This window comes from Musa acuminata, chromosome BXJ1-2, assembly GCF_036884655.1.
Source record: "Musa acuminata AAA Group cultivar baxijiao chromosome BXJ1-2, Cavendish_Baxijiao_AAA, whole genome shotgun sequence".
In the NCBI taxonomy this organism is placed as follows: domain Eukaryota; kingdom Viridiplantae; phylum Streptophyta; class Magnoliopsida; order Zingiberales; family Musaceae; genus Musa; species Musa acuminata.
In genome coordinates this window covers 20,215,020-20,327,229 of record NC_088328.1, presented here as the reverse complement: position 1 = coordinate 20,327,229, position 112,210 = coordinate 20,215,020, and the positions used below count along the sequence as shown (strand labels likewise).

Below are 112,210 nucleotides of genomic sequence, written 5' to 3'. Positions count from 1 at the left end.
CAGTTCTCCAAGAGCTACAGAAAGAAGCAAAGCAATAGAGATCAAAGCACGTAGAAAGAAGGGATCAGGGACTAGATGATGAGGATGATGGGGAGGGCCATGGATCGGAGCTGTAGACGGCGAGGTGGAAGATATTCAAAGAGGAATCGCAGAGAGAGGCAGGAAAGTTCGACATCTTCGAGGGGAAGGGATATGTAGTGGCAGCAGTAGTAGTAATAGGAACATTAAATGGTGTAGCTTGGAAGACGACTGAAGCCAACTGAAGCCCGACAGAGAAAGCTCGCAATAAATGTGCGAGACAAGAAGAGGGCGTCTCTGTATGCACGAGATAAATAGAGAGAGAGAGAGCACAACGGCTAAAGGGGTGAACACACTACAGTGGCGGCCATAATAAATAATAGTACAGAATCTTACACATTAATTAATTCAATATAGTTAGAGTTGGAGGATCCTCTCGTTTTGTACATTCATTCTCGCAAGTTGCAGCTATGTATTTCGTATAATATCCGTGAAATGCAATGCAATGCAATGATTGAAGAGCATCTCATCAAATCAAAAAGAAAGAAAGAAAAAAAATTCCCGTGATCAACTTAGCTTTGGTGGATATTTGTTGAGAGCAGTCTTTGAATAGTCTTCATGTAACACATGTTTAAATTTGGATCATTCCCACTTTGACTCAAAGGTTTTTTTTCCCTTTATTTTCTTTTTCATCTTACACATGTAGGTGACTTTATTCATTTATTTATTTTTTTTAATATTTTATAAAATTATATATCAATATTTTTTATATTTAAAACCTCAATCTAATAGTGATGTATCATATTAATTTATCAAATTTATAGATTTAAAATATATTTTTTAATTAATTTAATTGATAAAAATTTTGGTGATGTCACGGATGACGCGTCCCTCGCTAGCGGCGACGTGTCACTTCTGGACTTGTGCTGACGTTTCCATGTAATCTATGTTGGATTTGCGAAATATTTTTCTACTACTTTTGTTTCGTATCTTTTGTTTCTTTTGACTTGCGACAGACCCCAAATGATAACAATTTTACTATAAATCCTTCGAAATGCCGCAAGGAACATGAAAGAAACATGAAAGAAGACGAGGACTGCAATTACCAAGGGGCTTTAGTAGTGCAAAGATTTGATGTTGACTCGTGAAGAGGGAAGTCCCAAGGATCGAAGGCATAGAAGAAGACCACAAAGCACTCTTTTCATCGAGAGAGAGACAACATATAACGTTACATCCTTTTATGTCGCTGGAAATTTTTAGTGGATTTGGCAAAGAGGTACCATATTGATGGTATATGTCTCACATTGATTAGTTGGGTGTCATATAACATCAACCCTTTTTAGGCTATATATATATATATATATATATATGTGTGTATATATATATATATATGTGTATATGTATATATATGTGTATATATATATATATGTATATATATAATATATGTGTATATATATATGTATATATATATAATATATATACGGATGTAAATAGATATCTCTACAAAACTTACGACGACTTCATAATTAATCTATTTCAGCTTATCATTAGAACAGAGATGTTGTCGTTCGATTGGTATCACTGCCCTTATAGACATTCTAAATTTTTTAACTCAAACTTGCTATTAATAAAAGTGATTAAGTTAGTAGTGATGACTTGAGATTTTGGATGAATATAAAAAATAAAAAATATAAGTGAATTATTTGAAAGCCATATATGCTATTTAGAATTTATCAAAGCATATTACTGTATTTTCAGATTTTAAACGAATAAATGTAAAAAAAATCCCTAAATAGAATATGTGGACTAAAGCAAAGTGAACTAGTAATTGCTGTTAAAAAAATTATAGATTTTTTGGTCACATATTTTATGTACATGATATTGTCATTTTGTGGGCAGTAATGTTGTCTATGCCTAGTTTGAAAAGGAATCTCAACCACCATTCTACCAAATACCTAAAATATTTTATGCATTCAAAACATTTTTTATTTTGGAGTGAAACTATGTGTTAATCTTGAAATTTTATTATGAAGTTTAAATGGTACTGTCATGGTCTAATTACCTGACATTATGTTGTGCCCAATCAGAACCATCAAGAAAAAAACATTATGCAAATGATATATATATATATATATATATATATATATATATATATATATATATATATACTACTAATTAGATTCAAATAAATAGATTTGCATTTTATCTAAATCAGTATGTGCATCTAATTCTCATCTCATAGTTCAATTGACTTATAATTAAATGTAATAACTCAAGCAGTTTATCAAAGAAAAAGAACTCAACTTTTATTCAAGCATTAAGCATGTGCAATAGGTCCTAAAATAAGAAATTGATGTCTTCACCAAAAGCCAATTCGGTAAGCATAACCTATTAGTCTAACCATTTGCCGAAATTTTGTTTGGTGCTAAAGAAGTCAACATCTCTACACTCCTTTTGCTGTAGAGAAATATGAATCACATAACATGCACTCATATTTCAAGAGTGCATGCAGGAACCTATTCTTTTTCAAAAGAAAAAGAAAAGAAAGGCTAAGATCCACAAGTTTTATTTTCTCCCCTCTAAGAGCATGCTTTCAATGGTTGTTGGCCTATCAAACTTGAATGATTGCACAAAGACTCTCTCTCTCTACCTACAGCAATTCTTTTGTTGTCACCATCATCAAACTTGACTTTGTGATTCTTCCTAAATCTCAAATTACTTTAAAGCTGACCAACCAACAAACACAGTGGTGTGGAGTTCTCTATTAAAAGGGTACTACTACTACTACTACTAGTGGATGTGTGCCCTTACAATCATGACATTGACTTGGTTTTCACATGGAAAATTTGAGTCACTGTTTAAATGAATGGTAACCACTTAAGTTTGAGAAATCTTTATCCTCCATGGACATAAAAGCTGCACCGGCTTCACTAGCAACACATGATGTGGTGGGTTTCATGCTCCACTTGCAACAACCCTAGTGTGTGGGATTTCTAAACCCTAGAGGAAAGAGAGGCAAGACTAGTTGGTGGTGTGGATCATGGCCAAGCACATTCAAAGATTTGTACACCATGAAATGAGAGAGAGAGAGAGAGAGAGGAATGGATTCCTAAAGAGACATGAGACTTTATACAGAGAAGCTTTTTAGGATAGGAGGTCCAGCATTAGAGAAGGGGGGAGAGAGAGAGGAAATTCAAAGTCAAGGAGGAATAAGAGGCATGTGTGAAGGGCGAGTGGTAGCTGAGCTTTCACCAAAAGCAAAAGCAATGGCATTGCCTCCGTTGTTGGATGGAGTTGGCCATCATGCCATGCCACAATCTCACAGCGAATAGCAAGTCAAGTCCAAATCCACCGCTCCAAGGAAACTGGCTATTTAGGTGTCTAAGTGCGAGGTTAATTATCCTTCCACATCTCAGTGGATTCTCCGTGCCTTTCAAGAGATCTTATCCTGTGGAAGCTCCTCAGTAGGTTCCCAGTTGTCATGCATGAACATGTGGCTGCAGGTTAAAGAAGATGAAGGTTTTCCTTTTTTCCCTTTTTCCTTTTTCTTTTATGGATTCGATGCTTGAGATGTTATGATCTTGAACATGAAAGCCTTGTAGAGAACTTTGGAGTCCTTATCTGCTTCCACAGGGAACATATAAGATCTCATTTCTTGAGATGTTACACATATCTTAATTATTTCTTGTAATTACATTCTAATATAGTATCAGTGTCAAGCTCCATGTGCTGATGTGGCACTTCATAATTCAGATCTCGCTTTCCCTATACCAATAACAAAATGGAGTATGATACTTGGATTTCCAAATAGATTTCCTGCCTAATTAATGGAGTTCGAATGTGAGTGATAAAAAATCTACAGGCAACAGATTTGCTTTTCTCGGATACTCTCTCTTACAAAATCTAATCAAGTCAAATTAGCTTACCTACTAATTGGATTTGAAAAGACATTGATAGAATATATATTCCAATTAGAGGTTTCAATCCCTTTTTGATATTATTCATTTATCAGATCGGATCTATATTTCGAATCTAAACTTGCTTCATCCCTTCCTCAAGCATTCAATTTGATAGTTCATGCTAATGATTCGATCGAATGCATAGTCTAGTTGACGTATGTTTCGTCTAAGTTCATTTAAATTTCAAATTTGATTTGATTCGATTCAAATTTTGATCGTCCGACATATCAAGGATCAAAACCTATCTCAGGTTTGATATCGAAGATGAAGAAACTAGCAAGAGATCCTATAAAAATTACATCGTACACTCGATTTGGAAATAGAAAAGATATCATTTTCTTAAATAATCTCATATGCATCGAGTAGTCTCGAGCATTATGTTTACAACATGATGGTCTATTCTTGCATGTCAAATGGTTATCCTAACTGGTGTTGATTTCAGTTGTTGGGATGCCCACGTGTCATTTTTATTATCACGTATATTATTATTATTATTATTATTATTATTATTATTATTATTATTATTATATATATATATATATTATTCAAGATTTAAATCATAAATTTTGGGTATCAAAATAAATACCCAATCAGTGGGCCGATGTCAACGGATTAATTCTGGGCCAATTCGAGGCCCACAATTCCATGTGAAATAAGCCTCTTTTGACCCCCAAACCCCTTTATTTATCGGGCTCATGATCATTATTAGTTTTTAATAAATCATGATGTTTTTGCCACGCTTATAATGATGATATCTTATATAAATATTTATATATAATTTTAGCTTGCATTATTGATCAAAATACTATACTTAAATTAATGATATTACTCCGCTAGAATCTTTATACACATCAATCCTACTGTTATACTACCTTCTCCCACGTATCTAAAGACTCGAGAGAGAAAGAGTCCTACCTCATTCGAGACTCTTGGGACTAATGAACACAACACAACATTAAATAGAGAGGCATTGTGTTCATTAAACATAACACCGAGAGCACATGTCGTAGAGAATTAATTCCACAGGCTTCGACAAAAAATCAGCTAACATCCCCTCTCATCTGTTAGCTTCGGCCAGCAAAAGAAAAATATTCGCTTATTTTCTTAATAGCTATATCTCCAAGAAACTAAGCATGGATTTCATTTTGAAGACTGAACTATCAGCAACTAAGGATGCTTCTGCCAGGCAAGACTCATATAGAACAAACTTCGATTTGCATATTTACAGGTCTGTAAGGGGTGTAATACTCGAGCAGATTCAGACAGTCCCATTGACTTTAACCCATCTGACATGTCATCATCTGGCAAGATCTCCGTACACATCAAATCCCAAGATCTTTTGTCTATCAGTACACTCTTTTTGCAGGAAGCACCTTCAATCTCTTGTGCTCTAATTTCAACTCAACCCCACGCTCCTCTCACATCTTTGACGTCTGGTGTTCCCTTCTAGACCCATTGCAATCTCCTAGTGATATCCCTTTCATTGTTGGCACCCACTGGAATCTCCTATTGATATCCCTTTGGCGTTGGATCAGTGATATCCCTTTCATTGTCAACTAATGAAGACCAAAAAAAAAAAAACAAAAACAGTGTTTGAAAATATCTTCATCCTTGTATGATAAAGGATAGTGCATCTAATTTTTTTTTTTTTTATTTTTAATCAAATTTTATTCTGTTAAGTCAGTATTTCAACTTTCAATTTGGATACTAATTTATTTTTATTTATTTGAATATTTGATCTGGATACTAATCTAGAGTCAATCGAGGTCTCTTTTTCAAATATATTAAAGTTTAATCTCAAATGAAACAATACTAGTTTGACTTGAAAATATTGAATCCTATAAAATTATATCGAAGGTATTTTCGATAAATATCTCTCTCTTAGTTTTCGGATTCAAAAGATTCAATCAATATTTTGAATAATATTGGGAAAAATATATTTATAGAGCTCTTTTACAATAAGATCCCTAGATCGTTATTCTCATGATTAATTATAGGAGCCGTTGCTAAAGGATCGATCATATACTCATCATATATCTCGATCATCTAGTATCGAGATGTCGATTATATGATATATAAGTATTGATCATATGATATTGATTTATTGATCTTATAATTATTCCCTTATCATACCTTAAATCTAATTAAAAATATTCATAAATATCAAAAGATTTAATAATAGAATAATATCAAAGAGTAGGTTGTCTACCCATTTATTCCTGTTCCCGTTTTAACCTAGCTAAGTAGCTAGATCGATGAATCTGACTCGATAAATCTTATTAACACTCAACATAATTTAAGTGAGTCATCAAATAGGCTCGAAAAGACTTCATCCGTTATCATTTGTCCTCTGTCCTCTCTCATCTAGATGATAAAATAAATAGATTGTGAAGCTAGAAAGATTTTATATTTGATGTGTTGATAGCATACATCTCAAAAAGAGTTCATGCACACCACAAGATCTTTGAGCTCATAGGAGCACAAGGATCCTGGCACGTAGGTAAATTAAAATAGGAGTTCGGATACACATATCAAGGCCTATCCAATAGCATTTCCACTACGGTCGCTCTCATATGGCCACACCAATATGGCCTGTCCAATAGACAAACGGTCTGATTGGTCGTTTTTGTGTGGGAGAATCCGTGAGATTATAGAAGATATTGGAAGGGAACAAAGCGCTGTTGTTGATGAAAACATTCAGATTTGAAAAGGATTGCAGTCATAAGATCCTAAGATCTTCTTAACAAGACAAGTCTTGTGTTCTCTCCCTCTCTCTCTCTCTCTATCCTTTTCATGAAGATAGAAAACTAAAGAGATCTTGAAGAAAATCTATAGATATGTTGTGTCTTCAGGTGTCCGAATGTTGGCAAATCTCATATTATCTCGGCATCTACTTTTGCGTGAAATAAATAGATTTTAAAGGGAGTAGTTAGATATGTTGTGTCTTTTGGGTGTCCAAATGGGCTCCGTTTTCCACATGATCCAAAAAACTGAAATGAAATGTTTCCTCATATGCACCCTTCTCTTTTGAAATCACATGTAAAGTACCGAAGCCCCCAAATCACAAAATCTTTTACTACCTTGCGATTAGGTACCGAAAGACTGAACTCAAGTATGTATCAATAATCCTGTCTCATCGATGTGGCCATATGTAGAACATAAGAGGTTATCTAACTAAAGCAAATAAATTCTTGGATGACTCCATTATGAGTTCTCCTTCCCACTACCTTATCTTGATCTCTTATGTGTCATATGTCTCCTTGGCTGAAGTCTTCTCAGATATAGTTAGCCTAAGTGGTTAATTCTTGCTGGGATCTATCAAGAACATTATAGAAAACTGAATGACTTCACTCTTGACTTAGGGGAGCAAAATTATTCTCAGGTCCAGTTTGAGAAAGCTCGAGTTCCTACTTGATGATCGAGTCAACCTGTTGTTTTGGTACACAAACTAAGCATAAAATATGATATATTATCTATTGTCAATCTATTTAACCAAGGTTGGATAGAAAATAGCCACAGAATATAACATAACGATGGAGTTCTGTTACTTAAGGTCATTCGCTTCTAATAACACTGGAAATATATGCACTAAAATAGGAGTCTAATTATGAGTGTTCCTTGTGATTTTGAATGTGTGTGTGTGCGTGTGAGTGAGAGAGAGAGAGAGAGAGAGAGAGAGAAGCTGAATGAAATAACTTAGTAGAACTGAGTTTTCCGTCTTTACAACTTAAGATTGCCCATGAGGAGAGTAAGATCAACTTCATTGTACATAATCTATGACATGTAGAGTTTAAAATAGATACAAAAACAAAATATTGTAGTAACATAAATTACATCATGATTCAACAATGAAGTGATGAACATATCTAAGTACCAAAGTTAATTTATAGTAATCATATTTGGATTGACATAAAAAACTAACAAGACCCGACCTGATGGGATAATAAGCATATTAATTTTGTTGAGCTTGAATTATTGATCCAAAATATTTAGGTTGAAGTTGACGGTAGCGTAATCATCAAACCCTTATAAACTAATCTTGATACCTACTCTTTTAATTTAGTGATTCTTGAAAAATATTTCGAGCCTATTTAATTATATTAAAATTTAATCATGGTAATATGAACCTGACAAACATTATTATGATATGTTAACATTATTGGTTCTTAGAAGAATTGATTAAATTATCATTAGATAGAGATTGAATTTATTATTGGTTTAATACCTGGTATTGGATTCACAATGAAGACTCCTAATATAATGACATTAATTGAACTGGAAGAAATAATGAAACAACTATAATAATTGTTTGCTAATTTTTTTTTAGATTCAATTGTTCTTATTTTAATACCTTAAACCTATTTGTGAATAAAAATTGATACAAAATATTTTGTGTAAACATATTTGTGAAAAAAAAATGATACAAAATGTTGTGTGTGCGCGCGCGCATGTGTGTGCATCCGCGTGCATGCGTCCGCACGTGTGCACGCGTATGTGCCTGTACGTGCGTGCGTGTGTTCGTGTATGCGCGCGCATGCATGCGTGCGTATGTGCGTGCATGTGTGTAGACCCCAATGTTGAGATTTCTATTGAAATTTATTTTGATGTCAAATTGTCATATTGTGAGTTATGATTGAATTTCAGATCCTAATATAGCAAGAGGTAGTTTTACTTTGAAAATGTAGATATTAATAGCATGATTATGAATGCAAGATATCTATCTATGTACCTATACTTGCAATGAATTAAGATTTGAGGTGAAGACGATGATTTAAATTATCGAAAGATTATGAACATCATCACTGAAATGTTATTGTTGATACATTTAGTTGAAAGAGTTGAAATGACTTTAACAGTTATGATCATCATTAAATTATGTGTCTTGTAAGAATTGAGGAAGTTAAGCATAAGATCATATTGGTGTGAATTAGAGATTCATGTGGTTAATCTTAACATTTGGATTACTTTGATTGAAAGAAAGAGAAAATTTCAGAATATATTTATTTGTATGTCTTATTTGTCTATCAATTAAATTGGAATATCAAAATCCATTTGAAAAGGAAATATAGTCTTTATGGATTTTTTGACAGGGTTCGAAGAATTTATAAGAATAATGATATTAGACAAAGAAAATCTTTGAGGTTTAACATATAGAAGATTAATTTGATAGATAACACACTCAGCTCAAAGCACACAAAGCATTTACGTTAATATTCGAAGATATGAATTGAAGTATCAGATCATAAATATTTATTTTTAAGATTTTTAAAGCAATATCATGATGACATTTGGAGTAGGTGGCAATTTTAGCTATAGATATATTAAATCGTTTGAGGTAAAAAAAGAAGAAGAAAAGATTATAGTGCTTTTCATTTGTGAATGATGAGGAAATATATTCAAGATTCAAATCATCTAATCGAAATTAGACTAATTCATTTTGAAAAAGATTTGTAACACACATATAAGGCCGAGTTTAAAGGACTAAATTTTTTCTTATGGAAATAATATAATACCAACCAAATTTATTTGAGACTTAGATGTAATTATTACTTTAAAAGAAAGTATATTGAGAAAAAAAAAGTATTATGGTGTTTTGATATGTGTTTTTTCATAACTTCGTCTTCTTTGTTTTTCTCACAGTGGGAAGAAATTCTTCCTGAGGATCTTTAGATTAAAATGAGATTTTTATCTTAGGATAGACAGAAAGGGATCAAAATTATAGGGAGATGTGTTGGAAAAAATCAAAATTATTTACAATTTATCCTATTTTATCTTATCCTATAACCTTTTTTGCTGGGTTATAATGTTCCTTACGTTATTTCTAGGATCTGCTAAAGCTTTATTGCGCATCGCTTTCAAGAGCAATTCCTAGGGGCCACTTTATGGTTTGAGGCTATTAAAGCCTTGTTTTCTATGACAATTGGTGTAGAGATTTTGGAAGAATATTTTGTTATTATTTTCTACTTTTTCTTTTTCTCAATTTTACGTTTCCCTTCTTTGTTTTGTTGGTGTTGGAAGATCTTCCTCCCTTCCCACGTTCATGCACGTAGGTGAATAATTGCGATTATATCTTGGGGTGATATTTCGATCATATTTGCGCAACAAGAGGTTCTTTTAGATCATTTAATTTAATTTTCTTTACATATTTACATATTACATTTGGTTCTTGATCAATTTAAATCTTCTATGTTTTATATTCTTAATTTAAATAAACTCTTTTGATATATTCTTCTTCGATTTCTCCTAACCTCACGTTTCCTTCCTTCCTTTCTCCTTTATCACTTGCCGACAGCAAGCCCCCCTTATTATTATTATTTTGTCTTTTATCTCTCGGTTTTCCTTTAACTCTTCTCAACCTCTTTGCCAAAATACCCACACGCACGCCATTCTCTTCCTCTCTGGCAATGTCCACGTACACACACGTCACCTGTTATCTTCCCCCGTCCCAGAGCACTATCAACCGAGTCGTCCACGTCGGGTCGGAAGTCGTGGGACCCACAGCCAGTCACGAGTGCTCGGCCGACATAAGAGGCGTTGATGCGGAAAATATACCCATATGAATGCAGCGGTTACGATGGACGGGTCGTTTAACACGTCACGGCACGTTACGTCTGGGGTGGGAGGACGTGTGACGAGGGATGGGGAGGGGAACGGCGTGCCGCTGTTGTGGCGTGACGTCGGCATGGCCCGGTCTTTGTCGGGTGGTGTTGGGTTAGTGGCTACCTTAACGGCGGAAAGGAACGATCCGCGTCGCGGTCCCCATTACGAGCATGAAACGATCGACGTGGAGAGGAATAGAGAAAAGTGCAGTTAATGCGGCTGCGCCTCTCCAACGGCAATCCCATCTTTATCCCACGCCGTTAAAGTAGCTGCTTCCGACCCGACGTTTTATGACCACGGCTTGCCGCGGTTCTCAGCAAGCCGTCGTGGTTCGTTCGGTGCGGCAGGGCACCACGGTTCGCTCGGTTGATTGTGCACGGGAAAGAGAAGATAAGAGGTGACGTGTGCCTACGTGGAAGTTGCCAGAGAGAGCAAGAGGAGTGGCGTGCGTGGGAATTTGGGGGAAAAAAAGGCAAAAAAAATAAAAATAAGAAAGAGAAAAGGGAGGGGAAGGGGGATGTGTTTAATCGAAAAGGTCTATTTTTTAATCAAAAAAGTTAATTTAAAATTTAAGAAAATAAAATATAGATTTAAACTGATCAAGAATCAAATATAATATGTAAATAAAATTGAAGTGAATAATATAAAAGAATCTGAAAGCGTGAATCATTATCCTAAGTTTTGGTTTAAATTTATTTGTGATTTTTAGATATGTTTTGATTTGAAACAATAATAACTATATGCTTTAATTTCAGATTAAGATGATTCCAGAGGATTTAGAACTTCAAGAGAATCATAAAAAAAAATTATAGATAAATTCGAAGTCTAGGTTATACAAATTGAAACCCTAGATATAACAATTTATCTAAACACTCATCTTTGATTTGAAATTAGATTTAAAAGCTTAGTTATAGAATTATGATTAGCTAATGGTACTTTTTGCAATTAAAATAATTTCTATCCGTTTATGTTTTGTCATGCAAATGTGTTCGAAGATTATGCTGAAACTTATCTTATGTTTTCTAAAATACATATATAATATGTGTTTTAGGTGCTTACTAAGCTGTGATTGCTCGTATCTCTATCGTTAAAATTTTTCAGATCTCGAGAAAGTAGATTGGTTTTGGTTTCACCTCAAGGAAATAAATTATATTATTATGATTTGAACTCTTGATATTTGTGATGCAATAATACTTTGACGGGATATTTCTGATGAACTTATTTGTATTTGAGGGTTCAACATGTCACTGATGTTATTTGCGATCATTTTGGATATATCTTTTTCGTGTTGTGTAAGTGTATGGATTTGATTTTAAGTTGTAAACAAGTTTAGGCCTTCAAATTCTTATGGTAAACTTACGGAAACTACAGCAAGCGCTATGCATTACGAAAATAATTAGGACTTCGATGATACGAAGCTGGAGGTCGGGATCGAAGAAGCTCCAACTAGGGAGGATGTCGTCTCCCAGGAGGATGTTGGTTTGCAAGCGCCATGCACGTTGCCTGCCAGTGTGCAACTCCAAGGCAGTGGTTGGAGTTGAGATGATGCAGTTCCTTAAACACGTTTCTGGGCTCATGCAAGAAGCAAGAGAAAGAAGGGAAGGATGAACATGCATAAAGTACCAAGTAGGCTTAAGATCAAAGACAAGTGGGGGAAGGGAGCTCAGTTGCAACCATGGTTTTGGAGCTAGAGCTGACTCCAATCTACACCAGAAGTCGAATGTAACCCTACCTCTCAGTAGGCTTCGAAAGTAGCCTTGCATCCTTTTCACAGGTTTATACGTGCCACGTTCTCGTCGCCCTCGCAGATCAATTCCATCGTCAAGCCTGGAGCACCAGCGCTCTTGTGTGTTGGAATTATGTGCCGCTCCTGCTGTTGCTTCGTCATATCCCGATACTGTGCACTAATAGCTGATATTAATTAGACCACGATACGGTACCGATCTCCTGCCAGGTACCGCACGGCGTACGTCGGCCAGGTGGGGGCCACGTCGCGTGGGGGCTCCCGTGCGCGCCGTCTCCGTCCTCGTCGGTCCTCGTCCCGGTCCCCTGTGGCCCCGAGACCGCACCGCCAAGAAATTCCCGCGTGGCTCGCATCTCCACGCGCCCCCGCTGTTGTTGTCCATCTCGTTATCCTTCTTTGTTGTTGCACCCACCGATCTCGTTCTGACCCTTCATGGCGGCGGCGCTTCTGCCACTAACGTAATTACCTCCGGTGAGGAAACCTTTCTTTGGATTTACTCCAGCGATTTGTTTATTATTAGACTTCGGTTTTCTCTGCCTTTACCGGTGCTATATAAGACGCCTGAGACCTTCTCTGATGACACACGGAGCTTCTCTTCTGTAAACGCTGGAGAGTGCTGCTCATATATACATTGCTCATGGGATCCTCCGTAGAAAACGGGTGGCTCGTGTCGCTTTCCCTGGCCGCCAAATGTAGTGAGCTTTCCGCCTACCCCATCCGCCTCCTCTCCCTTGCCATCATTGTTGCAGTTTGCTGGCTTGCGACTACCCTCCTCCACTGGGCCTACCCTGGAGGCCCTGCCTGGGGAAGGTACTGGTGGAGTAGGAGGAAGCCATGGGGCCTCGGCAAAGCCATCCCCGGGCCCCGCGGCCTCCCCCTTGTCGGCAGCATGGGCCTCATGTCCGGGCTCGCCCACCGGAAGCTCGCGGCTGTCGCGGACGCCATCCCCGGAGCCCGACGGCTCATGGCGCTCAGCCTCGGTGACACCCGGGTGGTCGTCACCTGCGATCCGGGCGTGGCCAGGGACATCCTCAACAGCCCCGACTTCGCGGACCGCCCGGTCAAGGAATCGGCCTACGGCCTCATGTTTCACCGTGCCATCGGCTTCGCGCCCTACGGCGCGTACTGGCGAACCCTGCGGAGGATCGCGGCCACCCACCTCTTCTCCCCTAAGCAGGTATCCGCTTTGGGGTGTTACCGTGCTGAGATAGCTGCCCAGATGGTGCGCGCCCTTGACGGCCTCGCAGCCGAGCCCGTCCAGGTCCGAAGGATCCTGAAGCAAGCCTCCCTCAACCACGTCATGCGGTTCGTCTTCGGGAGGAAGTACGAGCTCCAGGGGGGGAGCGAGGAGACGAAGGAGCTAACGAGCATGGTAGAAGAAGGCTACGAGGTCCTAGGGAAGCTCAACTGGTCGGACCATCTGCCAGTGCTCACCGGTATCGACCTGCAACGAGTCCGGTGGTGCTGCTCCGTGCTCGTCCCCCGAGTCAAGCGATTCGTAACCCGCATCATCAAGGAGCACCGGGTCGAGCGCGCGCGCGACTCGGAGGCGGCCCCCCGAGACTTCGTGGACGTTTTGCTGTCCTTGCAGGCCCCAGATAGGCTATCCGATCCCGACATGGTCGCCGTCCTCTGGGTAAAGCTTACCTCATATGATCATTATTACGTATATATATATATATATATATAGTTTAATTAGATGAGTTAACGATGTTGATTACTTTCTTTGGTTTTGTTTAAGATCTGGGAAATAATTACATGCAGGAGATGATATTTCGGGGTACGGACACCGTGGCAGTGCTGATAGAGTGGGTGTTGGCGAGGCTGGTGATGCACAGGGAGGTGCAGGCGAGGTTGCAGGCGGAGCTGGACGCGGCTGTCGGGACGGACCGTTTGGTGACGGGTTCCGAGGCGTTCGCAGCGCCGCCATACGTGCAGGCGGTGATCAAGGAGACGCTGCGGGTGCACCCGCCGGGCCCGCTGCTGTCGTGGGCGCGCATGGCGACGTCGGACGCGCGCGTCGGCGGCGGGGCCCATGTGGTGCCGGCGGGCACCACAGCCATGGTCAACATGTGGGCCATCGCGCGCGACCCTGTCACCTGGCCAGACCCGCTCCGGTTCGAGCCGGCCCGGTTCTTGGGCCCCTCGGCCGAGTTCCCGGTCACGGGTTCGGACCTGCGGCTGGCGCCGTTCGGGGCCGGGCGGCGAAGCTGCCCCGGGAAGGGGCTGGCAATGGCGACGGTCGAGATGTGGGTGGCGGCACTGGCGCACGAGTTCGAGTGGCAGCCGGCATCGGCGGCTGGCGTTGACCTCTCGGAGGTGCTGCGTCTGTCCTGCGAGATGGCGGCGCCACTGACGGTCAGGCTGCGGCGTCGCCGGCTGTCCACCTGATGGAACGTGGTGTTAGCTGTTCAGTTGTAATCTATACGAATAGTTGGATGTGAATAGAGTGGCTTCTAATAGTGGCTTCCTTATAACTTCACGTCGTTTGTAATCTTCTGCCTCTCTTTCTTTTTCTTATAACGAAGGCTTGTGTATGTTTTACTATGACGAGGGTCTTTTCTGGCTGGTGTAAACTTTCCAACCATACTGTGTATGCTTCATGAAAATGAAAAAAAAAAAAAAAAAAAAGCTATTGAAATTTGCAACGAAAGTATCTCATCGCTTGATTGATCAAACTTGTTCTTAAGATAACCTCATCTGAAAACAGTAGTAGTCAAGAAAAAAAGAGATATCAATAATACACCTCATTCTTATCACCCAATGCACAGAACAAAAGGGTTCATGGAACTCAAAGCAGAGAGAGTTCAAGATGAAACAGCCCGGAGGTTGCACACAGCGTTGCCCGGAGGTAAAAGCTTTGCATAGGATGTGACGTGAGACGATATCACATCCCCTTTCCAGAACCTACCACTGACCGTCATGAATAGGATGTTGACGTTGAGCAAATCCACTTGAATCTCATCTGCAGCTTGGAGCCAGTAGCGATGGTCAACCTTACGCCTTCGATACTCGTGCACATCTAAATACATACGGATAATATAGTCATGTTATGGAACCGAGTATGTTGAGAGTGTTGATGTTTCTTTATCTGGGTTTACCATCAAATATCTAATTAGATCTAATCCAATCCAACGGCGTGAGCTGACCAGCTTGTATACCGTCAAGATTCATAATAATCTTTAATATCTCGATAATAATATTTTTAAAAATTATATTAAGATCCCTATACTTATCAAACTGAAACATTTAACTTAATTTTTTCTGATAATCTTTTACTTTTTTTTTCTCTTTTCTTTATAACGAAGGCTTGTGTATTTTTTACTATACTGTATATGTTTCATGAAAATGAAAGAAATAAATGATATAAAAAGCTAGTGAAATTTGCAAGGAAAGTATCTCATCACTTGATATATCAAACTTGTTATTAAGATAACATCATCTGAAAAGAGTAGTAGTAAAGAAAAAAGAGAGATCAATAATACACCTCATTCTTGTCATCCAATGCACAGAATAAAAGGGTTCATGCAAATCAAAGCAGAGAGAGTTCAAGATGAGACAGTGGCTCACAGCAAATTCATTTCAAGTTCGCATAGCTCGGAAGCTATTACTGAACGCAGTAACAAAACAATTTATATCTGCAAATTCCACACGCATATCACACTCCAAACACTGAAAGAAGAACAGAAACATCACAGTGTTTATGGATGGTTTTGTTTTCTTTTCCTATGCTTCGTAGTACTGTGACACGCGAAGAAGTAGGATTTGCTGACCGTACGTCGTCGTTCACCTGAACAGTGAACATCCAATTCTCCTCCTCTAATCACATCTCAGCCATCAATAATCTAATGGCGACAAGATTTAAGGCATGATATAAGTAGATGGAGCCCACAATGACAAGTGCCACCTGTCATTATAAATGTCTGATATTTGAGAATGAAACGATAGATGGTGATGATATATATTGGATGGTCCTAATGGTTCACAGAGAATTGGAAGAACAGAGTGCCACATAAATAGTTTAATTCCTGATCCCACCATATTAAACCTTTCTTTTGAATGCCAACCATATCATGTTTGTGGACTGAGAACTCAGTGACCTTTCTGAAAATTTCCATTCAGCTTATGCATATATTAGCAGGGAAAGCGCTCTTACCATTTACCAATTGGCTCTGTACATAATATAATAATAGATCAGCAAATCTATACACACTGTTCAATTTGTTTGAATTAGATGTTTCACAAGTTAACACAAAAGGACTAAAATCTAATTTTGAGGCACCTTAAACCAATTAAATAATGCTTAATGGTGTTTCTCATCTGATCTAATTTCAAATACTCTGCTACATCTTAGTAAGACAAAGAAATACTTGAAGTATTACTTCTTATGAAGAAACAACAACAGTGATGTTTAACTTCATGCATAGTTTTTATTTCAAAGAAGAAAAAAAATCTAGAAAGTTGGTGTTCTCACTACAATCACAAAAGTTTCGGTCATTTTCAGGAGCCATCAATCTAAGATCAACAAACTCACACCATTCAAGAAAAGCAAAAGAAAATTAAGGCAGTAGCAGCAATTATTGTAAGTAACATCACTAAAGTTTAATGCATTTTGGTACAGTTATCTTTCCTTCCCTTTCATGTGGAGAGCAAGACATTCAAGAACCTAAATTCTTTATCAAGCCAAGACTTAATCTTGACTAACTATTGTAAGTAACATCGTTGCAGTTAAACAAAACTCGCTTTCATGTGGATCGAAAGAAAAATAAATTAATAATCTTCTCAGAAAGAAGTCAAATATCTGTCTGCTTTGTAGGACCAAACCAGACCAAGAACTGCTTTGCGGGACTGCTGTGTGATTTGTAAGGTACCATTTGAGCCTTGCATATAAAAGTCCTCACAGTGTTTTCTAATGGCAGAGAATATTGATCGAAAATAATTGCACTGAGTACATTAAAAAGGTATTACTTCTGAAGCATGGGCAAGGTATGCATACCACAGCTTTTAGCTCTCGGTGCGCGAGACATCACACCATGGCAAGCATTTCAACAGAGAGTCATTGTCCAAAAGCTACCGATGATAGTACTGGCACTTTGGATCTTGGGAGCTGTAGCCTTGTTCTGATTTCTTCTGGAGATATCCCCATATCCAACACCGATGGAAGCATATCATCATTACATCAAATTATAGTCATGGTTTCTTCCTCAACACATGATTTCCTTGAATAAATAGAGTAGATGATGGTGCAACTTGGAGCATCAAAGTATAAAACTACTGAATAAAGCAAGAAAACTTAGTACTCAAGACATCTAATATCCCTCGGGTGTACTCCAGAAGTAGATGCTTGTATACTTCCAACTTATATACACAAAGAAAGATTATACAATATAATAATTAAATAATTTTTATTTAATAATAAATATAAAATATTTATTTAAAATTATTTTATAATATAGGATATCTGAGGCCATGATCCTTATTATTGATAGAATAATGATAATATATTATCATAATTTTTATGATTTAAAATCATAATAACATATTATCAAAATATTCATAGGATCATGATAATGTTATTATGATTTTTTAATAATATTCTTTCTAATATCCCCTCACAAGATGATTTTCTCATTAGAGACATCGATCTTGAATTAAAATAGAATGAATTACTTCGATTTTGAATTAAAGTAGAATGAATTACCGACGAGATAAAGACTTAGTAATAGCATCGGTAAGTTGATTAGAAGATGATACATGAAAGATAGTAGCTCATCATTTTGAACTTTATCATGAACAAAATAAAAATTAATAGCTATATGTTTCATTCAAGAGTGAGATATACTGGATTAGCATATAAATATGTGACATCGATATTATCATAATATATAGATGAAGGATTAGAGAACGTGATAAATAATTCATATAGCAATGATTGAATCTAAAAAAAATTCAATAGTCATAAAAGCAATTGCTCGATATTCAACCTCCGTAGAAGATCTTGTAATATATCGTTATTTCTCAAAACTCCAAAAGATTAGATTATGAACAAGAAATATGACATAAGCACTAGTAAATGTGTTGTCATCCTTATTACTTGCTCAATCAGTATAAAAAAAATATATGAAGCAACAGAGAAAAATCTTTTTGGAGAAATAAATAATGATCAATAGTATTTTAAGTACCAAAGAAGGTATTTAAAGGTTGTCCAATAGTTGAAAGTGATAATTTATTCATTGTATATACAATGTCCGGACGAGTGAACGCCAAATATTACTATCAACAACTTCGATACTCTATGACATCACTAAGACTACCACTGTCAAGTAAGAGGACCATTTATAGAGATTGACATGATAATATTATTGGCTTCAAGCATTTTTGTACTATTAAGAATGTCTTGAATATACTTTTATTGAGAAAAAAATTAAATCATTTGCCATGTCTTGAATATACTTCTATTGAGAAAAAAACTAAATCATTTGCCATGTGGATGACTTGAACACGAAAAATAATTGAAGGACTTAAGATTGTTGATTGAAAACTTATTTTTCAGCTATTAAATAAATAAATAAATTATTATTGATTTATTATCAGTAATAATTAAGTCATCCACATAAACTAGTAAAAACATTATTATGATCTCATGAGAATAAATAAATAATAAATTATCAAATTAAGGATTATACAAATCTAACTTAGACTAATTGTGTTTAAAGTTCATGATACCAATCACGAGGAGCAGCTTAAAATCATAAAATGTCCTATGTAACTTATAGACATGTTGAAAAAGATTGTCAATAAAACCCGAATGTTGCCTCATAAATACATCTTCAAAAAATATCCATAAATAAATATATTATTCACATCCAACTATTAAAGTCCCAAATTATTAAATAAGATAAGACATAAAATAATATGAATTATTTTTGACTTCTTAGCTAGGCTAAAGGTGTCATGGTATAAGCTCAGGATGTTGATGAAGTCTCTTTATAATAAGACTTGTTTTATACTTATTAATGGATCTATAAAGATTTCGTTTGATATAAAAAAATTATTTATTATTTCATAATAAAACATTATATTCTTCGGATATTACTACTCATCATTTAGGATTTTTTAAGGCTTAGTTGATGGTTAAAGGCTATAATATGAGGTGACTCATGAATTTAAGAGGTCCAATTAATAAAGTTATTAAAAATTAGGCTAGATAAAAGAGAGTTAAGTGATTTATAAAAAAAAAAAGATTCCACAAAACCAATATATGAATAAAAATTCTTTTGGTTGATGTATTAAAATATCTAAAGGCACTTTAATTATTAGAATATCCAATAAATGTTGAAAAATCTGGATAAAGCATCACATGCGCAATGAAAGAATAGAAAAACAAAATCTCAGGTTTCCGAGATTGGTGTGTAAAACAAAATGCAAAGCCGAGAACCATGCATATCAAGCAGATTTGTTACATAGGGAGATCGTATATCCTTGTAAAATCTCATATCTACAGGAGTGGATGAAGGAGGTCAACTCTCCTCATTTATAGTGGTGATCCATATGGTAGATGCAACGAAGACGCTCCTTAAATTGCTGTAGATCTTCCTTTCCACGCGCACCATGTGATCAAAAAGGGGTCGGCCCTTTTTGTTGTCCACACGCCCCAAATTAGGGTTGTCAAGTGAGGAGGAAAGGGAGAGAGGAGAATAAGAGGTGGCAGCCAAAAAGGGTCTATCCTATGCCCCTTTGGTTCCCTCCTATTTATAGAGGTCTCTATCAACTTAACCATAATGAGTCCTGTCATTTTAGGTATTGGATCTTCATCCAACTACCCAAGTCCTCTTAGATTAGTGTATCTTTACCCAATAATCTCTCATTGGCTCTTATTGGATTTTACCCATAAGATCCAATAATTCATGGACTTACTAAATATCCAATACGATAGGGGCTTTAGTGGATATCTCATATATGAACCTCTACTTGTCGCAACATCTACCAAATGTGTGCGACCCTCTAGGCCCAATATCGAGCTAGCCATGAGTCATACCTATCAGAACTCCTTCTGACTTAATGATAATTCACTCGACTCATCGACTGCGGACGTACTAGACTACTACACCGTAGTCCCAAAACGATACAGGGGAATCCAATCCATTTGACTTGTCTGTCTTCAAATATCCCTCATCTATATAATATCTCAAAGACCATATACCGGGCATGATGCTATTAGGCCCATATAGAATCTACTCGAGTCTCTCTCTAATCGGATTCTCCTAGAGAACTCTTTATCTCTTAATTTGCATGAGCAAGAATACATAGGATATTCCTCTCATGACACCAAGTGTGGATGATCCTCTATTGACACTCAATTGACTTTGGAAGGTTGGCTACCACTTCCGATGACCAACTGTGCTAGAACTGAAACCTCCAGACCTATAAGTCTAATATCAAAGAGCGGAGTACTCATGCAGGACATCCTTGGTGTCTCAAGTCTAAGAACCAAATATACAACTGAGACCATAGAACCGTTGTCAAATGATGAGGTATCATTAACTATTCAACATTCCATGAGCGGATCAATCAATAAACTCATTTTCCAATAAGTACCTGCATTGTATCCCTAATGTCCCCACACGAGTAGCTATGAGACCAACTACCTCCATTATATGGACGGGTATACAACATACTAGTTTATCCAGTTATCTCGATGTCCCTCTCGAGTAACCTACGACTTGGATTATTTAGGGTCTGTGTTTAAGATGAATCAATCTCATTATCATGATCTCATCACGATCCGATTCTCATTGTACAGATCAATGAACATCACAATATATGCAACATGTAATATAAAGTGAGAAAATATCAATAATAAGAAAAAGAAAAAAAACTACGTAGTGTGTCATACATGTTATTACTCATGGCTTACAAAGCACCTATGACTAACAATAAAAACATATGATTTTGCTCAAGCTTCGAATTTGTTATGAGTCTAAGGTTTTAATCATGAATAACACAGACACCCAAAAACATAATTTATTATAGTTAAGAATGGATCCAAGTAAATTTTCAAACGATGAAATCATGTTGAGAACTAGAGTGAGTATGTAATTAATAAGATAAGTTAATATTTGAAGAATGAAACTTGAGTAAAGAGTACGATGTGTTGATGATGATGTTTTGCAATCTTATTATATTTAGGAGTATGTGGAGGGGTGAGAAAATGAGAAATTTCATTGGTTTTAAAAAAAATATAAAATTTTTAAAATTCACTACCATTATCAAAATAAAAATAAAATAATAAATCATTAAAAGAACTTTTTTATTTAGAAAATTATGAAATAATTAGCATAAATACAATAGTAGTTAATTCCATCGTGAGATTGTATTGGTGAAGGACTCTAAACATCAAAATATATAAGTTTAAGGGATGAATTACTTGTGAGAGAGGATGTAGAAAACAAAAGCTTGTGCATTTTATTACATTTGCATGAATTACATGAAGAGAAATGATAAGTTAATGACGATAAAAATAAATGGTAAGAATAAATAATATGATTTAAAATCTTAAAAGAATATTGCCCTAAGTGATTATGTCATTCTTGAAATGTAGCTTTGATGGTGGCCAAAGCAAAGATAAATTTAAATAGAGATGGTACAATACTTGACTACTCATAAACTGCATCTATATTTAGCCTCAAATTAGATGTGTCCTCGTATTAAAATCCTTCATAACACAAATGAGGGTAAGAATTTAATAAAAACATTATTAGAAGAATATAATTTAGAAATAGATATGAGTTATTTTTAGAACATTATTAGGTTCTTGTTCGTATTATGAACATACAGAACATCCAAAAGTAAAAAATGATTTTGAGGAAAAGGAAAGGTTTGTAAAACCAATATGAGTTATTTTTAGATATTTACTATCACTTATCATTATATTATTTAAGTCATCATAATATGAATGAAGAGACATATTATTTCAGTTAGACGCAACATGATGAGAATGATAAGACCCTAGCAGGGTTGGGTCCTACTCAACCAAGAAGCAACTATTAAAACCTGTAAGATTGTAATAAACCTCACATAGCCATCTCTATCCTATAAAGAAGAGTGGCTAGGGTTTATATTTGGGCCTTTGGGCTTCCTAGCCACCGCCCTCTTTTATTGGGCGGGTTGGTTAGGTTGAGGGCAAAAGGGATAACTTACTTAGGAAGCAGCCCCTAGGGCTAGGGTTTGGAGCCCTATATAAGCATGTAGCCTCCATCTCTTTGAGAATAAGATCTATTTACAATTACAGTCATTTGACCGACTTCTAGGAGGGTGAAACCCCTATAGCATTCCAAAGAGTGATCTCCCTCAAAGATCAATCTACATAGAATTTCTCTAGGGTTTTATCATCTAGTATCAGAGCAGCGATCTTGCTGCTTTTGCTGCCACCTATGTCGCCCACCATCAGCCAAGCAATTTCCATAATTGCTCTTGACGTCGCCATCTCCACCGTCATCTTCTGTTGTAGATCAAATCAATCTACTGCCGTCACCTCCAATTGCATCAAGAGATATGGTATTCTCCTATCACCAATACCTTTTACTGTAGTAATTTTTCATTCAAAATATCAAAAAGAAGTCTTCTTATCTATCCCATGTTGTGAATTCCTTTCGTCGTAAAAGTTATTATTTTTGCGAATAAAGGATTGCTGCAGAAAATTTCAACCACATATTGTTACATTTAACCGATCTATTTGCTATCTTTTTTGAACAAAATTTCTTATACGGTTCATAGATCATCTTGGCTTCCATCTAAGATTGATCTATTGAGGAATTCATCTCTAAAAACGTGCTTGTGTTGCTGCAAATTTTCGTCGTAAACTATTAAAATTTTTTGATAAGAATTCTGCTATCGCAACTTACACCAATTTTCTTGATTAGATTGGTCATTATTACTGTTATCTAAACTGAGATTTTTCTGTCAAATTTTCTCCTCAAATCTCTTGATTTTTACTAGAAATTTTGTCGAGAAATCGCTGTTTCTTCGACAATAATTCTGCTCTTACAAGACCACATTATGCAGCAACTTCCACTAATTTCTATCAAACCTTTGCTGTCATCTACCACAGATCAAAAACTTTTTTTCCTAAACTTCATCCACTACCATCACAGCCCTAAAACTCCACTAAATCACACCCTCAAACTGCACCCAAAATAGCCACAAAATAAGCTTAAAACTATAGCCTACATCCACCAATCCACCAACCCTTTCGACCACCACTTATCTCAACCAATACATGTTTTTAACTCAACAACAAAAGAGAGATCTTAATATTACAGATTTGGAGGCATATACTATGGCATATGAGGAGGTAATCAATGCTAAATTCAAAGCCTTTGAGATGCGAATTGAGGATAAGATTCAGACTCTTTTTACCGAACTCAGTTTGGGCCGACTACCAAACCCGAAGAAGTTACATCAAGGAGAGAGCTCTAACCAATCACACCAAGCCCGAAGAGATGACTTCCAAGAGAGGGGAGGCTCTATAACCGATCCTTACTATCCATGCATAAGGGTGGACTTCCCTAGATGGGAAGAAGAAGACCCGATCGGTTGGATCTCGCATGCGGAGCGATATTTTCGGTACCACAAAACCATCGACACATCTATGGTGGAAATTACGGCTATACATCTTGAAGGAGATGTCATACAATAGTTTGACTGGTTTGAACACACTCATGGAGTCCTCTCGTGGCGATAATTCAAAGAAGGACTGCTCATTCGTTTCGGACCAACCGATTACGAGAACATTGACGAACAACTAGCAAAGATTTGACAAACCTCTATCATTCAGGAGTACTTGTCACGCCCCCTGAATTTAATACTAATTCAGGAGGTGTGAACCTAACTCAAAATTGATAATATTATAATTCAACAAATAATCCAGGATCCAAACACACATTTGAGGCCATTAAGAAAACACTCAGTCAAAATTCACCTCTATAATCCATAATTTATAAAACCTGTGCAGTTTATAATCATAACATCATATCACGTAATGATTCACAAAATTCAAAGCCAACTCAATTAAACCATAACCATATCATAAATCCATCAGTATGAGAATCTATACGATCACAAACCCAACAAGTACCATATGTTTATATTATTACATAATTTAAACTTAACATTTCTAAAATCCTGATATGAGAGGTACTTTTTAAATATTTACAAGATACATCAATCTAGAGTTGTCGTTGATATTTCATTACACACAAAGGAACTTATACAACATCAACCTATCAAGTGCGAAAGATTTACCTCAAAATCTTCTAGCTTTCCACTGCCTCAGCCCAATTTAAAATTTTAAGCGAGCAACAAGCTATCCTGAAAAAAAATTATATAGCAACGGAGTGAGCATATAAAACTCAGCAAGTGATTAACATATCCGTGGCAAAGATGATAGTTTCGAACAAATAAGGTTTCAAAATACAAGGCAGAGATACAAGAGTTCAAAAATAGCCACTCGACGAATGCAGAGTTACAATATCATTTCATTCGAAGCATGTTTTGTTCATAACAATGGAGTAAGGGCTAATTGGAGCATATCATTAGCATAAGAAGCTTATCCGTGACATATGGAATATTTCAAAGAATATCAAAGACGTAAGGAGCATTTCGGATATCAATGATATATGAAACATTTCGGAGCATATCAATAACAAATGAAACGTTTCAGAACATATCAATGGTGGAAGAAATGCTTCGGAATATATCAATGACATATGGAATGTTTCAGAAGCATTTCAGAACATATCAAAGAACAAATACAAAACAAAAGCTCAAACGTCGCATTTGATGTTGCATACATTTCATTCTTATCCAAAGCACACATAGAAGCATAAAACCAAAGCTTTGGATATCATATCAAACAGATAGAAGGTGAAGTGGGATCTCAAACATAATCTGGTCTATCCATTTCTGAATGACCACCAAACATAATCTAGAGCATCGCGGGCTCTAAGCACATACCCTTAACCATTTTTGGCAAAGGTCCAGATAATCCTTTTACCATTTCTGATAAATGTCCATATAATCCCTTTACTATTTCTAGCAAAAGTCCAAATAATCTCACAACCACCAGAGTACAAAAGGGCAGTATGAACAATAAAGTTGGGACATATCGAAAACACATGCAGAACAACGGAATGTATGTGCCTATACGAAACATTACGATACAAACATGAAGCTTACATAACAGATTCAGGTATGTAAATATTTATAGGACTAGAATATACAAGAATTCAAAGTAATAATATAAAGCTCAACCAAAGTAAAGATCTTAGCTGAAATCAATTTTCAAATATACGAAACAAGAATAGGCAAAATCGATCAAATCTCGATTCTAACAGAATTTGAGAGGCATATTGCATGAATTGTTTGGATAATAAATTATACTCTAATTTATACAAAATAGAGTCATTCGAAAGATGTATCAATCTAGTTTTTGATAAATCAAGTTTTGTATTATTCAGAGTTCCCATCAAGGAGTTATAAATAATTTAGTACCCAAAGGTCATAGAATATTATCTCTATTTTGTAAAATTCATAGAGTTGATTTGAATAGATGATTCAATAGGAATTTATGCTCCAAATCATTCAAATCAGACATATATTATGAGTCTAATTTCCAATAAATCATATTTCACATAAATTAGAGTTTTAAACAAAGAGTTATAAGCAAGAAAGTAATGAAAGGTCAAAACCGACAGTCTCTGTTTTACAGATTCTATAGGATAAATTGAAACAAAAGTCTGAGTAGGAAATTAAACTCCAAATCATTCAATCTAGGTATCAAAATAAAGGTCTTTGAGTCTACTTTCAAATAGATTATGCTTTGCCTAAATCAGCATTTAGTACTAAAAGTTAGGTCTGAAATAATGCATAGAGGCCAGATTACCGAATAATTACAGATTCATGGCTTTGTATCAAAGCTGAAATCTTTCGAAATATGTAGAATTAAAATGAAATCAGAGATCAAGAGTTCTATAGGAAGGAGTTAGGATACTTACCATAAACAAATTTGAGTCCCAAATGTGTGGAATTGATGCAAAACCTCAAGCAAGACAAAGCTTCTTCTTCTTCTTCTTCAATTCCTCTTCCCTTCTCAAGTTTATTAAGTTTTCATCTATTTATTTCTCCTTAGATTTAGCTAATATAGGGATTGCAAGGTGGAAAACATGCATGAAAGAGGCCTATGTGTCATCTTTAGAACAAACATAGGTGGCACCAATCTTAGGTTAGCTAGTGAGACATGTCCATCATTTTTTTTTCTTTAACTTAAATCTGAATCTTTCATAAAATATATCAATTTTTTAATATTTACTCTTAGGTCCCCAGCCATAAACTTCTAATATAAAATTATTTAAAACAAAAAAATTATTAGCTAATCCTCATATTTACAAACAAGCATCTATAAAATTTTCAAAAATAAGGGATGTTACAGTACCAAACCAGGTTTGAAAGGTTATTTAATCAAACTTGTGATTAGTATGAAAAACAGTTGTTGGGGACCTTCATTGAGAGCTTGAAGCTGGAGATCTAGGGAGAGGTTAAAGCGCGACAACCGTACACGCTTATGACATCCATCTCTTTCGCACGACTTCAAGAGTGATTGAACCATGAAGCCCAGAGGACTAGGGTTACTCCTCGACCAGTAATATCGAAGCCCTCAACCCCCCTACTATCTACTGAGCCCCTGCACCAAAAAGGTTGACAAGAGAAGAGCTTCAGGAGCGATCTGCGAAGGGGTTATGTTGGCATTGCAACGAGCCGTGGAGCCGCGAGCATCACTGTAAAAAAGGGAGACTTCTTGTGATTGAACCAGTAGAAGAAGAGGTCATTGAACATCCAAAAGAGAGCCTTGAACATAAAAAAGAAGATATGGAAGAAGAGCCACAATCGATTGACTTTATGGTACACGCACTAGCCGGCTACTCAAACCAGTAAACGATGAAAGTTGGAGGTCTTCTCAAACAACAACCGATCACTGTTCTCATCGACACGGGCAGCACTAATAACTTTCTAAATAGTAAGGTTACTGCTCGGATGACACTCCACATCGAAGGTTGCTGTAAGTTCGATGTAAAGGTCGTCGACGGTAAAATCATAAAGTGCGACCAAAGATGCCCACAATTGAAACTATTACTGCAAGACCAAGAAATTAACATCGACTTCTTCCTACTACCAATTGATAATTATGAGGTCGTGCTTAGCATAGAATGACTAACTATGCTATGTGATGTCTCTTGGAACTTTTTCAAATTAATTATGAAATTCTACTGCAAAGGAAAATAGATCATCCTAAACGAGAAGTGTGGAAGCAACGTAACCACCGTTTCGACCCAACAAATGGAGAAAGTTTTACATAAGGTAAATGGTGCCTTTTTGATGCATCTCTAACAGCAACCAAAGGGGAAGAAAATAAAAATTGAAGATCAAAATATCGCCCAATTGTTTGCTGAATTTATCGACATTTTTGCTGAGCCGCACGGTCTTCCTCCTACTCAACAGCATGACCATCGGATTCCAATCCTTCCAGGAAAGCCACTAGTGAACACTTGGCCATACCATTATTCTCACCTCCAGAAGGATGAAATTGAAAAGATTGTAAATGAGATATTTGAAACATGGGTGATTCAGTCAAGTTGTAGCCCTTATTCCTCACCGATGCTACTTGTACGCAAGAAGGACGGGACTTAGCGGATGTGCATCGACTACCGAGCTTTAAATGACATCATCATCAAGGACAAGTACCTAATACCAGTGGTGAATGAACTTCTTGATAAGTTAAAAGGAGCTCGAGTCTTCACGAAGTTGGACCTCCGATCCGGTTACCACCAAATTCGGGTATGTGAAGATGACATTCCAAAAACTGCATTCCGCACATATGGCGGCCATTATGAATTTTTGGTAATGCCTTTTGGACTTACTAATGCTCCTTCAACCTTTCAAAGTCTCGTGAACGATATTTTTCGGAGCTTTCTTCGTAAATTTATGCTGGTATTTTTCGATGATATTCTCATTTATAACCCTTCTCTTGAGACTCACTTTCAGCATTTACGGATTGTTTTGACGATCCTTCGAGAGAATACTCTTTTTGTTAAGCAGCCAAAGTGCAGCTTTCTCAAACAAAGAGTAGAGTACCTTGGGCACATAATATCAGGAGTGGTGGTAGATCCAACAAAAATTGAAGCAATGCAAGGCTGGCCAAAACCTACAAACGTGAAATTACTACACAGGTTCCTTGGACTAACGGGCTACTACCAAAAATTTGTCAAGGACTATGGGAAGATCAATGCACCCCTCACTTCTTTACTGAAAAAAGACGCCTTCCAATGGTCGAATAAAGCGTTGGCTGCCTTCGACAAACTTAAGGCAGTCATGATGACGACGTCGGTACTAGCGCTACCAGATTTCAATCGACCCTTCATCATTGAGGCTGACGTATCTTCTCATGCAAGATGGTCGACCACTCGCATACACCAGCAAGGCATTGTCTCCCTCCAATCAAAACATGTCAATATATGATAAGGAGATGCTCACCATTGTGCACGCAGTAACGAGGTGGAGACCCTACCTGATCGGCAGACGATTTCAAATTAAAACTGACCAAAGCCTCAAGCACTTTTTGGAATATAAGATATCATCTCTTGAGTAGCAAAAATAGGTAACCAAACTTCTAAGATTTTATTATGAAATTATTTACAAAAAAGGGGAAAGAAAATGTTGTTGCAGATGCACTCTCACAACTACCTGAGCAAGCTAAATTTTTAGCTATCTCCCTTCCTACCACCGGCTTCCTCAAGGACATTAGGAAAGAATGGAAGAAGGAGCTAGAGATTAGTAGTATCATAAAAAAATTAGAGGAGGATCCAAGCGCAATAGCCCACTACACTTGGGATTCGGGGGATCTACACTGCAAAGGTCGCATTGTGCTTATACTCGACTCCCCTTGCATCAAAATCATCCTGCATGAAATGCACTCCACACCTTCAGCAGGGCACTTCGAATTTCTAAGAACCTATAAAAGAGTGAAGCAAAATTTTTATTAGAGAGGGATGAAAAAAAATATTTCTGAATATATGGCACAATGTGATGTATGTCAACAGCACAAGGGTAAAACAGTGGCAAGTTTAGGGAAGCTACAACCACTACCGATACCGGACTTAGTGTGGACTTACATCTCCATGGACTTCAACGAATGACTGCCACCTTCCAAAGGTAAAAGCACAATTCTCATGGTGGTTGATCGACTTACGAAATATGCTCATTTTTGTGTTGTACGAAATCCCTACACTGTTGCTAGTATTACCCAGATTTTCATAGAAAATATTGTTAAACTACATAGGATGCCAAGGTCCATTGTAAGTGATCGTGACAAGATCTTCACTAGTAAATTTTGGATCGAGTTATTTCAATTATAGGGCACCAAACTCAAGATGAGCACAGCATATCATCCACAAACTGACAGCTAAACGAAGATGGTAAATAGGTGTTTAGAGACATACCTTCGGTGTTTCGCTAGTAACCAGCCAAAGGAGTGGGCGAAATGGCTTCCCTGGGCCGAATGGTGGTATAATACTACATATCATTCATATACAAAATGTGCCCCTTGTGAAGCACTGTATGGTCGGTTAGCCCTTGTAATTCCAAAATATGTAATTGGCTCGGCCAAATATGTAATTGGCTCGGCCAAGGTAGATCAGGTCGACCAAGAATTGATTGACAGGGACAAACTCTTATAACTGCTAAAGGATAATTTCTCTACCACTCAATGTAGAATGAAGCGGCAAGCCGACACACGACGAAGTAAAAGAGAATTTTCAGTAGGAGATTGGGTTTATCTTCGCCTAGAGTCATACAAGCAACTCTCCATCAACACACGAGCCTCCATGAAGCTACCCCCATGTTTTTATGGGCCCTATCAAATCATAGGGCGTATTGGAGCCATGGCATACATACTTAAATTGTCTGAGGATGCCAAAATTCACCATGTTTTCCACGTGCCATGTTTGAAGCCCAAGTTGGGAGAACACGAGTCACCTCAGATCCAACTATCCAACACCACTGATGATGGAGATATTGAAGCCCAATCACAAGCCATCCTCGACCGCAGAATCGTGATGCGTCGCCGACGTCCCTCTACTGAAGTACTAGTGCATTGAAATAATTTACTGATGGAAATAATAGAAGATAAGAACAATTATTGAAGAAGCTTTATTGAAGATAAGAAGCTTTAGCTTGAATACATTAATATGTCCCTCTCCTATTTATACAGATTAGGAGAGAGGATTTTCCTCAACAGAATAGAGGATTTCTCTCAATAGAGTAGAGAGATTTCCTCATATAGTTGGGGAAATCTTATCTTCTATCATGCCCCCACAAGATGGTGCTCCTGTCAAGGATACCAATCTTTGATCGATGCAAAGAATGGTTTACGAGCCAGAGGTTTCGTGAGTAGGGCAAAAGCATATCGCTGCTGTTGTTGTTGTTGTTGTTGCTGTTGTTGCGACTGCAACGACGACGATTGCAGTAGAGGAGAAAGCTGCAGCAATAGAAAAAGCTATAGCAATGTTATAGCAGAGGAATAAGCTGCAGTAGAGGAAGAAATTGCAGTAGAGGAGGAAGTTGCAGCGATGCTATAGTAGAGGAGGAAGCTACAACAGAGGTACAACAGAGGAGGAAGTTGCAATAGAGAAAGCTGCAACGATGCTACAATAGAGAAGAAGGCTACAGCAAAGGAGGAAAGGTGGGGTAGTGCTGGTGAGCATAGCACTAGAGATGCCATAGCGGAAGGGAACAGACGTTGGTGCAGAGTGGCAATGGAGAAGACAGTTGCCGTTCGCCGAGGAGGAAAGATTTATCGTACTGATGGCCTGACGACGAAAAAGCAGTAGTAGAAAGCTTTTTCTTTTGCCGCCGAAGGTGGAGAAGCAATAGATGAGTCGATAGTGAGAAGAGAGCTTGCTCTAGGCAAGTGACTCTGATACCATGATAGAAATAATAGAAGATAAGAACAATTATTGAAGAAGCTTTATTAAAGAAGCTTTATCGAAGATAAGAAGCTTTAGCTTGAATACATTAACATGTCCCTCTCCTATTTATACAGATTAGGAGAGAGAATTTCCCATATAGTTGGGGAAATCTTATCTTCTATCATTTACCACGCCACATGAGAATCACATGAGGAGCTAAAGACTTGGGCTTAATAGGACCCTAGTAGTGTTGGGTCCTACTCAACCAAGAAGTAGCTAATAAAACCTTGTGAGATTGTAATAAACCTCACCTAGCCGCCTCTATCCTATAAAGAAGAGTGGCTACGGTTTATATTTGGGCCTTTGGGCTTCCTAGCTGTCGCCCCCTTTTATAGGGTTGGTTGGTTAGGGTTAAGGGCAAAAGGGATAACTCACTTAGGAAGCAGCCCCTATGGCTAAGGTTTGGAGTGCTATATAAGCATGTAGCCTCCATCTCTTTGAGAATAAGATCTATCTACAATTGTAGTCATTTGACCGACTTCTAGGAGGGTGGAACTTAGTGTTCCAAGGAGTGATCTTCCTCATAGATCAATCTATATAGAATTCCTCTAGGGTTCTATCAGAGAAGACCTAAAATCACTAATCTAGTTTAATAAAGGTCGAAAGGATTGAGAAGCAAAGTGAGCACACAATGATAATAAGGAAAATAACAAATCAAGATTGATGATTGAAACATCGATAAAATAATAAACTTTTTTAGCAACATGACCTTGCATGTTATATATTTGACATGTGACTTTATTATTGAATTATTACCCAAATTTATTAACACTTTTGTTACTGTTGCATGCCTCTAGAATTATTATTTGAGCGATTACCTTACTAATTGTGGAATTTACCTTTATTACTAGAATTAACTTTGTTAACAAAATTAGTGGTGATAAAAATAATATCAAAATGTGGTGATTTCGTTTTTAAGATAACCCTCATAGTTAGAAAGCTTATCATGAAGTTTTTCTTAAAAAATATAGAAGTATCACAACCATAAATCGTAGTTGAGATCTTTTTATAATATGAACCAAGATTATTTAATATATAAAAAAATAATCTCTTCGTGCATCAGACATAGCCTATATGTAGTTAGAAATAGATTTTATGTCTCTTACAAAACTTGAAAGGAGTTTCTCAAAGTTACATCAGATGATCACGAGATTGGTTTCCAAACATTGTTGTAAACTTGAACCACACTTTATGTAGGGAATGATTTGGGAGAGAGAGACAATGATATCACTTTTAAGAAGATAATCTTGACGGATCCGGAGAATGTATTTAGGATTGATAACTTTAAGATTATTCTCTTTAATTTTTTTACGAAGGATAAGTGATGGTGTCATATACATAACCTATAAGTTTATAATCGATTAAAAGAGAATAAAATTGAGTTTACGTATAGTTTATGAGCGTAAGTTTGAGAGAAACTTGAGCTATAATGTTAGTGGAGACAATAGTATTTTCAATTATCGGTCATGTCAAAAAATGAAAAAGAAAACATATAAAGTAACTTACAATAAATAAAGACTTACTAGAGCATAAAGCTTTGATATTAGGAAAGAAATAACTATCTTAAATTTTTTTTGATAGTGGATATAAATTTATCTACATTAAAGAAATTATAAAATATGATAATTATATGATTTTATTAGTTAATAATAAATATAAATTATTTATTTAAATTATTTCATAACGTAGAATATCATGATTCTCATTATTGATAGAATCATGATAACATATTATCATAATTTTATAATTTAAAATTATATTAATATATATATATATATTAAAATATTAAAAATTTATGATAATTTTATCATAATTTATTATTTATAATAATATTATTTATAATACCAGGAAGCAATAGTAGCCGACGATTGTTCCTAGGCTCACGTGCGCATCTAGCTCTGATCTCCTCGAGCACCTCGATCGACCACCCAATCATGGTATGAGGAGAAAGAAAATGATGTATACAATGACACTATGATTCCCGCATCGGTCGACTTCGAAGCATCAATGGATTGATTACGACCTCCTACCTATTACCCAGAGGCATGAACCTCCAGTCAAGCATGGGAAGACTTCATTCCCCATCCTGTTATTTTCAATGGCACTTGGATCACTTACGCGCATCTTATCATCATCCGCCGTGACCCCGATGCTTCCTCCTACAAAGTAAATACTGTCAAACAAGCCACTAGCACAATAATGGCGGAGCAAGCGACTTGGGTGGATTTCGCTTAAAGCATTCCTGAGTGTGAGCTCGCTATATAGCACTAAGATATCGATGTCCATTTCTATTTCGTCCTTGTCTTCGATGATGACAAGTAAGAAGCTCAGTAATACGTGACATCAGCCGCATTTGCTCTCGAGTATACGGTGGACTAGTTGCAGTGGTTCCGTAACCCTGAACTGTGATTGGTGGACTGTAGGAACTACCATGAACTATCTGCAAGTACCCCTTCTGACTTCGTACCCCTACCAAGAGGCTTCTTCTACTAGAAACCGTGGCAGGAGGAGCTCTGGGTGATTAGTGTCGGGTGTGAACGGACCCTAGGATGATCGATGATGAGCGACCAAAGATATGCGAAGACTTTTTGCCCAGAGGTGCCTGAGACAGTCGGTCAAACACCTTTCAAGCAGCACTATCGGTAGTTGTCAAGGGGTCATCAGGATGTGAAGGGAGAGAGAACAATTCCCTGGTGGAGGCTGTAGAAGATGTGATCGAGTGCATTTTGTGAGGTGGCCCATAGTGTTGCCCGGAGGTAAAAGCTTTGCATAGGATGTGACGTGAGACGATATCACATCCCCCTTCCAGAACCTACCACTGACCGACACGAATAGGATGTTGATGTTGAGCAAATCCACTTAAATCTCATTTACAGCTTGGAGCCAGTAGCGATGGTCAACCCTGCGCCTCCGATACCCGCGCACATCTAAATACATACGGATAATGCAGTCTTGTTATGGAACTGAGTATGTTGAGCGCGTTGATGTTTCTCTATCTGGGCTTACCACCAGATATCCAATTAGATCTAATCCAATCCAACGGCATGAGCCGACCATCCTGTATACCGTCAAGATTCACAACTAAAGAATATATCTAACTAATATCTTTATAATTAATAACCTTTAATATCTCAATCCTAACATTTTTAAAAATTATATTGAGATCTTTATACTTATGAGACTGAAACATTTAATTTAATTTCTTCTCATGTCATCAACTTTGGATACCATACGAGCTTAGTGATAAATTGAAATGAGACAGAGTCAGCACATGCTTAGTGGTAAACCCTATGATATTTTCATCAGCGGAGTCAACAATAGAAGGAGAAATAAGATTAAATATTTCACTTCCATAAGTATAAAGATCTCAATATAACTTTTAAAAATATAGAGATCGAGATACTCAGGAGATAATATATAGTTAACTGTTAACCGTTACATGTCACCGAATATCTATTATTATTTGACTTAGTCAAAAACTAAAACTCTAATGAGTATATTATTATTAATTTAAGATTAAAAATTATAATTAATAATTTAAATTTAACCAAATTAATGAGTCAATTATTATATCAAATTTATAAATTATTTTATTATTTTTTCATTAAATTGAACAAAATTGAGCAATTGTGATTCTGATTGATCATTTGTTATAATTGTTATGCTTAGTGAATGACTAGTTAATTTATAATTTAGAGTTGGGATAGAAAAAAAAAGATTGAATCCTACTTAAACTTAATAATTTTTAAAATAAAATAAAATAAAATAAAAATAAAAATAAAAACTAATAATCAACTTACTGCTTCGACCAGAACTCAAGAAAGAATCACTATATGAGATGAGTGGATCAAAATCAAACAAAAATGAGCAATTCTAAATTTACAAAGTTGGATAAAAATTCAATTGATCATTTGTTATGTTTCACTAATTTTTTTTCACAGTTTAGAGTTGGGATTTAAAAATAAAAAAGATGAAGCCGTACTCAAACTTAATACCTATATAAAAATAAATAACTAATTACTTCTTATCGATGAAATCCCAGATGAATGGATCAATCTTACATTGTTATAGCAACTACAACTAGAATCTTAGTATCAGAGCTCTCTAGATATAATAACATTCTAGTTTAATCTCATCTCTAAGAGCAAAGCAAAGCAAAGCATTTTGTATCAATGATTTAGACCTAATAAAATTAATAGAACATCAATCCCATTGGCCCACATCCCTCTCGTGTTGTCTTCTCCCAAATTGCCCCCATGTCTATGTTCTCTTGTATGTTAGTCCAGACAATTATGGAGTCTGTTCCTTCCTCATATGGCACCGACCTTCGTCTCTATCAAAGAACAAACATACATACAAGTCTCTAAACAATGCAACAACCACTTGCAATATTTATGCTTGTCATAGTTGTAGACCTATTATGACTCGTTGATTTCATCCACCATTGTCCAGCCTGAACATTCCTCAATCAAGCTTACAAAATAGGAATACAACTTGACCTGATCACACCAGACATAGTGACCTTGTCAAATCTTTGTTGCCTCCCATGTTTCTTAAGAGAAAAATCTAGGTTTAGAATCCAAATTCCAATTGAGTTTATGTACACAACTGTTTTCTATCTATCCCCTGCATCTGGCACATCTTTAGCCATCTGTTGAATCATGATAATTGAAGTGACTTCTTTTGTGATTCTGTATGTGTCCTAGTCCATAAATCTTCCTGCTTTTGGTCAATGGCAAATAGTTCTCCCTGGTAGTATGCTTCAGCTCAAAGACCTTCAAAGAATAAGATGTGAGCTTCTACAGTTGCATCAGACATTCACCTACTATAACACCAAGTCGGATATCCCATCAAACTTTAATCTACAACCATGGTTCAATCTGCTCAACTGATATGTCCCAGCACAAGATACAACTTGAACCATAAATAAGTGTAAACTTAGTGAAACTTCATATTTTTGTAGAGGAGGCTTAAAAACTTGAAATACCAGAAAGTGGATAGCAAAATGACAGTGAGTAAACCCAATATAACTTGCCTAGCATATTTGTTTCAATGAAAAGGAACATAGGCATCAAATGCATAAACATAAAAATCACAGTTTAGAATCACTGCCCTGCCGAAACAAAATTCCTCAGCACTCAGTCTTGAAGAAATAACTTTCTGCTCGAAATGAATGAATCGCATCATAAATACATATTCAGCAGAGAGGCCTAATCACTGCTTAGAAAAATTTATACCTTTCAGTTAAAATGCCTAATCCAAATCTACATAGAAGGCTGATAACGGAAATACCTTCACAAGAAAGGATCATAGTGCAACTGTAACTTCCATGCTGTAGCAATAAACATTAACCAACATTGTCATTCTACTTCTTTTTAAAGCTCAAGTCTGGTGCTATGACTAATTTTATCAATGCTTCAAATAATTTGCCTCCACCATGCAGATTTATTGTTTACCCATTTTTACACACATCCCAGATTGTCGTATCATATGCGTATGCCAGCTCTATCAACTGAAATTTATTATTAGGAAATGACATGGGGGAAATAACTAGTGTAATTTACACAAACAGAACTCTTTTTTTTTAAACCATTCCATAATCACAAAACAAAAAGAGCAGCTACTTATTAGATAATTTATCCATATAAGCTTCAAGTGAACATATATACAAGAACTGTTAATACAAGAGCCAAATTCTCTCAAGATGTAGTTTTTGGTAATATTAGTTCTGTCATGCTATATTAATGAAGCAATATCAAGCAACCAACAAGCAGTGGTGCACTCATCATGAAACTAATACATCTAAGCATGAAAAGCTGAACCAAGCTAGAAAGAGAAGACGTTAACTTTATTTTTTCATGTTGTCCTGTGAGTAGAAGTTCCATCTGCTAGTTCCAGAAATAAACATTTTGTAAAATGCTAAATTAGATAAACTACATGTTAGCAGTTTATTGCCTCTAGCTCTATAATATATCTGTATATGTTCAGGTCAGGGGTGCAGGGTGGTGGTTGGCGCTGAACAATTAACCAATCTTAAGAACAGGTAAATAATTCACAATTTTAGAAACAGATTATAATCACATGATCTTGATGAGGATACTCCTAGAGCTTGTCACTCTTAGGTTTCAATCAACCAAGTGAAAAATATGGGTCATGGAGTCGGCTCAAAACCTAATTTCTTTTCTGATTGCCCACTAGCTGCCACAACTAATCTTTGACAAGTGACACTAGGATTTGGATTATAAGATCAGGATGATTACCATTTTGAGTAATGAAATAGGTATAAATAATTTTTTCCTTAACAAATTACAAATAAAATATAGCTGTTATACATGCACAATGAATAATATTAATAATAATATTGTTTAATTCTCTTTGTTATGTGTTTTTTTAACCATGATGGATGGCATTATATTATAATTGTTATAGTTAGTACCTACGATCTTAGTTTTACATGTGTTAGTACCTTAAGAGACATCTTCCAATAAGAAGACATCACAACGAAAATTTGAATATTCTTAGTACTATATTTTTTTCTTAGTACTATAATTGGATTAACCAGTTTGCATGGAAAAAATTATAAGGAGGCAAGGAGAACACTTTTCTGTTTTACAAAATTACAACTCATAAATCAAAACATCAATAATTTCATCTTTTCTTCTCTAGGAAAGATATATTTTTCCTTTTTTTTTTGACAAATAATATTTTCTAAAACATACTGGACTGCTTCAATTCTTTCTTTGATAGTTCTTCAATCATTATAAAAATTTCCATATATCAACGAAATCTTTGATCAACCCTTGGAAACTCCAATCATGCTCAAAACTTTCTTTTCATTTTTTTTTTTGGCATGCCTTCATTTATATTCTTTTTGACAATTTTGATAACTAATGTTACATTATTCAAGATGTTACTATATGGCAGCTTATAACATTTGCAAAAAGAACACCAAACTAGTGAAAATTTATTCAGAAGAGAAATAAAACAAAATGGTCCCATGTTAATATGCCATACTCTTACAATAAGTTACAAGTTACAAATCACCACAATATTTGCACTTATTTTTTATTAAATCTGTATCATATACACCATTTTTGCTAAGAACCCACCAAGTTTATGTATTTCTAAGGTGTTACCCCCTATAATTGTCTAGGAAGTTTGACAATTGTGATATGGACTACCAACCATCATAAATTTCCAGTTGAATGGTTACTCAATATGAATATATTTTGCTTTATGAAATTCTAAAACTGGATAATTTCCTACTCCCTAAATAAAAATATATAAATAAAAATAACCAAATTACTAGACATATTTTTATTTTCTCTATTCTTAAGAGTCTAATTTTAAAAGAATAAATGTCAACATAAAAGATGCCATTATGCTGTTAGTTGTAACTCATGCATCACACAATATTTCACAGGTACAAGGAGGCTAGCAACTATTTACTCAGTGATCGAACAACAACCAATGGTTATTAGATTGACACAGTAGAGAAGTTTTAGAAGACAGATGGAGAAAAGTTTTATAGTCCATTAATGCCTATAGACAAATAGGCCAAACTTGAAGTGTGCAAAGACAACTCAGAACATCTGGACAAATGAACTCTTCCAGACAAGTTATTCAAACAAAGACGACCATGGAATCTATCAGAAACTTACATGACTACACGCTTGCCTTACCTTGAAGCATTGAGACTGCTGCTTTATCAGTAAACCAAGTGAACTCCCCATCTTCAAGGGAAGCCATCTCAACAGGTAGCAAATCAGATGCACTTTTCTCACTTCCAAGAGCCTTACACACAGCACCAGCTTTCCCTGCTCCAGTGACCACCATTGCAATATAAGCGGATGAGTTAATTACAGGCAATGTGAATGTGATTCTCTCCGGTGGTGGCTTGGGGGAGTCCTTTATGAACGTTACCCATTTCTCTGTCACATGAAGGAGAGGGTGGCCAGGAAAAAGAGAAGCAATGTGACCATCTGGTCCCATCCCCAACAGCATAAGATCAAATCTTGGGTATCCTGTCACTGATGACACTGCCACCACACCAACATTGACCAAATGCTTCAAGGCAGTCTCATAATCTTCAGCAGCACCCTCAGCTGATAAGGCATCATTGATGGCATAAACTTGACCTGGTGGAATTGAGACCTGTCATTTGAGGAACGAACAATGAGTAATGATCCCCATGCAATTTTCTAAAATATCAAGAATATAAGAAAAACTGATATGTCACATTGATACTTGCTTATCTTAAGTAACCAAAGCATCAAAATGCATATATTACCCGCAAAAACTTGATCTAATCAACCAGCAATTACTTGTTCTATTCCTAATTCCAGAGTTCTTGTTATCTACTCTCGTATGATTTTGATCTTTCTTGCAAACTAGCCAACAACATAATTCATCAATCAACCTATAAATTTTGCAGAACTTACAAGCAATTCAAGCTAACAGTATAGATTTGTATCCATTTTATCTAATGAGCGAAGAAACTTATCATAAGACATGAGAACCACAGATCAAGGGAGAAGTCACAGCGAGCCCAGCAAGCCACGTCTTCCACGCCAAATATTGCTACCTATCCACTAAAACAATAACAAAAAGGGTTTTTTTTGTTAGGATTTTATTACCTTGGACAGAAATCCATCAAACGCCAACTTATAGTTGCTATCTTCGTGATCCTTCGGCACCACCCTTTCATCCACCCAGAATACATGCCATTTAGCCCAATCCACCGATTCCAAATACGGAGATTCCGTCAATTTCCTACAAAATATTCTTTTTGTGGGTGTTCCTCCATGCAAAAATCCACCAAACCCCCTAAAATAATATCCAAAATCTGCAGAGAATTAAGCTCCAAACCTGAGGGACATAATGAGAGATCCGCCAGAGAGTACCACAGTGAAGGCCCCCCTCTCGCGAACGAACTTCTCCGACAGCTCCGCCGTGTACTTCGCCAGCGAGACGGAGAGCACCTCCTCCCTGTCGAACACTAGCAATCCTTGCTTCCCGCTCGCGGCAGACGCGGCGGAGGTCGCCTTGGAGGCCATGGCGGAAGGCGGGGACGTCGGCCTACGGTGGGATCGGAGGTGAGTTGGGGCGGTTGCGGTGGAGAGGGAGATCCTCGTCGCCGGAGCAAGGGTTTCGCACGGGGAGGCAACTCGGGGGATCGCCGGGAGCCTAGAGACCGGAAGTTGCGTACAGTGGCGGAGACGGTTCGTGGGGCCGGTGGAGAAGAGTGGGACGGCGGAGGCGGCCATGTTATAAAGCGGTGGATCGCGTGAAACAGGTGCCTTTAGGTAAGTGGAGAAAATTGGGTTAGCTTGTATCCGTTGAGAGGATGATGGACGGTGATGGCGTGGCTTTGAAGAAGGAAGTAAAGCGTCTTAGTGCTTCGAGATCACGAGCCCGGAAGCATTCTCGCTCACCGATTCCTTGCGTCCTCCAACACAGGGAACAGGATTCGCAATCCACAACCACGAACATGCATCAATCTCCACATGGTGGAAAGACAATGCTGTTATTATTCCCGTCCCGGGAAAACCAGGGAACAGGACTCTTCAGAGACGATTCCTCCGCGAATGAGTATTATTCTGACGTCATAAAAGGCATTTACGACGTCAATCCTGCGACTAATATATCTTAAACCGCTGTTCCCAGACACGACCAAGACAGATGAGCCACCCAATAAAATCTTGCACGTACAACACACAACCACGAATATGCATCATTTCTCCACGTGGTGGAAGACAACGTTGTCAATTATTCCTGTCCCGACAAAAACAGCGAGCAGGACTCTGCAGAGGCCATTCCTTCACGAAGGTGAATGAACCGAACGTCATAAAAGGCGTAGTCGATGCTCCGGCTGACATATGTCGTGTTCCCAGTCTCGCCAAGACACATAAGCCATCCACGACCACACGCGTATACACGCACACATATACAATAACAATAATAACAAAATCATAAATTCTAATTATCTGAAATAAACTATTTAAATATTTTATCATCATTAATATTTATTAAAAAAAATATTTAATTAAATTTAGAATATTTAAATTTTTATTTATAGTTTCTTCTAAAATCTTTTTAGGTCTTCATCTACCGCTCCTCTCATTAATATTAATTATTTAATTTTTTTTACTATCATATTTGAATATTTTCTAAACACATAATCATGTCATCTTAAACGTTATATTCTTATTTTATCGTTTGTCAAAATAATATCTAATTATTCATAAATAAAAATATTTTTTTATCTTTCATATTAACTCCACACATGTATCTTAATATTCTCATCGTAACATTTATATATTATTTCTTAATTGTCCAACATTTATATAAGTATTGTTGATCTCATATTTTTTAATAATTTTTTTTCTTTTAATTTTAAAGTATGTAATGTTTACATAAGACTCCCTCAATATTTTAACAATTATATTTTTACTCTATGAATAATATATTCATCGATCTTTTTCATCTTATTGAATAATTGATCTAAGATTTCTTAAGTTTTTTACTTTTGTCCATCCAATTTAACTATATTCTTTTATCTAATTCTAAAATCACTAAGATTATATTTTATATATTCAGTCTTAATCATATTTAATATAAGTCTTATCTCCAGAGCTTAAGTTTATAATTAATTTTATTTAATATTTTACAATCAAGATAAATATAATAGGTATATAACATATACTAAGAAGGTTTATGACATCACTAACTAATAAGTTTATATATTGATTAATGTAAAATTGTAAGGACTTTGTGAATAATTAATATAATCCTAAACTAATAAACAAACTCACTAGATATACTCTCTATAATTCTAACACTATATATATATATATATATATATATATATATATATACATATATATATATATATGTATATATATATATATACATATATATATGTATATATATATATGTATATATATATATATGTATATATATATGTATATATATATATGTATATATATATATATGTATATATATATATGTATATATATATATATGTATATATATATATATGTATATATATATATATGTATATATATATATATGTATATATATATATATGTATATATATATATATGTATATATATATGTATATGTATGTATATATATATATATGTATATATAAATATATATGTATATATATATGTATATATATATATATATGTGTGTGTGTATATATATATATGTATACATATATATATTTATATATATATATATACATATATATATATATATGTATATATATATATATATATATACACTAAAAATATTAAATTCTCATTTACATCTATAAAACCTTTGCAAGTTATAATTATTCAACATATCACTCGATAATTTTATAAAATCCTTAGTATAAGAATAAGAATTTACCACAAGAACAAGAATTTACATAATTACCAAACTAATAATTTACTATAAATTCATAATAATAGAAAACTTCAAAACTTAACATTCTAAACTTTCAAATATTAGAGGTCTTTTAACTTTTACAAGAAATATTGATTCGGATTTGTTTAAAAATATATTATAAGCCATTACGTATTTTTACAATTATATCATGTCAAGCCACCAAAAACTTATCAAAATCTTTTAACATTCCACTACCTTAGCCCAACTCTAATATTGTTGAATCTCGTATTTTGATGATGAAAGCAATTGATAATTGTTTATGATTTGATCTGCGTTTTTAGTGACACGGGATGCTTCGATCAAGATGAGACAATTAAAGTAGGAAGAATCATATTGTGCCGGAAGAAAAAAGATTGGATGTCGAGCCGGTGGATTGGTCGACGTATCGACAGAAGGCTTTTGGACCGTGGATTCGGGCATCGAGCCAAGAAGAGCGAATATTGCGCCAAGGATATCGGTGTTACGGAGTCAACTAACCGATTAGGCAATAGGCCGCAAGAGAGAACAATGCGCCGAAGAATCAGACGAAGCGTCGAGAGACCAATGACATGTCGGACAACATGATTAATGCTTAGTATTAATTGTCTAAATCGAAGTGTGTTTTATATATGCAGGATTAACTATGATAGCAAGGCATGAAGCAAAATGAAGTCCCGGAGTCAAGGACGCGATTTCGTTGGGAGTTCGAGAGTTTATCGAAAGTCCGAACGTTCTGTCACGGACAAACTTCGAAACAGGGTGTTTGATGTAATGCTTATGTATGTCCGTGTCTTTTGGCATGTTCATGCCTTGTACAGAATGTAGAGGGGCGGCCGAAGGCTTAATAGTTCCACTTTAGTTGGGTTGGTGGCCTCTTTAGGCTTGTAAATAAAGGTTGTGTCATGTAGACACGTGCGAGAGCTTTTCGGTCTGTAATGGACCATTTTACCATTTGTTGTGCCACTGTTCAGAGCTTGTAAAGTCTGTTTGTAATTTGCATTGTCTATGAAGTGTTTTTCGGACATGTTTGCTTGTGGATCCCGATTGAGGCGTTCTCTTTAACCCGTTCTCTCTTTTGTTGGTCCTAAGGGACAATGGGAGGATTCGGGGAGGCTGACCTTTGCGGACGGACACGCAAGGGTGCCGCACGGCTTAGGCAAAACCAGCTAAGTCCGTGTCATATGGTATCAGAGCGGGACAAGCACTCATAGAAACACTTAGCATGCAAACGTGGGGGACCTAGCGGGGCTGCGTCGAGGGCAGTCAGCACACGCGCGTCCGTTTGAGGGAAAACGGGCATGGAGATGTAGGGAAAAGAGTCGCTCAGAGGAGCGGGCATCTGGCATTGGCATTCAGAGGAATGGCCAACCCTTCGCGCAAGTGGCACCACGAGAACAGGCAAGCTTGGAAGAATGTGGAGCGCACAAAGGTTGGGGTGGCTGAGTTTGAGCTACGGCTCAACGTTGACAACTATACTTGATGGTGCTCTAGGCAAGCGAGGCGCTTGGAAGAATGAGACCATGCAAGGTGGAATGAGTTGTTCAGCGATCGAAAGAGTTATGCAAAGCTCACAGAGGTGAGGGGAATTGCTAACTCAAAGAATTCGGTACTCACGCAAGGGCTTGTGTGCGAACGATGGAGTGTTTGTGGCCATCCCAAGGCGGCCGAGACTCGGCGCCATGGAGCATTGAAACTTTCTCTTCGGCATGTGAAGGATACGTCCGTAGGAGGCTGAAGTGTGCAATGAGTTCAGCATGTTGCTAGACCTTGAGGGGTGCAGTGGGGGCTGTATTGACGGGGAGTCGCAATCTAGCAAGTGCGTTTGCAGGAGGCAGAACAATGCACAGTTTGTTCAGCAGATCGGAGTAGTCCAAGGGGATGGTGGTCTCCGAAACGAAGAGAGATGTTGCTCCAATGGGACAGTTATCCAGGAGGGATAAGTCTCAGCTCTCCAGAGGGAGAATCATGTGAGACGGACTTCACATGTTGAGGACTGAGAAAGCGGCGAGGAGTCGTCGTATGATCTCGCTTGAGAGAATGCATTGGTGGATGCATTGCGAGATCAAGTGGGGGAGCAACACAAATGAAGGCACACTTGGTGGATGCATTGCGAGATCAAGGGAGGGTTGACCCGTGGAATGGTGGGCACGAGGGCCACCATCGACTCAATGCAGAAACGAGGAGCGGAGCAACTTGGGTGTAACTTGGTGAAGTACTCAAGCCGCACGAAGGGAGCCAGCATAGAAGTTGGAACGTGGAGCAGAGGCACAGTGCTTTCCTTAGACAGAGGTCAAGGACATGAACTCTTGCAGAGGCAAGAGTAGGATCATGTTGTTCCATGGGTCCTTCTTTCTGACGGAGCGGACTCATCTTGCATGGTGCCAAAGACGAAGGGAGCTTCGGGGCACATGCACCTTATCTCGGAGAAGCATTTGGGGGAGGAACTAAGGCGACTCAATTTGCGGAGGTGAAGTTGGGTTCAGAAGGCCTTAGCACGGGGCAAGAGGACGCAGAGGCGGGTACTCTTGAAGAATATGCCACAGTGTTGCCATTCAAGTTGCTATGAAGGAAGCAGTGCGCAGCGGAGATTGTGCTGGTAGGGGCAGAGGCCCAGGATCCAGGCAACGGTGCACAAATTACAGCGAAGTCGGTGGACTTCGGGAGCTACTAGGCGACGGATTGTCCTAGAGCGGTGCTTCATCTAGGTGTGACCCAAGAGTGGGGGGATGAAGGTCGATTGCCAAAGGAGCGAACAAAATCGAAGGTGGAAGAGACCCTGCGATGTATTGGCAGAGGCCACACATGGAGGGTTCACAATTCGAGTTTATTCCACAAGGATCAGAATGCAATGGAGATGTCACCAGGAGCCGACATGGTGCAGCGGATCGTGGTGGAACAGTTCGTGGCAATGCGATACACACAACCTGGTCCCGTGAGGGATGAGATCATATGGAGGTATGATCGGGAGCTACTGGGAGCTCCACTTCGGTGAACAACACGACGACAAGAAGGGCTATGGATTCAAGGAGTGAAGGCCATGGTACCACAGAGGCGGGTCTTCCGGGCGTGCATCGAATTTTGCATCGGATGAAAACCTTGGTCATCAGCATATGGGGGCTGGGTTCCACCAAGGGAAAAGTTCGAATGCAAGTACCAGTGAGTCCCATGGGAGGGACTTGATCATGCAGAGGTATGATCAAAGCAGCTGGAGAGTTGGACTGCTCCAGAGCTCATATTCGCTTAAGGGAGCCCGGCAAGTCAGAGGACAAGGCCGAGTAAGCGAACGTTGCTACCAAGGAAGCTAAGGAGAACAGAATCGGTGCAAACCCTACAATGCGATGGCAGAGGCCATGCATGGGAGTGCAGTCTGTCTTTCCATCGACCAGAAGGAGCTGCTTGGAGAACACGGAGGTGTTGAAGCAGGGGGTCGAAAGGGGCGAGGAAGCGACGACGAGTCCAGAGGGACTTAGCTACCCAAAATCAAGCATCAGTTAGAATGGAGGTGGACTCAGAGGAGTGCCACGGAGACATGTCTACTGATCGTGAAGAAAAGGGATGCAGATGCGAGGCGACGGATAGTAGGGCCATGGGCATTACAGCGCCATGGTACCGCAGAGGCGGGACTTCCGTGCAAATCATTGATCCCTTGCTCTCATGGAGGGAGAGCGCTTGGTCGTGAAAGGGGCCGAGGAGGTGGAGCATGCAGAGGCAATCTCCAAATACCGAGACAAGGCTGAAGGGCAGAGGCCAAGAAACTTCATAAGACCGGTGTCAACAAGTTTCTCATCAAGATAGCCGTAAGTGAAGGACTTCGGGTCATGCAAGAGTGCACGACCAAGGAACGAAGCAGGCAGTACGCGATGTTGTACCTTTGCTACTCAGTGGAGTAGGCGGCAGGGTTGATGGAGAAGACGGTACAATCCCAGAGGCGACCTCATCTATCAGAGAATTACTCCAAGTTGGGGTGAAAACTTCCCGCATTCCAGAAGTTCGATGGCATTGAGAAGGTGAATCACAGTAGCTAACTCAACGCAAGGAGTGCAAACACTTCAAGTGCTTCAGAAGTGTGAGCAAAGAGCAGGCGAAGGCTAGTAACCAGCTCGATGCATGAAGTACAACCTCGAGGAGGCGGGCGAAGTCAAGTAACCTTTGCCTTCTCAACTCTTAAGAGAATGGGTGAAACCGAGTACCCCAGTTCTCTTATCTATCCAGCAGAGGAGCTCTGCATCAGTTCAAAGACCCTTCGAAGATAATGGAAGACAATAGTTGTCAAATCCTCACCAATGGTGATTAGTGCTACTGAGAGTAGATTGTCCGCTTCATTTCCCAACGAAATGCCAATCGAAAGCGGAAGTGATGCGAACCTACTTGGATGTGACAATTAATTGAATGAAGAGTCAATGAGCAGATTTTGTAGAGGAAGGACCCAAAAACTTCAGAAGTTTGCGAGGCGATGCTCGTTAAAGCTCCAACAAGCATCCACCCAGTTCAAGCAGCATGTGGAAATTTTGAGAGACTGGCGCGGTAAGGATGGTCTTTTCCTTCATTTGGTGGATCCGCAGGAATCAACGAGGATCAACACAACTCAGCCAACCCCACACCAGAGTCAGAGTCATTGGCGAGTTGAAGCAGCATGGCGGATCAAAGGTTCGACTACTCAAAAATAGCAGCGGAGAGCAGCTGGGAGCCAGGAGGCGCGTTGCAGCTGGAGCAGAAGATTGAAGACTCAGCAAAGGCGAAGAGTTGCAGTGTTCACAAAGGCTTCGACGAGGACGTCGAAGGTATAAGTGGGGGAGAATGTCACGGACAAACTTCGAAACAGGGTGTTTGATGTAATGCTTATGTATGTCCGTGTCTTTTGGCATGTTCATGCCTTGTACAGAATGTAGAGGGGCGGCCGAAGGCTTAATAGTCCCACTTTAGTTGGGTTGGTGGCCTCTTTAGGCTTGTAAATAAAGGTTGTGTCATGTAGACACGTGCGAGAGCTTTTTGGTCTGTAATGACCATTTTACCCTTTGTTGTGCCACTGTTCAGAGCTTGTAAAGTCTGTTTGTAATTTGCATTGTCTATGAAGTGTTTTTCGGACATGTTTGCTTGTGGATCCTGATTGAGGCATTCTCTTTAACCCGTTCTCTCTTTTGTTGGTCCTAAGGGACAATGGGAGGATTCGGGGAGGCTGACCTTTGCGGACGAACACGCAAGGGTGCCGCACGGCTTAGGCAAAACCAGCTAAGTCCGTGTCAGTTCGTCGGAAGTTCTGTCGGAACCAGCCAAGAAGTCTCGAAGCTTGCCAGAGAAGCTCATCGGAACTCGCTAAGAAGATCGTCACGAAGTCCAAGAGCTTACCGGGAGTCCGTCGAAACATTGTCGAGAGTTCGTCGGAAGTTCGCCGGAAGATCCCCAGAAGCTCGCCGGAAGAAACCAAGACATATGGACTTGTTTAGCTTAGTAAATGTCTTAGGAATCGTAATTAGTACGTAATTGGGTTTGGATTTGGGCCAACCCAATTAGGGGTTAGCTAGGCCTATGTAAGGATTGTGTTAGGCCCAATAAGAGGCCCAAACAGTGCCCCAAGAAGTCTCACCGTCGTGGCACATTCTTCGAGACTATGTCAAGCGATGGTACCGCCCAGCACTACCCCCTAGGCTGTGCTACCGCTAAACCTAGGTGGTGGTACCGCCCAAGGCAGTGTCAGTGTCAGACTGACATTGGGCGACGGTACCACCCATGCCCGGGGAACCCGGGATGGGAAATTTTTAGGCTCCAAGTTTGAATCAACTTAAAGCCTATAAATACCTCTCTCATCCCTGGTTAAAGCACACAAGCATAGAGAGTTTAAAAAGAAAGAAACGCTGCTAAAATCTTGTGTGATCTCCTCTCCATCTTCTAAGTGTTAGACTAGTTTGAGAGAGGAGTAAGTGAGTGCTTGTAAGAGTTGTCTCCTAAACTCGATAAAAGGAGAAGAGGGGTGTAAAAGATGATTGTCCTTCGCCAATTGAATGAAGGCCTCAAGTGGACACCAGTGACCTCGTCAGAGGAGGAAGCCAAAAGTGGATGTAGGTCACATTGACCGAACCACTCGAAAATCTGATTTGTATTTTTATTGTTGTCATTTACATATTGCAAACTACTTTATTTAGTCACTACACTTCTATTAAGTTAAGTTTCCGAAATCGTTTTCAACGTAAATAGATTTTATCGTATGAAAGTTTTTGAAGATGTGATTTTTTCGCTGCACTAATTCACCACCCACCGCCCCCCCCCCCCTCTCTTAGTGCCGACCTCGATCCTAATAGTTGGTATCAGAGCTTCGTGATTTCTCAGTTGGTTTAACACCCAAAAGAAATGGCTCTTTTCGGCTTTCAAGAGGGTCACTCTCTCATTCGTCCTCTCTTTTTTAATGGGACAGTCTACACTTATTAGAAAACTCGAATGAGAGTTTTTTTGCTTTCGATTGATTTAAATTTATGGAATATGGTCGAAAATAGATTTCAAAGGTCTTTTCTTCTAATGAACCAATGGAATGATTTGGAGAATAAGACTTTTTCTCTAAATGCAAAGGCTATGAATACCTTATTTTGCACCTTAGATAAAACTGAGTTTAATCGAGTTTCTACTTACGAAATGACTTTCGATATTTGATGCATTCTTGAATTCACACGTGAAGGGACTAGCAAAGTTAAAGATTCAAAAATTAACTTTTTGATGCATGATTTTGAACTTTTCATATGAAACCAAGCAAAACCATTGTTGACATGTACACCCGTTTTACAGATGTTGTCAATGGTTTAAAAGCACTTGGTAGAAGTTTTTCGAATTTTGAACTTGTAAACAAAATTTTATGTTCTCTTAATAAGAGTTGGGATCTGAAAGTAACCGCAATATAAGAGGCAAAAAAACCTAAACAACCTACCACTTAAAGAACTAATTGGGTATTTGATGACATATGAAATGACTAATGTGGTACTTGACGAACATGAGAACTACCTTCCAAAGAACAGGAAGGATTTGGTACTTAGAACAATTGAAGACCACTCGAGCATAAGCTTAAGTGATGATGAACTTGAACTCACTAAGAAATTTAAAAAGTTAATGAAACAAAAATTAAAAAACAAAAAGAACGTAACTACTTACTTTGAACACAAGAAGAAGAACACAAATTAGGATGAATCGATCTCCTCCGAAGATGAGGAGAAAATCAACAAAGGCGAGGTGACAAACTACACCTTAACAACATCGACGATGAGGTAATCAAAATACCCTTAGTTTATTTCAAAATTACATGATGCTTTTCATGATGTATTTTTTTATTAGTTTAGAATTAATTTTCTTGAAAATTACATGTTTAATAATGAAAATACAAAAATTAGGAATTATGCTTATCATTCTAGTAATTTTAAAAATAATCATGAAAATTACATGTTTAATAACAAAATGATTTTGGTTGAAAATGCCTTATGCTTAATGAAACCATGATTAATAAATATGCTTTATGTTTAATGATTTCTTTGGCTTGTATGTCCTATCATGATGAATATTTTGAAAATAAATGAATTCATGTTTGATTTAAAGTAATACATAATGATCATGCTTAATGAGTTTTTCTTTCGAAACGATGCATGATGATTTTTGTGATTTATGGATTATCGATTTTCATGGTAATAAAAGTGATTTTTCTTTCAGTTTTAAAAATGAGACATGTTTTTATTTGTCATAAATGAAATAAAATCATAGGAATTGAGACAACTAAAAAGAGGAAAACTTTTTTTCTTGAAAATTATTTTTCTCTATTTTATTGATTTTGCTGAATCCATTTGTATCATTTTACGAATCTCTTGGACTTTGAAAATGATTTTGATGATTTAAATTTGAATAAATTTTTATCTAAATAATGATCTTGATTCCTTGATATTTACAAATTAAGATTTATTATGAATCAAGATTTTTCATTAATCGTTCTCCTACGATTCTTCTTGGTATTTCATTTAAGAGGAGATTTAATATATGAATCATATCTTTTGGTATTTACATGATCTTATCTCTTATGATTTATTTTTATATAACTCCTTGTATTCATCACCCAATTAATTTTTCTTAATGAGATGAAATGAACATGATGAAATAAAAATATACATGAAATATGGGATACAATGTAATTTGATATTTAGATACCGTCATGATTTAAAATACTATAATTTGTTACTAAAATGATGTATTATAAATGTTAATTTAATGTTTTGTATCATGAATGCTCTAAATGATGAATGTTTGGTATCATGATTAAAATATTGATAAATACTTAAAAATTTTAATGTTTTAGTATCATATATGATATGCTCATAATGATGATTGATTTTTCGGCATCGTGCATGAAAAATGAAATGTAAGGTTTTAAAATTATGCATGTTTTAATTTAAAAATATAATGATGCACAAATAAGATTGATACTTACTTTTGTCATAATTTGAAAATTGATGTAAAAGGTCTTCCCTTCTTTTTGACAATGACGAAGGGGGAGATAAAAGATGCTAGCTTGCACAATTCAAGAAGAAAACAAAAATTGTACTTCTCAAAAGAGAAGAAAGAACCTGCTTTTTGAACATCCCAAATTGTTAGCTTCCATATTGTAAAATAATATAATATTTTGTTAGCTTGTGTTTTTACAAAGGAAGCAAAAATAATCGTACTTTTCAAAAGAGAATAAATTGCTATCTTGAACATCACCAAAAATTGCTAGCTTAAAATCTCAAGATGATGCAAAAATATGCTATCTTGCATATCGCAAAGAAAAGCAAATATGCCAACTTACACATCCTTAAATTTGCTAGCTTGTATGTTGTAAAACTTGTTAGGATCGGAGCGACACTAAATGGGGGGGGGGGGTGAATTAGTTCAGCGGATTAAAACTCATCATTTTGAAAATGATTTCGTAAATGTGTAGAGATTTCGATTCGATAAAGAATGACCTAGTAAAAGTAACTCGAGTAAAGTAAGGAGATAAAAACCAAAAGCTTGCTGCTAAGTAAATAAATGTTTCAGAAAGTTAAACACTCACACATTCAAGGAACATAACAATTTAAAGTGGTTCGGTCAAATGACCTACATCCACTTGCGAAGCCTTCTTCGATGAGGCTCCCAACTTCCACTAGCAAATCACTTTGAAGAGGAAGAACCAAATACCCTTCTTACAACATTTTTATAAGTGGTTCACACTCTTATAGATTTTTCAAAGAGAAAGAGGGAGATGAACACTTAAGCTATTGAAAAAACAAGACTTTGCTAAAGACTTTTTTAAGGCTTTTTCTCAATTTCTAACTTCTCAAAAGGTGTCTTCTCTGCTGAGAATTGAGGAGTATTTATAGACCCCAAGAGGATTTAAATTTGGGCTCCAAATTTTGAATTCCTTTGGGTTCCCGGAGCTGGCGGTGCCACCGCCTATCAATGTCACATTGACAGTTTACTAGCAATGCCACCGCTCAACCTTTTAGGTGTTGGGCGGTGCCATCTCCTAGTCCGACGGTACCACTGCCTGATCCTTCGGGTTTTGGGTCGTGCCACCGCCTAGTCTGGCGATGCCACTGCCCGACCTTACGGGTCACTGGTTGGGCTCCTAATTTGGCCCAAACCAATCTATATTGGGGCCCAATTGGCCCATAACCAGGTTATAGGATTAACCCTTAATCCTTATCCTAATTACATACAAACTATGAAATTAAGACATAGTCCTAAGCAGGTTTTTAACTAGTAACGTCGAGTTTCCTTCTAGCGAGTTTTTCGACGAACTTCCGGTGGACTTCCGATACACCCTTAGATTTCTTCCGGCGGACTCCTAGCAGGCTCCTAGTCTTGTGGCGAGTTCAATGAGTCTTTAGCAAGTAGCCGAACCTTCTCGGTGATCTCCGCGAACCTCCGACGATCTCTTCGGCGGACTTCCGAAAACTTTGGCAAGTCCCTGATTACATCTCGGTTGGTGGCAGTACTTCCGACAATTCTTCGGACTTTCGACGGACTCTCGAACACCCATCGAACTTGACTCTGGTAGACTTGCTTTATGTCTTCAAGCTATCGTAGTTAATCCTGCACACTTAACTCAATAATATGGATTAGATCAATTGACCCATCAATTGATTTCATCATCAAAATCCGAGATTCAACAAAACTTGCATATCTAAAACTTGATAGCTTGCATGTTCTAATATGATGTAACACTTGCTAAATTTTCTAGCTTCAAATTGTATGATGATAAAACTTGATATTATATTTTTCATGCAATGATTTGAACTTGTATGTTTTAACACTTGATAGTGGTACTTCTCCTTTTTGTTGATGACAAAGGGGAGAAGTATGTTGATGTTATGCATGATTTGATCATGACATATTTATTTGGATTTTTAAATCCAAGAGTTCTATCAATATGGCATATTGATAGGGGGAGTTTGGTTAAACTCCGAGAGTTAAGGTTAACTCCGTCATCAATTAGTTGTCATCATAAAAAAGGGAGAGATTGTTGAATCTCGTATTTTGATGATGAAACCAATTGATAATTGTTTATGATTTGATCTGCATTTTTAGTGACGTTAGATGCTTCGATCAGGATGAGACAATTAAAGCAGGAAGAATCATGTTGTGCCGAAGGAAAACATGTCAAAAGATTGGATGTCGAGCCAGTGGATCGGTCAACGTATCGACAGAAGGCTTTGGGTCGTGGATTTGGGCATCGGGTCAAGAAGAGCCGATATTGCGTCAAGGATATCGGAGTTATGGAGTTAACTAGTCGATTGGGCAATAGGCCGCAGGAGAGGACGATGTGTCAAAGAATTGGTCGAAGCGTTGAGAGACAATGACATGCCAGACAACATGATTAATGCTTAGTATTAATTATCTAGATCGAAGTGTGTTTTACATGTGCAAGATTAACTACGATAGCAAGGCATGAAGCAAAATGAAGTCCCGAAGTCAATGACGCGATTTTGTTGGGAGTTTGAGAGTTCGTCGGAAGTCCGGACGTTCGTCGGAAGTTCTGTCGGAACCAACCGAGAAGTCTCGGAGCTTGCCAGAGAAGCTCATCGAAACTCGCCAAGAAGATCGTCGTGAAGTCCAGGAGCTTGCCGAGAGTCCGCTGAAACATTGGTGAGAGTTCGTCGGAAGTTCGCCAGAAGATCGCTAGAAAAAACCAAGACATAGGGACTTGTTTAGCTTAGCAAATATCTTTGGAATCGTAGTTAGCACATAATTGGGTTTGGATTTGGGCCAACCCAATTAGGGGTCAGCTAGGCCCATGTAAGGACTATGTTGGGCCCAATAAGAGGCCCAAACAGTGCCCCAAGAAGTCTCACCATCATGGCACAATCTTCGAGACTACGTCCAAGTGGTGGTATCGCCAGTCTGGGCGATTATACTGCCCCTAGCAGGGTGCTAGGCGGTGGTACCGCCCAGCACTGCCCCCTAGGTGATGGTATCGGTAGACCTGGGCGATGGTACCGTCCATGCCCGGGAAACCTGGGATGGGAAAGTTTTAGGCTCCAAGTTTGAATCAACTTGAAGCCTATAAATACCCCTCTCATCCCTGGTTAAAGCACACAAGCACAGAGAGTTTAAAAAGAAAGAAACGCTGCTAAAATCTTATGTGATCTCCTCTCCCTCTTCTAAGTGTTAGACTTGTTTGAGAGAAAGGAGTAAGTGAGTGTTTGTAAGAGTTATCTCCTAAACCCGGTAAAAGAAGAAGAGGGGTGTAAAAAGTGATTGGCCTTCGCATATTGAAGGAAGGCCTCTAGTGGACGCCAATGACCTCGTTGAAGAAGGAAGCTGAAAGTGGATGTAGGTCACGTTGACCAAACCACTCTAAAATATAGTTTGCATTTCTATTGTTGCCATTTACATACTACAAACTACTTAGTCACTACACTTCCATATGCTTTTAAGTTAAGTTTTCGAAATAGTTTTCAACGTAAACAGATTTTATCGTACGAAAGTTTTTGAAGACGTAATTTTTCCGCTGTACTAATTCATCCCCCCTCTTAGTGCCGACCCGATCCTAACAAATATTACAGTGAGTGATAAGTTAAGTTAAAAATTTTATATAACAATAGGGTGGACTATAAAGTTGAGCAAAGTGACTAAGATATATATGGTGAAGGGATAATAGATTATGTGGCTTTAAAATCAAAGTGTGATGCATGAATATAAGAATCATAGATGATATTTCATTATATATAAGAATCATATATCTCATTTCATTAGAAGCATACGTAACACAGGAGCAACAAACAGCATATAAATTACTCAATATCAAGGTAAAAGTAATTAGCTTAAGAATAGAGTTGATACTAATGTTAATTCCTTCGTAACAATAAAGCAAAGAGACTTTAGAAGCATATCAATAAGTTACAAAGTATTTAGAAGCATATCAAAGAAGTACATAGCATTTAAGAGTATATCAAAAATAAATATGAAATATAAGCTCAAGTATCACATTTGACATTTCCTTTATTTTATTCATATCCAAAAACCACATAGGAATATATGCAAGTCAAAGAAACATAGAGGATGAAGTGAAATTATAACATAGCATGATTCATCCATTTCTAGATTATTATTAATATTATGATTATTAATATTAATCTCTCACGTTTCTAAGTTTCATTGACCCATATTTGAATAAAATCATTTGGGCTGACAAAAATATCACATACTTTACTAATAACTCTTTTTCCCATTTTTGGTAAATATTCATATTAGTTTACAAATACCAAAGTACAAAAAAAAAATATTGTGAGCAAAAAAGTTAGTGTGTATAGGATGCACACAGGAAATAATAAAAGCATACATGTGCATATAGACAAACATGAATTTTTGCAACTCACATTCAAATTCTAAGATTCACAATTAGGTTATAGCAATAAGCTTTCAATATAAAAATATTTAATGTAAAAATTTATTAAATAAATTCTCATACTTTCCTAAACCTGAATAGGAATACCTTAAGACCCCACACTTTTAACTATTATTATTTTTGTTAATGTGTCCTTTACTTCATTAGCTTTCATTTTATGAATAAATGTATGACTATTAAATCTATTACTATTATTTATCATTAAATCTAAGTGTTGTATGAAATATTTATTAAATAATTTATAAAAATAATTTTTTAATCTTTCTTATTAACAAGTATTCTTTGATCTTCATTGTATCTAATATTCTCTAAATCCTTTTATTTTTATACTCTTGGCAATTCAATATATATCTTTTTTATCATCCTTATTACCTAATTTTTATAAAAATTATAATAAGATTTATACATTATCATACTAATCACTTTTTTAAGACTCTTTTTTAGATTCTTTACAACTTTTAAATTTTTTATTTTTATAATTTACTAATCTTTAAAACATGATATTTTAGTAAAAATTATTTTTTAAATTTCTTCATACCACCACCAACTCTTTCTTAAGGTTACAACTCTACCTTTAGTTTTATTAAATATCTCCTATGTTAAAGTTCTAATCTTATTAATTATGCTAGTCCAAATAATATTAATATTATCCTCATCTAAGTTTTAAGTTGTCTTTCTTTTCATCTTATTTTTAAGAATATTTATATTATTATATTTAAAATTTAATCATTTGATCGTAGTAAATTTATTTTTTTTTCTTCTCATGTTTTTTATAGTAAATATCTAATACTATCAAACTATGTTGATTCATCGAACTTTCGTCAGATATAATTTTATAATTCTTATAAATAATTTTATATGTCTTTCTAGTAAAAAAAATGTATTTAACTATAATTGTTACCATTGTTATAAGTAGTTAAACATTCATTTTTTTTCTTAAAGTGAGTATTTATAATTATAATATAATACAAAGTTACAAGATCTAAAATCATGTAATCATCTTTATTTCTCACTTTTATCATACCTTTTTCCCACATAATCATGTAAATCTTTTTTTAAGTATAAGTTTTTTTATTATAGACATGAATTATATTATCCAAGCTTTTCCAAAAAAAATTTTGGCTTGATTATCTAATCCAATTTGAAATATTTAAAACATCTTGTTCTTTCATAAATTTAGAATTATAATTTTATCTTCAAATCTTTTTAAATCTATAACATTGTTCTTAATATCCTTATCAACAATAATTTCTACATTATCTCTGTGTTATATATTTTTGTACGTGCTTAGTCTCTTATAAACAAAAGATATTTATTTGATCATAGTGTATACCAATTCTAATATGAAAGTATTTCTTATTCTAAGTTAATGACTTAATTATTTATTCTTGATCTAATTTATTTATTCTCATTGATCTAAAAGAAAGAGAATCCTTACTTAGCACCATATCCGGGTGTCAATATAATGATCCATTTATGGTTTGGGATATCTAGGTGATGAAAATATTTCACGTCATTTCCAGATATAATGGGTGATAATTTTCGATCTAACTTTATATTGAAATTAATTATGATCTATATTCGTAAGATATAAAATAATTTTATGTTGATTGTTAATGACTTAATATAACTGTATATCTTTTTCATCCAGGGTTCGAACTATATTAACAGAGTAACACACGCAAATACGGGAACAAAAACTTCAATTTGAACTTGGACGAGGATGTGTGTCATGACAACATCCTATTGCAGATGAACGTTCTTCCTCGTTTCAAAGTTTAAATATATGTGAGGGTCTACTTGATCGTTACGACATCGGCGGTCTCACATAATTTATGCAACATAATCTTGATTGATTGCACGAATTTGTCGCCTTCTTCTGCTGCCCGTCGTCCGATTCTTCAAGCCCTCTCTTCACTCCAGTTCTTGATGCCCTCCTTATTTAATCTTTCGACCCGACATAGTTTGCCCTTTCCATCGCGTTCATCCCAACCATTGTTTCCCCTCTTTCTTGCTCGAGTAACCTTCTTCCCCGAATTCTATCGCATGTAATTTTCTCTATTGGCTAGTTTACTCTACTCCACCTAACCATGTCACTTCTCGCCCGCGGTTTTGCTCTGGGCAGGCATCCGAGCTGCCGCGATCAAATCCATCCTTGGCAGAAGAAGGGCGGTCTCGATCACCTGAGTGAGTCTTCGGTACTTCGAATTCTTTTGAGTGGGTTGTCTGATTGAAAATTTGGGGTTGGTGTTTGTTGTGTTGATGCATGATTGGGTTTTGAATTGAAGCTCCTTTGTCCTGTCGGTAGAGCCAGGAGGAACGGCTGGGCTGCCTTTGCGATGGAAGGATCGGTTGGGCCTCGAGTTTACAGCTGCAGCAATTGTGGCAACCATGTCTGCCTTCACGATGATATCATATCAAAAGCATTTCATGTAAATCCTGCACTGTATCTGCGTCTCTCTTCTTTCTTTTATGACAACTTCGCTTGAGAATTACATGATCAATTTGCTCATGTTTTAGAACATATTGCAGAGTAATCTTCTTGTTTCGGTATCATATATGTCTTCCGTTATGTTGAGACCCTAAGTGTTAGTGGAAGATAGTGTTCATATCTGGTAATTTCTTGACAATTGACTTAGGGGAGACATGGTCGTGCCTTTCTGTTTTCTCATGGGAGGAACATAGTCATGGGGCCGAAGCAAGATCGGCTGCTCATGACAGGAATCCACACGGTTGCTGATGTATATTGCCACGACTGCGGGGAGGTCTTGGGCTGGAAGTACGAAAGAGCTTACGAGGAGACACAAAGGTACAAGGAAGGGAAATTTGTCTTTGAGAAAATAAAGATCGTCAAGGAGAATTGGTAGCTACATCGGGTATGGATCTTCTGTTCCTCTGGCACGGTCATCTGTACCAGATAGATCCTCCACACAGTTTGTCTTTGTACATATTTGTAAACTCTGTCCCTGCTAATCATTCATTCTTGCTTTCTTTGTTGCTTGTGAAGGTTGTTTACTGGCTATTGTTGGTATCTTTGTGAATAATGCACATTTGTCAATATTGGTCATGCAACCATGAATGTGCATTGAATAATAGACAAAACTATCTGGGAGAGTTATATTTTTAGTTTTATGCTTGTGTAAAACTGTGTGATAAAAGTAGCCCAGAAGCAAACTTCGTTATTCATTCGATCAGTATTACCACCATAGAATTAGGCTGGCCCCAACACTGCCTTCTTTGTTTCCTTTAGAGATGAGTTTTAAATTATTAAACTTGTCACTATAGATGTGATTGTCCTATCTTCATTTACTGAAACAACTGATCTTAAATAGTGAATAAAACCTGGAAGATATGTTAAACACAGTATATATCATAATGTTTCTCATTGGTTCATTATCCATGACACGCTAATACTTGATAAAATTTTCCGTGTCCATCCTTGATAATGTCGAATCATAAATACTCATATTCCTTGGATGGTTGTTATACTTCATTCAAGTATCTGATTTTGTGGTGCTTTTTAAAAAGATAGATGGCCTAGATACTTGGGAAATACTTCATGTATACTCTCATGAGAACCATGTTTTTGTTGCAAATTAGTCCTTTGATGTTGTTTGTTGTTAAGCACATTAATGAAGTTGTACATAATGGTTTCATCGTAACTATAAGTTCTTGTCACCTCTATATTCTTTAGCATCATGTTATTTTAAGTGACTGCTTGATGAATAGCTTGGCAGAACTCATTGTTTACTCTTTATCCTTTATCATGATCTGTGGATTTATATTTTAATTTTTAAAATAAATATTGCTTTAATACAAATTATATTTAATTCTTTCTTCTACATCCATATTGTATCTTTTCTCCCCAAATTCGCCCTTCCGTCACATCTATGTTATATCGTAATAGTATCTCATATATTCATTTATTCTTCATAAGATACTATGACTTGCTTATATAATGTTTATGGAAGAGCTAGTTTTGTTATGTTGCTTCATTAGCATGGGAGACATGCTTACAAAATCTATTTGACTAGACCATGTTTTCTTCATTAGCCTATACAAGTTTTAACAATTAATTTGCTTGTCTCACCTACATTTAGCATGCTCTTCTCACATTTTCTTAAGTGAAGACTGTTTGCCATCTATGTTGGATTAAGGGCTTTGCCTGATCATCTATCAAAAGATAGAGAACTTATTTTTCATAAAAATGTCTTAGCCAGAAACAGGATAAGATAGGCTATTCATGGAACTCCTAGGCATTTTTGCTTCATCTTTTTCTGAAAAGGGCATTACTTATCTAGCTGTTTTGTTGCCTTGCCAGTGGGTAAGACAGGCAAATGGAAAGACAAGAATGCAATACGGTGCTCACTAATCCATTTCCTAGCAGCCACTCCAGTGGCTTACTCATGGTTTTGGCTGGAAACGCGTAGAAATCACATTTCATATTTGGAAAATTGGTCTATGAGAAGTAGCCAAGCCATGCATGCTTCACCAAGCTCGCATGTTTTGCTATTTGATTAGCCATGTTCAATTTGGGTTATACAAGTTTCAATTTAGTTTTCTGTTCTGGTTGTATATTTCTTGGAACATTTTGTTTGGCATGGCTATATGATCATTCTGTTCTGGCTTTCGTTTGATGTTTGACAAGTTTTACTAAAGTATACCTTGACATTTTCTCTTAAGAGTTATCTTATAAATAATGGAATGATGTATCTAATTCTCTGGATCCTCGCAAACCTAGTTTTTGGTCCTTTCGGACGTGATAAGTGGAAAATGTTGTATTTGTTTGTATTAACCTATTGTTTTAACATGTTTGGTGACCATAAGTTTTTTGGAAATCAGATATCCTGTTTTCACATGACTATTGAGCAAAGATCATTGGTTGGTGAAGAGGTTCAAAATGATGGAATATTGCTTGAAAAAAAATGGACATGAAACAATTCTACTTGGGGAAATTTCAGAAATAAATGCAACTACATTGAAAAGCAAAAGTGGGAAAAAAATCTGCATCAAAATTTTTAATTGTATTTTTTTTAACAGAAAACTAGATATAGAAATAGTGCAGAAATGTTTTAGATAGTAGAAAATTGAAGCATTAATGCCACCACAGGACTAACAAGTAATAGATTTCATTACCTTTGAGGACCCTTGACTTATGAAAGGTATGGATCATGTGAATTAAGTTATCCTTTAATCTCAGATAACTTGCTTCTGATCTGTAAATGCTTGAAGATAGCACATGGCATCATGACTAAGAAATAATGAGTTCTTTTAAAGGTTTAGACACCTGGAACAAGGATTACACTAATTGATATGCTACCTAGGAGATCAGTTGTAAGATTATCAAACTCATTGGCTTATTAGTTCAAACATTATTTTTTTTAGTGAATTCTCATCAAGCACAGATTCTGTATCTCTTTCATGAAATATAGGAAACTCATAAAAATATTTCAGAGCAGAAAGTTAAGATCATGAGTATCAGTTGGCTTGTTTCAAGAATGTTGTTCAGTCAGTGGCTTATGTTTCTTCTTTAACCAGCTTGAACATTTTATTACCTTTCCTAATTTTCACTCTCTCAACTATAGCATTATGGGTTTCTATTAGAGAAATAGAAACATCTTTTGAGTTGAGTCACATTGCAAATTGTATGGCAAAAATGATCCATCAAAGCACATTTACAAAGAAATCTCAGTGAGTCATGTTAAGACTCCCTTGTACTGGTTCTTTTGTCACTGTAACAAAGACAAATGTTCTCTTGTGGCAGTAAACTTGTTCTGGTAAAATGATCTCACTTGGTGAAGAAACATGAACAAAAGCTACATCTGGATTTTGATCAATCTATCTGACAATTAAGTTCTTGCAGAAATGGCACCATTTAGTATTTTGGAGACTAGCATACAATTTTGACATACCATTGTATCTAACTTTATGTTTGTGATGCTTCATTCATAATAAAGTGTTATGCAGCATTGAAATACTATACATGCACTCTCAGCCCAATCAATAATATATGATTGTTATACAGGTAATCCTTTAGCAATGACATTTTTTTAGGACTAACATCTTATAAAAAGCATAAGCAGAAGACAATCAGTAGATTTTCACATTTTCGCATTTTTCTTTAGGCTGAATCCATTATAATGCTTGATTAAACCATTTCACATTTTCTTCATACATTTCCCTTACATATCCATCCTGTGTGTTCATAGTATACTTAATATCTCCCCCCCCCCCCCCCCCCCCCCATTGCTTGTTTTATGATACCTTTCTGTAAGATGAGAGCTCTGTACCATGAACCAAAGTAAGTAATTGAAGTATCTCTTATGTTAAAGTTATCTGGGTGTATCATCAAATATAACTAAAAGGCACCTTCTAAGCATCCCAAGGAGACCAGCCCTTGTAAACTTGCATGCTTGTTCTCTGTTCCTCAATTTTCCTCGATTTTATTTTTTGATACCTACACACTGAAGGTGATAACATATTGGATTCCTACTGCGTTTAAGTTGATATCATAAACAAAAGAAATCTACCATAAATGTCCACTTGTCAAGTTCTCATTAGCTTTATTGCTTGGCAAAGCTATGTTGTAGAGTCATTGTGGTTTTCTCGACTTACAGTCAAATACAAATCTACTTGGGGACTTCCCTCTCAACCTTCTGCTACACCCGTGGAGTTGTTTGATGTTGGTGACCAAATGTCCCCTTCTTTCTCTTGATGCATCTTGCTCGACCTCTCTGCCAACTCCAACTACTGTTTCCTAAATTTCATTCGTTGGTTCATCTTTCGAGTTCCACTAAGAACTTGTGTACAGCTTGAGCTTTGGACATGAAGTAACTTACCCTTGAAGAAACTTGTGAGTATGTGATAGCAGGTGTTGGAGACACTTGACATATTTGTTGGAAGACGAGCAACTCGGAGGAGGAGAAAGGAGAAGATTCGAGATGGGTGCTACCCATGGTCATGGAAGCCTGCAGACTTTGACCACCATCCTCTTCCCTTGCAATGGGCGTTAAGGATCGAGTCAAGGTCTGCTTCCGAGTTGTAACTCATTCAGCAAGCCGGAGAAGACTTTTCCGACGAGCGGACCGTTGACTAGAGCCACAATCCACGCATGTCTTACAAGGTATGATGCGTTTGACTCCTTCCATGCGATGCTCCACTTCAGTTTTCACACGCACAAGGATCATGTGGGTACAATCAAGTCAACTGGAAAGAACTATCAACAGTTATTTCGTGTGATGGCAATACAATATACGTATATTTTCGATTGACCGAAAAAAAGGAAAGAAGAAAACTTCAGCTAGACATTCTTATCTGGGACGTACTTGGCATCATATTAAAACTTTTAATGGTCTACAGATTATTTCGTCAACTGCAGCTTGGTTGACTTCCCAGAAAGAGTCGACGCAGCGTTGCGCACTTGGCACGGCCACAAGGCGTCACTCACCCGGTTCCAGGTCAACACGAGAACTCTTCTTCTGTATGTTCATCTTCCATCTGACATAATGCAAGCTAGCATAAATAACCTCGAAGTCAAAACTATAGGTAATCAAGTAATAATATTATGTACGGTGCTGCATTTTTATGGATCTGTGGTAGTGTTGAACAGAGTCTTCTTTAGAAGATAGAACTGAAGTCAGGATGCTGAAGAGTATACCTTCCTTCATGTCCACTTCTAAATGGCATTATAATATGGAGCGTGAGAGGGAACACAAGAAGGGTACTGACTGACTTGCATTCATGCATGGTTCTAAAACGGTTGACTTTGAATTTTGAACACCTTCCCTTGTTCAACTGGCGCGAATGTGGAGCTTTTCACTTGCACAATTTGATTGCACGATGCTGGATATCTGTGCCCATATGTACTGCTCTAATAGTACAAATAGGTAAAAATTACCCCATTATATTACATAAAGCTGCTGGAAGAGGCAGCTAATAGGTTAATGATCTCCCATGTAACTGGTGGAGTTTTCCATTGTTTAACCCAAAAAATTAATATCCTAATCATATTAACAAGCTGAAGCACAACAATTATGAAGGAATATTTGACTTGTGAACTGCATTTAATGAAGAAAGCAGCTGCTGGCCAACCAAACACTCAACTCTTGTGCTCTTTCTTGTGGACTGTAAACTACAATCCAGCATTAGGGTTTCTGATGTTGTCATGCATTATTCCCTTCACAAACACAATTACCTAAAACCCAGGTGGATCAGCATCAGCACCTTAGGTGAACTCAAATAAATGCATATCTTTTTTTCTTCACTATTGTAATTAAAACTTGGTTAGGTTACTCAGTCTACCTTTACCATCTCACACTGTAAAACTGTCAGAGATAATTCTGATTTGATTTTGGTAAGATAAGTTTGTATTTAAAATTTAAATTTAGATAGATATTGAATTATGATAAGTTTGAGGCAGAACAGGGAGCTACTCTTGCACTTCTTCTTTTCTATTACTTAAATTCTTACATGGATCATATTCATTATGAACATATTCTCTCTATATTATGGACATGCTCACACTATATTATGGATCAAAACCAGATTTGAAAGCCAAAACTCTGCATTACTCTACAGTACATGTTTTTCATTTGCTGCATAAACATGAAATTCTTCTAAAATGCTCATTCCACATCATTTTTATACTGTCCCATCCTGAAATATAATGTTGAATAAATATTACATTCTTAGATGTGAGAGTATTCAAAGCAGTCCATATAGAGTTTTGTCAATAATGCATCTGTGCATCTGCAAGGTTAGTAGTACTCTGGCTTCATTGCCTTTATCTATTAATAAGCTAGGGATTCCCATGTCAATTTAACACATCAAATCAACCGTGTTAATGGAAACCAACAGCTTTTATTGTTTAATAATTATGAAGTGACATCAAGTTTATAGTTTGATGATTATGATTGTTTACCTGCTATAAAGGCTTCCTCCTCTGTGTGGAATGATGTGTACTTAGAAAATTAGTATCCAACAGAATAATAATGCAAGATTAATCCTAGACAGTGTTCGAATATTAAATCAAATTTTAATTAGTGTTGAGAATCCTAATAAATTAAGTTAGTGAATATTATATATATATGTATATATATATATATATTTTAGATGAGTAAATTGGTTAAGACATTAACATATGAGATTAACTTATAAACCAACTCTAATATATTTGATCTGATGTTTTCTAATCCTAGAAATGTGAAAGTAATCTCTAAGAAACGAGTGGGTCTTTTAATTACAAAAGTCATAAAAAGGCATAGTCAAAGATTTCATAAATATCAACAAATAAAATAAAGAGTCAATGTAGTCGATTTCAAGTAGATTTTTAAATTAATTTCTTCTGTAAACAGTACATTAAACCGTATACAAAAAGACATTACTATACGGACTCTAAGAGATGTCTCAACAAAGACAGTAGATTTTATATAGTTAATGCATATTGATTTATTGTTGTGTTACACCAAATTTAGTAGCTACATGGTACACATCTCATTCATTGCTCAAGCCTTTGAATTGTCATCACATTACTGGTCATACAACCTAAGCCTTCAAATTTAATCCTTGCAAAAGCCTTGAAAATTATTCCTATAGCGTAGTATTCAATGTTTCATCCACAAATAGTCAAAGGGTAATATGAATTTTGTGAGCAGTATTGCATTAATTTGTATAGGAATAAATTCGGTATATTTTGAACTTTTCAAGGGTAGATATGTAAATTAATTTACAGTAATTAGTAGTAACCTTAATGACAAGAAGGGGGCGAAGATCCAACCTTTGCCGTCTAATCTCCTCTGCTAGATGTGTTCTTTTCTGGACGCCGACGGAGAAGAACGAAATCAACCGACCCAAAAGTCCAATTACAACGCCTTGACCAAAAGCCATTCTCCTATTGATCTATATTAATCCTAACTCGACTTCCCTTCTCCGTCGCTCGCGCTTCTCGCTTTGCCTTTGCCTTTGCCTTGGACTCGAAGGCAGAGTTCGAAAGGGGAACACACTCGGCGAGGACGATGGCGAAGCTCTACGTGCAGACGGTGCCTCCACCGGATCTGAACAAGAACACGGAGTGGTTCATGTACCCCGGCGTCTGGAGCACCTACATACTCATCCTTTTCTTCTCCTGGCTCCTCGTGCTCTCCGTCTTCCGCTGCACCCCCGGCATGGCCTGGACCGTCGTCAACCTCTTCCACTTCGCGGTATCCGGCCTCTTTTTTTTTCCCTTCCTCGCCCCAAAGATTTCATCTTTCCCCTTTTTTGTGAACTTGATTTTGTCAGATGTTTATTTTCTTCTTCGTTTTTTTCTCCTTGATGAATGTCGAAGATCCCATTTCGAGTTTTGATTAAAAAGCTAAGGTTTTGGATTCTGATTGTTTTAGTTTCCGAAAGTTGGATTTTTGTTGGTGAATGTAGAATTGGTCGGAAGATTTCAATGGCTTTGATTTTTTTTTTTTTCATTCTTTTTGTGGGTTTTGCGCTTGGAATCTGCAATGCCACACTGAACGCTTGCGTTTCAACTGTATTAGTTGATGTGTGTGGTCTTTTTTGCTGAAAAGTTTCTCCTTTAGGTTATGCTGACCTGAGGCAAGCTCGGTAATGACTTATTGTTTATGCTGGCTTTTCCATAGGCATATTTCTTTGCCATCTAGAAAGTTTTTGCAGCAGTTGAGTTATAATATAGGATCGAATCTGCCTTGAGATGATGGTCGATGAGGTAGTAGGTATTGAAGGAGGCATGTGGACAACTGCAAATGTTACCATCAAAAGTAACTTTGGCACTTCTCTTTGCCTTTGATGAGTAACTTCACTGAATCAGTTTGTTATTGGAAATTTGCTCTGATGCATTGGGGGACTAGTGGGCTTAAGGTTTTTGTTCCTAATGCAATGGCCATTGATAATCCTCAATGGGCCTTGGATTATACCCCGATTAAAATCTGGTTGTTGCGAATAACGTATCAAAGCCACCTCTTCTGCTTCTGCTTCTGCTTCTGCTTCTGCTTCTGCTTGATCAATATTATCAGTATCGGTATCCAGATTTTGACTTTCCTCCCCGTTGCTTGATTAGTGTAATTCTGCTATGCATTGAAGTGGTTCATTTCTGAGGCGGTAGAACATGAATCTTGATATTCTCATGTGATTCAACATGGTCAATTCCATCTAACAACAGTTGTGCTTCGGAGTCTGAGCATTTGCTTTTGTGTGTGTCAAGCATCATCCCATAATCTGGTAGAATTGGAAAGTCTGTTTGAATGTGTCAGATTGCATATTGACCAAATTTGGGTAATTCTCCTGAGAAGGGTCATTAGCTATGGGCCTTTTAGAGCAGCTCAACCTTCTGAAGCTAGGATGTTTCTTGCTTGTTGTTTTGGTGAATAATGAAGAACCTGATAAGTCGAAGTTACATTGACTCTCTTATCAATTTATTTCTCTTTACAACCAGGATTGACTGATTACTTTAGATGTTTGTCATTTCTGTTTGAAGTAGTGCATTCTATTGTGTTTCTTGGTTTACTTCTCTCTGAAATTTGCATGTTTAAGTTGGTTGTGCAGGATTACCTCTCTGACATTTTGCCTATCCTGATATCATTTTGTCTGGATTGTTTTTCAGATTACCTATTACTTCTTTCATTGGAAAAAGGGGACTCCCTTTGCTGAAGACCAGGGCATCTACAATAACTTGACCTGGTGGGAGCAGATGGATAATGGGAAGCAACTAACACGGAACAGGAAATTTTTGACTGTTGTACCTGTTGTCCTGTGAGTGCTATGTTTCTGAATCTCTATTGCTTATAATTTTGATACGTGTCCTGGACTTAAAACTAATGAAAAACCATCTGTATCAACGGCTAATTCTGTGGTTAGGCGATATGGTGCCACAAATATTAAGACTTGGACAACATGTCATTCTTCTTGTTCCAACCAATAGAGCCAAACTTGGGCATTCTTATGACATGCCAAGCACCAGGAAGCCTATTCCTTGCAAGTAAATATGCTTATGACATGTCATATGTTATATTGGTATAAATAAAGAAAAATTTGAGTACATATGTGCAATATGTACTCAATGATAGTAAAGCTGCAAGATGCTTGTTTAGAGCATTTGACGTTGCTCGTTATAAAGAGAGTCATTCTTATGTCTAGGGTGTTATATCTGTGCCATTGGTTGTCATCATTGTTGGACCTTGCATACCTTGCTGAAACTTGTGCATTTACCTTAGCTATATCAGTCTCTTCAACTTGGAATTTAATTGGTTTCTTTGAGCATGTTTTCACTAAAGATTTTGGTCTTCTGGCCTTCCTTTAGATTATTTGCTCAACATCTCTTAAGTTTTCATTCTTCATATGTTCTTTTTTGCAAATGAGTTTTATCTCTCTACCTATTTATTCTCCATTTGTTCCATTACAGATGAGGTTTATCTAGTGAAATTTTGTTAAAATTTGCAGTTATACTTGTCCTGTTTCACCCTGGGTTATGAGGAACATGTTCTTATGTTGGTTGTGATCATTTTCTGCTGGTGCATCCCATAGATTTATGACTATATGTTTTCTCTTTCACCCTGATAATCAGAAATTTGTTCTTGTTTCAATTGACATCATGTCCTACTGATGCAGTCCAAGGATAGATTTTATTTAAATTATGCTCATATAAATAATTTTGGTAGAGTAAGTTGACACATATTTGAACTTTTTAGATTCATATGTTTGTTGAGCATATTTTTATGTCTTAATTTTGTGGTACTGGTCTTTTGTGATCCTTAAAGTCTTCTTAGCATATGAATGGTGTAGTTTTCAGATAATTGTTGGGTCAAATATCTAGTCAAGAATAACCAACTTAAAAAATCTGGCTATCTCCAGTAAGATTTAGCATCCCCATAAAGTCAAATTTCTGGTTTCTTTTTTATAGTATTTGAGCATATTTCAATCATGGATCCTCCATATGTTAACAATTTTGTCCTTGACATTTTCAAAATATGGATTCAGAATAGATCATAACTTGAAATCTGAAAGGCTATTGGTAAATCTGTGATTTAATATTCTAATGTCAATCTAATGGCAACTTGCTAAAGTTGTTGGAATTCCAATGCAAGCAAAGACAAGATAAAAACTTGCTGAATAACTTAATAGTCCAGTTGACAGATGGGAATTTAATTTATTGGTTGTGGTTTATTGCTCATGCAACCAGAAGGAACAATCAAAGTGTCTCCTAAATTGAGGAAGAGTCTAGAGCTAGAGAAGCTTGTTACCTGAGAACATTATTTTAGTCAACATCACAGATTTATGATCAAACATTGTGTACTCTTTTTGTAAGATTGCAATTAGAAACTGGTGAGACTTAGATGCTGAGCCTTTTCATGCATTCTGGATATCTTCTGCAGCTCTTTGAGGTCTAATTATTCACAAACTCTATTTTACTTCTACTTACCTAAAGCTAGTACAGTGAACATTAGATAACTAATTATTTATTGCACATTTCGCATTGTGCTGTGATTTGATAGAGTATTGACTTCTAAATTCTAGAATAACTTCTTTCTTTGATCAGGTACATATATTCAGTTTTACTTTCTTCATTAAAGAGTCATGAGAGCTACATTGAAGGGGCCTAGAATTTAATTAGGTTCTAAATAGAATGAAACTAGTGGTGGCTATTAATGCTTCATCTGTTTTGAATATAAATGACAACTTCTATCCTTTAAATATTTATTTCGCTTCACTTTACCCTTTGGATTTCTAAAATGACTACTTAAGAAAATGATTGTATGCCTTTGTCTTTAGGATATATATAAATAGTCAATATGAGTTTCCTTTATGGTTTCTCCACAAATATAATTTTAGTTAAATTAGGATTAGAAATTATTTATTTATGAGCTATGCAACTTATTTATGTTATAAGTTGGATAATATTATAGGTTTAATTTGAGAAAGCTTGGTGAAATGATTGCCATCATTCTTTCTTCGCAATTATACTTGCTCTGTCTATGTTTCTTCTACTATATTTCTTCACTAAGTTGTGGTGTTTTTATGAGGTCTCATAGACTGATGTATAAGTTCAGTTTGTTCGCAAGTGTCTTTGGATCAACTGTTATATCTGGTAACAGGAACTGGAGATGATTAGAAGGTGAACTATACATTCAAATGGCTATATCCTTGCGATTGTGTAGCCACCTTGTGTAAGAGCATTTTGTTGAATTTAATCATTTAACCTCTATCAAAGCAATGGTCCTAAGATTTGTTTAATCTTGATCAAAGGTTCATAGGTCAGCCAAAGATTCTTAGGTCTGCTTCGCAGAATGATGAAACAACATATCTGCAACTGAAATCAAAGAGAGCTGGTGCAATTTATGAAAATTTCAACCAACAGGAAGTGAAATCAGTCTTTTATATGAGATCATCAAAATAAAATGTAGGCTGAGGGAAAATGGATAATATTACACAGAATGCATCAAGGACTGCGTTGTGGAAGCTTATTGGCATAGCTTAAGATGTAAGTGGAATTGGTCTAGAGTTGAGTCAGTTAATATTTGAAATATAGTCCAAGGTTCTAATTGCTGTTGTTGAGATGAGGATGTTAAGACGAATATTTGGAGTTCGTAGAAAAGATAGGATTATGAATTTTTATGTTTATAAACAATTAGGTGTAGCTATAATAGAATACAATGAAATTATTTAAGATGATATGAACAAATCAATAGGAGATCTATAGATACCCTAGTTAGATGAGGCGAATCGAATAAGAATAGTTCGTTGATTGTATATCAGTTAGTGAGCTCACTGAGGTAAGTAATGTGTAGTTTGTAGTAAGTATTTTAATTTTGAATGATACCGTCTGGTTCGCCAACAGACTAGTACTCGAACCGCCCGCTATCGGGCGGTACCGTTGATTGTGGCTAATTTGGTCCCGTTACCGCTTGAAATCGATCGGTAACGGTCGATTTCGATCGTCGTCGGCTACCGGGCAGTATTAGCAGAGGGAGGAGGAAGAGGGTGAAGAAGAGGGAGAAGAAAAGGGAAAACCTGGAGATCCGACGTCGCTCTCCCTCGACGATCCCGATCCGTCGCTGCCCTCCCTCGCCGGACGCCGCAAATGAGATGTCGCCTCCTCGTCTGAGGCGACGAGGCCTCAGCATCGTCGACGACTTCTCATTCGCGCGGGGAGAAGAAACGAGGTGACACCATCGAGATGACATCGCCCTTTTTTATTTTTTAACTTTATTATTATTATTATATATATATACACGCCCAGTGGTATGCTCGTACCGTACCATACCGAGCTAAGTTCGATACTTGGTACAGTACGAAATTGTGAACCTTAGTTTGTGGGATAATTAATTGAATATACCAAAGATCAAGGATTTTAATTTTGAATAATACTGCTTATACCAGGCGGTACGTACTGGTCCGCCAACAAACTTATACATGGACCGCTCGCTACCGGGCGGTACTGTTGATTAGGGATGTTTTCGCCCCGTTACCACCCAAAATCGATCGATGACGGTCGATTTCGACCGTCGTTGCCCACTACTGGCTGGTATTAGCCGAGGGAGAAGAAAGAAAAGAGAGAAGAAAAGGGAGAACTTGGAGATCCGGGCCTCACACCCTTGATGATCTCGATTCGTCGCCGCCCTCCCTCGCTGGACGTCGTAGATGAGATGTCGCCTCCTCCTCGTTTGAGGCGACGAGGCCTCGGCGTCGTCGGCGACTTCTCCTCATCCACGTGGGGAGAAGAAGCCTTGGCGACGTCGCAGGGAGAAGAAATCGAGTGTCGTCGAGGCGATGTTGCCTTGTCGCCCTTTTTTGCATGGGGAGAAGGAAACCGAGCATCGTCGAGGCTACGTTTCTTCTCCCCACGCAGGCAGAAGAAACGAGGCAACGTTGCCTCGTCGTCCTTTTTTGCGCGGGGAGAAGGAAACCTCGGTTTCTTCTCCCCACACGGGCAAAAAAAACCTCAGTTTTTTTTAACTTATATATATATATATATATATATATATATATATATATATATATATATATATATATATATATATATATATACACACACACACACCAAGCGGTACACCAGAACGTGCCGCTCGGTATACTCGTATCGTACCATACCGAGCTGATCTCGATAATCTGGTATGGTATGAAATTGCGAACGTTGCCAAAGATGATTTGTACTGCACAAGGGCCTAGACTCCAGGGACTGCCATCTATCTCACGTGTCACTAGCATCAGCTGTGTATGTAGCTTTTGTTGGCAATAATTTGTCTAGATAGATGAGGGTACTTAATGATGCTTGAAATTGAGGTGTAACTCACTTCATTAACTATCACTTAACCTTAGAAGCATAATGAACAAGTTATATACCTTTGTTCTCCAGAAGTATATGAAGTCAAAAACAAAGTTGGTGCAGTCTATACTATTAAGACTAATTGAGATTTAGAAATAGCATATATTGCTTCTAGAAGGATTTTGTTGTCAATATGAAAATTTAGTGACAATAATTAGAATAATAGTGGAAAAATGGAGAAACAGAAGAGAAAGGAAGAGATGATAAACCCTTCTATTGAAGTTGGCCTTACCGCCAGAAAACTATACCTTTTATGATGGTCTTTCGCGGCAAATTTTAGTAACAAATCATAGAACATGACAATATTACACATTAAGAAAGATAATTGAAATTAGTGTTGGTTCTGATCAGGTTAATCTTAATTAACAACAGCAATACTATAACAGCAGAATCGACAGAGATATGCAAGTAGAAGATATATAGACGAAAGACAGGAGGGGAAATCAAGTATGATAGTATCCATAGGTAAGAGAAATAACTTACAATGCTTGTTTCAATCTACCAGACACCATTGTGTTGAATGAATATCCAGACTTTTTTCAAGCTTAGAATTCTACATAAAAGGGGACAATCAAGCTGCTGCCCTGACCTTGTTAGTGTAATTCTTTCAGGACTTGCTGCAACTCATTATCAAACTCCTTTAAAGCCAACTATTTGATTTTTTTTTCATGGAATCTTCTTCTTGGTTTCTTTGACACTAAAACCCATCCAAACATGTGAACGTGAGATCTTTATTTATTGGCCACTCCAAGAAAACGTATTTGTTACACTTTTGCAACTTCTAAATCAGAATCTAAAATTAGATTTTCTGGATTTCATTATGATTTAATTAATATAATGCAAACCTACACTTCTCTCAATTTTAGGTTTCATCATCTGGTAACACACTTCTAGTCGAACTTTATAAATTTTGTAGTATGTCATGAAATGAGTATCCTTGATCTGAACCCACCAACTAATCCAAATTTGCCCAACTAAATTGAGTTCTGCCGAAATTAATTTTATGTTGGTTCTAGGACATCCGAATGCATCAATTTTAGATGGTCCGATTTTTGCATTTACCACGTCCCCCGATGCGTCAAAATGGTTGAGCTGGGATTTTGAAGTAATTAGAGTCAATCCTTTCTCTCCTCACTCCTAGCATATTTACACCCCATCTCATATTATCACTAGAAGTTTGTGTACTACAAATTGAATCGACCACCATTAATCCTTGAGGCTCAATGCTTAAATTCTCTTAAGCAGTCTAGCTCTCTCTGTATGCATGTTTAAGATGAGATCATGAGATTCTGACCCTAGTCTAATTTTGGCACATCATAATGTCAAATAAGAAAAAAAAAATATATGTTATTGTATATTTTTGTTTTGTTGTGTGTTTTTATTTTAAATAATTTATATTTTGACCTGGATTCAATTTTACCCTGATGAGGATGCAAACAAGTTGGGCATAGGTGAACAATATTTAAACTTGTTATAAGAACTTGAATTTGGTTTGACTTTCCTTTCGCAAGCTGCATGTTCTTCTATAGTTACAAGTTTGAAAACTCGCTAAAGTTTGGACTGATAAAACGAAGATTAAGACTGTTAACCAGTCATAACATTTGGACTGATAAAACTTTCTAAAGTTTGGAGTGATATAATGAACGTTAAGACTGTTAACTGGTCGTATAAAGTTTCCAACGAAATCAAAACAACCGAGTAAGGCATCAGTTTTCACCCTAGTCAGCTCTTGACTGTTTAATAAAATATAAGTCCTTCTGGTGATTATTTTAAGAGGATATTGTTGAGTCAAAAATTGAGTATTGACTGCAACAGAAGCCCTTTTCTTTGATTGACAAATTCAATCATGACACATTACCAAGATTCCAACCACCACCCTTGTGTGTAGAGTTGGTACACTCCAAAAGATAATACTAAATGTTAATTTAATTTTAAAACTACAGCTGGTATTGGGTATGTTGGCATATTGGTATCCATTGGTCAGATATGTACCGTATTTACTTCCTTGTATACTAGGAGATTTAAAACCATGTCTGAACATTCACAAAACTGACACAATGTCTCCAATTGTCGGAGAGAACTTTTGATATTTAGTATAGACAATTAAAGGCTAGTATAGATGACTAAGAGGTAATTATTTTTTATGCAATGCTAAAATGAGCTTTTGATTTTTAATTTTACGAGTACATTTGTGACATGCTGAAATATCTTTTTGCCATTTTATCATCTTTTACTTGTAACTTATCAGGTTCTCTGAATTCTTAAATGAGTGGTTGAGCATGCTGGAATTCTAGCAATTATTTTGTTCTTTGCAAAGGACAACAGTGTTTGTTGAATATTACTCCAGTAAACTAGTATATACATTTTATTTTATGGATATATTGCATGCTTCGTGCATGGTTTTTCTTTTCTTTATTTTCCCTTCTCAATTTGGTTCTTGCTGATACAGTAAGGCCAATTAGCATATCTGTGACCACAAAAAATCATGATGCACACTATTTGTAATTGTTTTAAAGAAGCATCTAATGCTTTAGGCATTTGAAGGTAATCGGTTAATGTTGCCCGTTCTTCTATATCTTAAATCGACATAATATGTTCTTTCTAAATCATGTATCCTGCTTTCTGAATCTGCACAGGTACCTGATGGCTCTGCACACTACCGACTACCAACATCTGATGCTTTTCCTGAATACACTTGCAGTGGCCATTTTGGTGATTGCGAAATTCCCAAACATGCACAAGGTTCGTATTTTCGGGATCAATGAATGAGCAGTGACGCACACGAAAGATAACTTGGCGGTTGTCCTTTTAATTCGATAGCTAGATCTTATAGGCCTAGTTGGTAACACTGAATACTGAATGAAGTGCATAATGCCAAAGTCGTGGTTTGTTGTTCATATACAGAACATATTGAAGAATATAGGAGTGGATGCTGTTTTGCTTTTGTACTTTCATCTATCGATTTTATATGAATATAAGAAAAGTGGTGTGCTTTTGACTCTCAATCTGGGGTTCTGATTTCTGCATTCTCTTATAAATGCTTATAGTAGCTGCATCATGTTGCATATTTAGACCCAGTAAAAGATCAATATCACAAAAGAAAATGTTAAGGATAGATATGTATAATTGTTGTCTTGTAACTTAATCCTATTAGCCACATATATTAAAAGTAGATGCCTTCAATTTAGCCTAAGAAACTAGTAATGCATATATTAAGGGATATGATAGATCTTCCTATCGATCACTAGATTTGGGGCACAACTTTTGGGGTGCCTTTGCTGTGTTGATGTCCCTGTGTAAAAATCATTTTACAAATTGTATTTGTAAAATATTTTATTATACTACTGCAAGAAAACATCACTTACCGACCTACTCACGAGTTCTGCTTAGAACAGTGTCGTCGCTCTTATGTGATGGGTTACTACATCAAATATATTATATGATTATTTTTTCTATGTACTTCTATTTTGCTTTTAGTTTTTTAAACAAATATAGTTGATATATTTGAATTGTCTTATAATTGCTTATTTTGTCATATATATATATATATATATATCATTTTACATTTGTATCATAACAAAATGTAGTATCCGTTTAATATTTGTATGTGATTTCAAGCTTGTCGATTAAAAACAAATGTCCATATTTATCATCTGATCTATCTTAACCATATGTTTTAAAAGAGCTATATTTATGTGCTTTAAAATAGGTCTATAATCCTCTTGATGGAGGTATAAAAAACATTGCAACTAACGTTATAAATCTTATACAAATCCATATCATATATCACAGTCATATCACCTTATTAGACCAGTAGTCGATAGAGTGTAAATAATGTACTTCAATTGTCTCGTTAGGGATATTTCAAGAATTATACAAAAATATGAAGCACCCTTTGGAAATATGAAAAGGGTTACATACAGGAAAAAAAAAATGAAGGAGATTACCATTTGCAATCTCCTTTTACTATTTTTTATATTTTTAAATTATCCTTTCATAAATGAATGTAAATGTCTCCTCCTCCTCCTGTTCTTCATCTTCTCCTTCTCCTTTTTCCTTCTTGTAGAACGATGGATGACAAATCGGATTGGATGACGTTAAGCAACATTAGCGGTAAGCAACGATAGCGAACAACGTCACCTCCAATTATATGTGCAATAGCATTAATGAGTCATCGCATCGTATCTACGATATCAGTAAAAAGTAAAAAGGAAAGAGCGACTCTCATAGCGAATAGAGTTAACGATGATGATAACATCAGTAATCAGGATAAAATAAGAAGCTTTAGAAAGAAAGAAAAAATAATATTGAGATTATAAATAATAAAACAAAATGTTTTTTTATTATTTTTTAATGAATAATCAGTAGCAAGAAATGATGTCCGCGAATAGTAAGTTTCCAAAGGAAAAAAGACATAAGAAGCTTCGAAACAATAGACGTGAAAACCTGACAAGAAAAGCCCAAATCAAACCAATCAGGTCCACCACGTGTCAACCCACATGAGCTGCACCGCACTTGGATGTCTCACATCCTCCTCAACCCTCTCTCTCTCTCTCTCTCTCTCTAACTTGTACCGAAATGATTGCTTAAATCGATCTCTATCTCTTATTTCTCATTTACCCGACATTTCTGTCTTCTCCGATCACTTTCATTCTCCCGCGGGACCCATCAGGAATCCTCTTAGTCATCCAATAATTCATCCAATGGAAATAAAAAGAAGAATATATATATATATATATATATAGCTACGGTTACAAACACGGTTGAGCGGTTAAATCCATGGATGCGGTCATCACGAACTCGAAAGCGAACGTGACGACGAGGAGGGCGGGGCGAAGTGATTAGTTGGCTAATCCACTTTTCCCCGCTTTCTATCTTTTAGCTCACCCACTCCAATTCCAATGGAAAAAAAGGTGGAACAGTGGTCAAAACGTAGACGCCAAGAAAAAAATAATTTTACATATTTATCCACTTGATTTCCTATGCTTATCCATCCACATTTCTTCAAATATTCCGACATTACATATTATATCCTTTCAAATAATTAAAATTTTCATGTGCATTCAACTCAGATTGACCATTATGAGTATTAACTTCTCATTCTTTCAACTTAAATCTAGAGGTGCAAATAAAATTATTAATTTACTGCCTAATATTTTTGAAGTAGCAACCACAATGACATATATTATATGCCAAATTAATGGAATTAGTATTAAAAAATCATTGGAGCTAATTTTGCTAAAATAAAATTAAGATCATCTCCTCCACCAAGCGCAGTGATTTAGTAAGTTTTGGTCCCCCAATTAAACCTACCCTCAGAACTACCAAATCCTCCATTTGACGTAACCGACAACGGAAATGAATGAGAGAGAGAGAGAGAGAGACAGAGCGAACTGTACGCGAAAACAGAAAGAATAGTCACCGCCTCTTCACTCTGGTTCAGGAGTTCTTAACTTCCCCAACTCACCCAAGTCGTCACCCTTCGAAGCCAAGCGACCCTCGCTGGAATCCACCCACCCCGCGCAGCCTTAAAGGCTCCACCTTTGGGCGCTGTCGAGAGGAAAGCGACCAGGATGGCGGACGTCGAGGCGGACAGGGGCGGTGCAGGAAAGCGGCGGGGCGGCGGAGCATACGGCTACGGGCCGGCGGAGGCGGGGGAGAGGGCCTGGACACCGTGGCTGGTGCCACTGTTCGTGGTGGCCTGCGTGGCGGTGTTCGTGGTGGAGATGTACGTCAACAACTGCCGCGCCCGCCCCCAGCCCTACGGCCCCTGCGTCGCCCGCTTCCTCCACCGCTTCTCCTTCCAGGCCATCCGCCAGAACCCCCTCCTCGGACCATCCTCCTCCAAGTAAATCCCAGCGTCTGCTGCTTCCTTCTTGGTATCTTGATGATAGTTCGGATCTTTACTCGCTTGCAAGCTTTGTTTGAATGGAAGAAATGTCCGATTCAAACCCTCCTTTTCTCTCTCCCTGTTGGAATTTTAAGTTGCTTACTCGACTTCAACTTTTGCGCTATCTTTTTCCTACCAATTCGTTTAGTTCAAGTGTGGAAAGTTGATGGCTTTCTACACTTCATGATCTGCTTGCTTGTTAATGTTTCGTTTCTCTTCCTTACGAATAACATGATGTGGATCATTATGCTTGGCTAACCTGTGTAGAAGTGTATCTCTTATGCTTCTCGGTGAGAACCTGTTTCTCTTTCTCATGAACATCCCCCTCTCCTTTTCAGCTTGGAGAAATTGGGGGCTCTTGAATGGTACAAAGTAGTTCATCGGAATCAAGGTTGGAGGCTTGTTACCTGTATTTGGTTACACGCAGGTCTTATCCATTTACTCGTGAATATGCTAAGCTTGCTCTTCATTGGAGTTCGTCTTGAACAGCAATTTGGTTTCGGTATGCTTCTATCTTTTAATACATTGGTTCAAAAGCACGTATGTGGATTGCTTACTAGCCCTACTTGTTTTGTTAACTGTAAGTAAGAAAATGGATTTATTTTTGTTGCAGCTGGCCATCTTGCATTTTGGATTTAAATTTTATTTTAGTATTAATTGAAAATTTTGAAGTCGGAAATGGAATATGTTATTAAGTTGTTTCTGAACTATTTAAGACAAATGTATTCCTGGTTCAAATTGTTGTTTGGTCTGAGTATGATCTACGTATTCCGCTGCAAATGTTTGTATAGTTTTTTCTTTTTGCCTAGCATGATGAATTCCCTGCCTTGCAGTGCGCATTGGAATAATATATCTCCTATCGGGCTTTGGTGGAGCGGTTCTCTCAGCTCTGCTCTTGAGGAATAGCATTTCTGTTGGTGCTTCTGGGGCCTTGTTTGGCCTTCTTGGAGCAATGGTTTCAGAACTTATTATAAATTGGACTATCTATTCCAATAGGGTGAGCGTATATATTTTATTTGTGGGGCTTGTACCGGTAGACACTTCAGTTTAGTTTTGCACCTTAGATTAACTAAATTGATCCCTTTTTGTAGGTTGCAGCTTTATTAACTCTTATGGTTGTCATTGTAATCAACTTGGGTATTGGCCTGTTTCCTCATGTCGATAACTTTGCCCATATTGGAGGATTCTTAACAGGTTTCCTCCTGGGTTTTGTTCTATTAATCCGACCTCAGTTTGGTTGGATGGAACGCCATGATCTGCCCCCTTCAGCTCAGGTTACCTCCAAGTACAAAGCGTACCAATATGTCTTATGGGTGATTGCATTGCTTTTGCTGATAGTTGGGTAAGAATGCTTCATTAGTGTTTCCAAGGAATTCACTTTATGGATAAAGTTGCATTGTTTAGTATTGCATTTCAAATTAGCATCACATTGTGCTACCTTAAACTACATTATAGTTTGCAGGGATTGTGGCAATTGCCAAATTTTTGCTATATTCTTAACAAGTTTACTTCATTGTGAATTAATCGTCGATCTTCTCTAATAACTTCTTACTGTCGCTACCAATCAATTACCTACGGAATTTTTATACATTAGCAATGTGATTTATACTGCCATTGACAAATGTATTCTTAGGAACTCTGCTACTTGGTCGGTTCTCACTCTTTGGTTCTGCTGCAGATTTACAGTTGGCTTAGTTATGCTTTTTAGGGGAGTGAATGGCAACGATCATTGCCATTGGTGCCACTACTTGAACTGTGTGCCTACATCAAGGTGGAGCTGTGAGGATTGAACAACAATGAGATTCTTGCAGGGAAAACCAAATGAGTTCTGGGAGGATAGTGAGACAGAGAGTATCAGATGTTTTGTTCTGTTGTTTAGATACAGCTGTACCAGAGTTGTCGTGTTACCCACATTTTGCATATTTTGCATTAGTTGTATTAAGTTGCTATGTAGTGATGTTTGTTATAGAATATTACTTACCTTTATCGATGAGCTATCCAAGAATGGTAGTGTTAACGATCGACTATCTGAAGTTAAAGCAAGGTTGTTGAGATTCCCAGGAAGAGCTACCATCCACCTTGTTCCGCGATCGGCATCTTTGTTTTGACTACTTTCTACTCCATTCCAGGTCGGTTGGTAGTTTTCACTCCACAAAAACCTTCATGATCGACACAGTGTCTCTGTACTTTGGCTTTAATTTACACGATTGGTATTATGGCGATAAAATGCTGTGGATGCTTGCAAGGTCAAGTGAGATGGTGCAACTCAACTCTAAGAGCACCCTTTAGTTGATGCTACTCTGCATCTGATGTGTGGTATAAGTTTTGTTAGAGCTTGTCAAGTGTATTGGTTTATATGCAATTCCAATATTGTTCGCCAAGAGTGTGCAAGTTAACATCAAATCAGGAGGTCATGCCAAATACATCATTTCAACTCAGGCTGATGCCTGAGAGGTAGAACCAACTCCATGAATCTTATAGCAAGCAAATACACTATTGTCCTATTCTTGGTCTTAATTCTTTTCGTATCCTAATATATATATAGTGCTCTGGCTATCTCAATCAAATTCCCCAAAAGAAAACTGCAGCAGCCATGTAGAGTTTACTAGGAAAGACCCCTCATTTGTAAGTACCATTGCTGCATCATCCTGCCCATTAAACACACAACACCCACAAAAGACTCCCTAAGTGCTGCAAGCGTACCAAGCAAGACACTATGGCCAGGGTGTCCACAAAACATAAGACATTCAGAAGCAGCTTAAAATGTCATAGATCTCTATGACCTTACTGAGATGTACCGCCAAATGATGTACATCAATGAACTACAAGCTCACATGCATCTAGTTGTGAGCCAACCTGGACAGCTCCATGACAGATATTTGACGGATGACCAAACACATGGGAAACAGATTCAGTGCAAGTATTTCACCAAAAGGACAGAGCTATCCTTCCAGCATTTCTATGGGGTTTTACCTATTACAGAAGTTGAAGTTGCAGCAGCAAAGACATGTCAAACCTCAAAACTGCCAATATGATATATCTTTCTGGTATAATTTGCACATGATATTAAATAGCATAACCGATTACCGTAATGCAACTGTAGTATATATACATCACAATTGATTTCCATTTCATTAATCGTTACCAACTTTACAATCAAGTTCACACCATCCAACCATTGTCCTCATCACCAAGATTCCCCATCAAACATCCCATTTGGCATAAGTTCCTGAGCAATATGATCTATTTCTGGCAAATCCATGCTCCCCAGCATGTCGAGACTTGCAATTAAATTGCTGCCACTACTGGTGGGGTTGTTGGCAGCAGTGCTCGATTTGAAACTGTTATTTCTGCTTGGTACTGTCAGTGTGCCATCATTAGGAAGGTTTCTGCACATATTTTGCAGGTCAAGTGTATTTCCAGTTGATCCAGAGTCAATCCTGACTGATGTGCCACTGATGCCACCTCCAATTATATCTTCGGCTGTGGGATTAGCATTTACATCAGAAGCAACAAGAGACTGCTGCGATGCTCCCTTGTCATCGATCATCTCTTGCAGCATTTGTTGAAGGGCAGATTGCTGCAACTGTTGGTTCACTTGCAGGGTTTGCAGATTAGTCTGCCGGGACAAGCAACCATCCAATGGAAGTGGCACTTGATGTTGTCCAGATAAATTATTGATGGATGTTTTTGTCGGTATAGATGTGGCAGAACCCTGAAATTGTACATAGTCTGCATGTTTGGAACCACTGGTATTACTCAAAAAAGCTTCTTGCTGACGCACATTCTGCTTTAAATTCAAAGAGCTTTTCAGAAAATTCTGGTGGTCGTTTAGTGCGTGAACACTCTGCTGGCTGCTGTTAACAACTTGGCTAGCTGCCAGATTGTTAATTATACAACTGTTTAACCCTGGATGATTGCCCATAACTTTGTTCATAGATCTGTGATCGCCTGGCAAACTATGAGCACTCATCACTTGCTCTGACTCCCACTTTTGTTTAACTTGCCTTGGATAGTTCTTCAAACTCTCTGTGGAAAAACTTATTACCATCAACAATCTAGACCCTGGTTATATTAGCTATTTTCTGCAGCAATCATTTTAATAATGTTAAATGAACGTAAGCAACAGAAAATTCTGAGTTTAAGCAAATATATATTTGAGTACTTATATGATACAAGTTAAATCATGTAAAAAGAATGAGTCCGAATTCTCATAAAATTTAAGTTAGGTGAAGTCTAAATTAACCTAATAATAATTTTATTTTAAGTCCTACATGAGTGACATGAACATATACTGTGACCTAAGTCATATAACGGAGGTAAAAATAATGTAACTTGAAGATCATTTGTTTCCAGGTATCTTCTGTAAAGTTGTAAAACTATTTGATATAATGTTATCAACAAAAAATGTATTGGAATCAGATGTGACACAAAAGGTCTAGTAATAAAATTATATAGTTAAGATGTTTAAGTGCCGATGCTTTAGCTTGAGACATCAAATAAACATTATCCTTGGTCAAGAAAGTTTCAACTACTAATTTGAATTTCTGAAGCAGCACAGAGAATATAAGGGCAATGCTATGTACAATAACTAAACTATTAGATCAAATCTCGGAAGCATGTTACCTAGTGGTCCAATCTTCTGATCCTGGCTAAAATCAATCAGGTCCTTCATGCTATTGACAACCTCAGATATCTGAAAAATCAAATGAATGATGAACAACTTACGAAAAAAGAATATGACAAAAGACATGAACTCAAACGAGTTCTCCATTACCTGCAGGCACCTGACATATCTTTTGGAGAATCCTAAGTTACTCAATGATTTTAAGTCCAAATCTCTTGCTAGTTGATGACCCACTGCTGCAAACCTAACGAAATGATCACATATCGAAGAGCATAAATGTTGGCCCAAAAAAATCACACATCACAATCTTGTCCGATTGAGAAGTAAAAGCTTCACAAGATGTCTATTTATCAAACAAATGAAGATAATAGATGTTTCCAGAAGTCATACAAGGAATCATCTTGTAGAACGGAACCCCCCAAAAATAGACTTCAACAATGCTAGCTGGCTCAGTAAGTCTCTTTCTTTCATGTATATAAAATAATTTACAATTATTTTGTAATTAGACAACATTATTTTACAACTACAAAGCATAAGAAACTAAATTCTTACTGTCCCCTCTTAGCCAGGAATCCTGGCTTCATCTGTGGTCCACTCAAGATAAGGTTCAGTTGAGCTACCCGAGGTGCTACCCTTGGTGACCATTGATAGAGATGAAATAAAGATCAAAGACAAGATACAAACCTATGCACACAAGGCATCTCACATAAAAAAGATAATGACTATCCATACACTGAAATTTGCAAATATAAATTCCAGAGATGCAGTTCCAAACATAACATAGTAAGTCATTCACACATTAATAAAGATAGTACATGAACAGTATTCAAAGATACTCAGCATCAGATATTATAAATGCATTACATTTACAAATTACATGTTCCTAAGAAGCTAAGATAGGAAGACTCTGATCAACGAATGAGAGATAATATAATTTGAAAATCTTTTGCATCAATGTCTAGATAAATGTGAAAAGTAACATGATCTGAAAGAACTTGTGTTTGCTTTAAAAGCTTAGGATGTTTGAATAAGTTCACTCACAAATTGCAGCTGGATTGCAAGTATTGATATGAAACTTCAGTACTACTGCTTTCAGCTACAGCAGCTTGATATCTTTGAGCAACTTGCAACAATTGGTCAACCTGAAAAATTACAATTGGTTAACCTGAAAAAATTATGTATTGGTTAACCTGAAAAAAATTATGTATTTGTTAACCTGAAAAAGTTATGTTAAACAGTTAGAGCATGATGAACTGATGAATTCCCAAAACTAGATTAACTTTAATAACAAAGACTGAAAGCAGCAGCACATGAAGGATACAACTTGCAACAAGCATAAGAGATTCAGAAGTTGGCTTGTAATGCTGAAGAGTAAGCAGAGTTAAAAATAAAAGATAAGTAGAATCTAAATTGGTCACTAAACTGTCACCATGACTGTGGATCAAGATTAACAAAATTAAGGTACTTTCCCCAAGATTAGTCTTTTTTGCATGTTCCTCAATATTTTAGGCTTTCACGTGTACCTTATTAATAAATAAAAGACCTAGATATGAGGCATTCATGGAATATGTCTAAAATAAACCTATACCAAATCGCAGAGAGCATAAATTGGAAGTGATCAAATTTGACATTATTATACAAGTAAGACCAATGTGAAACATGCACCAATATGCTCCTAAGCAGTGGAATCATATTAAAATCCTATGAACTTGGCTTTTTCACTAACATCACTCATGCATAGTCCAGTCATGAAAAAAAAGCAAATATAGATTCCTAGTCAACTACATATAGTTGGAAAGATACCAAAAGCTGGCTAGAAAAAATCCTAAGAGGCACTATCTCAATGTTCTGGAGTTCAACTAAAATATATTTTTGACATAATTGTGCAATCATCATAGCCAACTTAAAATAAGGAGCAAAGTTAATAATCAAATTGTGCATATGATCCCCATATGTTACCATACTTAACTGCATTCCAGCTAAAAAACAAAATAGAATGATTTATTTCACAGTCCAACTGCTTAAAAATGTCTGGAAATTAGGACACTGAAAGTTCATGAATTGATGGGACCATTGATCTACAAAGTCATCTCCAAGTTGATTTAATTTTAATGAAAAATTTAGTGTTTCAGCAGAACAAGAGCAGTGTGCTTAAACAGGTTAACTGATGATGACATTCAGAATAATAATGGTAAAAAATCGAATTTAAGTAAAATATTTTAAATAATAAATCACGTAAATTGGATTACCATGTCAGATAGATTCACTTTGACAATGAGGTTATGGGTCAAGCCGGTTCATGCTCAAGGTCTTTCTGAAAAGTCAAATGATATGCAAGCAGATAGATCAAACTCATCAACATTATATTAACTTTTAGCATGAATTCTCTGGTACACTATCATTCAATGGCTTCCAAAATCCGTACACTTCACTTATTATGGGTCCTATTAAGATTATTCTTGCTTTTGTAACACACCATTGCCTAAGACATCGAGTCCAACATCTTTGTTGAATGCCAATTTCCCTGAGAAGCAGCAGAGCCCTCAATTTAGTGGAACAGTTGTATCATAACAAATCCACGGACTGGACGAGTAGGACAAGCAGAAGATATATAATAGACAACCCATTCCTCCCATGTCCACTAACCCCATTTTGATAGACCTGTCGATCAGATTGGATCAAGCTTGCATAAAATATATAGATTTGAATCAAACCAGAACCCCAGCTAGTGGGTTGCTAAACCTGTGCCGGATCCAAGCCACTAGTTGGCATGTAAAATTGACCCGATCGTCCTGCCACTTGCATACCAACCGCCCTCAACATCTTGAAGCTATTTGTCGTGGCAGAGGTTCTTAAGGTGGATGCATGAACAAACAGGGCAACAGAGCTCGGGCAGTCGACGGTGCCTGCGAAATCAATGATAGTGGCCTCCACATGCAAGGAACCGGAGTGCCAGCTCTGGCTTCCAAGCGATGACAGATCTCATGTAAGCAGGGGTCGGATCCTACAGAGGCACCAAGGAGGGTACAGTGGCAGAAGTCAAGTACGAAATGCAAAAACAGACTTATGGAGACAAGGAGACTGCAGAAAATGAGACAGCAGTTGCCCTAAAGTTGCAGCAAGAGGGCTGGCAGTCAAACCAACGAAAAAGAAGGTGAAGGAGCAGAAGCATTCTCTTGGCATTGAATCCATTGATCAAAATAAAAATGAATAAATACCCAACACAAGAAAATGACATGCTAATGTGAGTAGCTCCAAAGAGGACTGGGAAAAAGCTCCTATGCCCTTAACAACATCAACAATTATTAAATTTGATGAGAATATTACATGTAATCGAACTAGTTAGAGCAAAAATTCTGCTCAAAACAAATAAGATCATGTGCAAAAAATATTTTTTTTCTTGCTTTATTTTTTAACATTTTAAGAACCTTCCTAGAACTGAAATAGTTGCAAGTAAACCAAATACCTGAAGTGCTAACTGTCTCCGAGGAAGAAATTCTTCATGTTGTCGGGCACAAAACTCCCAGAATAGAATCTGAAGCATAAGCAAAAAAGTTTACAATTTCAAAACTAATACTGAAAAATGAAATTAAAAAGGAAACCTTCCGGTCTCAAAAGGAAAGCTAGTAGGCCATTCAATTTGGAACCTTCAGTTCTGGTGTAAATATTATTTGGAGTTGTCCCTCTTGAACAATACGTAGATGTTCATAGATACTTTCTTGAACAGCTTTTTTAAACTCCAAAATCACAATTCCTGAAGACAATTGGCGCTCATGGGGCATATCAAGGAACAAATTTTCATCAAAAATACCATGGTCGAATTTAATTTGAAAAAGCCGCGGAAGCACTTCAAAAGTAGCTTCTGCCAAAGAATATAAAGGATATAGTTGAAAGCAAGCAAAACTCAAAAGAGTAATTAGATTCACAAAAATATAAAGAAACAAATTTGATAAAATCAAACTCAATATATGTACATACTAGTTCATTAGCAGATAGATAAAGCTGCATAATTATTAATTTTTATATGAATTTTAAATCAATCGAATTTCGAGAAGCAACAACCAAAGAGTGGTTCTAACTTCTAAAGACTTGCATGCAGATGTTTTAACCAAGGTTCGCCGTACCGTACCGTACCGGCATTTCGACCCGGGCTCGGTACCGGTACCGGTACGGTATACCGCTCGGTACACCCAGGTGTACCGAGCACTGTAGCAGTGCTACAGTGCTCGGTACGGGCGGACCGGTACAGGGCGGTCCGCGTACCGCTAGCCTGTCGGACCGGTACGTACCGCCCATACCGGGCGGTACAGTCCGGTACGGCAAACCTTGGTTTTAACTGACATTACTGACTGTGAAGTTTCAATCATGAAATGATCTATAAAAAGATTTTTTGAAGCCTAATATCTAGAATAGGGTGAATGTGAATGTCACAGCAATCATGTCATCAATCTATTATTGATGCAACAAAGAAAATATTGGGACTTAATTTTCCATGGATTAAGGTTGATCAAATATTCAGACTCTCTGATACTCTATATAACTGAATTACTCTAAAATCTTTGGCTTCTAATATTTGTCTCCAAAACTTTTTTTTTCCTTAGCTCTTCTCATTAAAATAACTTATTAAGAAACAATGTAAGGGAGAACCCAATAACTTTTTTTTCCTAAGTTCTTCTCATTAAAATAACTTATTAAGAAACAATGTAAGGGAGAACCCAATTCATGTATCTTCAACCTACATGAGTCTGGGAAGGACCAATGTTACCACAACAAGTAGAAATGTTGTTTTTGTATCAAGAAACAATATACAAAAAGGATAGGAAATTTGTGTTAAATATATTCCTTAATTAAAATTTTCTTCAGACATGTTATGCATAAGCTCAACATTGTATACAATAATGAATGCTATCACCACTAGTAAATACGTATATAAACCACCTTTCATTTAGAAGAGAAAAGACCAGTCATTATAAAACGTTTGTACAAAATAAATATATAAACTCAACAGAAACGTTGTCATCTATCTCATAAATTCCAAGAGTCAAAAGAGACTGCCCTATCTAAAAAATAAAAAAAAAGATGATTATACTAACCAAATCCCTTTACAGATTTGGAACCACAGATGTTGCACTGCCATGCATTCTGCAACAACAGAGATTGCAAAACATAATATTTAGTAAAAAGTAATGGAGAAGAGAGCCTTGTTATACTAATATGGAATAGATACAGTTGATCTCTGCTTTTTCTCTTTCTTTAGAAAGCATGATACTATTTCATGTTCCATTCAATTACAGACAAAATGAATTTTCAAATATGGGTTCATCTCAACAATGAGAACTAAACAAAAATCGAGAAACTCACAAGATACTATTATGTTCAATAAACACAGGAAGGGAACATAACAAAATGGTTTAAGTCACTATAACTGTCAGTTTGAGTCTATACTAGAGTAGGCTGCTTTTAAACACACCTAAATAATTAGTAATGCAATTAGGGAGCTTGAATTTGCAGCAAAAGAAATTCAGTCCCTCTAGAAAAAGAAGTATGAGTTTCACAAGGCGTGAAAGATCTTAGAGGATATCAAAAAGAACATGTTCAACCTTCAACTTCAGTTGCAAAACATCAGAATTAGTAGTAGACAAACTTACTTATGTATCACCTTATAATTCACAACGCAGAAGTTACATTATTTAAGTTGCCTCTACCCTTTTGCTGCAGTCTTGATGCAGCTTACAAGCATTCAGATCTTCCAATTTACAACCTAGATATTACATTGTGTAACTTGCCCCAACATTTTTTCTGCTATCTTGATGTGCTTACAAGGATTCGTCTTGTCACCCTCCTAGATTAAAATGCATATACTAATCCTGGTATAATTCACATGCAGAACAAACATTAAGTTGAAGAACTTTGAAATTCAAGGAACACTTACCACAGCTAACTGTGGGAAAACGCCAAGTGCATGGCTGCCCATATTATCATACAAGGACAAACACCACCTTTTCTTAGCTTGTATTGCAAAATACTCGGCCACAAACTCCTTCCAGTATAAAACGGAATTATCCTACCAGTGAAATTCACAGCTTTAGGACATCTCGGAATATGCCAGCGTGATAAAAGGGTCAATTCTCTGAACATATCAGATAGGTGCACCTACGAAATAATCAACTCACAGGTGGCCGATGACGCCGGTGATACAAGTATTGCATAAGTCTGCGATAACATATCTTATTATCAAGGGACTGTTTAGCAGCATTAGCTGGCGGATAAGTAGGTTGCTGCTGGTGCTGCAGCTGCTGTTGCTGCTGCAAAGTGATTGGGGCTCCTTGCATCTGAGAAAAGGAATGCATTATCTGCTGTGGTTGACGATAGACTAGTCTCTGCTGTTGAGAAATGGCCTGTTGGCGCAGGTTCAGCTGGTCTTGTGGCTGCACGGGTTCATGTCTCTGCAGAAGTTGTTGGATCAACTGCTGCTGCAGAGTATCCTCATGCCTTATGTCAAGCCGTGGTTTCTTCCGTGCATTCATTAAATTGCTAGGCTCCTGTTGCATTAGCTGAGAAGTAGCCGTTGATAGCCCTTGTTTCTGCACCTGTTCTTGAAGAGGGCTCTGTTGCACATTTGAGCAGCCATCCATCACTGAAGAACCTGAGATGTTGGAGGAGAAGGAGATGGGTGAGGACGGGAGTCGCATATACGACTCGTTGTTGAAGCTGGGGCTTCTTTGCAACTGAGAACCACCAGAGAGCGCTGAGTTGGCGTCCGTGACGAAGGAGCTCGCACCAACACTTGGACCAGAGGAGTTTCCCGTGCTGTTGAGTATCTGGTTCATGTCACCAGACGCTGGTCGGAGACCAGCATAACCTTTCTCCGACATGGAGCTCACAGTGGCTGGGGTCTGACCGCCATCGTGTTGGATGAAGGCACCAGAAGCAGAGGAAGATAACGATGGTCCTCCAACTCCAACAGTGACTCGCGAATAAGCCATCGAGGGAGCGGAACCTAATAGGCATCTGAAATCCACAAAACTATCAAGCGTCAGCCCTCTCTTAACTACCCCAGAAGGAGAAATAGAAATCTAATCGCCGCAGATTAGAGCAGTCTTTTTGCTGCCAATCGCATCCTGAATTCATAACATCGAACTTGAAATAAATTAACTCGAAATGCAGATAAACCGTTGAATCCCTTACTTCTGGGAAGAAAGATCGAACACTGAATAACCTCAACCGCAGCTTCGACAAAGAAAAATGTGACACTTTACCGTAAAATACACCACAAGAAAGAACCAAAAGAACAAACCCTAATTTCTCTCTGGGAAAAAAGACGAGCTGGTTCCAAGAACACCATGATCGCGAAACTATCACAAAAATTCACCTTTGATAAAATCCAAGATGCAAATTTCGTATCACAATATCAAAAGAACCGACACTTTCGATGAACAGCCGAACAGAAGAAAAGGGTCGAAAACATCCGAAAAAACGAGAGCATATTAGCGATCTGTGCGCGGCACTTACCCAACGAATCGCAACCTGAATCAATCAGTAAATTTCGAAGAGACGACGCAGTGCTCATCTTCCTGCTCCTCTCTCGCCCCCGTTTCTAGAGGTTGCGCCGTCTGACGAGCGGCATCCTTTGCGGATCCCGGGAACTCGAAGGGGGTGCCCGTAACCGGCAGCAACCGTCCTCGGCGGCCATCGCCAACCGGCTCCGGCCAAGTTACGACGACACCCAATCCCAGGGCTGTGGGTATTACGAGCATTTATATGAATCCTGATACGCGTCTCACGACCATTGGACCAGGCATTACAGAGACCATCCAACTCGGAATGTTGGGACGCCCCTTACGTGTACCACCCAAAATCGCACCCAGCAGAGAATTTAGGTGGGTCCAACGGATGTCAGAATGGCAGGTGAGAAAGCTAGGTGGGATTTCTGAGGCAAATAACATGCACATGCAATCGACGTTTTCTCAAAAGAACACGTTCGATCTCATAGTTCGCTAACCCTTCGACTCTCACGGTTCTCATTTACCAACTTGGTAATTGGTCAAAGCATGGCCCCGCAGTTCGATCTCTGCGGGCTCCACATCTTGAGAACCTATTAGGAAATTATCTCCTGAGAAGTGTTATTACGATTACCCAAAAATTAATGTTATTGAAAAGCCAAATTACTCATTATATTCTTAATTTCATGGATTTCTTTATTATCAATTAAGTTTAGGTCCATTGAAATTTCTGTCATTGTTTTTTACCCCATTTCCTCACTGTGCTTTCTATAAAACTAATTAGGATGAATCAATTTGATGGTTAATATTAGGATATTACAAATAAAACCAAAAACATTAAGCAGCATAAATTGAATTCAATTTTATTCTGTTCGAATATCTAGTTTTTATTTATATTCATATTAAATCGAATTACAAAGTATGAAGTGCCCGAGTAATCTTTAAAAACCCTGACTTAGTGCTATTTAAGGATGATAAGTAGTGAAATCGTCAAATGAGGAAATATATCTATCTTTTTTAACACTAGAACATAACACCACCCAGCTATTTTGTTGTCGTTTGTAAGAGTAACTAGAGAGTCTTGACAAAGGAAATTTAAGATCACGTTTGATGAGAGTCTTTACTTCTTGGTGGTACCACTAAATGGACTGAATCGAATGAGAGATACATTCCTTGTGGAGAGGAAAGAAGGAAGCAGACATTGGTATGTGCAGGCACACTACGTACTGGAAAATGTTTGTTGTCCTCATCTGGGAAAGCAACCATGAAAGAGAGCTATTATCCTGTCAATAATTATCCTTAACAACATTTCATCCTGTTGATAGATAAACTTTCCACTTCAGCTGAGTGAGGAAACTTAAAACAAGCTGTCGTTCGTTGATGAAACCCAGCAACAGACCCACTGTCGAACCTCATGAGAAATATCAAGCTGCCTAAACAGATTTAGACCAACACTAGAATATCACTCAAGATTTGCTATGCAGTATACATCATTAAGTAAACAGTTGATACAAAGAAAAATGTTAGTTGTTGCGTACAAATCCCCAAATGCTTGTCTCACACTAGTGATTCACTATTAATACATGTATAACACAAAACACATACATTGACGGGCTCTACCGTATGCTAAACAATTTGAACGAGAGAAGAAAGTCAGCTAATCACGGACTTTCTAAACAAGGGCAGCCAGCTCAGTATCTCACACTCGAGTTAGACTGGCAAACTTGATATGAAGTATTAATCACAGACAGATTCATCAATCTGAGGTCTGTGGATGTCAGCAGACAAGGGAGGACCTGAGAGATGGTGAATCTGAGAGGTGTGTGCATGATGCCCACCGTATGACCGACTCGGAAACCACAAGGTCAAGCTGCTCTAGCTCTCCGAGCCCAATGGTGTGGTTCCTTCTGCTGTGGATGCCAATGCCTCTAGAACCAGTCACAGGAACCCTTCTAGCTTCAAGCCACTTGTGCTCCAATTCGCTAAAATCTCGACCAAAGCATGCAGCTGAGTCGGGCGACATAATGCGCTTCTTACAGCTGGCGTCTGCACATCCCACAGTAATATGAAAAGAAAATAATTAAGAAAGCACTATACAGAAAGAGCAACTGGAGAAAAAAATACCTGTCTTTGATGTGTCGGTCTTTGATTCATCACTTGTAAAACTGAATGTTTTTTGTTGCTCAGGTGTGAAGAATGCAAAACTTGGCATCACTGGTATTGGTGAGGAGAATCTGTGGTTGTCAGACTCACAACTGCTCTGGAAAGAGAAGCTGATCGTAGACGGGCAAGGAGTGTCAAAAATAACTGAAGAAAATGATGATCTACAAGTGAATGCAGGGGAAGAATGATCTGCCAGTGTCTGGCAGGAAACAAGAGAACCAGTACTAAAGCTGACATCACGACTTGCAGAGACAAGCGGGGTCGAGAATGAACAGCTACCCAGATCTCCCAGTGTAAAGCTGATTTCACAGCATTGCCCACATGGGACTTCATGTTGCTGCATGTGCTCCTTTATCCAGGAATGGTCTGTGAAAAAAAGAAGCCACCTCAAAGACTTGATAAACCAAGATAGAAGGGTTTGAATGGAGAAGAAAAATGCCTCGTAATGCAGGGGCCTCAAAAATGGGATGAGCTTGAACAGTTACTCCATAACTTCAATAGTGTATATGGAACAGAAACAGCTTTGTTAGCAAAAGAATCATTGTTGAGAATCACAAAATTACTGTCTTGGCAACATAATTCTCTTCATTGGAGTTTGTAACCTTGGCAGCCTAATTCTCTTCATTGAACTTTATAACCTATCATCGGGAAATATATAACAATATTTGGATAGTTTTAGTCATATACATTAGATGTTCAATGGTTAAAATTAATCAAACAGCACTTTTCCAATGGTTATTACCATTGAGCATAGTATCAAACTGCATGTAATCCAAATGGTCATGTTCCAGGTATAATATTATTAAGAAATTAATTCTATCAGATGAAGTCTGTCATACACTTATAGCTTACCTATAACTTGTTTAGCTGTGAGTCTCTTAGCAGGATCCCTGAAAAGCATTCCTCTAATTAATTCCTTTGCAGAGTCGGAAACACTTCTCCATGGATCAGATGGAAACCGTAGTTCAGCAGATCTAACTGATTCAAATATCTTTGACTTGGTCTTCCCCCAAAAGGGCGGCATCCCACTAAGAAGAATATAAAGGATCACTCCTGCACTCCATACATCAGCTGCCTCATTGTATCCCCCTGTCAAAACCTCCGGTGCTATGTAAAATGGACTTCCAACAGTCCCAGACAAGCTCTCCCCTGTTGATTACATTTAAAATTAATAGAAGCAAAATAAGTGATATAACAAACTGACTTAAGTGAATTAAGAATGATGGACATACCTGGCTTAATATAAGTAGCTAACCCAAAGTCTGCCAGTTTAATTGGTGAAGATGAAGACTTGGTAGCCATCAGAATATTCTCGGGCTTAAGGTCCCTGTGAACAACACCCTTGTCATGGCAGAACACCACGACTTCCATGAGGTGCCGGAACAGGACGGCAGCCTCACATTCAGGGAAGCAGCCGTGCTTCTCGAGGCGATCGAAGAGCTCCCCTCCAGCACAGAGCTCCATCACTATGTGCACATAGTCATTATCCTCATATACAGCCTTCAGGTCGACAACATTTGGGTGGCCAGAAAGCCAAGCCATGACCTCAATTTCAAGCTTGATGCTCCGAATATCCTCAGGGGTAACAAGGCGATCCTTTGCAATCGACTTGCAGGCGGCTGACTCACCAGTAAGCATGTCAGAGCAAGCCCTGATAACTCCGAATTGACCCCAACCCAATTCTTCATGTAAAGCATATCGGTCTTCAAGGTAAGAGATATGGGGGGTTTCTAGGATAGGATCATTGAGGCCAGGAACCTTGTAGCAGTTGTAGAGTGGATCTCTGTTGTTGCCCTTGGCAACAGCCATAAGAAGGAGCTCAAAGCTCCCTGTAATTGAATTTTTCGAGTACAAACAACTTCCTGATTCCAAGATGGGAACTTATTACAATCTCGTATTTGACATAAACCACTAGTATACACGCCACCAACTCAGTGAGATATGAAGGGCAACGGAGAACCTATGAATAATTGTTAAAAGATTACATGTTTTTCCTAGATATTAACCTAGATAACCAAGATCAAATCTCAATTAACATCGTAACATAGGAAAATATGACAAGAAAAGAATGAGGAAGTTCAAAGCACGAAGGACCGAACCGGAAAGGAAAAGAAAATTACAAACTTCAGGAAAAGTTAAAAGGAAAAAACAACTACTTTCTCAAATATGTCCCCAAAGTGTACCAAATCCAAGAGCTCAAATTAAACTCCAAGCGTGACACGATGCACGATTATAGAAATCCGACTCGGAAAAGAAGAAAGATGGTGCCATTACAGACTGCGAGACGAAAAAATCGATTTTTGTCACAGGTTCCAGAGAGTAGAACCAAAATAATTACTCACTCGCACCCCAGAACTGAAATCATGCAGATTTCAGAAAACCCTAACTGATCAATACTTCCCTACGAACCATAGTCACCCGGAGAAGCCCAGTTAGTTCATCCCTAAAAATCACGCGTTTGAACGGGCAACTCGCTCGGAATAGAATCAAAAATAGGAAATCCGTCGACAATCACAACTCCCAACCCACGAAAGTCCGAGATGACATCAAAAACTCGAAGAAAAAAAAAAGCATAAGAAAAAGCAAATCGATAAAAGATTACCTCGAATCGAGGAGAGAAAAGGATCAGGAGCCGAGGTGATCCAGCGGGTCTCAGTTCCGATGCATCCCTTTCGCCAACACCAACAAGAGACTTCACGGCCTTTCCGGGGCTGATGTCTCTTAAGCCCCTGTTTTGTTCTTCTAAGTGAGCAGAAGAGAATAATATCAATTGAATGGAGACTGCCTTTACGAAGAGAATAGTAATTTTATGTTTGTTTTAGGAGACGAAGAAGACGTTGACTAAACCTTGACTTGACCCTTATCCAATTCCACTTCTCTCATTGGTTTGAAATAATAACTATTATTATAATTCTGAAAATCATATTTCTGTATATATAATAATAAACGAAAATTTAAAAATTGTAATATTGAAAGATAATCACAATTGTTTTATGTAGTATAATCCTATATATATATATATATATATATATATATATATATATATATATATATAGTATTATTTGATTTAAATTTCTTAAGTACTTGGAGTGTATTAACCCCTAATAATATGAATATGATGATCTACATTATAAACCGTAGAATCATGAAAACTTATGGTCATAAAGGAGGTCAAGGTGAAGATCAAACTATTATGCATAATATAGTTAAGTTCAAATTGAAATCTAAATTATCATATAATTGGATACGTACATTTGAGTGTTAATATCGAATAAGATCACTCAAACTTTGCGAAACCTTCTTCTTTCCTCCTTATTGACTTACGAAGAAGGAATGAGAAAAGATATCTTGATAATAATATCTCTATGAGATATTGTCATTATATAGGTGCGAATAAAGGTTTTTTAGTTAAAAATAAAATTATAAAAATATATTAAAAGAGTTTCTCTCATTGTAATTATCTTCCAAGATTTGAATTTTCTTTTATTAATCGATAATCTAATTATATCCTTAATATATTTTATCCTAATTAATTAAACCACAAAATCTAATATACATCCACTTGACTTATTAATTAAGATATAAAACAAAGGGTTTAGAATCATAATAAAAAAAATTAAAATTTATTTAAAAAATAATTTTATCTAATTTGATTATTAAATTTTAAAAAGTATTTTATATGTGATTACTAATTTTTAAAAATTAATTAATAAGTCTACTAATTATAATAATACTATATTAGGTCTAATTGTTAATGTAAGTCATAATGATTGTATATAATTAATTTAATTTTTAATATATTATAACATTATTAATGTTTCCTAATGTAGTCCATACTAATTTTGTCTTGTCAAGATAATTCCATTATTACATTAAATAATAGCGTGTATATGTATAAATATATATAGGTTGGTAGAAATAAATAATTTTTAATTATATAAAAATATTAATTATGATGTTCGTTCAAGCATGAATTATCATATCATTTATAGGTTGCTCATACATCTCATCATAAAAATATGTTCCTTAAAAGACCTTAGGTTATCAATAATTAATTAATACTATGAAACTTAGGTTATCAATTAACACTAATTGTTTTCAGACTTATTTTCTAACCAATTAAGTTTTTTTTGTTCATTTACTTAGAATCGTTAGAGTATTTGTCATTAAAACAAAATTATTACAATATTACGATAAAATATTTTCAATGGTTTAATAATTAAGTCGATTACATGTGAAATTTCATACTCACAGAGCCTAATTAGTGACTTCAAAGTATATCAGGGAATCAACTTTCATTATTAATTATATGATAATAGATTATTTTATATTTTTTATATATTATCTCTCTAGCTAACATATGATATAAACTCAAGACAATTTACGAAATCAATATCTAAACATTTTATTATTTAAAGATAAATAAACCTCCAATATATGAACATATAGTCTTTCGTATCCCTCGTAGATATATTACTAATTTCTTTGCAAATGTATTTATCTATCTACAAATGTATCAAAAATTTTAAGAGCTCTTATTGGATTTTTTTTTTTTTCCCTTCTACATCATACATAAAATGAACTAAGAAATTGTCTAGTATTTATCTCAATTTTTCAAGAATATTTTTCTGGAAAAAAGAATTTTCAAAATAATTAAATCAGAAAACATGTTTACGAAATTTTCTTGCAAGTAAAGTTAGTTAATTGAGGATTTAAAAAATACATGTTAATTTCAAAGAGTATATTGTTTCATCAGTATGTGAGCTCGCAAAAGCAGATGTATGCTATTAAATCCTCAAAGGTTATGCTAATCGTATTATATTGAAGGGTCACTTGAAAAATAATAATAGACTTTAATAATTCATATAGAGAAGAGATAGTATAAGAATGATATCACTCACTCTCATGGTTCAGTTAATTGCCACATATATAAGAATGATGCAGTGATCTTGTTCTTCATCTATCACAATCTTTATTTAATGTCTTTCCCTTGTCTTTAGCCTTTGACAACTAAGCTAATCCTAACCTTCTTAACGCTACCATTCATTTTGATCATCTTTTTCTTCACTTAATGATCGAGAAATGATATCCCACACAAACATGTTTTTTTTTCTCTTCGAGACCTAAATTATCAAAAAAGTAATAGATGATGTGGGGAAGATGAAAATCGTCTTGATATTTATGACTATAGATCGAAAAGTTGGAGTACATATGGGAAACCAAGTTTTTTTGGTTGCACTAATTGGTAGCAATTCATGCAGTTCTTCGATTCATTCCAATCTTCCATGTATTTGTAATAAAAGGAGAAGATATGATACCTGCAAAGAAGAATTTTAGTCCGACAAGCCCATGTCTTTTTCGCGAGCACATGAAGCATATACTACAGCATATGCGCCTCTTTCCATCCATCCCTTTACAATGGAGAGAAGAAAAGAAGGAGAATATGTCTTCTGACTCCCCCACTGGCCTTCTCTCCTTCACTCACTCTCCACATCTTCCTCTCACCTTAAAAGCTGCCATGAAGAAACGCACAACGCCACGAAGAATCACATACTGAGGCTGCAATCTGAGAAATGGACTTCAGGATTAAAAGGGAGCCTCCTTGAGGCTGCTGTGGGAGAGGGATATCCATGGCATAACCCTTCCAAGTACCCTGGCATATGCCACTGATTCAGGGGCTCACAATGCTGTCCCTGACCCGAGAGGTTGCCCTATAAGAGACCGCAAGAGAGGCGAAGAACAGTGTGGAGAAGCAGCAAGCGAAGCAAATAGATAAGAGTTCGCGAGTTAAGCGAGCCAGTTGTGGGGCTTCTCTCCCTTGGCAGGTGACTCAGAGAGAAAGGAGGTAAGGTTGAATGCATCGGTGATGCATTTCCTCCGATGAGTCAATGACCTGCCAAAGGAGACTTGCCCTACGACTGGCTTCAGCTTAGAGCACCGACCAATGCTGTTGCCGCTTCTCATGCACGATGCAAGGTGAAGTACGTGCATTCTTTAGATATCTTTGTGCTGCTTCATCGAAGCTTATCTCTTCGAGTAGAAAGTGAGAGAAGGGAAAAGTCATGAACTGTGCATCATGTAACTATGTCTTCTTGCTGACTATATAGAGAGAGTCATTTACAAACGCATCTTAGCAAACACAGTCTTGTGACTGAAGCTTAGACATTTTTCACAACTGCTACTTGAAGTGAAGTGGTCAATCTTTGTGAAGGGAAGCAATTAAATGAATTGCCGTAGATTTAGGATTAATATCAGCAGCTAATCTTAAGCATCAACATCTTTGCTGTCTGGGTTTTGGTAAGGCAGTTCTCATCCTTGTGTAAAGTAGTACATGAAGAACTTTTATTACGGAAAATAAAAGCTCCACATCAGTCCCTTTGATCCAACCAGTATTAATCATCAGTATAAGGATAGCTAATTTGTCTAGCAAAACTGAAACATGATGGTAATGTCTTTGGTGTGAGTTATGTATGGCCTATTCCTGCCAAAAACCTTACAATAGCAATTTATTGTGATGGAAACCATAAGTGAGCTTAGAAAGAGATCTTTAGAAAGCATCCATAAATGTTGGGCTAGCATTATATATATATATATATATATATATATATATATATATATATATAGATATGGATCCTTAAACCATATCTGTTTGTCGATAAACATTATGAAATTCACATTTAGATGTTTGTGATTATTTTGTCATAGAAATCATTTGTCATTGTATTTGTTCTCAAAATTTAATCATTAAGTACCAAGCCTTCATTAAGATTTTAGGATTGGTGAGGGCTATTTCATGCCAACTTCATCAATGTGTTTGACACCAAAAGTTCATTTAGCAGAATATTAAGAAAATAAAAACGATGAAAATATATTCAAGTAGCGTTTAGGAAACTGATAGTGTTAGTAATTTCCATTATGTTTGGTTAAAGTACACCAATTTTATTTAGTCTTGCATGGTCATATTTATGTTTGTAGGGTATTGTAGAAAGATTCACAAGTATTTTGAGAAGGGGGATGGATTTTAGAATTGATGAGGGGTTTTATGGTGTCTTATAGGAAGATCTTCAAAATAAACTGGTTAAATTTATTTCCATTACCTTAATAATTCAAGAAGAAAACAGTGCTAATGTCTCTTTTATGTTTAAGCTAGGAAACTTAACATCCACTTTATACAGGATTAACAACCAAAGATCAAAGAGATGACTTAAGCATCACTTCCCTTGCAACAAAGAATTAAAAAGAAAATTATTTTTTTTAAAAAAATAAGCATATATTCCTCCTTGAAACCTAATTGTATTACATCAAGAACAATCATCCTTGTTTTAAGTTCATCAGAATTTCCTGCATGATCCCATTTTCTCTAAGGATGCATAAATATTCTCAAGTCAAGCCAGTTGAAACATCTCTCTCTCTCTCTCTCTCTCATGCCAGTCTTGACCACAAAAGGTTTTAGAAACTGGAGCTTTAGCTTTTCTTAGATCACAGAGTCTCCTATTCTCAACTTGTGGGAAGTCTATGCAGATGAAGAGACTTAGCCATAAAGGCTGGGGGTTGTAATTTGGTAGGATTAGTTATCAGTCTAAATCTTCCCAAAGAAAAAAACAGTGTGTGACAAACCTTTACTTACTATCAATCCTTCCCAGTGGATGTTATTCTCATGGCAGTGACTGCAAATCTGAAAGACTTGTGGCCGGGTTCAAACAACCATGGTGTCCTAATGTGCACCATGATCGACATACAAGTTGCAAGTTCCCCTCGCTTGCTGGTAATCAACAAGTCAAATCCTTTATAGCTCACGAAGAAGGATTTGCCAAGCCCGCGTCACACCAAGACTTGAGAAGATTAGACGCAAACCACACGTGCAAAAGGAGATCAGCTTTTATTTTTTTGCTTGAAATAATACAAGGAACAATATACAATAATCAAATTATAAGCACTCTTCTCCGATCAAGCCATAAAGACTCCATAATTAATCTAAGGAATGGAAGAGAAAAAAAATGAGAATAGCAGCTCATACTTTTCCTCCTCCTCCTTTTGAAATAGATGATTGGTGTCATGGACTAAGTAGGAAGCCATGTTTGAATTTGGTTTCTCATCTATTGCATGATTGAAAGAGAAGTTTGACTTAAATAGCTTGAGTTAGCCAGTCAACTACTCAAACTTTTCCTGAAAGAGAACTAAGAAATTCAGAACATTTGACCATGCTGATTTTGGATTTTTTTATGTCAGATATATACTTAGATTGCTAGCTTGGATATAATAGACTATTGGCACAAGAAATTTGAATTAAGATGCACCATGTGACATCAACCAAAATTGAAGAATTCTGCAGTAAATTTAAAATTTGATTCTGGCTATGACTATGAACTCCTTCGTTTGAATCCATCATTGGATACCACATCATCTGTCCCATCTATTAATTTCTCATCAAGGAAGAACCAGTTGATATGGACCCAATTATACGGTATGTGGCCACCTGTTGGAGGTTGTAAAAGTAATTTAATATGAGTACTTTGTGTGTTAAAGAATATAAATGAACATATCCTATCAAACCAACACATATTAAGAAAATAAATTAGTAGACAGTCCAAATAATTATGTATCAACATGAAAATGCCTTGACTAGTAATGAGAAAAATGTGATAAAGAGTAGTTTAAGCTATATTATGGTATGCTATGATACAATTTCAATTGATTTATCACTGCTTTCAAAAACTTGTTAGGAAAGAGTCCACCAATCACTATTTAAACTCTTAACAATATGTAAGTTTAAGCTTTTAGATAGATCATGAAAAGTCATCCTGCCATATGGCAGGAACAAGAGGTTTCTGTGTGAATACAAATAGCCTCAAAAACTCAAGAAAATGCTCCTACAGAGACATCAAGCCATGGATAGTGTTATGTGTTGTTTTCTTTTCTCTGAAAAGAAAAATCTAAAATTAAGGTTTGTTCAGGCATTGGCAAACTTGGAATGGTCAAAGTCCCAAATTTACTTCTCTTAGAAAGTTGAAAGAATCCTACTTCCAATTTATTATACTTTGGAATGTGATTTATCCACGCATCGTTGTTTGATGACAGAGAAAGATGGTGCAGACATTCAAAGAGACTGACAAGACATTACAACAAAACAAAGCCCAAAGGGAGAAAAGGTGAAGCGTCGTTCGCACCTAAATGATGCAAAGTAATTTTGTTGACATACCCAAAAGCCGCGTTGCCCAGTCGTGCTTGTGAGGGAGGAGATGACCCCAACATGTGGGCCCCAACTTCACCCCTCCAACCGACGCACGGGTAGGCAATGCACGTGACGAGGAATCATGTAGAGAAAGCATTGCTTATTGCTTGCAAGCACAAGCTGGTCCCGTCTCGCCACCTGAAGTCAACCCATTGACCCGAACAAGAGAGATGCTATGCTGCTTGCACCAAACAGAGAACAGGATTCCATGTTTAATCATTCGCATGTTGAATGGCCAAAATTTGCAGACCCCTTTGGGACACCACATTCCAGATATTTTCGAGTGTCATCGGGCACGATATTGGCTATAGCCATCATATCTTTATTAAAACACGAAAATTTCAGCTCTGAGGTCACTCACATGGATTGGACAATATCTTCCACCAAGAAGCGGATAAACTTTCAGCTCTCCCTCAGAAGCAGCCAGAGATTGAGGAAGGGACCTGGTTTGGAGCAGGAACATTTGACCTGGCTGGGTTCAGGTGGTAATGTAATCAAGCATAATAAATAGACAGCAAAAGAAATATAAAATGAGGCCTGCTATGTTCTGAAAAATTAAATTACTTGTTTAAAGTAAGCTATTTGCTGACACAGAGCAGTCTGCTACCAAAATGCATTATTTAGGTCTTGTAGAGACAGCATGGCTGAATCAAAAAGCTTCCGCAAGTCACAGTTACCTAAAAAGCATCCTATGAGCAAGGATTTCTGGCTGAACAATCCTTGTTAAGCAGCTGAAAGACCAATTCAAGAATCACACACATTTAGATGTCAAACAGCTGAAAGGAAGCAATTAAGCCATGTCACGCGTTAGGCTAGCTGCCACCATCAGAGCGTGCTTGTAGCCATCCATTACAGTGACCGACCTGTCCACTTGCGTATGCACTCTTACAGCATGTATAATCTGATACAATGACCAAACCAACCTCCAGATCTTTTTCATAGATGCAAAAAATCTGTTATACATTGTAGCAAGCAGTAAATCCATCTGAAGCTTGAAATTGACCATGTAGGTAAAAATAATTGCATGGATAAAGGTGAAGCATCACTCCAAGATAAAAATGGTATGGAGAAGCAGCCAGTCACAGTATGTACCCTTATCGTCTTCCGGTCAAGGAGGTACAAGCATCTACTTATCCTTAACAGTGATGCATACTTGTGTTGAGTAATTGGGCAGTAGGTCTAAACCTGCCATTTTGGATGTTAAAAGGGAATAAAGAGCCTAAAAGATGTCCCACTCTTAATATCAACTTAGTCTGCTCGGAAGATATCAGAAGCAAGAAAGTTGTATTTATCTAAGCCGACTAGTTCCCTGACAGTACCTCTCTTCCCATGAAACGCCATGCTCTTCTTCATCCACAAGTACTTCAGAAGGCTGATGAAGGCTACTGGAGGAGACAAAGAAAGCAACAAGCATGAACAAGGAGGTGAAAATAAGATAGAGGAGCCCTCTGAGGCATGTGCCACCGGCTGCTGTTCCATACCTTTACTAAATCTGGTTGAATCCGGCAACACAAAGCGGCAGAGGAGAGCCACCACCACTAGGATCTCACGCTTGAACTTTGTGAAGCTGACGACAGATTCCATCTTCCCAAACACCAACTTTGTCAACGACGAGTCCCTGCCTGCCTTTCCTGATGCCTTCTCCAGCTTCATCACAGTCTACCCACAGTATGGTGAGACACAGCAAGCAGATCACATCAGGAACAGCGAATATTATCATCTCTCGAGCCATGTCTGCCTCGACTATACTGGATTCAGCCTATTCTCCCACTCACAAATGCACTCCTCTGTAGCATCCTCATCCTCTAATCCTCCACCTTCGACCCTCTTGCAGCCTCCAGTCTTCAGCATCTCTTACCAGTCAGCAAGCTTGAAATCTCAAGTGCAGTATGGGAACCAGGATACTGCTCTGGAGTCGTCAATTAGGAAGAGAATCATGCATTTCCTCAACATACTGGACGATGAATACAGCATGGTCTGTACTGCAAACAGGAGTACAGCTTTCAGGCTGTTGGCAGAATCCTACCCATTCCATGCCAACAAGGGGTTGCTATGTGTATATGATTACGAGAGCGAAGCTGTGACTGCAATGATCGAGAGCGCCCAAAAGAGAGGAGCCAAAGTCACGTCTGCTAGCTTCTCATGGCCAAGTCTGAGGATTCATTCTGGGAGCTTAATGGAGAAGCTAAGCAAGAGAAAGAAAAAGAAAAGAGGACTATTTGTCTTCCCACTTCAATCCAGGATTACCGGGGCCAGGTATCCTTACCTATGGATGACTGTGGCCAAGGAAAACGGATGGCAGGTTGTGCTGGATGCATGTGCTCTGGGGCCGAAGGACCTTGACACCCTTGGACTGTCGCTGATCCAACCAGACTTTATCATCTGCTCTTTCTTCAAGGTGTTCGGCGAAAATCCATCTGGGTTCGCAGGGCTCTTCATCAAGAAGTCCAGCATTGCAATGTTGGAGCCATCAACGATCGCCAGGAGCATTGGAATAGTCAGCATCATCCCAGCAAGAAGGCTGTCACAGCAGACCGATGATTATTCAGGAACAGACTTGGATGCTCACTCGTCCAGAAACCAATTCGAGGAGGATGATATCGAGACAATTAGTTCATTCTCTGGTCCAATTCCTACACAGATCTGTAACGGTTCTGCTGGTGCAGATGATGTGTTCGGTGAAAGTGCTGTCACAGAAAAACAAAAGCAAGTCAAGAAGTCAAACCAGGGTGAGAGTTCCAAAGCACAAGATGAGAAAGAAGAAACATCATCAAGTATAGTAGAACTAGAATTGGACCATTCTATGCAAGCAGTGGAGACCATGTCTGGAGCAGACAAGAGTATGGAGATTGTGTGCAGAGGATTAGACCATGCAGACTCACTGGGTCTGCTACTCATCAGCAGCAGACTGAGATGCATCACCAACTGGTTGGTCGTTGCTTTGAAGAAGCTGCGGCATCCTCATTCAGAAAGTGGCCATTCCCTGGTTAAAATATACGGTCCACGAATAAAATTTGACAGGGGGCCTGCATTAGCTTTCAATGTGTTTGACTGGAAAGGAGAGAAGATCAAGCCTGCATTGGTACAAAAGCTTGCTGATCGAAGCAACATTTCTCTTAGTTGTGGATTTCTGAATAATATTTGGTTTGCAGACAAATATGAAGCAGAGAAGGATAAAGTCTTGGAGAGAAGATCATCCTGTGAAATAACAATTGCAGGTAACAAAAAGAAAGAAAATGTTAATATGGGAATAAGTGTCGTAAATGCTTCCCTCAGTTTCCTCACTAACTTTCAGGATGCTTATAGACTATGGACTTTTGTTGCTAAGTTTCTAGATGCAGATTTTGTTGAGAAGGAAAGATGGAGATACATGACTCTGAACCAGAAAATGATTGAGATTTAGTATGATTGAGCTGGATTGTCTGTAGTTGTCTGTTTTCTGCTTGAAGTTTCCACAGAGCACTGAATAGTGAATATACATTCTTTTACCGTACTACCTTGTTCAGATAAAAAAGTATTGATTTGGGAATGGAATGTCAGTCAGTCATTCTTCCTTTATTTTTTTCAGGGGGGTCAAAAAGTGAATATATGAATGAATATTCATGAGATTAAATTAAACAAATTGATGGGATAAGACATTTTTGAATTGAACTATTTTAAGATTGTCATCGATTAAATAAGGAAATCTCACTTTGGAAAAGAAAGGAAGTTAGACACAAATGCAAACATAAGATTTACTTCTGATAATTTTTTAGTATAGTCTACTTGAATAATCAAGTAAATTCAATAACAACATGCTTCGTATTAGCCTAGAGAGTTTCAAGCATATTGATATCTCTTAAACATATAAATCAGTTGGCAAGCTGAAGCATCCGAACATTATAATCTCAAAAAGCTTAGTAAGAACTTACTAGACTAGTTTAGGTAGCATACTTCTTGTTTATTGCAGTGTAAGAGACCGGTGTGAACTTGGTATTGTGCCACTACATGTCTAGCTTCATCGATGTTAGATCAGTTCCACTCACAAGTTATTGGTGAGAAATCTTCCACAAGAAAATAATCCATCTTCAGTGATAACTTCTCAGAAGTACAAGAATCCTTCTTCGAAAGATATCCGGTGGGCCATGGAAAACCAATATTACAGCCTGAAAAACTACCAAGTACCAACAACCAACTACATTTAGCTTCAATGATATTTTCCTGTCATTTAAGGTCACGTTGCATGAAATTTCAACCGAACATACTCAGCCTGAAGGTTATCAGCATCATGATGAGGAAAATTATATCTCAATTCAACATTAATCGCATCTAAAACCCACTCAATTTCATTTCTCAGATCCTTGGGCACTCTTTTGGCAGAAAATTCAAGCACCTGGCCATCAACCTCAATCATACTGCAACCTGGCGTAGTTTTCCTTATCCCACACTCTTCCATAAAAGACCTAATTCTCTTCACATCCCCAAACCTTTTAGCCTTGGCACAAATATCTGAAAGTGTTATATAGAAAGCATGATTCTGAGGATCCAATCCTATCAAATAATTAGCCACCCGTTCTCCAACCTCCATGTTTCCGTGCATCCTACAAGCACCAAGTAATGCCCCCCAAACAAACGAATCTGGTTCCATCGGCATGCTTCTTATGAGCCGTTCAGCTTCTTCAAAAAGAGCTGCTCGGCCAAGTAAATCAACCATGCATGCATAATGCTGTGGCTGTGGCTCAATCAAGTAAGTAGCTTTCATCCTATCAAAGCACCAAAGCCCTTTCTCTACCAATCCCGAATGAGCACAAGCCCTCAGCAGAGCACCGAATGTTACATGGTTAGGCATCACCCGATGCCTCTCCATCTGTTCTAGAAGAGCAAAAGCCTCCTCTGCAAGTCCATGGACTGCAAATACCAAGATCATAGCCGTCCAGGCCAAAACATCCTTCTTTGGCATCTTCTCAAATACCTCAATAGCTCTCTCCACACACCCACACTTTCCGTACATGTCGATCAAAGCGGTCCCAATCACGACATCAAACTCCAAAGACTGCTTCTTCAGATAACCATGCACCCACTTCCCCTGATCTAGCGCTCCCAAAGAAGAACATGCTGAGATAACACTTGAAACGGTGACCTTATTGGGTTTCGCATTATCATCATGCAGAATCAGCATCTCATGAAACAAATCCAATGCCTCCCTGGACCGCCCAGCCTGGACGAACCCAGTGATGATCGAATTCCAAGTGATCACATTCCTCTCCCTCATGCCAAGAAAAAAATCCAACGCCAAGTCCAGCTCTCCGCATCTCAAGTACCCGATCAGCATCGAATTCCAAGAAACAATGTCTTTAAGAGGCATTACCTCGAACAATTTACCGGCGCAATCAATAAGCCCACAAGTAGCGTACATATGGATCATAGAATTCTGAATATAAACATCGGTGTGAAACCCGAGCCAAAGTATGTGCACATGCAAGCTTTGCCCGACGACGGAGTCGAGAATATGAGAGCAATACCTGAATAAGAAAGGGAAGGTGAGGTGGTCGGGACGGACACCAGAGGAGAGCATTTGGGAATAGAGGGAGAGAGGGTTGAGATGGGAGCAGAAGCCGAAGGAGTTGGCTCGAATGAGGGCGTTGTAGGCGAACAGAGTGGGCGCAGCGGGGAGGCGGCGGAAGAGGACGGCGGCGTAGTGGAGGGAGGAGGAGGAAGAGGGGGAGGAGGCGGAGGCGAAGAGGAGGCGGGTCAGGACAGCTGCGGTGGCATCGTGGCCGAGCGAAGGGCGAGCGACGATGATTCGGGCGTGGATTTGTTGGAGTTGTCGAAGGCTGTGACAGCGGTCGATGAGGCGGGCGAGGGCGGTCGTGAGCGGGAGGGCGTTCGCGTGCCCGCCCATCCCATGTCACATTCAACACCTTGTCCACGCATGACAATATTGTCACCGCTTTTATATAATTATTTAATACAGAATGCTATTGATTTATTATTTATAGAAGAAGACATACTACTCTTTGTCAGATAAGATATTATTTAATGATTTAAAATTATGAAGCCATTGAAGTATATTTTGGGCAAAATTGAGAAGACCAATTTGATCATTTTGGAAAACTAGGGGTCTTTCTTGGTGAGTCGTCCCGTCATATTCCCCCCTATATGATCGATCTCTTTAGCTCTTTTCCATATAAGTCTCCAATCTCCACCCTATTCATCATCCCAAGCAGGAGGCCTGCTCATCGATTTCACCCTTTTCACCATCTCGTGTTTCTTCTTCGACGGCAAAACGTCGCCGCCTCAATGAAGCAGGCTTGAAGATGGTATCATGCGAGAGGAGAGCAACGAGTAAAAGGTAAATTATCCCGTACGCCCCACATCACTTTACATTGGGTTGCCTGCCTCAGTATTCTTAGACTCTTCTCGTTGATTTCTTTATATCAGTTTGGTCCAATATTCCAAATATCGCAAGCGGTGACTGTCTGCAAGTTAGGTTTGTACAGAATTCGTGTTTCCAGTTCTACTAGTTTAGATGGTGCTTGGAATAGTGACAAGATAACTCCGTAAATAGGTTATAATCTTAATCACTTTTGGTTAATGCAACTGCATTGGTCTATTCATTCAGCAATTCATGTACCTATATCTTCTACAATTTGTTGCTGGAGAAACATTGGTGATAGAAGTAGGATAAGGAAACCCATCTTGCAATGTAGTGGCATGAGCTACAATGGTGGAGGAGCTGCGAGCTTTTTACTTTGTTTAGAAGCAATGGAGACGCCTGATGAATGTGTTGGCTTGTGTCCTCTGGTTTGGGCATGTAGAAGGGCCACTGGCCCTTTACACTTAGTTCACCCAGGTGAACAAAGGGACTCCCAACACATTCATCAGGCGTCCCTTTGTTGTCACAGGGTTGTCAAAACTATGAAGAAAACTATGGAACCTGATAAAGGGTTTGGCTAAGCCTAAAAGTAGCAAAACAACTGCCCTTAATTGATTTGGATCAATTTTCTAAGTATTTTATGTAAATACCTTTTTTGTTTTTTATCAGCCTAATAATTTTAGAATCTTAGAAAGTTTAGGAAATCCTAAGACATGATTGTAAGCCGGTAAGGCTCATTGGGGGCTTTGTTATTGGCCTTCTCATTAATACGATAAAGTACTAGTTGGTATGTTAGTTTTCTTGTTTACAGTCTTTGCAAGGCTTCTTCTCCACCTTGAATTGAAGAAGCACATGTTCAAGTCTATATGCTAATATTTTGTTAAAAAAGGATGGTCTTGATCAACAATTCTGCAGGTTTCTATGAGGACAACCATGGCCAAATAAACCTCCACTAACACTTGTGTTGACAAAGAAACATGTCCCCTTAGAGATATACTCAATGTGAAAGTTAAGGTGCAAACCAAAAGCATCATTCTAACATAATTATGGGGTCTTTACTGATTGTTTGTCGTTGATCATATGTAAAATTGGATATCTTTTGCAAGAATTGGTGTATAATTATTTTATTATTTTGGGCTAGGCTTTTAGCTCAGAGCTGAGTAGTACTCTATAGAATTAGGATTTTGTTTTACATATATATTCCTCAAACAAAAATAGTAAATAATGAATGTTTTCTTTGTCATAAATATCCCTGTGAAGTCATAAAACTAAAAATATGTTTTTAGTGTTAGCTGCTTTATATAGGCTATTAGATATCTATCATTAGTGGTCAAGACCAAGGGATAGTGCATGTATTAATTGGTCTATCAATTTTATTAAATCTAAGTCACTGATTAAAATATTTAAGTTAAAATTAATAATAATATATCCATTTTTGATATAGGATTAATCAAAGTGTTACATTAAATGTTAGTAAATAATTGATAAAAAATTTCTTTAGACCAAATACTCATATTTTTTTAAATTATTTTTTTTCCTATTTAAATTTATTGGATATTGGCAAATGAAGATATTGACTCTTGCTAGTAATGTCTTAGTATCAAATTGTGCCTTAAAATGGGTTCATGATAAAGATGAATTATATGATAGTGGATTTATCACACATAGTTAAAGAATTGAAAATTGTATCAACAATAGGAGAAGGCAAGTGATGCTAGCAAGGTTAAATCATTTGATACCCTCTCCTCTCTTTTTTTTAAAGCACTACCCATCATCTCCTGCCTTAGATGTAAGTAATAATTATAAATGCAGATATCTTCTTGCTCCATTAACAAAATTGCAGATGTAAGACAACGTTTAGAAGATTAGCTTCTACCCCAAGCATATCCTACAAAGATGGTGATGACCTGATTATGAATGAAATCTCCCGGACTGAGGAATGATGTTTCCTTCACAACTTTGCAATGCCTATTCTACCAAATTTTGATATATACGTCCCACAGAAATTTACTGATCCTCGAACCATAGAAGATTTCTATTTTTAGAAACAAGAGCTAAAAATTTATGATACTTCTCGACATCTATTAATGCATATTCATAATAATGTTATCTTTGGTGAGTACTCCCAAATTTATTTTTCTTTTTTTTGTTTGCTTACCAAACAATGGATATCATTTTTTGTTTCTTTGGCATTGCCAAACGGGTTCCCTGTCAGAGAATAGAAATAAATTGTCCTATCATGATATGAACAGTATTCCAAGTACATGCAGCTTAGCCAGCATGTTTATGTTGAGACGCATTACAATGTTTACTTTTAATTTCAAAGAGAGTGCATTTATTGACGGTAGAAACTACAACGATGCAATTGTCATTTTATGTAAATCGCTATTTATCCAGTTATTATTTTCCAGAATAAACTTTGTCGGAGAATTATTCTCCGCCCCCAAAATTTTCACGTGCAACAAATCACATTCATTGCACAAATTAACTGCATTGTTCATTTACATCATTCTTATACAGCCAATTCTATACGCCAATAATGATAGCATATGGCTGAGAGCACGTCGAATGTGAAATTTCAAACCTGCTCTTCAACTGATCAAGAACTTTGGGAATTTACAAGGGCATTTGTTGCTCTTCCAGCAGCCGAGATTGCAAGATTACAAGGACTATTTTTCCATTGAATCCGCCTGCTCCAATTCCAAATCGACAATCTATCGAAAGACACCGCTAGATCGGTCCGTTATGAGACATCAACGCATGAAACAAGGAGGGGGTTGCAGAAGGTTTTATTCACCATAAAATGCCAAGAATTATCGCACAAATCATCATGGAAATCACGACCTATCTTATGAGCATGACCACAATCTAAACGAACAAAGATAAATGAAATATTAACCCACACCAATAATTGCATGTAGTTTCCAGTAATTTACAATTAGATTAGCTATCATATATAAAGGTCCACAGAACACGATCAGAAATTTATCTATTTAGTTATTTTCCTAAGAGGATCAATCCATCGACGAGAAAAGGAGGGCTAAGCTATCATCCATCGAGGTCTTAAGCACGTTCACCACGGATACGGCGGGCGAGTTGGATGTCCTTGGGCATGATGGTGACCCGCTTGGCGTGGATGGCGCAGAGGTTGGTGTCCTCGAAGAGCCCTACCAGATACGCCTCCGCCGCCTCCTGCAGCGCCAACACAGCGTGGCTCTGGAACCGAAGGTCGGTCTTGAAATCCTGCGCGATCTCGCGCACCAGCCGCTGGAAAGGCAGCTTCCGGATCAGCAGTTCCGTGCTCTTCTGATACTTGCGGATCTCACGTAGAGCCACCGTCCCCGGTCGGTACCTGTGGGGCTTCTTCACACCGCCGGTCGTCGGCGCCGACTTCCTCGCGGCCTATACACACGGAACCCAAACAAAACAGGTAAGCCGGATAGATCTCTGCAAACCGAAACGGGTAACCCAAACTAAACGGGAAGACGGGACGCATACCTTGGTGGCGAGCTGCTTCCGGGGCGCTTTGCCGCCGGTGGACTTGCGAGCGGTCTGCTTCGTACGGGCCATCGATCACCAGGAACAACACAAGCTAGGGTTCGCCGATCTCAAGTCACGGACCGAGGATGGAACAGAAGAGAAAGCCGACTCGTAACGGAAGTAAAAGGAAACGAACGATTTATTTATAGGGAGATGCGACGAGGCGGTCGAGCGAGAGGATGTGTATCTGACGGCTGCAGATGCGTTTTAGCAAGCACACGATCCGTGTGCTTTCTTCCGGTTGGTGACAATGTTCGAACGAGGATAGGTGAGCTGTCAGCTTCCTTAATTAATAAAACATCCGGTTAGATTGGACGGCGAAGATTCGTGTGCTCGAATCGAACGGTCCAAGACAGTGATCAGGACGGGCAACCTGAAGTTTAATTCAGATTTAATCGGAATCCAATGCAAATTAATGTCTAATAAACTAAAATTAACAAGTGTTTAATAAATATTTAAGACAACCTTTATTTGTCACGATAATAAATATTAAATAAAAATATAATATTAAATAAACATGGCTAAAATGTTTGATTGTGCCCGCATCACTAAACTTGGTAGTTCATTTAGAAAATAATACTTTTGGACTGGAAAAAAGGAGAAAATAAATATCGATAAAACAATATGTTTATTTACAAGATATATTTTTATATATAAAAAAATATAATCATTACATTAATGATAAACAAAATATTATTATCAACTGTATAATAACTAATGTTTTGCTAAGATATCATAACAAAGACGGCACAATAATTAGAAGAAGAATAAAAGGATCATACGATCGTTTGATTTCTAATGCCGTCCTAAAAGTTTCACTTGTTATTATCATTTCATTTATATCAAAATCCACCATCCACTTTAGAA

At 37.4% G+C, this 112,210-nt stretch overlaps 10 protein-coding genes across 15 annotated transcripts; 5 read left to right on the top strand and 5 right to left on the bottom strand.

Annotated features, from left to right (window-relative positions):
• The first annotated feature begins 12,797 nt into the window (after positions 1-12,797).
• On the top strand, positions 12,798-14,868 carry LOC103971022 (cytochrome P450 78A6-like). The gene is made up of 2 exons (XM_009384951.3): positions 12,798-13,957; positions 14,086-14,868. Exons 1-2 carry the CDS (start codon positions 12,959-12,961, stop codon positions 14,710-14,712), a joined length of 1,626 nt encoding a protein of 541 aa, XP_009383226.1. The 5' UTR covers positions 12,798-12,958; the 3' UTR covers positions 14,713-14,868.
• A 23,990-nt stretch (positions 14,869-38,858) lies between these two features.
• LOC135597456 (probable 6-phosphogluconolactonase 4, chloroplastic) lies at positions 38,859-40,681 on the bottom strand. The gene is made up of 3 exons (XM_065090420.1): positions 40,269-40,681; positions 40,037-40,172; positions 38,859-39,554 (listed from the first exon to the last, which is right to left on the bottom strand). The coding sequence occupies exons 1-3, from the start codon at positions 40,664-40,666 to the stop codon at positions 39,066-39,068; spliced, it is 1,023 nt and encodes a 340-aa protein (XP_064946492.1). The 5' UTR covers positions 40,667-40,681; the 3' UTR covers positions 38,859-39,065.
• Positions 40,682-57,532: 16,851 nt separating this feature from the next.
• Positions 57,533-60,337, top strand: LOC135586615 (protein yippee-like At4g27745). Of its 4 annotated transcripts, XM_065090393.1 has the most exons (5): positions 57,533-57,726; positions 57,833-57,894; positions 58,016-58,139; positions 58,347-58,583; positions 60,029-60,337. In XM_065090393.1, exons 1-4 carry the CDS (start codon positions 57,637-57,639, stop codon positions 58,572-58,574), a joined length of 504 nt encoding a protein of 167 aa, XP_064946465.1. In that variant the 5' UTR covers positions 57,533-57,636; the 3' UTR covers positions 58,575-58,583; positions 60,029-60,337. The 4 variants fall into 4 exon arrangements, with proteins under 4 accessions (XP_064946465.1, XP_064946460.1, XP_064946474.1 ...); XM_065090388.1 differs by lacking the exon at positions 60,029-60,337 and having other exon boundaries at positions 57,535-57,726; positions 58,347-58,698; XM_065090411.1 differs by lacking the exon at positions 60,029-60,337 and having other exon boundaries at positions 57,670-57,726; positions 57,996-58,139; positions 58,347-58,698.
• A 5,230-nt stretch (positions 60,338-65,567) lies between these two features.
• On the top strand, positions 65,568-75,039 carry LOC135597436 (uncharacterized). The gene is made up of 3 exons (XM_065090379.1): positions 65,568-65,906; positions 67,316-67,464; positions 74,671-75,039. Exons 1-3 carry the CDS (start codon positions 65,721-65,723, stop codon positions 74,801-74,803), a joined length of 468 nt encoding a protein of 155 aa, XP_064946451.1. The 5' UTR covers positions 65,568-65,720; the 3' UTR covers positions 74,804-75,039.
• A 2,442-nt stretch (positions 75,040-77,481) lies between these two features.
• Positions 77,482-79,914, top strand: LOC135597434 (RHOMBOID-like protein 3). Its single transcript, XM_065090372.1, has 5 exons — positions 77,482-77,882; positions 78,263-78,426; positions 78,758-78,921; positions 79,016-79,266; positions 79,603-79,914. The coding sequence occupies exons 1-5, from the start codon at positions 77,608-77,610 to the stop codon at positions 79,712-79,714; spliced, it is 966 nt and encodes a 321-aa protein (XP_064946444.1). The 5' UTR covers positions 77,482-77,607; the 3' UTR covers positions 79,715-79,914.
• Positions 79,915-81,031: 1,117 nt separating this feature from the next.
• Positions 81,032-90,279, bottom strand: LOC135597426 (probable transcriptional regulator SLK2). 2 transcript variants are annotated; one of them, XM_065090354.1, is made up of 10 exons: positions 90,064-90,279; positions 88,725-89,562; positions 88,484-88,615; positions 87,645-87,693; positions 86,199-86,413; positions 86,018-86,086; positions 83,593-83,693; positions 82,702-82,795; positions 82,551-82,620; positions 81,032-81,953 (listed from the first exon to the last, which is right to left on the bottom strand). In XM_065090354.1, the coding sequence occupies exons 2-10, from the start codon at positions 89,535-89,537 to the stop codon at positions 81,112-81,114; spliced, it is 2,385 nt and encodes a 794-aa protein (XP_064946426.1). In that variant the 5' UTR covers positions 89,538-89,562; positions 90,064-90,279; the 3' UTR covers positions 81,032-81,111. The 2 variants fall into 2 exon arrangements, with proteins under 2 accessions (XP_064946426.1, XP_064946435.1); XM_065090363.1 differs by having other exon boundaries at positions 86,199-86,305.
• Positions 90,280-91,508: 1,229 nt separating this feature from the next.
• LOC103970964 (calcium-dependent protein kinase 26) lies at positions 91,509-94,983 on the bottom strand. 2 transcript variants are annotated; one of them, XM_009384876.3, is made up of 5 exons: positions 94,819-94,983; positions 93,449-94,176; positions 93,069-93,365; positions 92,178-92,582; positions 91,509-92,099 (listed from the first exon to the last, which is right to left on the bottom strand). In XM_009384876.3, the coding sequence occupies exons 2-5, from the start codon at positions 94,023-94,025 to the stop codon at positions 91,831-91,833; spliced, it is 1,548 nt and encodes a 515-aa protein (XP_009383151.2). In that variant the 5' UTR covers positions 94,026-94,176; positions 94,819-94,983; the 3' UTR covers positions 91,509-91,830. The 2 variants fall into 2 exon arrangements, with proteins under 2 accessions (XP_009383151.2, XP_018674980.2); XM_018819435.2 differs by having other exon boundaries at positions 93,449-94,078.
• Positions 94,984-102,787: 7,804 nt separating this feature from the next.
• LOC103970953 (uncharacterized) lies at positions 102,788-104,941 on the top strand. Its single transcript, XM_009384866.3, has one exon. The coding sequence runs from the start codon at positions 102,788-102,790 to the stop codon at positions 104,849-104,851; it is 2,064 nt and encodes a 687-aa protein (XP_009383141.2). The 3' UTR covers positions 104,852-104,941.
• Positions 104,942-105,492: 551 nt separating this feature from the next.
• On the bottom strand, positions 105,493-107,352 carry LOC135597415 (pentatricopeptide repeat-containing protein At5g66520-like). Its single transcript, XM_065090336.1, has one exon. It carries the CDS (start codon positions 107,327-107,329, stop codon positions 105,662-105,664), a length of 1,668 nt encoding a protein of 555 aa, XP_064946408.1. The 5' UTR covers positions 107,330-107,352; the 3' UTR covers positions 105,493-105,661.
• A 3,338-nt stretch (positions 107,353-110,690) lies between these two features.
• On the bottom strand, positions 110,691-111,465 carry LOC135597417 (histone H3.3). Its single transcript, XM_065090340.1, has 2 exons — positions 111,302-111,465; positions 110,691-111,205 (listed from the first exon to the last, which is right to left on the bottom strand). Exons 1-2 carry the CDS (start codon positions 111,371-111,373, stop codon positions 110,867-110,869), a joined length of 411 nt encoding a protein of 136 aa, XP_064946412.1. The 5' UTR covers positions 111,374-111,465; the 3' UTR covers positions 110,691-110,866.
• Positions 111,466-112,210: the final 745 nt, after the last annotated feature.

Coding starts and splice junctions, on each gene's coding strand:
- LOC103971022 (XM_009384951.3), top strand. CDS start 12,959: ATGGGATCCTCCGTAGAAAACGGGTGGCTCGTGTCGCTTTCCCTGGCC. Junction 13,958..14,085: donor ACATGGTCGCCGTCCTCTGG/GTAAAGCTTACC, acceptor AATTACATGCAG/GAGATGATATTTCGGGGTAC.
- LOC135597456 (XM_065090420.1), bottom strand. CDS start 40,666: ATGGCCGCCTCCGCCGTCCCACTCTTCTCCACCGGCCCCACGAACCGT. Junction 40,173..40,268: donor TCTCTCATTATGTCCCTCAG/GTTTGGAGCTTA, acceptor AATATTTTGTAG/GAAATTGACGGAATCTCCGT. Junction 39,555..40,036: donor TTGATGGATTTCTGTCCAAG/GTAATAAAATCC, acceptor CTCAAATGACAG/GTCTCAATTCCACCAGGTCA.
- LOC135586615 (XM_065090393.1), top strand. CDS start 57,637: ATGCCCTCCTTATTTAATCTTTCGACCCGACATAGTTTGCCCTTTCCA. Junction 57,895..58,015: donor GGGCGGTCTCGATCACCTGA/GTGAGTCTTCGG, acceptor TCCTGTCGGTAG/AGCCAGGAGGAACGGCTGGG. Junction 58,140..58,346: donor TCATATCAAAAGCATTTCAT/GTAAATCCTGCA, acceptor CAATTGACTTAG/GGGAGACATGGTCGTGCCTT.
- LOC135597436 (XM_065090379.1), top strand. CDS start 65,721: ATGGCGAAGCTCTACGTGCAGACGGTGCCTCCACCGGATCTGAACAAG. Junction 65,907..67,315: donor TCAACCTCTTCCACTTCGCG/GTATCCGGCCTC, acceptor ATTGTTTTTCAG/ATTACCTATTACTTCTTTCA. Junction 67,465..74,670: donor ACTGTTGTACCTGTTGTCCT/GTGAGTGCTATG, acceptor GAATCTGCACAG/GTACCTGATGGCTCTGCACA.
- LOC135597434 (XM_065090372.1), top strand. CDS start 77,608: ATGGCGGACGTCGAGGCGGACAGGGGCGGTGCAGGAAAGCGGCGGGGC. Junction 77,883..78,262: donor CTCGGACCATCCTCCTCCAA/GTAAATCCCAGC, acceptor TCTCCTTTTCAG/CTTGGAGAAATTGGGGGCTC. Junction 78,922..79,015: donor GGACTATCTATTCCAATAGG/GTGAGCGTATAT, acceptor CCCTTTTTGTAG/GTTGCAGCTTTATTAACTCT.
- LOC135597426 (XM_065090354.1), bottom strand. CDS start 89,537: ATGGCTTATTCGCGAGTCACTGTTGGAGTTGGAGGACCATCGTTATCT. Junction 88,616..88,724: donor ACCGGCGTCATCGGCCACCT/GTGAGTTGATTA, acceptor TTTCACTGGTAG/GATAATTCCGTTTTATACTG. Junction 82,796..83,592: donor TTGCAATCCAGCTGCAATTT/GTGAGTGAACTT, acceptor TCATTTCGTTAG/GTTTGCAGCAGTGGGTCATC.
- LOC103970964 (XM_009384876.3), bottom strand. CDS start 94,025: ATGGCTGTTGCCAAGGGCAACAACAGAGATCCACTCTACAACTGCTAC. Junction 93,366..93,448: donor AGCTACTTATATTAAGCCAG/GTATGTCCATCA, acceptor TGTAATCAACAG/GGGAGAGCTTGTCTGGGACT. Junction 92,100..92,177: donor GACCGACACATCAAAGACAG/GTATTTTTTTCT, acceptor TGGGATGTGCAG/ACGCCAGCTGTAAGAAGCGC.
- LOC103970953 (XM_009384866.3), top strand. CDS start 102,788: ATGCTCTTCTTCATCCACAAGTACTTCAGAAGGCTGATGAAGGCTACT.
- LOC135597415 (XM_065090336.1), bottom strand. CDS start 107,329: ATGGGCGGGCACGCGAACGCCCTCCCGCTCACGACCGCCCTCGCCCGC.
- LOC135597417 (XM_065090340.1), bottom strand. CDS start 111,373: ATGGCCCGTACGAAGCAGACCGCTCGCAAGTCCACCGGCGGCAAAGCG. Junction 111,206..111,301: donor GGAAGCAGCTCGCCACCAAG/GTATGCGTCCCG, acceptor CCGTGTGTATAG/GCCGCGAGGAAGTCGGCGCC.